This window comes from Psittacula echo (assembly GCF_963264785.1).
Source record: "Psittacula echo genome assembly, chromosome: 8".
NCBI lineage: Eukaryota > Metazoa > Chordata > Aves > Psittaciformes > Psittacidae > Psittacula > Psittacula echo.
In genome coordinates this window covers 5,650,668-5,772,563 of record NC_137744.1, presented here as the reverse complement: position 1 = coordinate 5,772,563, position 121,896 = coordinate 5,650,668, and the positions used below count along the sequence as shown (strand labels likewise).

At 42.1% G+C, this 121,896-nt stretch overlaps 3 protein-coding genes across 5 annotated transcripts; 2 read left to right on the top strand and 1 right to left on the bottom strand.

The window, feature by feature from the left end:
• Nucleotides 1-2,464: 2,464 nt before the first annotated feature.
• Nucleotides 2,465-62,019, top strand: BRWD3 (bromodomain and WD repeat domain containing 3). 3 transcript variants are annotated; one of them, XM_080624699.1, is made up of 40 exons: nucleotides 2,465-2,738; nucleotides 2,839-2,897; nucleotides 3,059-3,088; nucleotides 3,368-3,427; nucleotides 12,042-12,192; nucleotides 14,628-14,726; nucleotides 21,456-21,616; nucleotides 23,458-23,679; nucleotides 25,557-25,657; nucleotides 26,303-26,373; nucleotides 27,490-27,590; nucleotides 29,546-29,586; nucleotides 31,762-31,866; nucleotides 32,766-32,919; nucleotides 33,414-33,548; nucleotides 34,387-34,515; nucleotides 34,915-35,140; nucleotides 35,847-36,017; nucleotides 37,842-38,025; nucleotides 38,547-38,640; nucleotides 39,088-39,237; nucleotides 40,044-40,120; nucleotides 41,091-41,268; nucleotides 41,652-41,768; nucleotides 42,238-42,345; nucleotides 43,880-44,004; nucleotides 44,235-44,317; nucleotides 44,912-45,023; nucleotides 45,385-45,446; nucleotides 45,533-45,688; nucleotides 46,384-46,504; nucleotides 47,251-47,376; nucleotides 47,465-47,546; nucleotides 49,207-49,263; nucleotides 49,793-49,933; nucleotides 50,187-50,339; nucleotides 52,523-52,686; nucleotides 53,253-53,350; nucleotides 53,835-53,993; nucleotides 55,187-62,019. In XM_080624699.1, exons 1-40 carry the CDS (start codon nucleotides 2,702-2,704, stop codon nucleotides 55,972-55,974), a joined length of 5,388 nt encoding a protein of 1,795 aa, XP_080480825.1. In that variant the 5' UTR covers nucleotides 2,465-2,701; the 3' UTR covers nucleotides 55,975-62,019. The 3 variants fall into 3 exon arrangements, with proteins under 3 accessions (XP_080480825.1, XP_080480826.1, XP_080480827.1); XM_080624700.1 differs by lacking the exons at nucleotides 2,465-2,738; nucleotides 2,839-2,897; nucleotides 3,059-3,088; nucleotides 3,368-3,427 and having other exon boundaries at nucleotides 12,052-12,192; nucleotides 14,628-14,722; XM_080624701.1 differs by lacking the exons at nucleotides 2,465-2,738; nucleotides 2,839-2,897; nucleotides 3,059-3,088; ... (1 more) ...; nucleotides 12,042-12,192; nucleotides 14,628-14,726 and adding an exon at nucleotides 17,815-17,907.
• A 2,281-nt stretch (nucleotides 62,020-64,300) lies between these two features.
• Nucleotides 64,301-65,182, top strand: LOC308224677 (syntaxin-1B-like; the record flags this gene model as incomplete). Its single annotated transcript, XM_080624845.1, has 1 exon — nucleotides 64,301-65,182. The coding sequence occupies one exon, from the start codon at nucleotides 64,301-64,303 to the stop codon at nucleotides 65,180-65,182; it is 882 nt and encodes a 293-aa protein (XP_080480971.1).
• Nucleotides 65,183-110,840: 45,658 nt separating this feature from the next.
• TENT5D (terminal nucleotidyltransferase 5D) lies at nucleotides 110,841-112,025 on the bottom strand (the record flags this gene model as incomplete). Its single annotated transcript, XM_080624742.1, has 1 exon — nucleotides 110,841-112,025. Exon 1 carries the CDS (start codon nucleotides 112,014-112,016, stop codon nucleotides 110,841-110,843), a length of 1,176 nt encoding a protein of 391 aa, XP_080480868.1. The 5' UTR covers nucleotides 112,017-112,025.
• Nucleotides 112,026-121,896: the final 9,871 nt, after the last annotated feature.

The following is a 121,896-nucleotide window of genomic DNA, read 5'->3' as shown; positions in this document are numbered from 1 at the left end:
TCCGTTTGTATTCACGGGACTGCAGGATGCCTGCGCACCTGTACTCTGCCACACACACACAACAAATAGTTGGGTGATTACTCACACGCTCCTTTCTTGTTGATGCATGAATCCATCTGAGCAGCAATGAAGGTGCAACATGGAGCAACATGGAGCAGCGAGGTTGTGTATCTATGAGCATTTAGGCAAAGAGCCTAAGTGAGCTTCTGTATGGAATGGTGTGGGAAAGACATAAGTGAGGGACAGAGAAGCTTCCTTTGGGGACATTTTCTATCCCAGGTTTTCCATTTCAGAGCCTACTTTAGCTACCACAGTAATTCCCATCAGCTCTACAGCCCCCAAAGAATAATCCTGCCTATTGTGGTGGTGCAACTTCACGTGTTGCCACCCCAAGGCTCAAATAAAAGCAAATCACAGAGGATTCAGTATGGCACCGACCAAAAGATGCCAAGGAAAGGCATCATATTCATAAAGAAATGTATTGGGTAACTCTTAGCACTAGAACACACCAGGACATGGTGCTGTACAGTATTTATGGTGCTGTGATTTGTCGCAGACTGATATGTACTTTCAGAGTATATTATAAAATATTATTATAAACCAGACATTTTATGCATTCCTGTCATGCATAAAAAGATGAGCTTGCAATTCTCAGTTCTGAAGACAGGTGGGAAACATGTTACCTCTAAGGACAGCAAGTATGACCACGCTCTTTTCCTAGCTGGTAATTTGAGAACTGAAGTTTTGGACTGTCTCTCTCAAAGGAAGCACCCGTGCTGTAACTTCAGAGGCTCTGGTGTAACACTGGAGAGGTGGGAGAGCTGTTACTATCCCTAGAATGGAGGTTTGCAGCTTGGCGAGGCGGCACCTTGTGTCTCTGTGGGTGATGAGCTGATCAATGAACCTTAAAAAAGATTCCAAGAGTGACATTTTTTACATATTTAAACTCCCATGAGCAGCTTGAGAACTTCAGAGGATGAAGAAATGAGGTCTCCACATCACCCAGTGAACTCCTGGCACAAAACAACTCCCGCAGCTGTGTAAAGGGGTGGGTGAGCGTAGGTGAATTATGCAGAGCAGTGGAATGTCAAGTGCCCAACTCCTCCAGAGCTCCTGTGCTTGGTTGGGCAGCCTGAAACAACCCAACAAGAGGCTTCCAGCAGGAAGGATCACATCCTGACAGCCACAGCAGGTAGAACTCTGAACACACTGCTCCGCAGAAAGCCCAGTCATGCTCAGAATGAATTTATTCCTAATGTTTCAATGGCATCGACTGAGGATGATTCAGCTCTTGGCATTCAAAGCATGAAGATGAGTTGTCTTTTTTCATTTTCCAGTTATGACACTGATTGTTACACTGCCAAGGCTTGGGGAGTTCTAATACCCAATGCCAAGTATTTTTGGTGGCAAACCATAATTTTACACTAAAGAACGCTGCTAATTCACTTAATACGTTTGAACAACTTATTACTAAGGTGGCATAAATTTCTGGAGCTTTGACAGGATATTTCCCATCGAAAAAGTATTTGTTTCCCTTGAGAATATCGACAGCGACTGATATTGAGCCCTTTTTTTCTTGATGGGAACATGTGCTGTATCAATCATATTTTCATTTCCTGGATACTGGGAGCAAACAGTTTTAATTTGGCTCCTGCAGCCTCCCATCCTGTAACCCTGGCATGACCATGCCCCTCAGGGTGTAGTACTGACTGTATCTGCTGAGGCACTGGCACTGCCCACTTCATGTGAGATGCATCACAGCCTGTCTGAGCGATGACTCACTTCTCAAGGTGCCCAACCCCAGGCACCCACATCACACTTTGTCTCAAGCACCTCTATGTTTACGGTGGATTAAACCCTATCATGAACACAGCCAGTGTCTGAAGGCATCCTACAAGGATGCTGTAGAGGGACTCTTCATCAGGGCCTGTAGCAGCAGGACAAGGGATAACGGGTTCAAACTTAAACAGGGCAAGTTCAGTTAGATACAAGCAGTTCTTCCCTGTGAGGGTGCTGAGGCGCTGGCACAGGGTGCCCAGAGAAGCTGTGGCTGCCCCATCCCTGGCAGTGCCCAAGGCCAGGCTGGGTGGGGCCTGGAGCAACCTGCTCTACCGGACGGTGTCCCTGCCCATGGCAGGTCCTTTCCAACCCAAACCATTCTATGATTCTATGTTATCTGTGCCTCCAGCTCATCACGCGTCATCGCACCGTGTCCCTAAAGATCCCTGCGCTTCCTATTAACAACTAATTATTTCCCGGTCCTCCCCTTCCCAGCGCTGGGCCCTTCCCGCCACGGCGCAAGGCCCAGGCACAGCGCAGACGCCACCATCCCCACCTCACCCCGACGCCGGCCGGAAGTGCCGCATGACGCACGAGCACCACCCCGCTGCGTCACACCCGCCCCCTTCCGGCCAGGCGCTTCCGCCCCGTCCCCTCCCGGCGCCGCTTCCCCCTGTCGCGAAGCCGTGCAGCGCCCTCGTGTGGCGGGCGGCGCGCCCTGCACCGCGCTCGGCGCCTGCCTCTCGGGCCGGGATCTCTATGGGGCGACCGGCGATGCGATGAGCCCGAGCGGGAGTCGGACCGGGGCTAGCGCCGCGCACGGGCAGCGGGGCTCCTCCATGGGGGCTCTGCCGCAGTAGGAGCGGCGTCTCCCCGGGGTGCGATCCGACACCCCCCCTCCCCCTCGGGCCTCCTGAGGAGGATGGCGACGGCGGCCGCCCCGACCCAGCTCGAAGCCGGTGGGTATCGCTGGCGGCGGGGGCTGCCCTCCGCCCCGCCGGCCGCCCCCCGTTGTAACCGTGTCCCCTTCTCCCTCCCTCCCTCCCCTCCCCTCCGCAGAGCTCTACTACCTGATCGCCCGGTTCCTGCAGTCCGGACCCTGCAAGAAATCCGCCCAGGTGAGCGGGGAGCCGGGAGCTCCGGCCGGGCCGGGCGGGGACTGGACGGGCCGAGCCGGGCTGGGGCAAGGGGACGGCAGGCGGGGGAGCCGCTGCGCTGCGGGCGCCGGATTCACGTCCTTTGTGTGTATGTGTGTGTCCGTGTGTCCGTCTCTCCCCAGGTGCTGGTGGAGGAGCTGGAGGAGCACCAGGTAAAGCGCCTGCCTCGGCGGGACGGACGTGGGAAGCTCTCGGGACGGGGGGGTGTCGGGGGGTGCCCTGCCCTGATGAAGCCAGCCCGGGGCTGCGGGAGACCCTGCGGGCGGCGGGCCGGGGGCAGCGGCGGAGGGGCTCCTCCCCGGGGCGGGCTGGCACCGGCGGGGCTCCGCTCGCCGCCCGGGGAGGGGGCGCTCGGCGCGGGGCCGGCCGGGGTCTGACGGCCGCCTCCGTCCCCGTTCCTCCTCCCCTTCTTCCCCGTCTCCCTCCCGCAGCTGATCCCCCGGCGCTTGGACTGGCAGGGCAAGGAGCACCGCCGGAGCTTCGAGGACCTGGTGAGCCAACTTTCACTCCCGACTTCCCCGACAAGTTCCCCTTACTCCCTACCGCCGCACCGTGTGCCGCTCCCCGTGTCTCCCCCCCAACCCCCCTGCCAGTCCTCCCTCAGGGCTGCGCTCCGCCGAGGCCGCGGCTGCCGCCCGGCCGGGCCGCGGGGGTGCGGACGGGAGGGAAGGGGAGGCGCGGCCGGGCCGGGTGTAGGGGGACGCACACACCGGGGTGGCGGCGGGGGCTGCTTGGTGCTGACTGACTGACTGCGACGAGCTATTGTGGGGCTGGGAGGGTTATCTGAGGGCACACACCGGGGCCCAGCCCGGCGAATGGCGCCGCGTCTTACAACCCGGAGAGCGGCGGGAGGCGATGGAAGGCGGCAGCTGATTGGCTGCGGCGCCGCGGAGGAACTGGCAGGGTGGGCGGGATGGGGCGCGGGGCGCCGGTTCCCCCTCTAGACCCCCGGCTGCCCTGCGCGCCCCTCGCTGCTCAGCCGGGGCGGCTCCTCTGCGGCCTGCAGAGGGCCTCGGGGCGCTTCGGCCGGCTCCTGGCAGCCCGGGGGAGCGCCGCCCGTGCCCCGGCGCCTCACGGGGAGGCGGTTTGACAGGCCTCCCCCCCCGCCCTGGGCTGCCGGCGATGGGGCTGATAGGGCCGGGGTCTCCCCTCCCCACCCCGCAGCAGCGAAGAGCAACGCGGCCAAATCCCGGGGGGGCACCCGCGGGCTGGCAGAGGCCGCGGGAGCTGGTTCCTGTCATCGCCAGGCCTCGGAGCCGGCGGGGGCCGCGGGCAGCGGGGCGTGTGTGTGTGTGTGTGTGTGTGTGTGTGTGTGTGTTCCGTGCCGACGTGCCGCCGGGCCCGTCGCCGTTTTCACGGATTCCCGGCCTGCGGCAGCAGCCGGGGCAGAAACCCTGACCCAAGCCGGGGCGGCTGGCCCTGCTTCAATGTAAAAAGTGGGTTTTAGGAAATGATACATTGAAATTATTAAATGCCAGTGAAACACATGGAGTAGCTGCCTGTGCTAGGTACAAACCATACGGATCTCTGTCATTGAGAAAGGTCAGTTTCCCTCTGCGCTGCCAAGGGCCTGGTCCGTGGGGATGGACGTTCTCCCTTTGCGGCCCTGAGATGCGCGTGGCCGTGCTGGCCTCCCTGAGACAGCAGCGAAACCCAAAAGTCATTCTGATGTGTTTCTGAAGGCTACAGATGGCCTCGTTTCCATTTCTGGGAGCTCTGGGCAATAATGTCTGGTGCTGATTTAGCACTTTGCAGTTGGAATGCGGTAAACTTACTAATAGCTTTTATAATATTGATACACTGCATGCATGTGATCATTGCTGTCTCCTCACCTGGAAGGAATTGAAAATACATCCTTGCCTTTCCCATCTTGCTCAGTGCAATGGTGATGTGGCATTTTGACACGACTGTTGCTCCAGCTGCTTTATGGCTTGCTCAACAGTTAGTTTTCCACTTTAGCAATGTTGCAGAAGCTCAGATACAGATGGAAGAGCTCCTTGTGCCGAGATGAGGCATTTGTACCTGCTGGCTTTCCTTTTCCAAAGTGTATTAAGAATTTAAGATGAAAGTCATGCTTCATCATAGCTCTTGTGGATAATTCTGGGACTGTGTATTGTATGAACTGACACAGAGTAAGTACTGCATTCAATACATTTTAATGCTGAATTTACTTGGAATTTACAGGAACTGTAAGTATAGGCTGCTCAGGTTTAGCTTGTGACTATTGTTAGTTTCAGAGGAAACTGACAGTATGAAGTCTGATTTCAGACACGCTGGTTTTGCTTAGTCAGTCACAGCAGCATGTACGTTTTTCCCTTTCGTTCTATGGAGTGCGAATAGAAAAGCCTTAAAACCTTTTTTGATGTGTGTGTGTTGGATGGTGGTGTTGAAACCATGCACTTTAAACTTTCAGAAACAGGAGACCAAACCTTTGTAAAGTGAGGCTTGGAATTAGTGGGAAATTGCTTCTTGCTGTATAGAATTATCAAAATTAAGTACAGGATTTTTTTTTCCTCTTGTATGAAACTAATAAGTCCTTTTATATTGCCTTTTTATTTATTACTGTATATTATTATATAGTAGTATTTGGTGGTAATGACTGTTACTGAGTATTATTTAACTTTTCATTATGATTTACAGTAGGGAACAGGACTATAAATGAATCATTACAGTGAGGCAGGTTGATGCTGGGTAGGGTGAGCTGAGCTCCTCTCTGTTCATCCTCAGACTGAAGCTTTCACTGTTGAGGATGTTGAAGAAAGGCTGGTTTTTTCCCTCATTGCTTAGGGTCTGATGTATTTGGAATTTGGACCTTTGGTTGCATATGATTGTATATTAACCTGAACTACTCGACTTCAGGACTAGGTAGATGTCTGCATGTTGTGTTTAGAACAAAGCCAGGATTGTGAAGAACAGAGATAGCTCTGAACTTTGTGTGAATTATCTCAGGCACATAGTGAACCAAAATAAACTACAGATGCTAGCAATTGGAGGTAGAGTCTTTTCTACTCGTTTCTCCCTGTTGAATACTTCCAGACAGAAAACCATATTTAATTACAATCTCTGCCCAGTGTTGCAACTACGCTGGCCAGGCAGGCCTGAGACAGTCGAACCCAGTGAATTTAGAGAAGTCTGATTTCTTTGATTGCTTGCCCAGTATTCTGCTTTGGTGAATCCAACCAAGTATTTCTTGTTTTAATTGCTGATGTTTCAACTTTGTTTTCCATTCTCAGTTTGACTATTCAGGTTGGTGTTGGTATGTTTCAGAAAATACACCGATACTCTTGCCATTGAGTATGTTGTTACTGCTTTTTTGGAAATGATAAAGATGTAACAACCGAATCTCCTGTTAGGTGGCTTTTATCTTGGGAATGTTTACTCCCACTTCACTCCAGCTTTTAGTCAAGGTCTGAAACTCTCTGTTGAGATTTCTTTTTTTATTATTATTTATTTTTATTTGAACTTGGTCTTTGACTTTTAATGTCAGGTACCACAAGGCAGAAGAGTAATTTAAGACACACTAAGAAGAATCACACCTAATGAGCAAAACCGTGCAGAGAACACTCGCTTATGTGTGTTTGTGTTCCTGTTGTCGTTTCTCCTTGTTCCACTTTGGAGTACTTTTTATGTGCAACATGTGGCTGCCTGTCTAGGTAGTCATCCAGATGTACTCCAAAGCGAGTTTTATTTTGTTATTGACTGCTGGTGGTCTTGAGGCATGAAACATGTTTGTAAAGGGGAGGGTCATCACTTTCCTTATGAAGGCCTGAAGTATGTCAAACTTGCACACAATTAGTACACCTATTTTAAATTAACCACAGCCATTCAGTGTGGAGTCAGCTGTTGTACAGATGAGTCAAGCTGAATCAACTCAGCTTATCAGAACAGTCTCCAGTGGACTGCTGTTTGAAATTATCTCTCTTTATTCCTGATAAAGATGACTGGCTCTGGTCTGGTTTTCAAGAACTTTGATAGGCTGTGTCTTCTGGCTCAGCCTGTTTTGGTCTTTGTGCTGAAGATAAGTACAATTTCAGGAAAAACAATCAGCTATTGTTTGACAATGTATTCAAGTGGAGAATTTGCATCCTTGAGTGGCTGTGCTGGTATGGAACAGCTTATGGGATTTGGCTTTGAGTTTCTGCCCTGCCCGTCTGCATTGATTTAAAACTAGCTCTGAGTCCGAGGTTCTGTTATTTATAGATACCGCCAATCCCGCATTAGCAGAGAAGAGATGTTACGGTTTTGTCACCTCAGGAAAATGTCATCTGGCAGTATGGTAGTTCCAACCTGTTCTCTCTGGGGAATCTGGTAATGGCTTTTCAAATTCATGTCTATTTGCATACTGTTGACATCTTGTGCACGTCCAGTATCCGAGCTCCTTTTTGCTGAGATTCCATATTTGAAGTCTTGAGTAATTTCCTGCTTGCTCAGCTTGGTCTTCTTGGTCTCCTCTGCTGCCTTTTTGATACAGTTGTCAGTTGATTCTTAATTGATTGTTATTTTGGCAAACAAGGGAAGCGTCGTACGACTGCCTGGAGGTTAGAAATCTGGTGCTGCTGCACAACTGCCCACAGGGGACTGGCTATGGAGGAGCCTTCGAAGGTCTTCACTGCAGCCTGCATCACTTCCATTGGTCTTGTGTCAAATTTAGTCTGTGCTTTGAAGCAATGTTTTACTGGGCTTCCTGAAAGAGGTATTTCAGAGCTATCTGGTTCTGATCCCTGGGAAGACAGGCATCTTATAAGTAGTAGTTGCAACAAGTCATTTTTGTTTGTTTCCTCTGTTGGAGGAAATTCCTTCCTTGGAGGAGAAATTGTCAGGAGTCATACCAGGGTATTTTGTTTGTTTCTGGGATCAACAAGCTTCTTGCCTGTCTTCTTAGCTGTCCACTGAGAACCCTTTGCCCAGTAGTCTTTGAGGTTACATGGTAATGCTTCCAACAATAGAAGCATGAACACCTTTGGGGGTATGACTTTCTCCTAGCCCTGACGTGACTTCGCTAATAGTTCTTTACCTGGTTTACTTTACTTGGAGCTGCTTATCACTGTAGCAACTTCTGTCCATACTGGTTCAAGCAGTCAGGGCTGTGTTATATTCGCCCGGGGTTGTTTATATAGATTTGTTTAAAAGAATGAGTTAACTTTACGCAATTCTTGAAAGTTTTTTTAGATCCAGAAGACCTGTAGGGTTACGACATCTGAGAACTCTTCTGTGTTACTGCGGCATTCTTGGGCTCTCACATGTTAACCATTATAGGGGTTTTCACATCTTAAGGCAACAAAAGGTTTTTCCCTTCACAATTTATCCCAGGGTGCAGAACTTGCTCTCCCTTAGCACGTTTTCAGCTCTTCTGCATTATTTAATGACACACTTTAAACAGTTCTTGTCAGGCATGTTTTTGGCCTGTATTACTTGTGTCCAATTCTTTTTTTTTTTTTTTTTTTTGAGTTTTCTAAAATATTTTCTAATACTCCAAAAAAATATTTTCCAATGTATTTGAGGAGGTGATAATATCCTTGTATGGGGTTTGGACTAGCACACCCTAAAAGGTGTGGCTATAACTGATGCTTTGCCTTTTTCCATCCTTCTTTCAACGAAAATCTGATTTTTCAGAAATCATTGTTTCTCTCAGCTCTATGTTTGCAGCTTCATGTTTTGGAAAGATACTTAAAACCCATTTACAGCTATCTCATGCAGAGGTGAAAGAAAGGATTTTTGTTTCAAGTTCTTTTGGGAACCTGAAAATAGAATTGCTTGTTTTGCATTGGGCTGTGGTTTAAGCATTTTATCTGGAACTTAATATGGAAAAATATTCTCCAGGAGAATTTGCTGCTTTTGCTGCCTGCTTTGGTAATAACAACAGTGACAATATTCAGATTATGGGCCACTTATTTGGGCTCTTCTGGCTTGTAGAAACATGAAAAATGTTCAGGGAAAGAAGTGTGATACAGCATTTCTTCTGTAGCATGGCACGGTTCTGATTGCAGGTGGCAAATCTGGGGAGTAGGGCATGTTACTAAAGTGAATGGTCACTTCAGTGTGTGCCTGGTCTGTGCAATATGCTCCACATTAACTGTTGCTTAGGGAAATTTACAGTCTAATAAAATTGTGCACTAAAATCTAGATTCCTCAGCAGCACGCTTGTGCCGGTTTAACTCTGGCTCCATGGTGGATTTGCCAACTTTTCTGGTCTGCGATCAAGCAGATGTCTGGTATCCTGAGCTGCTTAACGATGTCCCAGGCAAATTACCACCAGGCATGTGCAGATAACTGCCACATGCTCTGTCAGTCTGGCGCATCCATCTTTCATCTTTGAATGCTGGCCGGTTTGCACCTGTGTTGATGTTCTCTCTCTTTGCTGTTCCTTATAAAACTGTGCCTTAACCTGCGGATCTTTAACCAATAAAGTCCCTTTCCATTTCTGAGTCGACGCACTGAGCTAACCAGGACTGCTTGTTGTATAAGTTCTGCTCTGCCTCCATAGTAGGTTATTTGCTGCCAGGCTGAATTCAGCACCTTTCTCTAGACATAGAATAGCAGCGATACTTTAAAAGGAGCGTGCTCCTGAGTGAAAGGGGAAGTGTTTTGCTGCATGACACTAGGAGAATGGTCTGGACTTTCTGTGAAACTTTGTATTTCCAGAGACAGTGGTACGGTTTGGTTTTTTCCCTACTCTGGAAGTGTTAAATTCCACAGCTTCTGGATTGTTTGCTCTCTTTCTTTTAAATCCTTTAATCTTGATAAATTATTAGAATTGGCAATTGTGGACTGAGAAGCATGTAACTAATTATCAGAGATGTAAAAAGGATTTCATCCTCAGATTTTATTAAATTGCAGATTCGTTCTTTAGAATTGCCTTTGTTTGAGATCCTTTCAGATCTTTTACATACTGAAGGCAGGCTAGGGCAGGATAATAAAATATTTCATCTCGTTAACACATTTGCAATATTTCAGAAATGAGTAAGAAGGATAGGCAAATACAAAAGTTCAGATAATCCTTTTATCTCATTTTGACTTCTATAATATCATGTAATTTACAGTAAAAGACATTGTAAATTACAAAGTAATTTACAATGGGAAGGTACTAATGCAAGTTTGGAAGTCTGTGATTTTTCTGGGAAAAAGAAATGAAGTTAGAATGGCTGGAGGAACTGGCTCAGTGCAAAAGAGCATTCATGGGGTCATTCCTTGATGCTCGTAGTATGAAGAGCAATGAAATAGGACTACATTAATGTATTCCTTGAGATTATTGTTCCTGCAGAGCTGCGATTCTTTTGTTTCCGTCAGAAGGCCAGACACTAGCACTCAGTGACTGAAGGGATGTGTGGAGAAGCCTGACTCTCTTCTGTCAGTTTTTATCAGCTTGGAAGAGTTTTCATTTGGGTTTAGTCAAATGATAATTTGTATATATGATTAGAAAAGCCCTTCCTTTTTGTGTTTCTTTGGTTAAAATCTGATTTGTGGGATGGGGTTGATTCTGCTTGTGATGCAGGTGGTTGCATTATACAAGGTGTGACTCACTGCGCTGAGCCCGTAGCACCACTGCTGTTGCCCAATTGGAGTGAACGATTTCCCAATGACATGTAGTAATGATATGTTTGATGACATAGTTCAGTGAACAATGTTTTGGCAGCAGGTTGGAGTGAAATACCTTTTCCTCCTTCCCAATGCGTGCTGCTCTCTTTAGTGTGTTGGGGCAGGAGCTGGGCATATCCTTGGGTCTGAGTAGGCAGGATACCTGGGCCTATCTGATGGTGCTCTGTGGAAAGAAGTGGTCCTGTACCTTGCTTTCCACCAGCCCTGTCCCTTCTGTGAATCACAGTCAGCTTTGCTAAACCTGGCAAAAATCCTTGTCCTTCTGTTGGGTGAGCGTTCCTAGCCAGGGGAGCTGTGACTGCTCCTTCTGCAGTAGGCGAGCACTGGAGCTGACCCAGGTGGGAGCTCAGTTGTGGTTTTAACCAGATTGGGGAATCATCCTGGATCACTGCAGCTGCACAGGAACTTGTCCCATGGCACTGGGAGGAACTGCATGGGCAGTGAGTACTCACAGCCCTATATTGGTCTGTGACCAGCCACATTTGAAGTGACCATGTAAGAGAGAGGATGGTGTGCAGGCATATGCCTACTATTATATCTTTACAAAGAGCACTGTTCTGGCCCCTTCAGGTCAGCTTTCGTGTTATCTGGCATTAGTTTGTGGCTTGGTAAACCAAATGAAACCCCTGGTTTATGACCACCTCTTTCATCATAATATTGCAACAGAAAGTTGGAATAGTTCTAATACAACTATTTTTTCCATCATGAATCACAGGTACTTAAAAGCTGAGTGACCTGTTACTGTTGAGAAAGGAGATAGATGTAGCTGCATTTCCTGTGTGGAAGGAGATAAATAAGCTTTGATGTTGAGTTTTTGCTGCCAGCTAGTAAATGCAGTAAAAGTTAGGCAAGTGCAGGACATTCTGGATAATGAGGCACAGTTTATTTGCTATTTGAACAGACTGTTGGAAAAAACCTATTGTCTCACCGTAGAAAACAGTCTCTGTCTAAAGGGAAAGAATGTTTTCTTGACATTATGAATTAGGAGCCTACACGTGTGGGTCTTAAAGATATCTACTGCCAGCAGCTAAAAACTGGAGATTGGCTGTTGTTTTTAGAACAATGTTTAGGGCTTTAGGCTTTAGCACATGTGCTTCTTAGAGTAACGTGTGTCTGGCAAAAGTGCTTCAGCTAAGCAAGAAATGTGAAAAGAATGAACTGGAGGGTAAAAAAGGCTTCAAAAAAGTCCTCAGGAGAGACGTCCTATTCTTTGGTTGATCAGAAAACTGCACTGAGTACACAGAGCACTACTCTGAATTTCAGGGGGTTTTGTTATTAAGAGATATCCTAAATTACAACTGTAGCTGCTCCCACCTGGAATTTCTGATCTGACTTTTTCAACATTCCATGTCACTTTAAAAGACATTTTTGCTATAATATATTCACAGGGGGCTTTCAGGGGTATTAGACTTGATTTCAGTAACTTTAACACTGAATACGAACCAAAGAAATAACAGTAGAAGCAAGAGTAAAACCATTTCCAAACATCTGCATTGTTTATATGTTTAGGTGGCTGTCAATGCACACATCCCTCCGGATTATCTTCTTAGGATCTGTGAGAGACTTGGACCCCTTTTAGACAAGGAAATCCCACAGAGTGTCCTAGGTGTGCAGACTTTGCTAGGTGTCGGGCGCCAGTCTCTACTGAGGGCAGCAAAAGGTAAGATTCTCAGTCTGTGTGATTTTTATTTCAATGATCAAACCTCCTCTTGTTTCAGTTCATACTGTGGTATCTGTATGTGTTTGCATGAACCCTGGTTTGTCTCCTATGCTTGTCAGCTTTTTTGTTGTAGTCTTGCTGAAGTGCAGTTATTGCTGGTCCTGTTACATACGTGTTTCTCTGGCTGAAAATGCCATCTTAGGAGCAGTTCTTGCCTACAGTTGCCTGATGTAGTCACTTGCCTCTTTGCCTCCCCTCCCCAGCACATTGAACTGGTGTTTGTGTAAATGATGTGATGAACTGGACTGGATCCATGTGGTCCATCTGAAAACCAGCCATTTTTTTTATATACATACACACATGCCTTGATCTAAATTAACCCAGCAGTCTGTGTTTTTTGCTGGGCTATTTTTCAGGCTGATTTCTTCCATTTGTTCCATTATTCAGTTCCCTGGCTGTGCAGACTGGTGTGTCAGCTTGAAGGGCAGGGTGGCATTTGAGGCAGTATTTAGAGGGTGGGAGAAGGTGAGACTGATTCAGTGATAGTTCTTGCTTGTTGTTGCTTAAAGTTAATTTGAATCAAAGCCTCCATTCCTTTCATGAATAGAGCACCAGTCCTGTTCCTTTTGAAAAACTGCTCTGCTTGAGATAATGATCCTGAGAGCACAGTTTTGTGTTATAACTAAACAGATCTGAAAGCCATCTGCTATTGAAAAGAGTGGTTCCTCCCTTCCCTCCTCACTCCATGCTGCTGCCACTTCTTCCCTGTAGGAGCCAGAAGTTACTTGATCCTGTGATGTGTTGATTCAGAGACCTAAAATGTTCCAAAAGTTGTTATTGCTGTTCTAGTGAATTAAATGAGCTCATGGAAGGATCAGAGTCCTGGAGGTGACACAGGCAGCAGGAGCATTCTTCTGGGAGAGGAGGAGGGATGGGAGAGCAGGACCTTCCTGTTTCAGTGGCAGTTGAGCACTTAATTTACCTCATCCTCTGAAGTCACACTGTGATGCTAACAAGGTCTTCTAGCATTCTACTGATCCCTTGGATGTCACCTGAAGGGATGTGCTGTTTGCAAACACATTTCCTTACGCAAAGTTTGGGCCTGAGTCTTGTTTTGCTTATGCTGTGCCATAACTGGGTGGAGAATGTCAGGTTTGCAGGGAGGCCTGCAGAGAACCATTTGTTCATTTCACATTCAGTTTGTATCTTAAAACAGAGAGAAAATAAACGTTTTCGTGCAGAGAAACAGAAGTTTCTCAGGTGAGTTAGGGGACAGAGGCTAGATGAATCACTGAAAGAAGTAGTGCTTCCTAAGCCATGTGATAAATACATTGCAAAAAGATTTCTGCTAGATTTAGGGTGAGATTTTTTTCCCCTTCAGAAAAAGGTGCTGTGATATTGTGCCGTTTGGTGTTTAAACACACTAATACGAAAGAACTTAATTTCTCCAAAGTTAACATACATGAATTTCCGCTCCCCCTAGTCGTATATCGCTATGAAGTTTCCATTTACCATTAGTATTTACGGCTATTTTGATCCATTATAGAAAGCATGAGTGCTGTTTTTAATGTGTATCATTGTAATGATCTGTGATACAGTTTGGATTTTCATCAGAAGGTGCTCTTGGGTGTCTGTTTGAGTCATGGAAGCTTGTACACTTCATGTTCAGAGATCTAAAGGGTGATACACAGATCCACCAATCTGTAGCACTGTCCTTCTGTTTCCATCCTTACTCACCATAGAAGCTCATTTCCCTCCTTCCAGATGGCCAGAAATGGAAGAAGTCCAGGTCTAATTTCTGAGGCGCTCTGAACAGTCTCAGAAAAATCACTATTGTTCTAGAGAGGAGGCTCGCTGAGGCCAGTTGGCAGCAGAAAGCTGGAGAGTGTTTAGAGAAAACAGTCTTCATTTTAAAAACAATGTTTTTTGGGGGGTGGGGTGCAAGGGACAGTCCGAAAGGAAGGCATATTGCCACCAACTGCAGGAAAACACATTTATAGGAAAGAAAAACCCAAACCTTTTACTTCTGCCACTTTCAGGGAGCAAATGTATGAGTGTATTCTCAAATGTACAGTTCATAAGAAAAGGTCCTGTATGCGTTGGGATTGCAGGAGGACTAAAAACATGCTGCAGTTCAGTCCTGCCTCAGTACTAAGCGCACCTATTGTTTTCATTTTCTTTCCATCAATTAAGACTCCCTGCTCACTAAAAGGAAGCCAAAATAAGCTGAAATAATTTACAGTCATATTGCTTAGGAACTAGAAATCAGAGTAGCAATCTTCTGTGTTAGATCTCTGACAAACTACTTTTTAGACAAATCTTATTTTGGGATGCTGGGAGTTGTGCTTGATGCTCTTGATTTTAAGAAGAATAGGTTGGTTGGACCCAGTTTGGCTGATTGTTTCACTAACCCACTGTTCATCTTGCTGGTACAGACTTCAGACATACACTATGGAAAGGATCTGCATTTGCAGCTCTTCACAGAGGCCGGCCTCCCGAACTACCTGTAAATTATGGGAAACCACCAAACGTGGGTGAGTTTTGAAACCTACATAAGGTGTTTTTTTCCTTCTCTGTATTTTTATTGCTGTTCTAGCTGAAAGTTACTCTTGCTGACTGAAACGCTGCTGTGGGCTTGCATTAATGGCTTTTTTGACATTTCACCATGAATTACTCTGAAAGAGATTTCTCACTGACAATAGAATAGCCCTTTATGTATTATTCAGGCTTGGATCTTCCCTAATGTGTGTACACATGTTAAAACGTTGTGGCCACATTGAAAAACTTTGCATGTTAACTTCCTGTTTGGAGGGCAACATGCTTGAGGGTTTTTGTATGATATGTGTGCATAATCTGTACATATGCTGGTAAGATTGAACAGGCATGGTCACAGGAGCATGGAGACAATCTTTTCATTCAGGAATCTTAGCCAGAGCAAAGCGCCTGGCTCCCAGGGAACTTTCTGGACCCAGCCATTCATTTTAGTTTGATTATGACAGAAAACAGACTGCTTGCAACATCCCTCTCCAAAAATGAAATAATCACCAAACCTACATTTGGGTTACTTCAGTGTTTCAGTTAGATGAAGAACTTTTATAAAACTCAAGATATATGTAGGCATTCAGCTTACATATCATCACAGAGTTTCTCTGTTTGCTTAAACTGAAAAGTTTTCTTTGTATGGTCTGAACTTGCATTAATTATTTCTATAGCAAACAAATTTGATTCTTGTAGGCGTAAATATAAGTCCTGTTGGTCATGTGTTTTTTTCTTCTTAGGGTATTTTATCTGTATTTACTGTGTGTTTGAGTGAATGTGGAGACTTTTCCAGGTTTGTTAGGGAATCTAGTCACTTATATTTCTCCCATTCCTTTGGTGATGTAGGGATGATGATGGCAGTCTTCTGTTTCTGCCATGTCTGTTCTGTTTGTGCTTCTGCACTTTCTCTCTCATTACTAAAAATTAATCCTTGTCAGACATTAAAGTGCCAAAACCCAGGCTGTTTGTGATTGAAATCAATAGCACACTTTGCATAAGGTCTGTGGTGGCGTGGCAGCAGTGTGACAGAATAGCAGAGTTAATTACAGGTCTTCCGTAGGAAAAAGGAATGGCTATTTGCCTGGAACTAGTGCATAGGGAGCTGTTGCATTGGTGCTTTTCCTGCTTTTGTCGAATAATTTATGAGTCATACTGTGGACTTTAAAAAAAGAAAATTGTTTCCATATATTAGTACTTCTGTACACATCTACGTATTTATACTTCCTGACCGGTTCTGCAGTTACTTTACTGTTACCAGTTGGGCTGATGGATTGCTAATAGGCTAAACTACAGATTTATCGCACACACTCAGCTTCTATAGTTCTGTATTTCTGTAGGGACTTCTGAATCAATTTTTCACAAGAGAAGAATCAAACTGTGTGTTTTTGGAATATGCGGTATTATTAATGACCCATACTAGCAGATTGGACTTCAGCATTTACGTTCATGGCAAAAGTCTGTGCTGCTTGCTTGGTGACTCTTCAGTGACTTAGAGAACAGGATGATTTGTTGGGTTTGATATTTTCCGATGAATTGGTTTGTTGGTTTGTTTTTTTTTAAGAAATGCAAAGGTGTTATGTGGAAATGGGTCTTTTATAGCCAGGAATTAATTCTTGTAAGTATTGGTTCCTGGAAGAATAGTCTCCTTGGTGTAGGTACATAGTAAGAGAGGAAAACGTGTACAAGTATTAAACTAAGGAGTTGACTGTAGTTAAGCTGTACAGGAGGCAGGAGTTTGGTTTTAGGATTCTCCATTTTTAATCCTGAAGTGGAGATCACAAAATTCTTCTGTGTATATTTGTGCAAAATAGGTGTTTTTCTCTGAGGAGTAGTGACAGCCACAAATATTGTAGTGTGTGTGTGTGTGTCTTGTTTTAAAACACAAGATGAAGAAATATACCCAACCTCTTTAATATTATTGGTGTAATTGTGTATTCTCATGCTGTGCTGGCTTAGTCAGATTGAGTTTTCTGGAATTACTTGCTGAAGTAGTTGGGCTGAAGAAATAGACACCCATAATAATGTGTGTTCATGAGTGAGACATAATGATTGTGTAATTGCCTGTGTAGACTGGTAAATAAGGTACAGAATGAGCAGCTTAAAGTATTCTTGTATCATTTCCCTCCCAGTTGGAAGAGTTGGCAGCTGCAGGGATTTGCCTTTCTCTGGTTGAGCTTGGGATGTGACTTTGTGACCTGTACTCCAAAGGAGAAAGTCATGCACAGTGGAACCAGAGCAAAAAATCAGTGTTGCCCTTTTCCCAGCATGTTTGTGCAGAGCTGGAATCTTCTGGCTGAGGGTGTCTTTGAGAAGTGCTGAGTTGTGGAGTCATTCTCAGGAACATGTTGTCTGTTGAGTCTTGGAGGTCTGTGGTGATCTGCTGGGGGAGGAGAGGAAGGAACATGCCGTCAGCTCTCTGCTGCTGACAGGATAACACAGTGAATACAGTGAAGATGGTCTTTTAGACTGTTTCTTTGCAGGTTTTGCAGTAGTGGCATGTTTAGGACTCCCTTTGTGCTTTTCCAGCCAGAAAGGTGGCAGATTGATTGTTCAGCATCTCAGCAATAGGAGTTATTCACATGTGATGTAAATATTTTCTATACCTATTTTTTTAAATACGACTTCAGTTTTGTCAGGACTTTTTTTCTGCAGGCAACACAAAGGAGATTAGAAAGAAGGCGGTTTTCCCTCTTTAGTTGGTTACTAGAGGTGTTCTAACCTGAGCAAGAAAATCTTTATGTGTCTCTATCTGTTGTTAGAGAAAGTAACACAGAATTTGAAACCGGGAATTCATAGCATAGTCTCAATGAACAAGCATTTCAGCTGTATGGAAATGTGCAGTCAAGGTGATCCAGCTACTTTCGGGCTGCCAAATAGCAGTGCTCTGTTGAAGTCAGAAATTGATGATGTTTCTCTGCTGTAAATTTGCTCAGTGAGGTCAGCAGCTGGAACACTTTGTTCTTTTGGTGCTTTTCCTGGGTCTAGCTGTCTTTGTGGCCACATCCACTCTCTGAGAAGATATTTTACATGTGTGAGCCAAATGTGTTTAATTCCCAGTCATCGGTACCTGATCTTCATGCTTGATCTATGATGGGGTCAGAGCCTGCTCACCGCATGTCCTGGGCTGTGTAAACTGTCATGTCCTCATTCTGAAGCTACAGTGAAGTTACAGTTTCGGTGGGTAAAATAGTATAATGTGAAGCCATCACTCTTAATACTAGAGAAACTACGTTTAAAACAGTATTTTTGCTTGCAATAAGTGGGGTGAGACAAGGGTTTATAGGGAGAGGAAGGAAACTCCTGCAGCTAGGGGACTTTGTCCACACTGAAACGTTTTCATTCCTTCTCAAGTTGTGACTTAAGATTGACATCTGTGATGTCTGATGATTGCTTTTTAATTTTTGTTTTCACTGATGGGTTATTGGTGACGGGTTTTGGTTTTATCCTTCCTAAGTGAGCTTTCTTGCAAGAGTTTCGCAAGAAACTCTGCTGTTATCTCTGGTAGAACGGATTGTGATTTAAGAATTACTGTCACAGCGTGTGACTTCTCTCTGCCCCAGCCACTGTGCCCATACTTGCACTAAGGACTGTAATGCTCACTTTTAATGTGAAAATAACATCTATGCAGTTATTACAGTTTTTCCTGGCAGGGCATAGGGAGGGGGTAGAGTTGGCAGCTGTTATGCCCAAGTGTGGTGTGAAGTATAGCAGCTAATTTGATAGGTTGCTAAAAGTTTTTAGGGTTACTCTGTTGCTAATTCTGTGTGGGATTTGTTTGGGGTTTTTCTTTTAAGTGCTTTTAGGCCTTATGAGTACAATAACTTCATTGTACTGAAGAGAGCAACATTCATGGGGATTTTTGTCATGTGTAAGTAATGCCCTATTTAGGCATTGTGTATTAATCTTCTACCAAAAAATACGAGAACTGGAATTGGGGATGTTTGTTTTGTTTTGTGGGGAGTTTTTTACTTTGCACTTCCTTTGAAGGCAGTGGTAGTTCGAAGACAAAAATCACAATCCAGCTTTGTCTTTGTGGCATACGTTTCTGATACACTCTGAGCATTTTTATAGTGAGGATCAGGTACATTGAGTACTTGTTACCTTTTGTTTGAAGATGCTGTTGCATCATAGAATCATACAAATAGTTAGGGTTGGAAAAGACCTTAAGATCATCCAATTCCAACCCCCCTGCCATGGGCAGGGACACCCCACACTAAACCATGGCACCCAAGGCTTCATCCAGCCTGGCCTTGAACACCGCCAAGGATGGAGCATTCACAACCTCCCTGGGCAACCCATTCCAGTGCCTCAGCACCCTAACAGTGAAGAATTTCTTCCTTAGATCCAATCTAAACTTCCCCTGTTCACAATTTAACCCGTTACCTTCGGTGAAGATGTTTTTCCTCAGGGCACAGCAAGAGTTTGTATTTCTCTGAAAGTTGTGATTGAAGCATTTCATAAGCAGAGCTTTTTATTTTTTAATTCTCCATGGGAGATTGAGGAGCTTTGTCCCCATTGTTCAAACAGGGAAATGGACACAGAAAAAAGTGAAGTTCACTTTCACATCCTCTGCAGCTGAACTGATCGCAAGTTTGGGAATTGTCCGGAAAAGTTAGGTGCCGAGTGCCAGATGAAAGGCTGTGTGAGTGAGTTAGGTACCTGACTGTTTGTTATACCTTTCAGTGTTTCCTTGGTGTGATTTGCAGCAAACAGCAGTGCTGTATTTTCAGGACTGCACAGAAACGCTGTAGTGCATGGAAAGTATTGAGATTATTGGGAATCTTTTGAAATGCAGGCATACCTTTTTGATTCACGCAATCCTTTGTGTAGTTAAAAGCAGTCTTCAAAACCATTTGAAATTGTTGAAAGGCAGATACGCTGTTGTTGTATATTTGAATGATTTAAGCATTGAAAGGCACAGCAGAATTAGCGTATCGCTGAATGACTACATCCCTCTGTTGGCGTATCAGTGTCCACAGTGTGGGGGAAAGGGAGGTTTAATATTTTTAAGAATTTAGCTTGTAAGCTGGCACATTTCAATAGTAAATAAAACAATGTGTAGCAAACCTGACAGCATTTATGGGATCTCTGCACTCTCCTGTGAGAGGTGGGAAAAAAGGGTTAGAGATTTCCTTTTTCCTTTGCTAAGGGAGACAGTTTCACTTAACAGCTCCTGTGTAACATCAGGTATCAGTTGAACAGTAGGTAGATAGTACATTAATCTGGCTTTGCGTGTTTTGCTTTTTTAGTACTGCTGAATATGTGTTTTTACATGAAAAACAAACATTGACTGAAGGTGAGGTCACATTGGGAGTCTGATGACTTTTGCAAGCATCTACACCTTTTTGCAACTTTTTCTTCTCCTTGTATGTAGCTTTCCAGTCGCACCGAGTGATTAAAAATAGTCCAAATTTCAGAGCATAAAACTGGGAAATAAGAAGGCTTTTGTAAATCTGGAAACAATTTCTTTTCATTGCCAGTTAATCTCTCTGCTTGTGAATGAATTCTTCAATCATGGAAATTTACAGGCGGGTGTTATGTGGTAGTAACCCTTTGAAATTCTGCTTTTTGACTTTGTAGATTTTTGTTAGCATATTCCATGAGGGGTTTTTTTTATGCAGATAGGCAATGATATGGTCACACAATGAAGAAAATGGGTCAAGTTCTTCACTAAACTTTTAAACTAAAGTATTGAAAGGCGCTGAAGAACTTCTTGCCACTGTGGTGGAGCCCTGCCTACTTCAGTGTGCGGTAAACAAGATAAGGGGTTCCTTCAGGGAGCTGCTGTCGAAGGAACTCACAGAACCCATCAGTACAGCAATGATGGGTCTTTAAGTGCCATTAGAAAAAAATCTCAAAACTTGAAAATCAAAAGTTCAAGTGGTATGAATTAGGATAGGTCAAATGAAATACCCCAAATGGTCTCAAATTATGCATGAAATTGAAGATTAGAATTAGGGGTTTTTTTGTATTCTACAGCCACAGTGCAGTGATCTTCATGGGGTGGCATGTGTGGGGTGGCATGTCCCAGCAAAGGGACATGCATGCCTCTTTTCTCCTCTTCTTGCCCAGTGGAAAGATTATTGTTATCATCAGTGAAACTGCCAACAGTGCTTTTTTTACATGATATTTCTGTGTGTTTAGATTTCAGGCTGTTCTTGCAGCAACTGCTGTGTATTATAGCAACGTGAAATAATTTATTGTTGCAGTTTTTTCTTGTGCCTGCCATTCTTTTAGCTGGGGCTTTTTCCATCAGTGCCACATATTTCTTATTCTTCAATTACATTGCCATAGAAATGCAATGATGATGTTGCTGTTTCTTATAATGAGAGATTTTGTGAGGAACACGTGGATGGACATTCACCGTCACATATGACCTGGAACCCATTCCAAAGAAAGTTTTTTATCACAAAGCATCACTCCAACTAATATTATACTCTAAAAGAAACTTTTTGTAATTGGTATTAGTAACATATAATTTCCTTACGAAATGTTATGAAAGTGCAGTGTATGGTGTGGTAGGTATTGAGAGGCTTCATCAGGAGTGGGCTTTTTTTTTCTAGGACTATACAGAATATTCTGATAAAGTGGAACAGGTTCAGATTTATGGATTATATATAATAAAGTTGTTACCAAACATTATACTTAATTTAATATTTATTTACTTTGGGTTCTGGACAAAATTAATGTCTTGGTTTTCTTTTTGTTCTGTTTTTCTCTCCCAGTAAATATAATTTCTGCCAGGCAATTAACTGGATGTGGACGTTTCAGCCACTTGTTCCCAACATCTACTTACCAACACATGAAGATGCACAAGAGGATTTTGGGGCATCTATCATCTGTTTATTGTATAGCCTTTGACCGCAGTGGGAGAAGGATTTTTACAGTAAGTTAAAAAATCATACTTTTCTTGGAAGATTGCTTTGCTTCCTTTGATTTCTCTCTCTTGAGTCCATCAACAGCCTCTTAGTTACTGATTGAGATGCAGAGACAGCTTCCAGCAAAACAAGGGAAGAGCAATCTTGAAATGTATGAAAACCCCACCTATTTCTGTGCTGGGTTTCACTCTTCATTTGGCTTGGTATTTTAAAAGTGGTTGTGGCTCCGGTAGACTTATTCAGCTATTTACTTCCCCGTGTAGAACTGTACAGCAGGGTTGTTCCTGTCCAGAGCTTGCAACTCTCACTTGTCACATACAGTTATTTTTCTTTCTTCATCATCTTTCTTACTGAATGGCAGCTATAGTACTCGGGGGTTTGGAATTAGTTTGCATGCTGCTTTCTGGGTTAAAACTGAACTCTTTTCTTAAAACTCCATTTTACCTTTGGATAACCTTGGCAATGCTGGCAATTCTTTGCCTTTCACTAAAAACCTGATGCTGAATAGAAGACCTCATTACTGCATCTGCAGTTTACTTCTCCACTAAATTTACTTTCTAGAATCTGTAGTATGTCAGTGAATGTATGAATAGTAATTTAAGGTGTTCTCCAGAATATATTAACATACATTTCAGTGACAGTGCGCTTGCTTTTTGTTGTGCCTATTAAAAAAATAACAGGTTTTTCAAATTAATAATGCATCTCTTAATGATTAAAATTACCTGTCTTGTCTCATCTTTGACCTTGTCTCTTATCAATAGGTGTTCAGAAGCAGATTACCTGGAAGGCTAATTTTTGTCTTTGTGTTCTTGCTAGCTTGTCCACTCATTATAAATTGGTCAAATAGAGATATTGTTATGATAATTACTCTGGGTCATAGTGATAGTGAGGGCCTTTCCGTTTTTGTTTATGCCATAAAGAAATGTTTCTCATCTGCAATTATATGGAGAACTGAAAGTGATTTGTGTTCAAATTTAGCTGCAGTTAATAAAATGTAATTGAAAGTCAAATGATTCATAGTTTTATTGTGCTATGTTTCAGAATATACAGTAGCAATGCTAGCAACTAATTTTGGTATTCTTTGTAGTATCTGAATAGTGGAAAGGGCTGTGAACTGTCTGAAAATTCCTGACTATACTGGGATTGACTATGAAATTATGTAGCTGCTACTGTAGGTGACAGTATTCTACAGTGATTGTGTTGGATGTGCTTTTGAATTGTGTCCTGTCCTGAACTGAAACCTCACTGACGTAGTATTTTGGTTGCACATGATGTTGCATGCTTTCTCTCTTTTAGTGGTTAAACTTTCTCCCGTTAACAGAGATTGAACCTCAGGGTACGACTGCCCTACAGTTCTAGGAGCATGGCAGAGGCTCTGAGAACCCTCAGATGCTCAAGTGCTCTTCTTCCTTAAAGCTTGAATATTCTGATCAATTTTACTACTGGCTTGATCTGGCTCACACAGATAAATACGTGTTTTAGTAGTGTGTAATGAAGCATTTTATCTTCTTATATTTACCTTAATTATTACTGAATTGTACTGTGAGGAGTTGCATTAGCGGTGGTAATTGTGTCTTAGTATGAAACGTAAAGTAGAAGCCACTGTCTTATAAACATCTAAATCCTTGACCCAATGAGATGATCCCCAGACTCCAATAGTTGTGCCTCTGTGGAATCCCATTGAAGTTGTTCTTCTGGCAAGTTCATGGTGCGATGGTGTTCTTAAATACTTGTTCATCTGCAGTTGTCTTGGTTTAACTAGAACAACAGTGTACCTGCGCATTGTGATGTACATGTAACACATGTATATTATTTGACATAATCTTTGGAAATGTTTGTGTGGCATTAGGGGTCAGATGATTGTTTGGTCAAAATCTGGGCTACAGATGATGGGCGCCTGCTCTCAACATTGCGAGGACACTCGGCTGAAATTTCTGACATGGCTGTTAACTACGAGAACACGCTGCTTGCTGCAGGCAGTTGTGATAAAGTAGTCCGAGTATGGTGTCTTCGAACCTGTGCCCCAGTCGCAGTGCTTCTGGGCCATTCAGCTTCCATTACTTCCATACAGGTAAAGAATGACATTATTTTTTTCCTAAATCCTTGAATTAAAGTGGTAATAAGAGATGTGCATTAGCAGTTGGGTATAAAACTTACCTTTTCGTCTCTGTCTGGCAGTATAGATTTGCCTCAGCTTGAGGGTGTTGTTTCCTGGCAAGCTTACTCCTGTGCAGTGGCTAGCTGCTGACTGGAGAAGAGAAGGCTCTGGGGAAACGTTATAGCAGCCTTGCAATATCTAAAGGGGCCTAACGAGAATCTGGAGGAGGGGATGTAGTGATAGAATAAGGGGAAATGGCTTTAAAATGACAGATTAGATGTGAGGAAGAAACTGTTCCCTGTGAGGGTGGAGGGACACAGTTGCCCAGAGAAGCTGTGGCTGCCCCATCCCTGGCAGTGTTCAAGGCCAGGTTGGACAGGGCTTGGAGCAACTTGCTCTAGTGGAAGGTGTCCCTGCCCATGGCAGGGCGTTGGAACTGAATGTTCTTAAGGTCCTTTCCAACCCAAACCATTTTATGATTCTATCTGCCTTTAACTGTGTGGTCCCATTGCTGCTTCCTTAGATGTAGCAAATGCATGGTCTCAACTAGCTGGGCCTGGCAACTTTGATGGCAGTCCTTGCACAGCCACTGCCCGAACAGTTCACAGAGAACACTTGTTTGTCTGAAGAATGCTGTCAGCTTAAAGTCCATACTCCACATGTGTTATTTGCTCTTTGTTTTAGCCTCTGCTGTATGGGGCTGTCCTTGATGTCGAAGCAGAGAGAGACACTGCAGCAGCCACAGTCAGGGTTTTGCAGGGAGTTGGTGCTTGTGCTCATGGGGTTGCAGTTGTGTTGCAAGTGTCCAGTGAGTAACAGTGGAGTAGGAAAAAAAGATAGCGCTCCAGTGGTGGCACAGTCAATAATGGCTAGGAATTTGCAGTTTATTTGCTTAAAAATACCCAAACAAATGAAACATAACTGCCAAACAGAAACCTCCAACGAAACAGAATTCCAGGATAGACAAGACAGTCCCTGCAATCTGTCAGGTTATGCACAGAGAAGGGGATGTGTGCCTCAGAATCCCTCTCTTTGGGAGCTTTGCTGCTTTTGATTCATCACAGTCTTCTCTATCTTGCCAGTAGTCCCTGAGAGTATCATTTCTACCCCTGTTGCCTACACTTCCTATATTGTCTGATTTCAACTGTGTTGCAAGTTAGTTTAAGGTGATTGTTTTGGGAACGTATTTTACAACCTGGTTTGGGGGTTGTATATTATTTGTTTACATACACTTACATTCCTCACAAGCTTTTTGTGAAGCTCTGGTGATTTAGAAAATAATCAGTCATGTTTTTTTGAGGAAACAGTGCTCGATTCCTTCATCAAATTCCAGGTATCCAGAGGATTAAAGGTATTGCTGCAGTTATGAAATTAAAGTGAGAGACTTTAGAATGAAAAGCTTTCCTACTCTTTAGAGAGGCAAAGAAGAGGTTCAGGAAGAAGGAGGGAGCGGGAGTCCTGTTGTGCTGTTGTTCTCTGCTGAGCTTGGATGCAGGAATCATTTCTGTCTTTGTTACCATGTTTGATCCAGTTCTATCCTCGAAAGAATTATTTCTTCATCTTGTTGACTCATTAAAAGGGTCTAGGCTTGTTTCATTTCTCCAATTTCCTGACTTTTGTGTGGTAGAAACAAAGGCTTGCTAGTCAAAATGTGGGTGCTTTCCAGTGTTTCGGCTTTATTTTTGTGGAAGTTCAGAGTCAGTGCTTATCCCTGATACTGCTGTCTGTACTCCCGGGGAGAAAGCCAGTATGTTCGTGAAAAAGGTTCGTGTCAATGTCCATTCACAAGGTTCTAACATGTAAGGGGAGAAAGAAATTAGCTGGTTTAACTGTTACAACTTTATTTTTAGTTCTCTCCAGCAAGGAAAGGAACAACACGATACCTCACTTCTACTGGTGCTGACGGAACAATCTGTTTCTGGCAGTGGCATGCTAACACCATGAAATTTAAGTAAGCCTGTTTAGATAATTCTTTTACACAGAGGATGAATTTATTCTGAGTTTTAGCATGGAGAGGAATGCTGAGGTATTACATAAGGGCACGTTCTTTCTCAATGAGCAAGTTTTTTGGGGCATGCGTTGGGCATTCTATGGCATTACAACCCGGGGGGAGGCAGAGATCAGGGCTGTTGTTTCTGGGCTTTGTGCTTTGCAAGCCAATGTTTAGAACAATCTTCAGTTTTTACACTTATGACTAAATCCTTGTCCAAAATGTATAGATAGAAGGATTAATTTGCTTTTAATCAGAAGAGGACATGTATGTAGATGGCATCAAACTCATAATTAATAAGGAGTAAACGCTATTAGAGTAATAGTTTCCCAGGTTCTGTTTTAAATAGAGGTGAATGGGTGAGCTTCATGATAAATAAGTTAAATTGTCTTTACAATTTAGAAAATGATGGTTTTCTTCATCAGCTAATGACGAAAACTACTAGAATGAAAAAGAAGTTCTAGCCAACTTAGGCAAGAGTTCTGAAATAAAGAAATTTAGGATGAGCCTGTTGACCTTAACCTGCAGAGCTGTAGTGCACTGTTCTTGTTGTGTGGCGTTGGAGTCAAGTAATGAAAAGTAAAAATGTTGTGTCGTTGCATATAGGGATCGTCCTGTAAAATTTGCAGAGAGGTCCAGGCCTGGCGTTCAGATATCTTGTTCATCTTTCAGTTCCGGTACGTATGCATTGTAGGGTAGCTGAAAGTATTTTATGAGCTTTGGTGACAGGACTGTTACTTCTTTTTAAATAGCAATGGTATTAAACCCTTTTTCAGTTAACATAGTGCTGTCAAATTGGGATTGTTAGAAATTTTCCATGCTAAGCATCTGCCTCAGGCTGCCTTTTATTTTTCCTATAATTCAAGCTAAAATATCTTGACCACTTCCAAGGAAGACTTCTTTCAGTCTGTTGTTTTTCACATCAGAGGTGCCTCTTTGTAACATCCTTTGAAGGTTTTACCTTCTAGAGTTTTTGAGTAAAAAGTTCTTGAAATCTGGCAGACAGGTGGCCTCTGTTTAAAGGTTAAACTTTTGCTGATCTTCTGAATTTGGCTAAGTTCTAGGAGGATTAATGCAATGTGTCTGAAAATACCAACTTAACAGGCATCCTTTGTTGCAGCTTTGAATTCTCAAGAATAGTGATTCTTACAAACAAACCTAGGTAATTTCTCATTAATTTTTGCTTTCTGGAATTGAGAGCTATTGAGAGCCCCTTGAACCTTGCCCATGTTCCTTTGTTAAAACCAGAAATCCTGAAATAACTGAAACTATTTCAGTGCAGTAAACTACGCAGTAGTGCCCTTTTGTGGAATATTGTAGATAGAACAGACATTACAAGAAAATAGCTTGATCACTGATTCCCAATTCGGCAATAATTTCTCTGAAGTGGGTCAAGTAGATATTGAAGATGCACTTAAATATTTTCTTTGATATTTGCCATTGAGAATATGAAACTATTCCCCATCTAATTTTCCACGTAAGCTAATGGAGAGTGCTGCGTTAATTTCTGAGGGAAACCAGAATAGTTTGTGTGATGAATGTTGTAACTTGCAATATTCTCTTCCTTTGGTCAGAAAGGTTTGCAGCTGGAAAAGATTGTAGTTACTCTAAAGCTGATATAGTCTGGGAAAATGCAGATCAAAGCAGAAGTTACCAGAGTTAACTTCTTTGTTCAGGACGTATGTTTTGATTCTGTTTAAACTGTATTTTGCTGCTTTGATGATAAAGCAGTAATTAAAGTAAGTGGTTCCTTCGATAGCTTTTCTTCTCACAGAAAACCCTTTCTTTCTTAGGTGGCATGTTCATTGCAACAGGCAGCACTGACCATGTGATAAGAATTTATTATTTGGGCTCAGAATCGCCAGAGAAAATGGCCGAGTTAGAATCTCATACGGTAAGAGACAAATCAGAAAGCAAATCTTCTTTTACCCCCTGCTTTACCTTAATTCAGGAACTTGGGTTTTGTACATCCTGTTCGACTTATTTTTTGTCTGTAGAATTTTGTTGCCTCTCAATTGCCTGCAAATTTGTGGTATGTTTGTTTTTAAATTCCTCTGAGGCGGGAGGTGTGTGCAGAATATGCTTTGTGTGTTTCATTCGCAACGCAAAAGTTGTGGTCAATGGCTCGATGTCCGGCTGGAGACCGGTAACGAGTGGTGTCCCTCAAGGATCAGTGTTGGGACCGGTCTTGTTCAACATCTTTGTCAGTGCCATGGACAGTGGGATTGAGCGCGCCCTCAGCAAGTTTGCCGATGACACCAAGCTGTGTGGTTCGGTTGATGCGCCAGAGGGATGGTGATTTTCCCATATTCTAGGAGACTAGGTGGAGGGACTAGGTGATTTTCCCATATTCTTGGAGACAGTCTGTGTTGGAATGAGGAATAGACGCAACTTTCATGCGCGGTGAAATTTTTTTCCTGTTAAATTTACTGTTGAGTATTTAACTTCAGTTGTGACCACAAATCCACATGACACGAAAAACAAAGTAATTCTAGTTTTAGAGTGTGCTGTCAAACTTTGAATCATGGTGGTAATTTCATTTAGGAAATAAAGCAAGCTTAAAAGCACCCTTTCTCAGGTAACGCAGAAGGGTTCTTGTAAAATACCAAACTACTTTAAATATCTGTATGACGACTTTCAGTGTTAGTTTTCAAGTTTGAGTCTTGAGGTTGTAATAAAACCATTGAATGTCTCCGTTTGAATGAAGCTCCATAAAGAAGCATCACTAAACCAGCATCAAATCTTACTTTGTTTCTTGGTTGTTAATGAGAGCAGGTGATGATTGCATTATTATGTGCATGGTAAACAATATATCAGAAAGGGAAGCATATAGCACCATTGATAGGGCTGTCACTTGTGAGAAGTTTGGAGCATTTATCTTTGAACATTAATAACCCAGCTGCCCACTTTAACAATATTTTATGGATTAAGGCTGAGGTCTAAATTGATTCACTGAACTTCAGTGGGAGTTATAGATCTCACATTTAAGTCTCAGAGCTCCAAGCCAACAAATCTAACAAGTATTTTGCTCAGAAAAGAGAACACGTTTTCTGTATTCAGCAGTTCACATTTGGAAGAAACTGCAATTCCTTTAATGTTTTTGAGATCTACCTTCTTAATACCACAGTCCGCTCTCTGACGTCAGTGGGAGTGGGAGATAGCAAGTGCATTGAGCCAAAATAAGGATTGAGCAAAATGAAAGAAGACAAAACCATGTCTAAGCCATAACATTTGTTCCTTTTATTTCCATTTAAACATGGAAATAAAGCCAAGGTTTGCATTTTTCTGATTAAGTATTTTGATGTGCTTTAATGTTAAGTCTGACATAAGGTAGGCTGTGATCATTTATTTGTTTAAGTCACTCTTTCTCCATTTTGTTGAGTGCTGTATCTAATAGGTACCTTGTGAGCTCCTGGAGTTCCTTATTCCTGCTGACTCTGTGGAGCCTAAAAGGTGCAGAGCTTACCCCAGGGTGTGTATGGTCCTGTGGCACTCTGCAGGAAGACTGTGCTCAGCCAAGAGTAGAGCTGCTGCAGCTTCTTCCTCCTGAATGTCCGAGTGTCAGGGGGACTGAGTCAGAAATCATTTCTGTCTCTGAGATACTTCTGGAGCAACAAGAAACCATCACCTCTCTGAAGTTCTCTATTTCAGTGTTTAACACAATATATCTGGGGAAGCTTTAACTGCAATTATGACTTTTCCATTCTTGAATTTGCACGATAGTGTGTTGTAGGAGATGTATGGGAAGATGCAATTTGCTAAATAGAAGCTCATCATTAAGATCTATTTGGATGAGTGTTTCAGCTTAGAAGGCACTTACTACTGTTTTTCTTCCTCCCTCCTCTTTAGGACAAAGTGGTTGCAGTCCAGTTTTGTAACAATGGTGACAGGTGAGTGGCTGTCCTGGGATTTTGGCATGAGAAGTATAGTATTTAATTTTCCAAATGACACTTAAGAGAAAATTTGATGCAGCAGGAAGACTGCACATGGGGTCTGATTAATCTTAGACAAACTATGTAAAGTATGTTGCGAGATGTGTGTCATGCCCACAAGCTTGGGGCTGCTGTCCTCTGCTGTAACAACAGCAATGTTCTGTAGCGCTGCTTGTGCTTTGTAAAGAGCAAATCGGAACTTGGATGTTGTATCCTTTCTGTGTAAGTGTCTTACTTCACAGGTAGCCTTGCTAAGTACAGAAGGGGTTACTTCAGGAGTAAGAGCATTATAATAAATGTAGTTCTAAGCAAAAGTTAGAACTGTTACACAGACACAGATGGTGAGACAAGTAAGTCTGCAAGGAGCTGTGGTCTGGCAAATACGTGAATTTCTAGGCAAATATTTGGATTTCCAGTTACTTAGTTTAGATGATAACAGTAATCCTTATTGTTTATGAAGCAAACCATTTCAACCTGCAGAGCTTTCAGTTTTTAAAACTGTGATAAGTTAGGATGCTCATGATAAAATATATAAAGGTGCTCATAGGCATGTTTGTGTGTTGAGCTCCTGCCACACAGCTGTGTAGGAGAGTGGTGTGACAAGCTTCAATTAGTGATCAACATCTTAATGTAAATGGGTTTATGCCAGCTTTTGCTCATATTCCTTATTTTGCTTGGCAGGAGTTTTAAGGGATGGTGCAAGCAGGAGCCTTCCAAGCAAAATTATAACTTTGCCAGTGGAACTACAGCTGTGCTTGGAGAACTTTGTGTGTAAATTATGTGGAAATGTACCACTACAATTGTACTAATAGTTCCTTCCAAGCGATGTGAGAGCACAGTTCTTGGGGAGGGAATGAGGTCACATAGGTGCTGAAAATTGCATGCTAGAGTGATGTTTTTTAATGGAAAAGTAATAGCTTCCTTAACATAAAGAAGTAAAAAATGAAAGGAAACTTGTCTCAAGTGTCTTTAAGCACTTTTTCACAGTGATGAAAAAAATTCAGGTCAAAGAAAGTGGAAAGGTGAAACAATCACTTATGAAAATAGAATTGAATAGGCTTGCCTTTTACATGCAATTTTGTGTGCAAGTGGAGGATGCTTTAAAGGTGTTGGTCATTCTGTGAAAATGTGTTACTTGAGGAGCTTTTTCCAAATCTTTCAACAAAAGTGATTTCTGTGACATCGATGGCCAAAGCATTGTGAGGCAGTTAAATGCATTTGCTGAGTGCTTGAATTCTTTAAACAAGGAGGAGTTTAAAAATGGAAATACTTGTATTAAACTTGAGAGACAGGGATACCTACTTGTGTTCAATTTAGGCATTTCCCTTCTCTGTCTTCACCCTCTCTCTAAGTTAATGTATTATAATTTATGCTAGACTCCTGGCACACAGTTTCTTTTTCTTTGCTGCCACCGTGAACTGCTCAAGGGAGTTGCTGATGTCATTAAAAAGGGAATGTGCAGCTCGTATGAATTACGACATTGAAGTCATTCCAAGGCCATCTGCTAGCTGTAGCCAAATGTAATTAATGTGGGATAAAAACTCTTTTGTACCATACAATATCTGATATGAAAATTGTAACCTCGCTGTCTTTTAATTACATTCTCTAGATCAGAGATACACAAACAATATAAAGAATAAGTGTTGAAAAAAGATGAAATATGTTCTAGCTTCCCTGCTGGTGCGAATGGGTGTGCTCTTGCCTTGCCAGCCTTTTGTAGTTGCCTGTTTCCTGTAGCAGGAGTTCATGGATATTTTGAGTTGTTAAACATGCCTGTATGTGGGTATATAGAAAGTAAGGCAAGTATGTATGCAGAAATATACAGTTCCAAGTATATATATGTATATATCCATACACATATATATACTTGTGTGCATGTATGCGTGTTTGTTGCAAAAAATGTAAAAGTAAGTGCTTGTACAACCTTTCCTAAGGTGAGTGGCAGTCCTCTGCCAAGCTCCTAAATATTCTTGCCACAGGATTTAGCATGCCCACACTGTTGCTGAGGATGGAAAACTCCATACTGAGTAGTGAGAAAATAAGATGCAAAGATGGGCATGTGGGTAATAGACCAAAAGCAGCAGTGACTTTCCCTTAGTCAGAATTTCATTACCTTTTTTTTTCCCCCAATAGCTTAAGATTTGTCAGTGGAAGCAGAGATGGAACAGCAAGAATATGGCACTATCAGCAGCAAGATTGGAAGAGTGTGGTCCTGGATATGGCTACTAAAATGACGGGGTAAAACAAACTGAAACAGAACATGCTTCATAGCCACGTTTACACACAAAACAAAGTCTTCCATTATACTGAAAACTATTTACTTCTATGTTGAGATAATTTCAGGGGTTTGTGTACTGGAAATGCCATGGCTCTTTCTGTTAAAATTACACAGATAATTAGCATCCAAAAGAAATCATTCATACATTGGTAGTTCCCTGCTCTAATGGTGGGGGAATACTTAGTATTGTACATTTGAAGTAAGAATGTCAAACAGAGTTCATCTTACAGAAAGAAGTTTTAGTAGAACCTCACTGATCATATGTTGTTGGCTAATATATATATAATGAAGTATATTTCTGAACATTGTGTTTTTCCTTAAGTTTTCAAGTAAGAGGTGAGATATGGTGATTTGGTGCTCAGGTTCAATGAGGATTTTGAGTTTTTGTGATCCTTAGATGACTTCTGTAAGCGGCCTTGTAATTGAATATGCACAGTAATGAAAAGCAGAAATGGAGAAATCCATCTTTTAAAGAATGATTGGGGTTTATTTAGCAGGTTCTTGCTCATTATACAGCATACTCATATTGATGACTGATAAGAAAAATGTCTTGTATGAAAAACCTTAATAGAACTGAATAGCTTGAAAGAAAGAATTGGGGTAGGAAGGGTAATTGCTTAAAGAAGAACAGAAGAGAAACTTGTCCTTTTTTAAAAAATAGAACTCTATAAATCTTAGTGGTTCTGAATATTTTCTGTGTCCGTTTTTTACCACTGCAGAAGACATCCTTCATCCTCTGTGTAAGTCAGTGGTTACAGTGGGGGCAGCCATGCTCTCCCTAATTTCAAACTGAATTAGCACCATCATATGTTTCTGTAGTTACTGATTCATTTCTTCTTTAAATTATTGATTTCCTTAGAAACAATGTAGCATCTGGGGAGGACAAAGTGACTAAACTGAAGGTTACTATGGTGGCTTGGGATAGATACGATGCCACTGTCATCACTGCGGTCAACAATTTCCTTCTCAAAGTGTGGAACTCATCCACAGGGCAGCTTCTTCATAGCTTATCTGTGAGTAAAATTCAAGCAGGTCATCCCAAGTGGCTATAGTTCAACTCTGAAATTGATTTGAGGATAAGCTGCATCGTCATTCCCCCTGACGAGAAGTGTGTTGTTTTATGCTTATTGGAAGGGTTATTGATTATGGCGAAAGGACCTGATGACCAAAATGCTGCTAGACCCTGGTGGTTTCTGGCTAGCAAGGGAGCACTTTGAAGGCCACCATTTATGCTCAGATTAGTGGACTTCAGCTGTCCTTGCTGCTGATTTCTCCTTCCTCCCTGTCCCTCTCCATCCCAGCTGGGCTGAGCGGTAGTCTAAGCACTTACAAAGTGGGCCGTGATGACAGCAAGCTGCTGTCAAGTACAGTTCTGCTCTAAGATCCAGTAAATTGAGCTGTCATGGATGACTACCTGAACTGAGATGTCCTCACATTAAATACTCTAGTTTTTGGAGATATTACATGGAGAAATATTACTTCCTTTTTCACCTTGCTCTCATTGCAGGGTCATGATGATGAAGTTTTTGTTCTAGAGGCCCATCCGTTTGACCAAAGGATTGTACTGTCAGCAGGTCATGATGGAAATATTTTTGTTTGGGATATAGACAAAGGAACGAAAATTCGCAATTACTTTAACATGGTAAGAATGGTCAGAGGAGGGGTGTTTGTTCCGTTGTTGTTTTGGTTGGGTTTTTTTCCCACATTTGTGTTAAACTTTGAGGCAGATTTCACTGTATTCCTGTTGTGACCGGTGTTGCAACAGGATTAGGGGAAAAGTCCTACATATTAAAAAGAAAACTGTACTCTTCACTAAGCAATACCAAAGTATGTTTTTGCATATTGTAAGCATAACAGCAAGTCTTTCATGGGATCTGTTACATCTGAATATTATTCACATGTATAGGCATGGTTATACCATGCAAAAATTTATAGTGACTCCCTAGGCAGAGCAATGAAACCCAGTAAGCCTATGTTGTAGCACAATGCCGTGGTCTGCAAGTGGTGTGGGTTGCTCTGTGCTGCATTTACCTTAATGTGCCCTGTGCTGGGTTTGATGGTTTGGTTCCAGTGCTGGGCAAATGCAGTTGGACTGCTTCAGGACCTGCGCTTGCCTCCTGGCATGTGGGCCTTGAAACCTCCTTGTATGAAGCCAATACATGTCTGAGATCTTTGGTGCAGGCTTGCCCTATGTCTTCCATTAACATAAAATGTAGACTTCTAGGTAGTTGTTTCAGAACATACATTAAAAGTTGTACTTGGAATTTCAGGATGAAGGGAAAATGCAAGGTTTTGCTGCATTGTTCAGTCTAGCTTAATAATTAAAGTGGAGGAAAATAAAGGTATGAATCAGTTTTTAGCGAGGTGAGAAAGAGCAGCGTTAGGATTGAGTATTTGTTGGAGCACAGGTGAAATTTTTGCAAAAATGCTCTTATATAGACTGTATGATTGTGAAAGGAATGCTTTGTGCTTGTATCCAGATTGAGGGACAAGGCCATGGAGCTGTTTTTGATTGCAAGTTCTCACCAGATGGACAGCATTTTGCCTGCACAGACTCTCATGGACATCTGCTACTATTTGGTTTTGGATGCAATAAATATTATGAAAAGGTGGGTTGAATGAATTTTAGACTCTTCTGTGTCTTGACCTGATTTTGTCTTAGAAGTATTTGTGTTACAGCGTATTCCATCACCCTGCCCCTGACAAAATAGTAATTAGATCATGTAGCAGTTGCTGTTTACCTAAACCAAAAAGATTTAGGCAAGAGAATATGTAGATAGGGGAACAAGGCATTAACTTCTATCTGTTCACCTCTGTTGGCATATTTTACTATTGAATTTTTGCATCAGGCCTTGGTAATAAAACACATTTCTGGTAGGAATCTGTTCTCTGTCATAACGTTTCTTCTGCTGATACTAAATGTGGTTTATGGGTATGGAAGCCATTCTAAAACAGCGAAACAGCTGCAAATGGCCATTGGTTTATTTACTAAATTGCTTTTCTTGCAGATTCCAGATCAGATGTTCTTCCATACAGATTACCGACCACTGATCCGTGATGCAAATAACTATGTGTTGGATGAACAGACTCAACAGGCTCCACATCTTATGCCTCCTCCATTCTTGGTGGATGTTGATGGAAATCCTCATCCCACGAGATTCCAGCGGCTCGTACCAGGGAGGGAAAATTGCAAGGATGAACAACTTATTCCTCAGCTGGGATATGTAGCTAATGGTATGCCATATAAAACTCGTGCATAATACATGGATTGCATTGTAGTGAGCACCAGCTCACTAGGATGGTACTGTAAGGATTTGTTTGTTTCAGTTGTCTTCTGAAACTAGTGGTTTAAATTCAGTATAGAGGTAGAAGAGGGTTTAAGGTGGCTGTATGGCATAAAGGGACTATATGGAATTAACTCTCTGGAAGCGAGACGTGGAGGCTGTGGTATTCCAAAATCTATGAACTTCTACCATTAATATGGCAGCATGCTTAAAAAAATTGTCCCAGTAACCTCAGTGTAACTGTGTATGTGAGTAAAGAAGCAGAAAGTTAAGAAAGACATGGAAAAAAATACTTCTATTTTTAAAAAGGGCTAATTTTTTTATTATTTTTTATTGTCGATACAAAGTTTTTCAAAATGCTGCTCTCCAGAAGAGATCTTCCATTATTACCTCCTGAAACGTAATTTCTTTCTGCAGTTTCTAGGGGTTTGTGCTTATATTTTATGTGTAGTCTGTAAATTTAGGTTTTTACTGTAACTTCTCTTTTAAACTTTGCTTCCATTTACTGCATTGAGAGCAGAAGGCCAGCTGGTGATCAGATGTTTTGCAAAGCAGACAAATAATTGTGCACAGTTTTACATTTGGTTGTTTCTATGGTATTCAGTAAAACAGAAATTCATCATTTTATAAGCATTTGTGGCTTTGTTCTTGTCAAGGTGATGGTGAAGTAGTTGAACAAGTCATTGGGCAGCAAACTAATGACCAGGATGAGAGTATCCTTGATGGAATGATCAGAGAGCTACAGAGGGAACAAGATCTGAGACTAATTAACGAAGGAGAAACTCTTCCAAGCCCTCCACTCAATAGATCCCACTCTGTAAATGGAGGTAAGTGTCATTCTGTTGCTACCATCATTTCTTTTCCTGAAGCACAGTAATGTACTAATCAAAGCATGTTAATGTAAGCTCTGAGACTGTGTTTTTGAGAATGCTTTTCTGTCCTGTTCTTATACACGTTATTAACCTGTGTGGAGCAGTTGCACATTCCTCTGATGCTAGCAGAGGAATTAAAAGTTTAAGGTGCAGCTGAGGGCACACGATGGTCTAACTGAACTGTATCTGATTACCTAGAACTATTAAACTGTAATTATTCCTGTTATAAATCTTTCCTAAAAAATAAATGTAAAATTCACTGTATTGTCTTGATGCTAGTTACTGCAGAGGTGATACTTTGTAACTGCATAATGACAAGATAACAGCATATAATTAGAGAATGTCAATGGAATAAAATGTTGTGACAGACTAATGGCTTCCTGTTGCAGCATAAATGCTAAGGCAGAGCATCAGTGTTTATAAAATAAACATGTCTGCTCTTAGTGTTTCCTTAGAAAGCTTGAGATTATTCTCCTGGTAAGTGTTCTGCTACTGTGATTTTGTTCTTAATATACAAAGTGATTAAAAATTTAAAGCAAACTCAATCAGATGTGAGCAGCTGACTGAGTGCAGTTAATGTAAGAGAGCAGATGCTGTGGACTTGTGCTGCAAGTCATCCTGAGCTTTTAGAAGATTTACATCCGCTAATAAATTAGTTCTAGCTTAAATAGCTGATTACACGTTTGAATTAGACTTCCTGACAAAGCTCATTAGGATTGCTAGATTTGGAGTTGCTTGTCTTTAAATTCAAGAAAAGAATAGGAGAAATATTAGTGAAAAGTACCGAAATTACGCTTTTGCTTTGGTCTAAATTGGTGTTATCAAGAAAGTGGCCTAGATGCCAGCTTCAGCTCACCAGAATTCTTTTCTGCGTCTTCTGATCAGTTGATGCGTTGTGCAATCCCAGCTCTCAATTTTATTTGTATGTCCCTGAAGTTGTGTGAAAGGGAATTTCCAGATATGAGTGGTATAGAGATTAAAGTAGTTAGTTTCTAGAACTTGACCAGTGACTTTGCTGCATGAACTGCCCATTTGTGTAAGCTGATTAGAGTATGTATAAAGTACTTGATATTTAAATGGCCAAATATTTTTATATAGTATTGCAAACCTGTGAATGCAATATATTCATGTAGTTAACCATATTTAAGCATGTGGAAGTCATATTGAGGCATTCCCAAATGATGAGACAAATACAGGCAATGGTGGCAGTGATTCTGGTATTATCAGTCTTTCTGTTTTGCTTTGGTACCTGAAGTGTCTGTTTTCTCCTGTGCATGTAGAACTGTGTTGTGCTACCTGATAAAGCCTGGAGCAGGAGCAGTGCCTGTGGCTCAGTAGATAAGCATTACAAATACAGAACAAATGGAGGTCCAGCAGAAATCTTAAACCTTGCAGCAGTCTTACCTCAGATGTCAACCTCATCTCTTCTCGTACCATAGAATTTAAGATTCATGATTTCAGAGCCTTAAAGCAGCTGACAAGACCTTGATTTGAAGGTCACTTAAAAGTCTTTAAAACTTTTCTCATAGATAATAATCTTTGCTTTCCTCAGCTATCTCTAAGATACAGCAAGCCACAGTGATGTTGCAGTAGTATATACATCTCCAGTAGCCCAAGGCCAATACGCAAAAATGTTAATCTGAAGTAAAAGACAAAGCCACTTAACATAGAATAAGTGTTGTTTATTGCAAAAAAAGAACCTTTGTGCAGTCCTTAAGCTTTAAATTCTAGATTTTATTCATGGTTTCTAGAAGTGAAGAAAACCTTTTTCTTCCTTAGCTCTTCGAAGTCCAGGTTTGGATGTTGCATCTCCACCAAACGTTGGTCTCCGGAGAAGCGGTCAGATCGAAGGGGTCCGTCAAATGCATCACAACGCTCCCCGCAGTCAAATGGCGACTGAGAGAGATCTCATGGCATGGAGCAGGAGAGTAGTGGTGAATGAGCTTCCTCCAGGCATCAGCAAGTAAGATCCTAAGTGAGACAGAGAAAAAAGATTGAATTGTATAATTTTTAGTGGTTCTTCTGTACACCTGTTATCAGGTTTAAAATGAGCTTTTAGAAATATGTTAGCTTTTGGGGGTAGGTTGGTTGGGTTTTTTTGTTTTCAAATCCATATATTAGGATTGGAGTGGTAGCCTCTGCTGGAGAGTTGAGAATAGTAATTCCTTCTCTTCACAACTGAATCTTTCTTCAGTAGTTCAAATACCACATTTTTCTGAAGCCTTATTTAAAAAAAAACCCCAAACTTATAAATATTTATAATACATTTCAATTTACTTAAATAATTATGCATGCTCAACTAACAAGTTTGCTTCTTGAACATGTGATTCGAGGAGTGAAGAATGTGTGGACACTACTAGGAGGATTTGTGCACAGACTTCTAATAGCATGGGGACCAGAAGTATTTTAATATGTGTATATTAATGAGGTTCAAGTTATGTGATGATTCACTGAATAAAGAGGATGTTTCCTATGTATAATTAGGGTCCAGGAAGAATGTCGAGCTGCCAAAGGTGAAATCGAAATTAGTTTATATACTGTTGAAAAGAAGAGAAAGCCATCCCACACCTTACAGCGGGTGAGTTTAAATCACTAGAAGAGGAAACCTGGAGGTGAAGCAGTTCTGAGCACTGAGCAATAAAAGAAAAAGACGAACAAAAAACCCCAAACCAATTTTATTAAGTTATGTAGAAGATCTCTGACTCTCTGTCTTCCTTCTGTAGCTAATTTGTCTGCCTTTATACTCTAATATGCAAATAGCAGTGTTAAATCTGCATAACTTCCTTTCTAAGGACTGCTACTTTAAAAAGTACAATTGATATTGAACAAAAAAAACACCTGCACGTCCACTAAAATGAAACACAAGTGTGTAAAACATATCTTTTCAATTCTAGGTCTAGATTTCCTAGTTGTCCTTTGTAAATGGACATTCAGCGTATAGTCACCTTAATGAGACATCTTTTAACTGTGTAATTCACTATGAAATCTCTAATCTTTTTCTTTCGTTCCTTCTGTCCCATGAAAGAACGATTACCAACCAGGAAGTGGAAGGTCTTTGAGAAGAAACCAACGCAAGCGCCAGCATGCCTACCAAACACGCTCCACCATAGAACACAGTCAGCAAGGCGCAAGTCAAAATGCCTGTGCACGAGGAGAATCAGACAGCTCCTCAGAGGTCTGACACGCCACACAGTTCTTTCAATAGGTTCCCTGTTCACAAATATCAGGGCTTGACAACAAATGTGCTGAGCCATTAAGGCTCCAGGTTTCTCCATGTAGGAAGAAACACTCAGGTCATTGAGTCTTTTGGATCTGTGGTGTAACTGTAGTATGTTGATCTTGGAGACTGAAGGACCATTTACCTAAATGCCAGCACAGTATTCAAAATGAGCTTAAAACAGGTTGGGTAATCTTGGAAACTTGAAACATTTTTCAAGTATATTTAACTGGGTTATGTTAAATCACTTTCTATTTTGGGATTTCACACAGCACATATATTCTAGGTCATATTCATCTGCATCTGTAGACTGCTGTTGAAAGAGATTGAGTATTGGTATTAATCATTGATATTGGCAAAGGAAGAACCTAAACTCTACCTGATTAAATATAACTTGTTCTCATTAAGGAAGCTAGCAAAATAAAAACAGACTGAACATTGTCACTTTGTAAATGCATTGAACATACGGAATAGCCATAAAGCTGGTCACTTGTCACTAAACATTATTGATCAAACACATAAGTAGGAGCTAATTTCATGGTTCTAGTACCATTAAAATTCACATCTCTTTCTATAGGAATTATATAAGCATACAGTATAATACTAATTAATATACAGAAAGAAATTGTAGACTTATTTAAAGCTAAGCCAGTCCTTAATTAGAAATCTTTCCTTGAATGAGACAACTCGCATAACTTGCTTGCAAACAAAAATGATGCATTTTAAACATGGCCTCAAAGTGGATCCTTTTGTTTTTCATACAGGAAGATGAGACTGTTGGCACAAGTGATGCATCTATGGATGATCCTGTGGCAGCATGGCAAAGTGAAAGCAGTTCCAGGTATCTTTACTGCTTTCTTAACTGGTAACATTATTTTATTACATAAATTAAAGAAGACAGGTGATACTGTGATACCATAACTACAGCTCAGCACAGATTTGTTATACTGGCCTAAGCAAAGTGTTTGGTACACTTCGGTAGTTTAAAATGGTAACCAACAAAATTTGTGGGGTCTGTGAACAGACAAATGATTTTATCTGTTTGAGTGACTAAGTAATTGCGGAAGTTTTAATAACAGTATTTAAACAGAAAACCAGTCTGAAAACTTCCTAATTTGAAGACTTTTTTTCCCAGTTCTTTATGAAACATTTTATTATGTGTTTTTTTGTTTTGTGAGGGTTTTTTTCGAAGTCATAAACAGTTTTGAAAGACCATTTGTAAGAAAATGTCTTTAATTAAGAACTGCTTGAAAAAAACAATGCTAGTTTGACAATAGAAATACTGACAGAAGTGCATACATATCATCTATTCATACTTCAGTATTTCCTAATTTTCCTGTTGTCAGTATATATTTGTGTACAGTTTCTACAGTCTCTTTATTTTCTTAATGCTATGCTTTTATGGCTAGAATGGCTATGAGCTAATATAAATACTGCACATGTTATTTGGATAGTAAAGAAGTCAGAATTGTATTTTTAGATGTGCTCTACTTTTATAATTTTTCATGCTTTTTGTGCAGTCTGTTCTCATGAAGTCAGTCTATGAATCAGTGAGATAATTAGTATGAAAATAGGTATCAGCCATAACTGTAGTTTTACCGTGAGTTTGCAATAGATAAAATAATTCGATGAAATACACGAATTAGAGAGCACTTTCGTTTCCTATAAATTCACCTGAGAATAAAATTTTGTGCCAATCCTGACATCTGTTCCACACAACCAGAAGAGCAGGTTGAATGTTTGGACTTTTCACTTTATTGTGTGAAAACTGAAGTGCTGTTTTCTTTCTTACAACTTTTTATTATCTGCAGTGATTCATCAAGTGAGTATTCTGACTGGACAGCAGATGCTGGAATTAATCTCCAGCCTCCAAAGAGACAGACCAGGCAGGCAGCTCGGAAAATCTGTAGTAGTTCTGAAGACGAAAATATGAAGGGAACAAAAGAACTGGAGCCAAAACGAAGGAAACTTAAACAGCCTAGAAAAAAGGTCAGTATTTTTAACGTTTTAGTGTCTTCTTTTTTACTTTATGAATTTATGCTTTTCACTACAGTTAGATTTACTCCAAGGTGGTTTTGTAGTAAAATTACAATGCATTTGTATTGCATCTACACTGTCATCCTTTTCAAGAAGATGTTCAGAATATTTCTAAAGAAATATAATCTCTTTATGGATGGGTGTTTTAACCTTCTATTATATTTCTAACAAACTTGACTTATTCCCTACTATTTAATTGAGGTTTTTGGAAGTTTGAAATTCCAGCATTTGCTTTACCTTATATCTTGTTCTCTTTGATAACTACTGTATGATCAATTTTCATATGTTCTGCCATATTAAAATTTACATTCTAAATTTAATGTAATATATTTAAGAAACCAAGTGGACTGCTTTCGATGGAAGGTGAACCCAGTGAAGAATGGCTTGCCCCCCAGTGGATCCTGGATACTATACCCCGCCGCTCACCTTTTGTCCCACAAATGGGAGATGAGGTACTGATTGTAGCAATTCTAAATACCCCAACTAGGCTGATGAGCTCTTTTTGGTCAGGACTATTATACCTAGCAATAATTTCAGTGAGTCATGCTCAAGATAGACTGAAATATGATAACTTTTATTTTATTCTCAAGCAGTCAGTTGTTTACAGATTTCAGTCCTGTTCTCTTTTTGTACACGTGTAACTTGTGAGTAGCAGGAAGAGTTGATTGTGCATCTTCAGACAAACCTGCACACTTCTTAGTGATCCCAACTTAGAAAACACATAGCAGGGTGCCACTGTGGGAGATGATACTAACATTTTTAAGGAGGAGCATGCTTTAGAATGAAATAAAGTGTGCAGTGTGTTCTGAAAGGGATGATGCCTGATGTCTTCATAGAAATTTTAGAATAGGAAAATAGAATTTTAGAATAGGAAAAGGACTATCAGTAAACTAATTTTTTTATTATTATTTTTGTTTTAAGATCATATACTTCAGGCAAGGCCATGAAGCTTATGTGCGGGCAGTAAGGAAAGCAAAAATTTACAGTATTAACATGCAAAAACAACCATGGAACAAAATGGAACTCAGGGTAAGTTAAGCAAGTACTTTGAAGAGCTGAATGTTAAGTACTTCGAAGAGCTGAATACCTCTGTAATGTTAAGTAGACCCTAAAAACCTGCATTAGTTTAAAATGTTAATATAAATTTAAAATTGTAAATCTTAAAGTGACTGTTTCATTAGACAAAGCCTTTACATCTGCTCAGTTCCTAATAATAGGAAGCCAGAAGGATATTAAAGAATGTGGAAGTTTATCTAGTGTGGCATTCTTGCTTGATAGATAAAAAAAGTAGAATATTAAATAAAAATAAGAAGTCAGAGTGAGAGTAGTTAAGCACTGGAACAGGATGCCCAGAGAGAAATGGAATCTCCATCCATGAGGGCTTCGCAAAGCTTGAGAGGGAAACCTCTAAGTGGCTTGATCAAACCTAGCTGTTAGATCCTGCCACATGCAGGATTTTGGACTTGATGACTCTCAGGGGTCACTTTCAACCCAAATTATTTTATTACTCTGTTGGGTTTTTTTCTTCATTCATTTAGAACCCACCACTCAAAAGCTGTTTATAGTTTTATCAACAGTCCACAATGACCTGAACATCTAGGTTCTATTTAGTGTTTTTAGTGCTGTATTAAGAAGACATCATGGTGTAAAGACCCAAATGTATGCACAATCTCTACTAAACAGTGGATCTAGCTAACCATATAATTGCATATCTTCTTAAAATCCTGGAAGACAATATCTTACAACATATTTTTACAAAATAAAAGTATTATGGATTGCTCAGGTAAATACTAAGTTTACATAGTTACGTATCTTATCCTTTTGCTTTGAACCACTGAGTCCCTTAATACTTAATCCACAGTGTTGGCATATTTTTTCTGCTTTACTCAGATTTCATACGAAGAGAAGAGCACATAGATGTGCTCATTTCCATATATGTATATGGCAGTGGTTCTATTAATGAAAATAATTGCTTTACTGAAAAAATATCTAGTTACTAGTCCTAGGTATTCAGTGATTCCAGCTGTAATCTCCAAAGGCATCATCAGGAAAAGGAAATAGCATTTCATTTAGGATAGAGATCTTACCACCAGCTGATGTTTGACAGGATGAGAACATAAAGGCTATTGTTGAATTTCCGCTTTAAGAGGAAGCATTTCCTTTTACTTCCCCTGTAAATTGCTATGTGAGGGTGAGAGGCCCTGGGATGGACAGGTATGACCAGAGTCAGTGTGTTGCTTAGCACTTTATAACAAAAGTTATATAGTTTGTGGGTATCCTGTTCACAAATTCACAAAGGAAATGAGCACCGTGTATCTTTTTCATTCATCTTTTTAAGATGACTGACATTGATTTTTACTATTTGAAAGACTTTTATGGGTGAAATTACCTAGGCTGTCAAGTGGAAACATATTTGGTTTTTATTAATACTATAATATAGTATTAATAAATTTATTTTTTTATATTATATAATATATAATATAAAAAAGTTTGGTACTTAAACATGGATGTTTTTGTTGTTACCGAGTTAAAGTAATACTGTTCCATCCTTATTGATAAATAGGAACAAGAATTTGTGAAGACTGTAGGAATTAAATATGAAGTTGGGCCTCCTACACTCTGCTGCTTGAAGCTTGCATTCCTAGATCCAATCACAGGCAAGATGACAGGAGAATCATTTTCCATAAAGTAAGGAACTGAAATGCTGATAACATTCTTCAGCAGATTTTCTTGCCGTTTAGAAGCTTCCCCCTACCTTCCTTTCTTTTTACTCTTGCAAAGCATGATGGTGGCTTTACATAGTTATTATGCCAAACCTGAAAACAGAATGCATGAAATTTTGTGTTGGAGACTGTATTGTACATGTGGAACTGTGTTTATGGGTTATAGAAGCAATTGTTTTTATCTGTTTCATGAAGGTACCATGATATGCCAGATGTTATTGACTTCCTTGTGCTGCATCAGTTTTATAATGAAGCCAAAGAAAGGAACTGGCAAATAGGTGACTATTTTTTAACACTTCCGTATGTTTTGCAACATTTCTGTAGCTGTTTAGTAGGATACAGCATCTCTTATCATGCGATGTAAAGGGTTATTGATAAATAGGAACAAGAATTTGTGAAGACTGTAGGAATTAAATACAAAGGTGGGCCTCCTACACTCTGCTGCTTGAAGCTTGCATTCCTAGATCCAATCACAGGCAAGATGACAGGAGGATCATTTTCCATAAAGTAAGGAACTGAAACGCTGATGACATTCTTCAAGAGATTTACTACGTATGCTATTATAGCAATCATTGGAAACTTTATTTGATGTTTGCTGCAATTCCTGTAGCAGATAAAAAAAAGAGAAATGAGGGGAACTGTTGCAAGCAGAACAATCTGCTGTTATATTGTGATTTGAGGCATGCAGGCAGCTGTGACTATTTGCTAGAGATGTGAAAGTCCTCCCTTTCGGGGAAGGGCTTGATTCCTGTAGTGTAAAATGTAAAAACTGAAGTTGTGCATTTATAAAAGATGAAGTAGATTCTCTAAAACGAAGTATTTAACAATTATTTATGTTGTTCTTTTGCTGCATGCAATCTTTTTCCTCATAGGGGATAGATTTCGCAGTATAATAGATGATGCTTGGTGGTTTGGAACTGTGGAGAGTCAGCAGCCTTTCCAGGCAGAATATCCAGATAGTTCCTTCCAGTGCTACTGTGTTCAGTAAGTACTTGCATATCTGTAATGTATCACACACGTTTACATGCTCTGGGTCTCCTAGGCATTTACATGCGACTTAAATGTGTACCTCTAGAACTAGGATCCTTTTTCTTTCCATTTAAATACATGAACAGCCACTTTATTTATTTAATAATTAACTTATTCATAAAACAAAGCTTTTCATGTGAGCAGCTGTGCAGTGAACGTATAGGAGATAACAAGAGAAAAGTAAGGAGTTGGAACATAGCTAGTGTTGCGTCTTGTTTCTAATAGGCATGACCTTTTTGGTTTAAGTCTGGCAGAGAAAAGGTGTATCATTATATTTGGCTCTAACTTAGGCATTTGAACGTATTTTTTTTAATAGCTGGGACAATAATGAAAGAGAGAGGATGAGTCCATGGGACATGGAACCGATTCCAGAAGGAAGTAAGTGTGTGTTGAATTCATGTCCTTATGCAAAGTAAATAATATTTGCCACTGCTGGTACTTACTGTTGTTGAATTCCTCTTCAGCTGCGTATCCAGAGGAGGTTGGTGCTGGAGTTCCTGTGACTCCAGATGAGCTGACAGCTCTTCTCTACAAACCCCAGGAAGGAGAATGGGGAGCCCATTCCAGAGATGAAGAATGTGAACGAGTAATCCAGGGGATTGAGCAACTTCTTTCCCTTGGTATGTTTGGAGAGAAAAGGGGGAAGGATTAAGAATACCATTATGATGGCACATGCCTGGACAGTAGATAGGATGGAGTGCTGGGAGTTGGTGTGGAATATTTTAAATGTGTTCAACTAAATCATTGGAAAAGAGCCTTTAAAATTTCCTATGGTGTCTTTTTCAGTTGTACTCCCTTTTCTTTGGGGCTTGACCTGCTTTCTTTCAAGTTCATGGGGGTTCTTAGTGGATCCTATCTATATATAAAAGAGCAAAATGTTGAATTAGACCCCTCAAAAAAACAACCAACAAGTCCTCACCAAACATCCTCACCAAGCAATACATTGTAACTGGTTTGTAGCTGTTTAATAGCACACTGTGATTTAAGTTCTTTCCTATATTTATACGCATGTCTATATTCTTAGTTTATGTTGCTTGTAATATTCCTGTAGCAAGAGCGTATGCCAGGTTGCTTTTTAGCAATACGGATGCAAATGTCAGATGTGATACTTAAACAAAAAATGCTTTTTCAAGAGTGGTACAGATGGTACAAGAGGAAGAATCCTACCCTTTGGGTAATGACTTAGCCAGCTGCAGATCTGTATTGCTTTTGCTGAAAGAAAACTGAGAAACCATTATAAGGAATCTAGTTATCTTAAAACTTCCTTCTGTTTTCTTCTGAGGCATCTAAATTATTTTGATCTTTTGTCTTTCAGACATTTCTAATCCCTTTGCTGTTCCAGTGGACCTTAGTGCCTATCCCATGTATTGCACTGTTGTTGCTTATCCAACTGACCTCACCACAATCAGGAGGAGACTTGAAAACAGGTTTTATAGGTTAGCTGGATTTTTATTTGTTTGTAATCTACTTTTACCACAGCCCCATTGAGGACAATATGTTTAGCTGAATACCATGTAATGCCATTTCTGCAATATATTTCTTTGGTAAGCCAACAGCATCAGGTTCTATTTGGCCTTGGGCAAAGTAAGTCTTCCTGAATAATAATTTCTTTTGGCCACATTGCTAAGGCAGAAGCTGGTTTATCTGAATCTGGTGTCTTTTTTGTGTAACACACCAAGCCTTACTCCCTGGATGCCTTGCAGGCAGAGCATATTTACTTCATCGCTATCTCTACTGCCTTTGAAGCAAACGCTTTGCCTTGTATTTCACTTGCCAGCAGTGGGCTAAATAGTGCTATAAACTGGAAATCTCAGTTTTTCCAGTTAACTTGAGGATAGATAATGTTCTGCTCTTTTTTTCTTTTTCCTTCTGAGAACCACTTTACCTCTAAGGCTTCCTCTAAGTGGGAGCAGTCAGCAGTCTTCTTCAGGAGGTTTGTTTCCTCTGCTCATTCCATTCATTGCTGATTTGAAGAGGGACATTTTTTTCCACAAAGCTATTGCAGCCTGGCACATCGGGACTGTCAGCAGTATGTGAACAGAAACCACTTACCTTGGTGTCTAGCAACCTGTTTCTCCTGGACCTTAATTACCTGATTCCTTTTTTTAATGAGGAATCCCACTGAATTCAGAATGAAAACAGTGTGCACCTTTCCATCTCTTTTGTTTGTGGTTTTTTTCAGAAGAATCTCTGCCCTGATGTGGGAGGTACGATACATAGAACATAATGCCAGGACCTTCAATGAGCCAGACAGTCCTATAGTCAAAGCAGCCAAAATTGTAACAGATGTCTTACTTCACTTCATCGGGTAGGTCTGGTTTTTGCTTTATAGACCTGATGTCTTGAGTTTCTGAGATACTTGATTATGCATTTTGGCTTTTGTTATTGTCCTGCAGGGATCAGAGTTGTACTGATATATTAGAAATATATAACAAGGTGAAAGCAGAAGATCTAAGCAGTACTGATGAAGAGGAGGAGGTAAGACCATTAAGTCTGATCATCAGAACTTCTTGCCTTTTTAAATTCAGCACTTGTAAGAAATTTGAGCAAAGATTGTTGTTGAGTTTTTTTACTTTATGGGTAGTTGCCTTGAGTTTTTGAGATCAGCCTATTTAAGCCATTCATGTTGCTCACCTGGGCAATAAGTTCCTCATATAAGTAAAAATGATTCCTGGAACTGCCTATCTTTGCTCTTCTCTCAGCACATGATGTCTTGGTGTGTGAGGAAGTTTTAGTAAGTAGGGGAAGTATAACCTGGAGGGGTTACTCAGTCTGCTGAACCAGAAGGACAACAGCTCTGCTATTGTTAGCAAGGCAGCAGAGCTGGTTTTCTTACACAATTCTGTGTCATTTCCCATCATTTGTACTGTGGAGTGAAATAACAGGTAGAAACCAAGTACCACTCGCTTTAACTTTTTCTCACTCCTTACCTTCTCCCGTTAAATGCAGTTTGTAAACAGTTTGAAATGTGCTGTAGTTCCTGTTGCAAAGAAGTGACCTGTTATAACCTCCGTCACTTGGTTTTGGTTTACTTTTTCAGTGTTGCTTTCTAGTACATGAGCCATATAAGATTTAATTAGGGGGCTTCTTGTCTCCTCCCTTCCCTAAGACATACTTCATTGTTGCAGTTTTGAAATACTTAAGTTAAACCTGATGCTGCTTGAAGACCAATATGCTTATGGCTGATGCCATTGTCTTGGATTTATATTACAGAATCATAGAATGGTTTGGGTTGGAAAGGACCTTAAGATCATCCAGTTCCAACCCCCCTGCCGTGGACAGGGACACCTCCCACTAGACCAGGTTGCTGATTCTATACTACAATGTAATAATTTAATTGCTTTTGTAAACTGAAGATATATAATGGCATCTATTTTCACAGATTATTGAAAGAGTATTTTGAGGACAATGAGGGATTTCCTTGACTTAAATAGCAGACCCTCCTTTCCCAACTTAACCTTCTTGTGCCAGTTGTGAATCTCATCTGTTCCATGTCAAGAAATGATCAGAAGTGTCCAAAATTGCTGATATATGCCATTCCTTTATCTCCAGCTTTTCAAAGATCTGGTTTATAATATGCTTTGGTTTATAAAGTGTTTTAAAATAAGAAACAAATTGCTTTTAGATTTTTTGTAGAAACTTTCCTGTCCTCTCAAAATTACATATTTTTAATTACTGGTAGGAAGCTGTGTACAAAGGAGGTTTTATTGTAATTTCTAAATCCAGATTCTGAAAGGAATATTACTTACACTTGATGTAAGTGTGCCTACATGAAACCTGAATAAACTCAGTACGGCTGCTCAGAGCATGGGCATTTAGGTGGGGGAATACAGCTCTTCAAGACTTGGACTTTGCTGAATCTTAAGGACTCAGCATTCATATTTCTCACATGGTTTATATATAATTTTTATGGAAGGAAACTTGGAAAAGAGATGAAACAGCTTATCCACCCAAGTTCTTATTTTTTAAAGTTATGTAAGTTCTAGTTTGAAACTAGTTTCTGGTTTTCTTGAACCATTTGTTGCATTTGACTAGTTTAAAATTGTGTTTCTTGTTGCTATCTGGTTTTTAACTTCTTTTTTCCGTGGCTGGGGCTGTGTAGAACACGTGTGTGTGTAATCATTACCATTGCCTTTAGGTGGCAGAAGTGGATGAAGATTCAGATGCTCCAGGAACTTCATCTGGAAAAAGACGAGTGAGTAAACGTTTCTGCTGGGTCTGGCTTGTGAAGGGAGATAGACCAGGTACTGGAACACTCATTTAGGTCTGGAATGGTCTAAATTTGTCATAGCTGACAGTCTGTAGGGCTAACTGTGTGAATTCAGTTGCATGTACGTGTGAGTGTTGGCAGACTAAGGAAGTTATCGTGCAGGAAAATTTACTTTATTGCTGAAGAATCTTTTTTTAATTTGATTTGAAAAACACTAGAACTGATTAAATTTTCAGTCAAATTTGGATGAAAGCTGATAAAAATATCAAGGCTGGATCTGAAATACTGCCTACCTCTCATGGGTTTGAGTGGTTCTGTGTTACCAGAAAAGGCATATTTCTGCAGTTTGCATACTGAGTATTGTTGTGCCATCAGCTACGCTTTCATCTTCCTGCATTTCTGGTTTTAATTGTGGAAATCTGCTTTGAGTCAGAAAGCTGGTAAATTAATAGGAACTGAAAGTGAAAAATGTGAATAGTCTGAAAAAGTCTGAAGTACCTCTGTTTCCCTGCAGGTAAGACGACGAATAAAAAGACAGCCCATGAAAGCAAGTCCTGATGCTTGGAAAGAACAATGCAAGCAGTTGTTAAACCTGATCTATGAAAGAGAGGACTCTGAGCCTTTCAGACAGCCAGTTGATCTCTTCTCCTATCCTGTAAGTACACCTTCCATACGCAAAATTAAAAAAGTCTATTGCTCATCCTTTGGCAAAGCATGCATGTTGGGCATGTTTCTAACCTCTCCCTTTGTGAGCTGGAACACACTATGTTCTGCGCACTGATGTTTTCAGAGAATTATCTGCAGTAACTCTCAAGTAGAAATAATTACTTGAGCCACTGTTGTGGATGAACACTTAGGTAGTTTTATTGCTGTAGGACTTGACAGCCTTTACTTGTGTATTCTTGCAGGATTATCGAGATATTGTAGACACTCCCATGGACTTCAGCACTGTGAAAGAAACATTGGAAGCAGGAAACTACGTTAGTCCTTTGGAATTCTACAAAGATATTCGTTTAATATTCTGCAACTCTAAAGCTTACACTCCTAATAAAAAGTCTCGAGTAAGTAATAAATATTAATGCCTTCTTTACAAAAACTCTGGCTCCACATGGATACAGTGTGTGGAATAAGATCTGTGTCTGAAGAGCAAAGCACTGCATTGTGAACTAAAAATAAGTATTTTATGTCAATTCTGGGAGCTATGGTTATAAATTTGCTTTGTTCTGCTCATGCAGATCACTTTGGAATTTTATTTTCATCTGAACTTAAAGGTTCTCAGAAACTGTTGGTACAAAATAGAATTAGAGCAGTTGATATGTTCATAATATACTCAAAATTCTGTCTACTTTTATGTTTCCAGACATTAAATTGTACTGACCTTATTATGGTAAGGAAAAGCTGCATATTCAACAAGATGCTTAAGTTGTGACAAAATCACTTCTCTGAAACACATCATTTAGGATAGATAAGGTCAGAAAGTCACCTAATATTTCTTGTGTAGAAACAGGAGCCCTTTTAAACTACTAAGAAATGTGGGACTAGACAGAGACACTATTGCTTCAAGCAATTATACAATACAATACAAAACAATAATACATAGAATTTAATATTGTCATAGAATTTTCATGTGGCGTCTAACATGGTGTGACACAAGGTGCTGTCACACAGGAGAAGGAGCAGAGTGTGCTGCAAAGAGCATTCAGTGCAAGTGTAAAGGGTATTGGATTGGAGGAAGCAGGAGGTTGAGCAACCTTACTCATCATTTGAGGAGTAATAGTCTTAGCTCATCAGTGGAATGACTACTACTGTGTTTTGTGTAAGCAGGACAATGAGAGTAAGCCTGAAGTAGGCTGGTGTTGTGGGAGAAGGGAACTGCAGCCAAGTGTTAGCAAGTGTGAGAGAAAGCACAAAGTTGCCATTGCTGAAGGTAAATTGAACTCTTGGTGTTGAATAAGGGCTGAAAGGTGTGCTGTGAGTAAGCTCTGCAGGTAAAGACTTTTGCTCGCTTTAATAGAAGGGAAATCAGTAGAGGATTGCAAGAAGAAAAGTGATTTGAGGGTGTTTTATGTATGCTTGACATCAGAGTAATCCTGGTGAGTTATTGACTGCTGCATGCTCCCTGGGAACTTCCTTGTGTATTAATAACTGAACAGCTTGTGAGTCAAGTCCCAAATTACTTTAATAGAGTGGCCCATCAATATCCATTTGTCTAAATACTGTGAAGTGTCTCAGTGAGGTGATCCTTGCTGGAGAGCCGGGGCACACGGCTGGGCCTTCTGCCACAGTAGGTTCTTCTGCTGCCAAATGTGAGCCAGCATCCTGAGGTTTTCTAACCCGTTTTACCATCTTTGCAACAGCATCGTGAATGGAGGCAGGAAAGGTAGGGTTCTACATACCGGAACTGAAGAAAGAGACATTGCTCAAATACAAGGGTCTGGTCAAGAATTTAGTTACATGAATGTAAAGAAAACTCTATGTCAAAGAGATTTTATGTTCAGACAGGCTGCAGGAAATGGGAGGATGTCTGAGTGTAAGATGATAACATGTCCTTGATGGTGTTTTCACAATTTTCAGAAGACTGGATGCAGCAGAAGCATATGAGTATGAGGAAGGAAGTTTGAACTATTAGTTTGTCAAGACTTAAGTATACCCAAGGTAAAATCTTGAAGAGAAGTAAATACAGTCTGAAACATGGAGAAGTAGCCAGGAGTGAATTTGTGGATGAGGCTACACAGAGGGAAGGCCTAGAAAGGGGACAGGAAAACAGTTTAAGGATTTTGACATCTGGCTTACAGAAGCTAGGTTTGAGGACATTTTAGTTGATTTCTCTGTGCAGCTCTGTAGGAGTGGTGTGAGGATGCATCACTAGGGAATTAAAGCAAAAAACAAAGGTGAGGGGGCAGCAAAGTTTGATTGTTTATCTCTTGGTACTTCAAGTTATCTTACGACACAATTCCATGTGTTCTGGAGCTTAACGTTTCAGTAATCTAGATCCTCATTTTTCTTTAACCCTGTAAGTATTTTGTACTATAAGTAATTACAACTTTTTATGAAAACACTTTCTGTTGTGAGAATACATGTGTACCATAGAAGGAAATTATCTTTAAAGAACCTTGTAGCTGAATGTCACCATGAATTTTTCTTCTGTGCTACGAAGTGTGGGCATCTCTGTGATTATTTTTTTCTTCCTTGATGTTCAAGTTATTCAGCTTCTAATAAGTATGACGATGCTTTCTCACTCCAGATTTACAGCATGACACTTCGACTATCTGCCTTATTTGAAAATCATATGAAGAATATCATCTCTGAGTACAAGTCAGCAATGCAATGTCAGAAGAGGAAAAGGCCACGGTACCGAAAACGGCTAAGAAGCAGTAGCAGTTCACCCTCAACTAGCAGAGCATCTAGGTAACATAATGTTGGTGGAACTTGCTTTTAGTATCATTGGGAATGCCAGCGGTAGACTTGCTTTTGTGCATAAGCAGTCAGCAACAGTAAGTCTCCTTTCCTGGTGCAGTTGCTCTATTAGGTAATAAAATCATGAGCTCAAAGTCCATGCTCAATCTGTAGTTTGTGCATAGTTCTCATAAGCGGAAGACTTTGTGATTAGAAGTATTCCCTCTGGAGGAAATGGAAGACCAAGTTTCTTTTTGCCTTTGTTTAGTAACTCTTGAAAAAAAGTGTTGTATAACACTTTGCTGACTTGTGTGTGATACATTATCTAAGTAAACAGAGTATTTGTTTTAAAAGGTGAGATAAAATCTTGGTCTTGCAAACTCGTAGGCATGTAGCAAACAGAATGACATTGGAACTATTTTTAGTGTTACTACACCTGTGCAAGTACTGGAAAAAAGAGATCACTTATGTTATACGTTTGCTTCAGAAAGCAAGGAACTTTACAGGGAAAATTGGTTTTGTATGTGAGACTTTTGATACTAACAGTTTTATCTCTTTGGGATATTTTGTGTCTTCAGCCCAAAAGGAAAACAGAAACAAATGAAGATTCAACCTAAACCCAGCCAGAATACCTCACTGCCTTTGACTAGGACTAGCTCTTCAGTTTCATCTCATGGTAAGGAGAAGTTTTCTAAAATGCATCTTTTCTCTTGCAGCAAGTAGTACATGCAGATCAAAGCTTATGTGTCATGAGACACATTCAAAACCCACCTGTTGAAAGAGCAAGTAGCAAGGTCATGGAAACATGCTGTCTGTAGATTGTGTTAGCTGAAATTGGCCTTCCAGCTGTTGGTAAGTTATTGATAGGAGAATAGGGAACACAAGTCTGTCCTGGGTAAGAATTAACCTAGCGAAAAGAGCCTGGACTTTCTGTATACGGGCTTCTCTCATGCAAGAATTGCAAATACATTAAGTTTACTTTGGATTACACCCCAGGGGAATCTGTCTCTTCATGACTGCAGAGGCAGCTTGGCAAGATAAACCTCCAAACTTGGGCTGTTAACTCAGGTGATACAGAGCCTGCCCAGGACACCTTGCGTTACAGTTCTGTAAACAGGGATAAAAATGACTTTGTCACGTTAGTGGTGTCCTGTCTAAAGTTTCAGATACAGCAGAAGAACCTCTGGGATCAGCCGCTGGTGAAGATATGGAAGGTCAGCCATCGTCCTCAGGCTCAAATGCACAGAACCGAAGTGGAAATACTATTGATCCAGGGAAAAGTAGACCAATCAGGAGTAAATCTACACCAGTGAAACAAGGTGAGAAATGATGAGTATTCTCTTATTTGAATGACTAATTTCACTAGAAATATAAGCTGTTGCTTCTGTCTGATGCTTGTGATATTCTCGTGTGAGTTTAACATTATACTATATTCCCAAACCATACCAAAGAATTGAATTTACATTATTTCTTACAGAGCTCTTGTTTGAAGAGTGGCATGCACATGATGCCACATGCCCTTCAGTGAGGTCCTTTAAAATTTCTCCGGATGGAAAAGCTTGGTTGCTCTTGAACTTCTGGAGAATTACAGTCCTTCAGGAATTACAAAAAGCAAAGCAAACTGAAGGAGCCCCCACCCTAAAACCTTGGCCTTTTATAAATCAAATTGAAAACAAGGATGAAAAAAGTTTTAAAGAATTTCAGTGTTTTTATCATAATCAAGACTAAGTGGTTGTGATTAGAAGGGGAACACTGTTTGTAAACTGTAGTATATTGTCTCTGGGACGTATTAATCAGACTTTCCAGTGAGGTAGCATTGAATGAGCATTGGCTAAAACCCTGAAGCCTTTGTCAAGTGCATACTACTGTACTGTAGCAGTGTTGTGTGTTGCAGGTGAGCTTTTAGTATCCTGTATCTAAGATGATATTTAATCTTCAGTGTCGGATTCGTAACTTTGAAAACATGTAGTATTTTGGATCCCAAGCCAGCAAGATATTTTGTAGCTTTTTAAATTAAGTGAGCTTTCTTGGGTTATTTACTGTCTTGAAATTTTGCTTACCAGAAGTGTTCCCTGACTTAAGCCTTTTAGGAACATGCATTTGATGGGGAATAAATACTGCTTGCCCAGTGTTATTTTGATGTTTGAAACAGATCTCAAAGGGTTTTTCTGCCTTGGCACCCTAGGAAGGATTCATGTGGCTAAATGTTAAATACTTGGTCTAACCTACTCACTGGGCTCCTTTTATTGACTGGATCTTTTCTGAACTCCTCGTCGAGTTTTCAGTCCTTGCTTCCAGATGAGATGAACTGTGTTTGCTTGTATGATATGTTTTCCCCTTAGATCACCTGGTTGTCTTCACAGCATATAAAGGTCATCTGTGGTGAGTAGGTCAGAGCTGGATCATCCGCAGAGCACACCTTGAAGGCAAATGAGGCAAATCCCACTTTTTATATCCTCTTTGGCTGAGGTGTGATGATGATAACCAATAGGGTTATTTTGTGTTTGCTTAGATCACTCTCCTGATGGACCACTTACAAATGGTGATGGCAGAGAACTTCGGACAGGAGTCAAGAGGAAGTTAGTAAGTGCATCAGAAGAAGATGAGCACCTGGAGGAGGTGGAGGAAGAGGAAAAGAAAAAGAGAGAATTAAAGGAAAAATCTGGTTTATCTTCATCAGAAAGTGGGGAGTCGGGATCCAGTTCAAGTTCTGAAAGCAGAAGTGGCTCTGATTCAGACTCTGAATCAACATCTAGAACAGATCAGGATTACGTTGATGGAGACCATGACTACAGCAAAGTTGTGCAATCCAAAAAACCCAAAAGAAAAATCAAAAGAAAACTCACCAGTGGGAAACGGAATTGGCAGGGCAGAGGGACAGGGAGGAGAGGTAGATGGGGGAGGTGGGGGAGATGGAGCAGAGGGGGGAGAGGTGGTAGAGGCGGAAGAGGCTGTGGCAGAGGAAGAGGTGGTGGCAGGGGAGGAAGAAGAGGCCGAGGAGGCAGAGGAGCCTCGCGAGGAGCCACCAGAGCGAAACGTGCCCGAATTACAGATGATGAGTTTGAAAACCTGTTTGGAGGACAGTTTGGTGAAAACATGTTTGGAGGGCGGTTCAGTAGACCGCCTCGAATCAAAACAAGGAACGAGGGCAGGAGAACTGTCTTGTACAACGACGATTCTGATAATGACAATTTTGTGCACACCGAGGATCCGTTGAACCTTGGTACTTCCAGGTCAGGCAGGGTGCGGAAAATGACAGAAAAAGCCAGGGTCAGCCATCTCATGGGATGGAACTATTGACAGATGAAAAACTTTGGAACAATTTTAAAAAAGAACTTCAATGGCCTTCTACTGCAGGGATTTTACCAGAAAAATCTACCAAGCAAGTTGTGCGGGGACTCCACTCACCTTTCACAGTGGTGCTTTTCCATTATGTCAGTTTGTGTTTGTTTTAAAACTTCAGATCGCCACACTTCATTGGTCAAAACAAGCCTTATTCATTAGGCCTTAAATTACAGAAATTCTTCCCCACACACTACAAGTTCATCACATTAAAGAGGATTCCAGCTTCTCGACAAGAACATGACATTTTGAATCGCAATTACAGCTTCTCTCCCTTATTTTGTTTTTGTATTATAGAAATAGCACCTTCTTGCAGAGTTTTTGTGTGGTTTCTGCCATAAATCCTTATACACAGTAATAATTATGACTTTTGCACAATACACCAATCCTAAAGGCAGCTATAAAATGTTTACAGTTTCTATATTGTAAGAAGGATCTGGATTATTTTAATCTTCCCAGGCCAAACGTTCATGAATTGCGCTGAACTGAAGTATGTCTATACTACAGTTACGGGGGTCCTGATGTGCTTTCTATCGGTTCTTTATTCATGTAAAAAGTGACAAAGGGTTGGTGCCTTGTAAATATGTAGCAAACCTTTGATGTGGTGTGTCCTATGTGTGCATTAACTTTATTAAAAAGAGAATACTTGAGAAGTATGAATATCTAGACAAAAGGTGCCAAATGCAAAAGTTACTTGCATCTATTTTCTTTTTGTCCTCTCATATTTTTATAGTATTAATAGAGATTGTGCAGCTAAGGGGTAACTTCAGCATTTGAAAGGTTCCTCCTCTTCAAAGCATAACGTGATTTTTAATAGTAGCTCAGCTACCTCTATTTACAACTACTGGAAACTTAAAAGAAAATAGATGCTATTATTCAGTACGTGTTGAAGAAGAGGCAAGAAGGAGCGTAGAGGGCTAGCATGGCTTGCGAAGTTGTGGAGTAACTATATCTTCATTATATTGACACAATGAAAACAGATTGAAGTCGTTATCCAAGTTTTCAGAAGCATGATGTTATCAGCAGATGGTGATTTGTTTGTGTAGACAGGCTGACTGCCTCCCACACGTTTCTGCTGCCACTTGCTTGGTGCAAATCTGTGCGTGGTTCAATTTGCCCCGTGAAGGTGATGAGGGAGTTGAACGGAGCTGTGGTGCTCTGGTGGCAGTATGGAGAAGCTCCTGGTCACTTCCTCCAGATGGACTCTTGTGTCTAAAGCTTCCAGAAGAGAATTCGTGTTGCACTGTACTGTTGTTAAAATGCTAACTTGCAAACAGAAATTGTTTTGGTAGTAATAGTACAGTATGTGACCATGTTTGTAGTCTTGCTCTTCGGTGAACAGAAAGGCGTTTGGCATGGGCTGAGCTGAGGATGAGTGGCCTCTTGCTTCGTAGGCTGGAATATATATGGGACTTCAGTTTTCTCCCGTTGTCTAAATGAGTCTGACAGTTCTCACTTGGTTAAGAGAGTGAGTTAGATTACATAGAGAGAACAAACCCAAAAAGAGATTAGAAAGTTTTGGTGGAGTTTTTCGGTTTTTGGTTTTCTTAAGCTTTCATCCAGTATCCTTAAGTTCTTCCGTGCACAGCTTGGTCAATAATTCTGGAAAACCTCAGGCAGCAAAGAGTGACCCATGTATATTCTCAGATGCAGAAGGAGTTTAATTTTTGACTTTCTATATTAAGCACTAGCTATTTTATCTCACTTTCCAAAAATTCTAGTTAGATGCAAAATGACTTGAAAAAATGCAGAGGTTTAGTTTTGTGAAGGAGGAGAGTATATCCTAAATCACTCAGAGCATTAGTAGGAGTTTATGGTACAGTACAAAAAAACCAGACTTTTAATTTTGTAACAAATGTTTTGAATTGGCCGTGATCTGTTTCTGGGCTTAATTTAGTTGTGTTTTGATGAGAGGGTGAGGAAGTGCAGAGACTCTTCTAGTTCTGTATTGGGCTTTAAAATATAAACACCTGTCCTATCATCTCTCTCATATATATGTATATATATACACACATATATATTTATAAGAAATGTATTATTTGTTTGACTGATTGGTCCTTCTACATATGGTAACCAGGAATAGCATGTATGCATCAGTTCATAGTCAGATTCACACCCCTTCTAGATCAGTCCCGTTGAGCTCATGTAGACACTATGGTTTCTGTTCTAAAGCCTGAAAATCTTGAAATGCAAAAGAAATGCTTTTCATATATTTCTGACTGGCCGAAGATCCACTTACTTATTTATTTTGTGTAGGGGTTGGGGAGAGAGAAAACGTGGATTCCAGAGAAATCATTTTATAAGTTTGTGTATTTTAGCAGCAATTAGAATAATATTAAATATGTTCTTAAATGTATCTTTTCTATGTAATGAAGTACTGTGAAGATAACAGTGAAGCATCACTTTGCTGTGGCGTAAGTATTAATCAAATGTGTTACATGATTAAGAGCTAGACAGCAGGGTGTGCTAGAACAACAGAACTATTGCTTATTGTAAACAAAAAACAACGGCTTTTTTTTGTGCATGACAACCTTTTATAAGCATGAGAGAAATAACTTGGGGTTAGAGGTGTTATTTTTACTTGGTTTTGTATCTGGGTTCTTTCTCTGAGTTAGGCAGTTGATTTCTCATAGCCTCGTTCTGTGGAATTATAGCTTCGTGGTAACTTGGACACTTTTTCTCAAACCCCAAATCCTATCAGGAGCCACTTGTAGTTGCAGAAAACTTAGTGTCAGCCCAACTGGTGCAGCAGGAGCGGTACAGTGGTTTAAATCTTGTACCCTCTCACTCTCTGATCCAGAGCTTGGGTGTTAAGCCAGCGCCTCACTAAGCAGCCAAGCTCCTGGTCTGCCGGGTGTGTTGCAGAGTCAGGACCATAGTCTCTCTCCTTGCACTTTTAACAAAAAACCCCAAGACTCTGCCTAAGAATAGGGTTTGAAGGTCTGATTATCAGATTCCCAATGGCAGACAAGGCGTGCAGACAGGCCAGGGCTTCCCTTGCTGCTGCAGGGTCAGTGCTTGCACATTGGTGCTTCAGAGCTTTCTCTAGCTGTGCAGTCTTGCGTGATCCCTCTCCTGAGTTGCTGAAGCACTTGAGCCATTTGGAGACACCTTGGAAAACTGGACTTTACTAGCAGCAGCGTGTGAGCCCGTGCGCTCCATCCTCTGGAGATGCGGCTGAACATCTTCTTGTGTGCACCTTTGTCTGCAGATTGCTCCTAGCTACAAATCCTCTGGCCCTGAGTGCTCCTGTTTCTTCCCGGATCAGGGCATGAATGACAAAGTGTATTTTGCAGTAGTGATGTGCTGTTGTCTCAGTTCAGCCCAAACTTTGCCTGCTTTTTATCCTCTTTATCGCCTTTTGGTTTTCCTCTTTACCACGCTCCACCTCTCTTCTTTCACTTCCCTTTATTGCTCTTCTAGGCTATTTATGATACTCTTTCAGGAACTTAGGATATCTTAATGAATTTTTATTTTGGCTAGACTGTAGGATTTAATTCTATCTTGTTTCCCCAAGACTTTCCATATATTTTAGATCTGCCTTACTTTACTTACTAGCAACACTCCCAAATTGCTGGGGGTGGATTTAATGAAGATGAGAAATTTGAGGGCTGGCTTCTTGGCTGCTCTGGGGCCATCTGTACCCTGTGTGGGAGCACTGCTGGATCAGAGCAGGCAGCACGTGGCTTCCCTTGCTCAGACATGGGCAGTTGCAGGAAGCACGGCAGTGGAACTACTAACTCTATTTGTGCTTCCTTACACATGGCTGTGTACAACAGCACTTAGTTCCACCTGGTGTCCCTTACCACGCATGCTCCGGGTCTCCTGAACGACTCCTTTTTTCCCTTGCTATGTGAATAGCTGTTAACATAACCCTTGTAGAATTCATGTGCTTCCAGCCTCATAAAGAATTTCTATTTTAAATAACCCATGAAACTTTCATGTTGGTGCTTGAACTTCGATGGGTCTGGGCAGTTTTATCACTCCTCTGTCTTTCTATCACTCCGTTCCCCATAAACTAGGCAAAGGCCACCCCATTACCACAGTCAGTCCCACCCTGCACATAATCAAGCTAAATAGCATCACAAAGAAATAATTTGTGGAGGATTTTTGGCTGCTTAAAATGTTGCGTCCTGTTGCATATTTTAATTTCCCTTAAGTGGTTCCTTCAGCATGCACATCGGCTGCTTCTCCCGCACAAAAGCGGAAGGACTGCAGTACACAGAGCGCTGCCAAGAGCTGGCTCTGGGTGCGTAATAAAGAGAGTTTCCAAATAACTTAAGAAATGTGGAAAAGCAAACGGCAGTGTGTTGCTTTTGACAACGTTTGGAGGCTCTCTTGGCTGCAAAAGGCAAGATGAACCTCAACAAGCACTTGAAAATGCTGCTTCTGGGTTTCTCCAGAATGTTTGTGACAACTGTTCAAAATCACATAGTAGTAACACGAGAAGAGAAGTTTAAATAGCTAGTTGTGGATGAGAATGTGATTAATGCATCCTCTTTAAACTGAGCAGTGAATGACAGGGAAGACTGAATAGCTGGAGGTTTGAGGATGTCTGCCAGCCCTGGCGTGGCGTGTCCTTGCAGTCTGCGTCCCGAATTCAGTGTTTGAAAAATCCATTTGTGTGTTTACATTTCCTGACTTGGTTTTGTTTTTTCCTTAAAGCATCGTGCAAAGTTTTATACAATGCAGATTATTTACCTGATAGACCGAAGGAGCAGTTAACAATCCATGGATAAATCTATACTTAGTATTGTAGGGAGCTGTCATTGTGTTCTTACAAGTATGTATTATAGAAAATTACTGCGCATGTGCGATAGATAATTTTCAAATATTAGTATACCAGAGGTTTACACATTGAAAAAAGAAATCTCCTTTATGTACAGTAAGTAACAGCCTGCAAAATCTAGTCTAAAAGTTGTCTTTTTTAGCATTAGAAATGCAAAGACCTGTTGGAAGCTTGTACATTTTTAATGTCATGTTCAGCCCACAGCGAACGTACACAACTGTGCTATGAATCCCTGAAAAATTAGATTTCCAGTGGAATTGCTGTCTCAGCCTTAACTCTAGTATTATAAAAATGGTGCTTAAATACATTTATGTGCATGGATGTGGGTACCTGATAAGAGTTTGTGAGAATTTCAAGGAAAACCGAGCAGCTTAGTGCTGCTCTTGCGAGTTAGTACTTCCTGGCAGATAACTGCAGTCACATTTGGGAACTGACAAAGGTGTGAATACTTGGGGAATATTTAAACCAGTGGACAACTAAGAGCAGTTTCTCAGTGTTGGGTTATTTAACTGGCAAACCCTGCAGTTCTCCTGATTTCTGGCTCTGTTGGAAGCAGGCGAGATGGCAGAGGAGCTGCTCTGGTGGCTGCGGAGCCAGGGTCCTGCCTCAGTGTTGGCAGGAGGGGTTGGGGTTCCCACCTGCATCGCGGCTGTCTAGCTCCTTGGCACATAAACTCCAAATCCTCCATTTCTCTTCCCAAAAATGCCTCTTCAGAGAGTGGTGGCTGCTTGGCTATTTTCAGAAATCAGCATCCGATGGCTATTCTGTAGAAATACTAACACAGGCTTGTCATTCCTCCATGAGTCATTATAGCAGACTTCATTTCCAAACACCCATTGATGTTGGCGCGGTGAAATTCAGGTGGTTTAGACTCTCCAGGTCACGTTCTGGATGATTTATATTACTCCAAAACATGCAAAAATCTATTAGAATTATGTCTCCTTTCTATATTGATTTTTTTTTTTTCCAGGTGATATTTATGCCCATATCTTCACATCCGCTATCTCAGGTCCCTTTAAATGAATACTTCAGGGATTTTGATGCCACTTGTTGGCAGACCAAATGTAATATTTATATGCAATGAGCTGTTAGATTTTGTATTGTACAAATGTAAATTTGTAAAGATTTTTTTCTAGAGTTTTTTTGAAGTCACTTATGTAATCTAGGATGTTTCATTTTCCAGCTGTGGGGATTGTCTTAATAAAAAAAGAGAGAAACTCTTACTTTGGTTTTGCATTACTTAATAAGTAGTTTAGACATGAAAAGGACTGAGAAATACTTAAAATTAAGGTTTTGCCATCAAAAGAAAAATGCTTTTTGATTCAACTGGATAATTTTATACTTATTAAAAAGGAAGCTGTTACAAAGTGGATATAGAAACTTCTGTAAACTGCAGATCTCGAGGAGGACAGGACAGAGCCCCTCACCTTGGCCAAAGGCAAGCGCGAGGTCTCACTGGGGGTGGGTCACCCAAATCATCGTCAGATCTGGCTCCAAAATACCGTTTTCCTGGGCAAAAGGAGAGGAACAGCTGATGCTTTCTTGGGAAACTGTGGAAAACGCTGTGCAGGGTGATAGGACTTGTGCAGAGCAGCACCAGAGCAGGTGAGGAGGAGGAGGAAGTAACTGGGGGAGGTCCCTCCTGACGCTGCAGGGCACTGATGGGTTCAGGCGTTGAGATCTGGTTCCAGGAGGAGCTTGCACCTATTTTTAAGGAGTACTTAATGCCGAAGAAAGATCTATTCCTTTTTCATCGCTGCTGTTGTCAAATAGCAGTGATAATATTGTTCAAACAGGGCTTTTCCAACAGGGATGGGTGGTGTAAAGCTGCCTTTAAAGCTGCCTTCAAGTGTGTAAAGCATGGCCAGCACAGGCTGGGGGCTGCTGGGGGTCCTTGGCTCAGCCAGGGGCAGGCGATGACCCTCACATGCGACAGGGCTGCCCCAGCCTGAGCAGGGGGGGTTTCGGGGCTGTCTGTCCCCCACTGCGCACAGACTTTAAAGCCATCCTCAGGCACAAGTGGTTTCATACTCAAAAATGACTGTTAAAGGTACCCAAGGAAGACCAGCCTGCCTGTGGTTTAAAGCCTTCAGTTTTGGCTGCCCTAAAGCTTATCCTGCCGTGTCCGGCTCTCGCACGCACTAGTTTGCCTTTTCCCCACGTTAACCTCCTGACTTACTTGGCATTTTACTGCACTGACTCAAACGGGCTGAATGGCAGTTCCTTCCAGACGTGAATATCTTCTTTTTCACACAGCTCTCAAACTCCAGCCCCCAGGAACAGAAGGTTTGGTTTATTTCCTTTGCCTTCTTGGTTACAGAGAACAAAATCAAACTGACATTGCACCGATGCTGAATACCCGCACTAAGCACATCCATCAATGGCGTTAGAGAGAAATCACTCTCCCCTCAGAGCTGCTTTACTTGCGTTAAACCAGCCTTTGCTGTCACTCCTGTCGATATTATCATAGGTGTTATATCATGCACTTTATATCATCACATGTTTGGGTTATGTATGCTAATACATGTTATAAAATATATAAAATATCAATTTGCTAGAGAACAATTATTCTTCCAGATCACTTTGGAAATGCATTTTATAGAAGTATTCTTTTTAACGGTAACTTTTGCAGATGATTTAGAATGAAATTGTGATTTTTACGTGTGTGGACTAACCACTGCCGTGCCCTGATGTGCAGGACGGCTGTGCTATCCCAATGCTCACTTCCAGCCTGGAAAACCCTCAAGCACCCTCTTCCATCCCTCCGTCAGCTGCTTCCCATGTGCTGGGCACTGCAATGGTGACGGTTGCAGGGCACTGCCTGGCTCTCAGAGCCTTGCGAGAGGGGGAAGCCGAGCTTTGCCTCCATCCCAGCTTCTCAATTTCAAACAGGCCCTGAGCCAGCGTGATTTCCCTTCAGCTGTCCTATCCTCACGAGGAGCTGCTTCTTGAGACACGTTATGAGGTGTTCAGGTGTTTGAGATGTGCCCTTTCCTCCTCCGAAGCTGTTTGAAAGCCTGTTCAGGGGTGCAGGCAGAGATGCGACACCACAGGGCCCTGCAGCAGGAGGGGAGGCCGGGGTACCCCCTTCTCTGCCCCCAGGAGCCCAGCCGTTGGGGTTGTTTTGTTGGTGAATAAAAGCCCTTTGTCTTAGCCCAGGGAGGATCAGACACTGAGCCAGGAGCGCCTGTCCTGTGACACGAGGTGACGCAGGTGCTGACGGTGCTGGCAGCCCTCCCGCCCCAGGCTGCCTTCCTCCTGCTCTGCCTCTCAGCAAAGCCCCTTTCCCCTCCCTGCCGCCGGTGCGGTGCGGTGCGGTGCGGTGGGTCCGGCCGGGCTGACGCAGGGCGGCCTGCCCTCCTCCATCAATATTTGCTCTGGTGCCAGGAGGGACGGTTCTAAAGCTCCGGCTGACGCAGGGAGCTCCGGCCTCGCACCTCCCCTCCCGGGGCTGATGTGCCACTGTCCCACTGATGCCGGTGGCCGGTGCGGAGCATGAGGGACCGGCTGGCGGAGCTGCAGCAGCGAGCCGCGGCCGAGGGCAACCCGCATGAGGATGCTCTGTGCTTCGACAACCCCGTATTCGCTGGGGACGACGCCAGCCCCGTTAGCCGGGCACTGCAGGAGGCAGCCGAGCTGTGGCAGGCACTGGACCGGCTGGAGCAGCTCTCTGAGAGCATCAACCGGACGCAGCAGACGGTGCTGTGCTGCACCTCCGGGGAGAGCATCGCCCGCGAGAAGAGGGGGCTCAGCACTGCCAGAGCCGCCTTCACCCGCGAGGCCATGGCCCTGCAGCCCCAGCTGGGTGCTCTGCCGGCAGCACCAGAGGATGCGACGGGGCAAGCGGAGCCCCGCATCCGCCAGACCCAGCAGTGGCTGCTGCTGCGGCGGTACCGCGCCGTCCTCACCCGCCACTACGCCCGGGAGAGCCGCTACCGGCAGAGGCTGAAGGAGCAGCTCGAGAGGCAGGCGGAGCTGGCGGGCATTGACCTGGGCACCGAGGACTTGGATAACCTGGCCAAGAGCCTCGAGGTGCCCCGCATCGTGGGCTGGGACCTGGAGGAGGTCAAGGCCAAGCAGCACCTCGCCATGGCCCGGGCGCGCCAGCGGCAGCTCCTCGACCTGGAAGCGCAGATGGCGGAGCTGCACGGGCTCTTCCTGCGGCTGGAGGGGCTGCTGGCCGAGCAGCACGGGGCCGCCGACAGCGTGGAGCACCACGTCCTGCGCACCCTCGACTACGTCGCCCAGAACAGCGGCGAGGTGAAGAAAGCCTTCAAGTGCCAGCGGCCATCGCGGCTCTCGGCCCTGCTGACGACTGCGCTCAGCATCTGCGCCTGCTGCGCCTGCCTGCCCTGCCTCAGCGGGACCCTCCGGTGAGCCCGTGCTGCAGCGGGATGGCTTCACAGCGGCTCTTGCTGATCTTACCCTGCACCTGTGCAAGAAGCGGTGTCATGGGAGGCTGCTGCTGTCTTGTGCTTCTCGCACAGTGGCGCAGGAGCCATGCGCAGCTTGCACGGCACCATGGGGACCACGCAAACCCGGTATGGCGGTGCGAGGGCTGTGCATACATTGCATGGCAGCATGGGGATGAGGTGCATCTTGAACCGTGGCGCAGGGACCGCACACACCTTGCACAATAACACGCGGACCAGGAACGCCTTTGGACTACGGCACAGGGGCCATGCACACCTTGGTTAATGGTGTGGACGCCACACTTGGATGCAGGCACCCAGAGCACTGCAGCACCCAGCAAAGAAAAACATTTTTAATACTATGAAACGTAACTTACAAGATTTAGTGCTTCTTTTTATGAATATTTAAAGGTGGGGAAAGGCTGTTGAAGTCTTTGGCACGTTTGCTGTTACCCGCAAGGGGACCCGATGGCTCCCTGCAGAGCAGTGTGGCAGTTTCTGGGGTCAGGTCCCAGTTGTCTCGGCCACCCTTAGGTTTATTTTCTTCTTCTAGCTGGGCCTTAATAAAACTGTTTCTCAATAACCTCCGGTGTGTGGATGGGTGAGTTATTCCTTGCAGCAGGTAGCCCAAAGTTAATGAAGAGTGGAAATTGAGTGACTTCTGGTTGTGTCTATTAGGTTAAATTCTTACGAATCTTTCAAAACTTCATTTACAGGCTGATGAATGCACCTCATTTTCCCTTTATGGATATTTTCTCTTGACCTGGAATACTCCCAGCATCAGGAATGTTCATCCCTGTGGAGTGGTGGTGCCCTAGGGGCCGGGCTGGATGTTCTCTGCTCCTACTGCTTCCTTTGTCCTTTTCTTTGTGAGGTTTAAATGAATATTGGTTCTTCATTCAAAACTTGATGAATGGAAGTTACCTTTTTATTTAATTTTCATTTAAGAAAGAGAAACACAGCTTTGTATCTGAGAGAAGAAACGCGGTTTCTCCATTGCGAATTAACGGCAATGGAAATTCAGGATTGCACTGGAGGACGCCAGAGGTTGTGTTTGTTGCTAAAAACTGGACGAATCGTGTAATTAAAGATGATCTGAAAATGAAAGCATACATGGGGTGCAAATGTTGGCTCTGCAGCCCAAATGATGTACGATGTGATGAAGATGGGAATAATGATTTTGTCACCAAACCGTCAAAGAGAAGTGGCCTTTTCTTGGTTCCTCTCCTTTTTGTCCAACAACCCTAAAGGAAGTACAGACAGCAAGCAAAAGGGTGAGTGTTGTTCAGCACTGCCAGAGGTGCCGTGGTGACTCCTGCTCCCAGCCAGCCTCTCCAGCATGGGGCAGGGACTGCCTGCCCTGCCCTATCTCATGTGGTCAGAGACAGGGAAGCACCCTCCGCATTGCATATTAAACCCCACATTTAATGTTCAGATTCCGAAGCAGCCTCCTGGGAAGCGCTGACGGCTCCTTACAGGCTCACAGGACATACAGAGAAGGGGAAAAAAGCCCTCAGCAAGGTCGGGGAGGTGGCAAATCTGAACACAGCACAACGTGTTTAACCACACTCCATGCAAAAGCCTCTCTGCAGAGACGGTGCCGGGCTCGGAAGAGCCCTGGCTGGGGCCACCGGGCAGCATCCAGCGCCAGCAGCCCTGCAGAACCAGTCGAGCCACTCAGTAAATGTTTATCCATAAAGCACAGGAAAAAGCTCTGTGCTATCGTCAGTGCTTTCAGCCCAGGCAGATTCACAGGGGGTTTCATAGCACAATGTCCTCTAGAGCCTGGTACTGGAGTGATGGTCCTCAAGCACTGGCTCCTTTGCTGATAGGGCTGCAGCTTTCTCTGCTGACGGTATGCTCTTCCTTGCCTTTAGAATTTACAGGAAAATAGCCCTGATTTGTGTTATGAGGGCCAGAGAGAAGTTAAAGAAGAAGGAGAAAAAGATGAGAAACTTTGCAGCTCTTTCCACTAATGGTTTCAGCAGTTTACAAGACTTTCTGAGTTTAATAACCAGGGTTTGTTGTCTTTTTTTCTGATGCTTGGTTGCCTTTCATTAAATATTGGCCTCATATGGAGAGTGATTACTCAATAGCAAAGTAATTAATAATACTGTAATGTGGGCATGAACATTCGACAGGATGGGGAAGTTTCCTTTTTCTTCTGAGTAAAGGTTGGCACTTCATTTGGAGCGTGTTTGCTGTATGAATATTCCTGGAGATGATGAAGCCAAGGTGGAGGACCTGCTTTAACCATTCAAAGAATACCCATGAGAGGGCTGTTTTAATTATTTCCCAAATGAGCATCATGCATTTAGTAAGTTCACATTTAAGGGGAAAATAAAGAGAAAGCCAAACATGTCAAGCTAAAATCAGGCTACCCAAGCCCCTTGGCTCTGTTCTGTAATGACTTGCTCAGAATGAGGTTCATGAAAAGAGGAACGTTTCAGTAAAATGTGTTAGGAGCTGGCTTAGATGTACAGAGCCTTTATAACTGTGCTGGCAGCACACACTGCTTCTCAAATGTGAAGTTGAAGAAATGTCACTGAAAATAATCTTTATTTTTTTTAAGAATAGAAAATCTTTTCCTGACATTTAGACAAGAAAATAACTCCAGAACAATTTAATCACCCTACAGAGCCCTTTTTTTTTAAGGCAAGGTAGGTTATAACAGCCCAACAGTCTGTTGTTCCTGCCTGGAGAGGACTTGTGCATTCTGGTTCAAACGTCGAACTTTTATCCTTTCAACACTGATGATTTGGCATGTTAAAACAAATAACCCCCAAACAGAATTTCTTGTAAATGCATCTTTTTAAAAGCCTCCTGAATGGGAACTAAGTTCCCTGAATTCTGTTTGATTTGCAGCATCTGGTTGGCCAAACCTCTGGTAATACATGTTTATTGGAAAAAATGGAGGGGAAAGTTGCATGAATGTTTAGGACTGTAATTCCCTTTTGTTGCAGTCCAGTTGCTCTCGAATAACACACAAAAGCAAGATAAACTCTTAATTCAAAATATTTATATGTTTTAATATGAGACGAGAGATTCATTGAATTATATTTTCATTTTCCCATCGAAAACCAGCAGCCAATATTTCCACTTCCAGAAATGTTCCAAAAAGCCATTTTTTTTGTTCGAAAAGGCTTTTTGTACCAAACTGCACTTGGTATTTTTATTCAAGCATACTTAACATCAAATCAGAAATTCATTCGTCTGTGTAGGCTACCAAGTTATTGCATCGCTTCAAAACACACTTTACATTTCATTCACCGACACAAAAATGTGCCAGCAGTTTAAATTGTCTTGATTTGTTTTTCCCCAGTTTTTCCTGTGTTTTCCAGTGAATCAACAACTCTATTCATAGAGCTCATCAGAGCTGCCTGTCTCTGAAAAACATGGAGATCTGGCTCGTGAGCCTTTCTGCAGGAGCAGGCATCACTGCCAAGAAATTTGGGAGAGCCACTTCTTGTCTTCCCAGCAGCAGGTTGGAAACTCCATCCTTGGGTTTTGTGGGCAAATTGGGCTCATTTCAGTGTCATTTAGTGCTGAATTCAACTTTGCTGTCCCAGCAGCCCGATCTGCATAGGCAGCCCGGAGCAGGCTGCATCTCAATTTTAGATCTTTTTTAATGGCATTTCTCTAACAGGCATGAAATAAATTGTGGTTTCCAGAGTTCAAATATTGCTATTGGATGTCCCTTGCAGGGATAATGTTTGATTCCATGCCTCTTCCTGCAGTCAACTCATTCAAAATCTACTAGAAATAACTTAGGATGAAGCAGTTCATGTTTTTACGTGGCTCTTTATCTTAGAAAATCCACTCCTTTGGTTTGCCGTCCTGCAGTTTCCTGAACGAGAAGTTTCTGTGAAGTTTTCTTCAACACTGCCTTCTAGTGGGTCTTCACGGATGGCACACAGTTAGTGGTGATCGTAGCCATGGGGGTAGATTGATAGCAACACACTGCCTCTTCCAGGTGAGACCAAAACAATTGTATTTTTTTGGCGATTTTCTTTGCATTCAGTGCCTTTTCAGCTTTTTTTCCCCCTTTCTTCTATTAACAATGAACCTCTACCCATTCATTCAGTAAAACTGCGCCAGCAGAGCCTGAGCAGCTTTGCATGCGAAAGATGCACAATGAGCTGCTGTGAGAGGAGTCACGGAATAATCATCTTGTGAGTGCTGAATTCAGGCACCTGGCTGGGAACAAATGGACACGTGGAGAGCAGAATCCTCACGGGTCCTTCCTGTGCAATTAAACCCTGAAATCACGGGAGCTTTGCCTTGCTCTGCAAGCCCAGGCTGTGGGAAATGCCCCCACGTGGGGATGGAGGAGCCGAGGGCTGAGCCTGCCTCTAGCCAGGTCCAGGTTTCCCATGGTTCCTACCCACCCTGGGCTCGCCAACATACCAATCGCTGCAGCTCGGATGTGTTTGCTCCCAAAGGGGGGTGCTAGATGCTTCTTGAGCTCCCCAATAAATCCATTTATTCCTCATTGCAAAATAAGAATAGGGGTGTTTTTCTTTATTCTTGTTTTCTTCCATGTTGAATATTTCCTTTTGTTTTGTGTGTTGATCTTGGCATGTAAAGCACTTCCTTTTTACCATTTTCTCAAGTGTCACTGTGTCAAGAACATCAATTTTTTATGATTCTTAGGGAAAAGGTATCTCCACAAGTCAACTGACGTAAATGATGAACTAAAATCTTTCAAAATGATCACTAATGAACACACAATTTTTTGCCTGATTTCCTACACTGCCTTGCAATGGCTGTGCTGCCAATTAATTTAAAGCAGTAAAAACAAGCGTTGAATTTACAGCAAGACTTATTTTCAGCTTAAGGTAAGGTGAAACTCTAAAATCTTGTATTAACAGTAAGTAGGCTGACTGTGAATAGAGTTTTATTTAATACTGAGGGCAATGACTTCTGTTGAAGTGACCCAAACCACGCTTCTCATAGGAATGCGTATGTTTAAAATTCTATATTTTGAGGTTCTTAGTCTAAGGTGTTAACAAGAAGATTGCTCCGCCGAGCAATAATTCAAGGCAAAAAAAATACCTGTTCACAGCCTGCTTGAATACTTCTGCTTCTTTTTAAAATCAGAGGAATAAATAAACCCTGGAATTTTGGTGGGCAATGCAGTAGTGGAGACACACAGAAACCAAGGAGGACCAGATGCTTGGACCAGCGCAGTCCTGAGCTGCCCAGGCTGGATGAAACCATCATGCAAAGAGGGTGATGGGCAGCTCAGACTGGAAATTCCGGATTACCAGAGCTTGAAGCCTTGTCTGCACAAATCCTTTTGTGTTTTTCCAAGCAGAAACACAAAGAGTTCTTCAGTGGAGCTGATTTACTGTCTCTGCTTGGTCGGGAGGGCAGAGTACTCATGATGGGAGAGAGAAAAAAAGGGATTTGTGACAATTTATTATAGTCACAACTTTCCATCATGCCACTTCTAAATGGAAGCAGCGGATGCGTGTTGTGGACTGCCAGAATCTCACATCAGCATCAGATGATGAGATGAGTAGATAATAGCTTCTCTAGGGATGATTTGGTTCTTAACTGCTATTTGTTAAAGGTTCAGACAGATCCAGAGGACAGTTTGATGTCGTTGCCAGCAATCTGCATTACTGAAGTACCCGGAAACTCAGGAGTGAGTCAGGCATGGGGACAGGAGAGTGCCCATGGTGTGATGTACACGCCATGGCAATGCCGTGGCTTCTCTTCAAAACACGGTGCAGAGCCACCTTTACTGCCCATGGAGTGAACAGTATTAAACAAGGCTTCAGATGGTCCCTAAATTAAAGATCTAGTACAATCCTACCTTCATATGTAGGTTTTCCTTTGGCAGCCCCTCTGGACTTTGCAATTTGGATCAGTGTCTGGTTCTCATAAACCAGGGTTGATTTTAGTGGTTTTGTCAATCCATATGCAGTCTGGGTAGCCAACCACTACAGAATTCCCATTAATGACGGAAGTCTTAAATAAAGCCTTTCACTCACTCTGAATACAGAATTTTTCAAGTTGGATCAACAGTGAGAGGGAAAAAAACGGACTCTGAATTTCCTTCAGAAAATAGTGTTCCCATTCCCTGGCATTTGATGATTCATTGCACAAGCATTTGGGCAGGTAACCTGGAGCCTTTGTGTCCCCTCCCAGCGTGCGGAGCAAAGTAAGAGCAAGCATCATCTCTTTAGCGAAGCTGCGTCCCAAGTATCCCTGAAATGTCCTCAGCCCATGGCATTCCCTGCATGTGTGATGTTCCCAGCCAATGGGATGTGGTTCTTCTCCCTCCTATGGGACCAGGAACCTGTTGCCTTTCAGCTTTCTGGAAGTTACTCTAAGGCATCTCCCCATTTCTGCCTGGGTTCCTTGCCTGCTCTGCACTGGATTCAGATTCAGCGCTTCGCTCCCAGCTTATTTCTCCTTGAAACCTTCCTTGGATTTGCTCATCATTATTTGTGCACAACCCTCTTGTTGTCTTTGATGGGTATAAATCATGTGCAGACAAAGCAGGATAAGTACCACGGTTCTTGGCTGAACCCTCAGTGATTTGCTATTGTAACACATTGCAAAACAGTGTTGAAAAGAATTCCTATTTATTCACAATTTGCTGCATGCTGGAGCAGTGTGAGGAGAAGGGAGTCTGGTGCCCAGTGCAGCTCCTTCTGTCTCTCAAACTCAAAATGTTTTCTGGGCAGCTCCATCACATCAGCAGCTTTTTGGGTTTAGTTAAAGGATCAGAGCTGCTTGCTGTCTGAGCTTGGTTTTTAAGTATATGGGAATGACTTGCAGCTCACCCTTAAAGATCTCCCTCCATTTAACATGTATTCTTCTATACTATTTTGTAAAGCAGAATAAGCTGTTTCTTACCAGCTTATGGGAAAACAGGTTTGCAGGAACACGTGTGCGGGAAATAAGGGTGGCAGAAGCCGAAAGAGAACATCAAGTGCTGTGGTGGTTTTCATTGTAAAGGATCATCAGCAGCTTTAAAGGCAGATTTTATTGAAGGGAGGAGGCTAACGACATACAGCAGACACAGAACAGACAAAAACCTGAATAAGGAGGTCCCAGTGAGCGCCTGTGTTGAAATACAAGTACCAGAACAACTCGCTCCTGACGTCAGAGTTTTATTAGTGAGAGTAAACAGGAAAGTGGCTGGAGCTGACAGGTACAAATGATCTGCATCACGGCAAACCATTCCCCATCGCAGGCAGAGACTGGATATTCTGGTGCCTTAAAATAGAGCCAGGCGAAGCCGTGAGTCACCTCATCCACTGGGCAGGAGAACAGTACCTGGTATTGGGACGTCTTTTTTCTATCTTTGTGACTTTATTTAGCTGTGCTGCTTTAAATACATGCATTGCCTAAGAAATAGGCACAGGAACACAGAAGTTTTCCAGTCATATTTTTCAGATCCTAACATAACATGCAATAACGTAGCTCCATTGGCTTCTTCACTACGTGTGTGGCTTCAAAACTGTAACAAATGATATTTAAAATGCAAAATAATCCCTTAAATACATCGACCATAAATCCCGTCTGAGCCGTGGTACAAATGCATGACATTTGCTGTACCTGTGTGTAAACCATGAGTATTTCAGGCCATGATGAGGTGGTGGATGAAGCAGGGACCAGGATGCAGCAGCACTGCAGCAGAAGGTATTTGAGGCACATGGCTCACCATCCTTGGCCACAGGGAAGAGTCTTGCTCCCTAATTCCAATTTACACCCCATTTCAATGATTCATTCTTGTTACCAACATCTATTTACAGCTCTGTAGCATATAAAAGAGAATATGCCTGGAGCAACTGCAAGCTTTCTTTATACCTTGGTGTATGGATCTTTTCAGGCACATTGCCTTTCTGTTGGGGGCTGTCTCCCATGCAGGCAGCGGGTGGGAGCTGTCAGACTTGCCACAGCACTGAAAGGGGTATCAGCATCAGTTTGACATCTCAACATGGTTTTCAGCCTGAGCCTCAGGTCTTCTCATTGCACAGAGGAATTACTGAATCTTGACACTAGAAACCACACTGAAGTGACAACGGCACCTGTGGAACAATTTTTCAAAGCAGAGAACCCACTATAACAGAATCAATTTGATTGAAATTTTTGTGGACTTTGTTTCCTCCCTTGTACATTCAAATACGGCCAGGATGCTGCAGGGGTTTTCATCATGGGAGTCTTTCATTTGTGCTTTTACAGATGTGCACATTAGCATTCATTGTCAAAGCACATCGGTTATGAGAGCTCTCCAGATCTTGAGACCTCAGGCTTCTTTCTCTCTCTGTCTATATCTTCGTTGTCATTTTAATTATTACTTCAGAAGGCAAATGTCTGCAAATTTGCTTGCAGGTTAAAGGCAGCCACAGGCTCAGGGTGGTTTGGTGCCTCGCTGAAGAGGGAAGGGGCAGCTTACAGGTGCTAACATGAATTTTTGGAACTCTGACACCCCTAGTGTGGATCAAACATGCAGTACGGGATGCGCATGGGTTTTGCTTATCCCTGTGGCGTTGCCCAAGTATTCTTGCTGTGGCAGAAAGCTGTGACGCGGAGCAGTGCCTCCAGTGAAACCTGCTCCTCAGCCTGCCTGCCCTTCAGCCAGATGCCAGCACCCTCGTAATCAGAGCAAGCTGTCCCCTGCTGCCAGCAGCTGATTCATCCTGACTCATACCTGCTTCCCCTTTTGCAGGAAGGAACACAACAGGAGCGTGGTTGGTGACGGAGGCAGCATGTCCTCCCTCGAGTAGGTACAGTCCCTGCTTCCTCCTCTGGGCACAGCAGGCTGTCCTGTGTATCGCTGCACTGACTACAGTGTGTGGGTAGGGCACAGACAGAGTCGAGTCCAACGTATGTGTTTTCAAACAGTCTGCAGATGTGCCCTCAAGCTGTGTGTGCATCCCACTGAAACATCAGCTTTTGCCCTGCAGGCAGAGCTATGGTGACAGCGGACATAGCTGCTGGAGTTGACCTTTAGCACTTGTCCCAGCACATAGAAGGAACTCACCCTTTGCTATTGACCTCCTCTAGTGTGGTCAGGACCAGCGAGCAGGCCATGCTGAGGTGGTCACATCCTCAAGCAGGCACATCTGGAGCGGTTTGCTGTCGTGCCTCCTTGGTTTGCTCCAACGACTGCTTCACACAGTGTGCTTATGAATTTGGGCTGGAAAGTACTGAAGACCCTTCCTTGGTCCAGGGCCATTTCCATGTCCTCATTGTGACTTATGAACAATTTTTTCCCTTCAAAAGGAGCTAATGGGTTAAGCTGAACTTTATTGTAACAAATGCACTTTAGAGTGAATTTAACCTCACATTTGTAATGACACAGAGCTGCCTGTAATGAGAGGGTATTTTACAGCTCAGGTGTGCAGTCTGGGTTGGAGGAGTCTGCCTCCAAGAGGTATCCTGTGCCATTTGCATTTTATGGGAAAAGGAGGTGACCTGTCTGTCCTGCAGGAAAATCCCAGGATTTCTTATTCCTCACAAAATTAGGGCACGTGAGGAGTGCTGTCATTACCCTTATATTCCCCAGTAGAGGATCCTGTCTCCAAAATATCAGCACAGCAATAAACCTGACACCCTTAGAGAGCTTTGGAGGCACTGGCTGACTGCTCGTGAGCTTCTCTTGGTGACTTGCGGATGAAATTGTGGGCAGAAAGCAACAAAGAAGGAGCAGTCAATATCAGCGAACACAGTTACTGAAGTACATCATTCCGTGGGCCACAAAGAACACTTTTTACTTGAATGTAATTTTTGACAGGCAGTTAAGAGCTGATGAGATGTGACTCAAACATGAAGTTGGAAAACGGGAAGAGCGGTTTCCAAAAGCAACCTTCTTTCTCCTCTTGTGTGCATTTAGACAGCACAATGTAGACCTCAGCAAAGCCAGGTCCTCAGACCTTTGCTGCCTTTTTGCCCCCAAGCTGTATTCTTCAGAAGGTGGGTATCTCTGCATTGATTCTGATGTTTTGCAAATAGGAAGAGAAATAATTGTGTCAGTGCCTCTCTGAGGGATGAAGACGACCTGTTAGCGAGACCAACAAGTCAGGAAGCTTTCCATGGTTTTCCACATGAGGATGATGTAACTGCAGTAAAAAGACTGTTTTGCTTCCTGTTTTACACTCAGCTCAGCTCTGAAAGGGCTACTTTTCAAATCATTTCCCCATTTTATATGGAGCCTGCCATGCTTCAGAATAACTGAAGTGGAGAATATCAAGAATAGAGGAGCAGGGAAGATAAACAACCTTGATGGCTCTGTATATAGGCTGCTTGTTCTGTGCTGGAACGGGAACATCCAGGCACTTTTTCCAAAAGAAGCAATTAGCACTTTTTAAATGGCTATATTAGGCAGTCAAAAAAAAAATAATTGCTGTGTTTGCTGTGTTTGGGAATGTATTTGGTTTATTCACGATAACAACATGGATTTTGCTTAAGAGAGGGAACAGATTAAAGTCTCGAAAACTAAACTTCTGTTGAAAGGTAGTGAATATATAAAACTGAATGAAGGAGGAAACTAGATTGATGCAGGTGGGCAGCAGATATTAGTAGGTTTGCTATGGAAGTTTCCATAGTTTTTTAAAGTTTCCATAGTTCTTGCCGCAGCATCCTCAGAGTTGAAATGTTTTCAGATGAACTATTGCAATGTGTTTCACCTACCTTCATTTCACAGGTAGTGGGCATGTGGTGCATATAGATGTGCCTCCTAGTAGAACTACTCATAGTCCATGGGTGTAACACAGCAGTTAGGATTCCCAGACAGAATCTGAGAAAGCTCTGCCGTAAGACTAAGGTCCAGGGGAAGGTATGAATGGTTAAAGCAAAATGGAGACGTAAATGTGGACTAAGATATGGTTGAAGTTAATCAGAAGTGAAAATACAGCATGGTGCTTCACCTCCCCATCATTGAAGGTCTTTCCTGGAGGACAGCCAGAGCAGCACAGCCCTATACTTGCTCTTCTAGTCAAAACCTGGTGAGCAGATACGAGGCAGTGTGACCTCCAAGAAGTTTCTTCCTCAAATCATGTAAAGTCATAGCAGGGAGGACTCCTGAGCATCTCTGCTACCCTTGCATCAGGCCCTAGGGAGCTGCATGGTCCTCTGGACTCAGCCTTCACCCACTCCTGGCAGTTGGGTTTCCTCAGGGGTACTGGGATCCACTCCGTTCTGCTGGCTTCCCACCCACACCAACATCACGAACACCCTCCATGTAGATGCTCTTCACCTGCCCTCTCTTCTTCTTGCTGCCTTCTCTCCTTGTGTCCTGCTTTATCTTTGCTCTTAACCAGTTTCTTTTCCAGTAATGTCTCTCTCTGCCTTACATTTTTTTCTAAAGGAGGGCTGTTTTCCATTGAAAACTCTGTAGCAGGGACAAATGAAGATGCAAAACCACCAAAATACTTTTCACCAGTCCTCTCTCTGATCTGTTTGCTGTGTGCACATACTTTTTAGCTTTCTCCACGCTTCATCTGTCTGGTTTTGAAGGCAAGGAGTAGTTTCAGGGTTGTTTTTCCTGTAAAAGCAGAAACTTACTCTGTGAGTCTGGAAGGTGCCCATCTCACCAGGCTCCCACTTTTGAATGGACCGCTGGAATATTCTTACAACATAGATAATGATAGGCAGCACCATCATCTAGTCATCATAAGTAAATTAACCTTGGCTTTCTAAAGCCTAAAGCTCCAACCTGCAATTAGAGTTAAGTGGCTAGGCCACTTCAGCATGCCACATCTGCAATGCAGATGGAATTTGGTAGATAATAACCATCAGCAGCGTATGAAGACCATGGTATTTATAACCTGCACACTTAACACTGGTTTTGATTCAACCTTATTTATAATAGCAGCAGCAGGAAGTCAAAATCACAGCAGTGTTGATTGGAAGGGACCTGTGGGGCTTGTCTACTCCAGCATCCTACTGAGCACCCAGCTATTGCCAGCACCAGCCCAGGCCGGATAGGGCTTTGCTCAGCCAAGTCTTGACAACCTGCAGGGATGGAGAATCCACAGCTTCTGGGGAAGCCACCTCTCTTTTAAACCAAGGTTTATTTAATCAAAGGGCCTATTAAACAAGTTGCTATTTAAAGTTTGGCGAATACGAGGAAAATTCAAGTGCAAGTTGGCTGTAGCCTGGGCACTTGAGACATTTCCTCTATTTCTGTTCCATTTTCTTGTATTTTAACCGTGCCTAGTTAAAGTTTAAAAGATGTAAATAACGAACAGAGCAGATGTGCATCAGTATCATGCGCAGGAGAGAAATACAGTATTTTTTCCTTTTGTCTCAGAATTGTTGAGAAAGCATTGGAAGAAGATTGTGAAATAGGCACACCATATATATATATACCGCAGTACAAGAAAGCATGCCCGCTTTCTTGTGCTGCCGCATAATAGAGTTAAAAAGAAATAAGTCTTATTTCCATACTGAGTCATTGCTTGCACTTTGTTTAGCGGCCGTTGAATCGAATTTCATTTCAGCTGGTTGTGAAGCAGGGACAGGTGCAGAATATGTTCTTTTTGTTTTCGTGGCAGATGCAAACAGGGGAGAGAGCAATGTGCTTCTCATCCATAAAGCAGCAACAGAATAATGTTAAATTAAGACTAAAACAGTTCTGATGAATAAAGGCTGAAGCACAAAGTTCCAGGAAGAAAATACGTTCCACAAGGAACTGAAGTTTTCAAACTTGCAAAATAGGAATTTGTTATAAGACCAGACATTTGCAATTTATTTTAATGGGGGTTTTTTGTGACTTATGTGGCAGCTGACAACATAGGCAGTAAGGAAAGGACAGATTTTCTTCCAGTGCCATTTTTGCCTCTCTATCAATGGCCTTGGGCAGCAGAATGCAACCATGAGAGCTGGGGAGGCTTTGAAGAAATTCAAGCTACGTGTGCTATTTCCTCAGAGGTGAAATGGACACAGGCACTGCCTCGTATTTTGAGCTCTCCTGTGCTCTGCAGGTCTGGTCCTGCAGCTGAGCAGAGGGCAGGCAAGGCAAGAGTGGCCAGTTGGGATGTGCAGATACCCCTTTCTGGGATACTGGCCTGGTTTTAGCGGCCATTCCTTCCCCTGCCGGGCTGGAGGAGCAGGAGGTGGATGCTGCCATTGCTTCACTCCTGGCACAGCCGCCTGTGGTGACTTCCATGAAGTCTCCCAGCCCAGCACATCTTTGTGCCAGGACGTGCAGCCTGGATGTCAGAAGCTTTCCATAATTAATGGCTATGCAACAGTGATGAGCAACCTGTGTCCTTCCCTCCCCAGTCTCCATCCAGGCAGGAACCAGAAGAATTGGTGGGACCTTTGCATCCGCCAGCAAATCTGTGAGTTCCTGGGTACATGGGAGGTATTATACAAATGCATGGACCTCAGTGCTAGCTCCATGTCCAGCACACAGCTGGGAGGCACCTAGGGCACGTGGCTATCACAGACTTTTCTCACCATATCTCCCATTTCTACACATCAGCATCATAAGGGAGTTGGGCAAGTGCTAGTTTTTAAGGTCTTGAAATGTCCCTGACACATGCCAGAAAGTTAAAAAAATTCACTTTCTTTCAGGTGTTTTCATCATAATGTATCTTTTTACATGTTATTGCTAAATGTATTTTGGGTTGGGTTTGGGGGTGGTGGGTCTTTTTTCTTTAAATGGCAACTTCTCACTTAGAAAAGGCGAAAATAAAAGTTTTCAGCATTTCAAAATGCTGCCTTGAGAAAAGCAATGTAATGAATAAAATGGACCATGAAAGATTTTATTAATGGATAAAATACTTTTTCTTTATTAAACAGATCCAGAGAAAATCAAACATCGGCAAAGCTGGAAGATACTTTTCACTCCTGTGCACTGAAGCATCCTTCTGGGTTTGGGGACAGCCAGTTTTGGGGCGGGTGAATGTGCAAGCACAGGCTTCAAAGTGAAGGAAAACCCAAGTGACAGCTTCTGGCAGGCTCCATCCTGGGGCTCACATCCTTCCTCAGTTTATCCAGCCAGGAATAAACGGTGAGCTGTAATTTCATGCCAGTTCAACCGCTTCATCACCTTTCTAGCCGGCACCATGCAGTGTCCCACAATTACACTCCTTGTGTAGTGACAACACATGCAACCACTTAGCCGCCTGGCAGCACCAAGGATGCTGATGAGACTCCTCCAGCCCATCTGCTCTGTGGGTACCGAGGACTAATGTCTCCACCGGTGGTGACACAAGGTACTGTTTATGTGTGGCTTCGCACGTGCTCCTCCTGGAATACCATGGTGTACCAGAAAGGTACAAATCTCTCACTTAGACACCTCCTGAGCTGAAGGGAGTGACTGTTTGGGGAAGGGATGCTAGAGATGAAGGCTGGAGCCATGCCTCGTCCTGCCTCATGTCCTGCCCTGCAGATGGGGAAGAAAACCTGGCTGAAAATGGGGGCAGGTCCAAAGATTCATTTTGGAGGAGCAAAAGTGCTGGGAAAGATGAAGGAACTGGGGGCAACATGGATGGTTTCAGGGAGGCTGCATGCTCTAGCGTGCAGGGTGTATGACAACAATGGGGCTGAAGTTCTGGCTTATGAATTCAGCCTGCACCATCACTGTGCAGACCCACCACACTGACCAGATGGTGTCAGGTCTGGCCTCAGTCAGCACCTGCGGCAGGACCCATGGGCTGTCTTCACCCGGTATGTTTTAAAGCAGTGGCTGTGACTGCAACTGCGACTACTTCTGCCTTTTCTGCATGCACCTTCGCTATGTGTCTGGGGGGTTTAATCTAGAGTAAGGCCCAACTTCCCCAATAGCTGGAAATTGTTGGACGAAAAATCTCCATTCGTTTCCTCCAATCTCTTTTCTGTGCATCATCAAAAAGGGCCCATGGTCATGCAGAGAGGGGCTTTCTGAGGCCCCTGAGGACATCACCCGATCTCCTTCATCCCCCACCACCCATCACCTTCATCACCCGACAGCAGTGACAACCTTTTGTGGACAGATGAAATTGAGAATGCTCCCCCCCACCCCCCAGTTTAAACCCAAACCAAAGTGTTTTCTGTATATAATTAACCTGTGAGTGAAGACCCTGTCTTTGTCTCCACTGATGGCCACGTTTCAGTGCACAGATGAGAGCTGAGCCTCCCACTCAGCTTCACCCCAAACTGGCTTATTTCTACCAGCCTTCAGTGTAATTAAAGTATTTTATGCATAGCAATGGTTGCACTAATTAAACGTTGCTGTTTATTGTTAAATAATGAAACTCATTAGCATACAGTGTGCAGCTGAGATGCTCGTGGCTGAGCGCCAGTGCCTGGATGTGCTGGACTCTACCTTGGTAACCTGTAAATTCACTGCTGCAAAATTGGGTGATCCCCATTTTTTCCAGGTTGGCTGAGGGTATTAGAGCACTTTTACTTGTTCGGCCAAAAGTATTTTACTTTGGGTACATTTTGATAGACCGTGCAGCAAAACATCCACGTGCATGTCGCTTTGGTCACTTTTGATCCCTTTATAATGTTCCATAGGCACTGGAAAAGTCTGATATTTCACACATTCCCAAGGGAATATTTTTGCATTTGTACAAAGCTAAATTGATCGGAAGCGTGCAGCCAGTGCTATGACAAATTTAGGCTTGTTATTTTGCCGGTACATCACATAACAATGTTTCTGTGAAAGCTGTATCATCACTACAGGATAATATTCAAGTTTCCTGAGCTAAGCTGAGCACCGGTGTATTAAAGATTTAATACGTGTTGAAATATTCACAATGTCAAGTCTTAACCAACACCCAACAGTAATCTAAAACATTCCAGCCATTGGGTCAAAATAGAAGCTGGGGAAAAAAGCCACGTGCAGCAGTGTTGAGAATCCAGCTTGCTTTTACCACTCTGCTGCACACAGCCCTGGTGAATCAGAAATTCCCAATTACTCCTCATTTCATGTGATTTATTATCAGAGGGGCCAGCTGGGACCACTGTGGCTAAAGGTTTGTCAGCATTTCCATTACCCAGCACTTTATAGCTCAGCCATAAAAATTCAGTCAAAACTGTGATGGTCCAGGTCTTCACTTAGGAAGACACTTTTTTTCCCTTGAAACTTTAAAATAAAGTGATTTAGGAACCATTACATTTCAGGAAGGAAAAGGGAAAATAAAAAGATTGATTTTGCTGAGGGTAGATGCTTTTTCATAGCCTTCAGGAGCAGGATGGCTGGCAATAGTGGATGCTAAGGGCTGCTCCTTCCTAATTGCTTGCTTGCCCAAGGTGCTTCCAGCTAAACACACTCTCTTTGGGAAACAGCTTTATACCAGGAGCAAATAGGGAAAAAATGTGGGGTTTGTGGTAGGTTTGTTTCTGGACAGCCACAGCAGTGGAGCTTCTGCTTCTGTAGGGCAGGGGATGAGCTGGAGTTCACAGCATGTACCATGTTTCCCTTTCGGTTAATGCTGGATACAGTGCCTTGAAACGGCAAAGAACGATGAGAATAGGAGCAAATGCCCTTTTTATGAAATCCATTCCTGAACACAGTAGAATAACTTTATTCATAACACGGCTAATGATTTCTGTGTTGGAAAGCATTTTGCTCAGACAGTTTGTTAGCAAGGAAACAATGCATACGTTTTGTATAATAGCCAAAGAAAACACACATTTGAAAGAGAAGAGGTTCAGAGACTCAATGCCAGTATGCTGAATGCTTCTTTAATTCAATACACAGCCTCAGAGCACTGAAAAGGATCATTACTACACTTTATGCCAAGCCCAGAATCAATAGGTTAAAGCTTTCTCATTCACTTTGTACTATTAGGTTAAATGAAGCTTATTTTTCTCTTCAAACCCACCTTTCATCTTTTTTCCGTGGTATCAGAGAGGAAGGAGTTCCCTGCAACCTCTCATATTTAAAATTATTTCCTGTTTGATGGAGTACTAATAGGTGTGCAAACATACCCAATGTTGATTTCCTCCCATTGTGAGCACTGGAAGGAGAGGAGGTTTAACCCTGCTTTCTTATTTACTTCCCACTAGTGGACCCCATTGCAGCCCATTAAATGAGCTTAGAAGCCAGCTCAAGTGCACAAATGATTCCTTTTGCTACTAATAGCCTGGATAGTAGTAGAAAATAACTGTTCATCTCTGACCAAGCAATCCAGGTCCTAGGGTCACCTATGCTGGGCAAACGCTTGGAAAGTCCCTTACGCTATGCTGACATTATCACAATGACAAATGCCAGGATGCCAGGAAAATCCCATTTCTTAGCACTGCCTGAGACCTTGCCAAGAAAATAAAACCAAAACCAAGTATTGTGTTTATCAGGGAAGGAGAAAAGGTGCTAACTGAGCAAGGCACCAGCAGGGGCTGCCAGGAGGGGTGCAGGGCTGTTGCGCATCAAGGGATGGATATCAGGGGCTGTGGTGCATTCAGGAGAGCTCAGATGGCACATGGGACTCAAGATTATCAGCACAGCTTCCACACCATCAAAAGTGTTCCAGCCCTCCATGGAGGAAGCACAGAAACCTCCAATGCTTCCAATCACTTCACCAGGCAGAAGGTGCAGGATGACCTGTGAGGTGGGGAATCCGTCTGTGTCTCTCCAGTTATGGATTATAATGCATTATGGACTATGTATATAAAATATTGCCACATCCTGTGCCCAGCACTGCTCATAGCCACAGTGTCCCACCGGAAATATATAATTACGAGCAGATTTTTGGGAAGAGTGGGGAGGGGATTTGTGCTGCAAAATTAAATTGATTTCTTATATAAAATACACTTCCCTGGGGCTCTGCTTCTGTGTAGCTATGTGTGAGCGTGCTGTGCCACTGAAGTGAGCGAGGTTTATTCTTTCATTAAATAAAAACCTAATGAAAATAAGAATCTATAAAGTTAGAGGGTTGTAATGACTCTGTTGCCTCTGGAGAGAGGCAGTTAGCTCTGTCTGAGACAATTTTATTGCCTATAGCTGCAAAACACAAAAAAAATGGCTATATTTGGTCTGGTAGCATATGGTGAAGTATTGCAATGATTTGAAAGGTAGGTTGATATTCTGTATTTTCATGCACAATACAAAATGCAGAAATATACATCAAAACTGAAAGACCTTTTTTGCTTACACAGCACGAAAACTGCCTCCAAGCTACCAACACTGTAAGTCCTGCAGGAGCCAAGCTCTTCTTTTAGTGTGTTTTTCTCAAGATTTGGCAAAAAAATTAACTTTTAAAAGGTTTTCCTTTATCCATACAACACAGTCCTGGTAAAACCTAAGTGATGTGCTCTGAGCTGTTAGACCTTGGGAGTCGATGTACCAAGACATAACAAACATCTGAATATGAAGAAATGTCATTCAGACAAATTGCAAGAGTTAGGATTACTTTTGCTAGTACTGTCACAGGTATGCAGAGGGCTCAGGGAAGGTCATTATGGCGTGGTTCTCCCCATCGTGCCTGGTCAGTCTTGATTCTTCTTCATTACTGAGTGTCAGGCTTAAAAATCAGCAATGGAAATATTAAATCCTGCAGCAGGATTTCTCGATCTAGTTTCAATACCCAGGTTCCAAACGCATGTGCAGATCCACACATTCATCCTAGTCCTGGAGACAAGCAGTGCACATCTGACCTGCCGACATCTGACATGATGTCTACTCCATTGTATCACCGTCAGCAGGGTTGCTTCTCTGCCTGTCAAGTTTCTTGATGCCTAATTGGATGAAAAGTGGTTATAAAAGGGAATATTTCAGGATGTGAAACCAGGGCCCTGGGTGGTTTGTGAGAAGCAATGAGAACACTGTTAATTGGGGAATTCATAGAATAGAATCATAGAACGGTTTGGGTTGGAAAGGACCTTAAGATCATCCAGTTCCAACCCCTCTGCCATGGGCAGGAACACCTCACACTAAACCATGGCACCCAAGGCTCTGTCCAACCTGGCCTTGAACACCGCCAAGGATGGAGCATTCACAACCTTCCTGGGCAACCCATTCCAGTGCCTCACCACCCTAACAGTGAAGAATTTCTTCCTTATATCCAATCTAAACTTCCCCTGTTCAAGTTTTAAAATTCCCACTTAGAGGATCTCACAGTCAGCAAAGCAGTGTGGTAAAAGGGGAAGAGAAGGAATAGGCTGAAATTGCAGAGCAGACACTCTGCAATAATCCTCTGAAGTAATTCTTACCCTGACAGCAGCCAGGGATGCCTTGCTGAAAAAATAGAAGTAAATGGCACCAATTTTTCCGTAAGGATTATGAGTAGGGACAGGATGGTCAAGTGATGTAACAGCATTAATTGGATCACCTTCCAGAGGCTGGAAAAATCGCATAGACAGAAAAAAACATGTGGATTGTAAAGGTGGTATATAAATCATTACCATTTACATGCTGTAAATAGTCTTGTTTCAGAAGAACAAGGCATGAGGCTGCAGCCTCAGCCTTCCACCTCTGTTCGCTGCGATCCTGCTATAGCATCAACACTGCAATGGGCTCCACAGCTGAAATGGAGAGAGAAGTGCCGCTACTGAAAGTTAAATGAAGAATTACCAGCAATACCTATGAGGAAACACTTGGGGAAGTCTTAGGGTCGACTGGCTGCTCCTGCACACAGAGCTCATTTCATGTCCGGCCAGGCTGGAATTTCTCCTGCTCCATCCCATCCGTCATGATTTTATCACTGTAAACTTTAAAGGAGTTAGATTACTTCTGAATCGATCTCCAATTAATTACCTCTGCTGAACATTGTACAAAGGACCGATTTTTTTATCTCTTTCCCTGCCCATGTGACTGATATGCTGGTAATAGAAACCTTTGCCTACAGGCAGTGTATCTCAGTAACGTCAGCAGCCGAGTCTTCTGCTGCCCATAAAACTCAGAGAAACTGAGAGATATTGCTTGCTTTTTCTCCTATTCTCTCTTTTTTTTTATAGATGTCTGTGTTCAATCAATCATAGCAACTGTCTTCTCTAAGTACCTTGGAAATTTTTTCAAGGTCTGAATGGTGAAACTCCTTAAGGAAGCAATGGGAACATGACTGTAAACTGGCAATTAGTGGGAAGCGACACTCACTTCTGATTTTTTTAGTAATTTCTATGAAACATTAAGACTCATATAGCTGAAACCTGCTTATTTGTCTTTCACTGAGAGCTCATCAGAAGCACTTACATGGCTAAATTGACCAGCAAGCCACATTTATTGAAGTAATTTAAAATGAAATACATCAAGTGACTTATAAAATGCAGATGCTTGGGCACGGGCTTTTACATTTGTTGGATTTTCATCTTCCTGCCACTGAAATCAGAGTTAAAACCAGCAACCTTAATGGCAGCAACGTGTATCCCTGAGGCTTATAAATTTATAGTAGACAGAGCTGATTGCTCAGAAGCCTGAAATATTTGTGGTATTATGAGGGACAAAAATAGGACTCAGTTACCACCAAGCCCCTGGAGAAGGAAGGGTCGAAGAGCAGCCCTGGTCTTCCACGTGTCTCTCCAAGGGTCGTGTCCTCCAACCAGCAGGACTTTTCCCACTACATGAAAGGAGATAAAGTCATGCATAAAATGGAGAATCTCGCCTTCCCCCTGCTTTTCTGAGTCTGTAATGAGAATGCTAATGATTCCAAATACTGAAATATGAGGAGAGCAGACCAAGGGGGGCAGCTTCAGGGCTGAGTGTTTCATGAGGTATACCACTGAAAACTGAACAAACTGGTCCCAGCTTGTGGTTGTTCCCTTGAGGCTGATTCAATGCCCTTGGTGGAAGAATAAATAGTTAGAGAAACCAATACAGGTTCACGAATTATTATTACATTATTATGGAGGGTTTCTTGATCTCCTGTGATTCAGTGAAACCCATGTAAAACAAGGATACTGCCACCAGCTTAGGAGGGTTCTGAAGCTTAATTAAAGGTCTTTAAAATGCTCCAGTAGAAGATGTTAAAGAGCAAACAACTAAATAAAGCTGATTATTTAAGGATTACTGAACGCATTCGGGTCTGGGAGATCAGCTGAAACTTGAGAACCCTATGGAAGAAAAGGAGGCTTTGAGCCCTGATGGAAATTGATGCTGGAGACAAACCGGCTGTGCTCTGGCCTTCACCTGGAGTTTAAGCTGGGAGGATGATGGCAAAAATTCACACCACCAAAATTATAGACGCAAAATGGTTTGGGTTGGAAGAGACCTTAAAGCTCACCCAGTCCCACTTCCCTGCCATGGGCAGGGACACCTTCCACTAGAGCAGCTTGCTCCAAGCCCCTGTGTCCAACCTGCCCTTGAACGCTGCCAGGGATGGGGCAGCCACAGCTTCTCTGGGCACCCTGGGCCAGCTCCTCAGCACCCTCACAGAACTTCTTTCTTATATCTAATCTCAATCTCCCCTCTGGCAGGTTAAAGCCATTCCCCCCTTGTCCTGTCCCTACATGCCCTTGTCAAAACCCCCTCTCCAGGTTTCTTTTTGGCCCCTTTAGGCACTGCAGCTGCTTTAAGGTCTCCCCAAAGCCTTCTCTTCTCCAGACTAAACAAAACCAGTTGTGGTCTCTCTCTTGTGGCCTTTGCAGTCTGGACTGGACCTTAAATACTCCATTATGGAAATTCTCATCTGAAAGAAAAACAAACCTACGTTGTCTATATTGGGACATCCTTTTGAGGAGTGGAGATAACTGCCTTTGAGCTGTAGAAGGATTTATGCTGCAGTTAATGACTTCTAAATGTCAGAAGGAGGGTTGTGTTTGTGGATGCTGCCCAGCAGATAGCTTGAAACATAAAGTCTGGCCTAAATCAGCATGTATTCAATTAAACTCTCCTTAATGGTGAAAAATAACATAGACCTGATGAAAATGGTTCACCATGGCTACAGGACTAGCTCTGAAATGCTCCTCTGTGCTAATAAGCCATTAATATGTGAGTTAGCCTTTCATAGAAGAAGCTCTCCGCACTTGTGACGTGGCTATGAAGAGGACTCATGAAGTCAAATCCCTGGATGGTGCTGCCACCGAGTACTGGAGAAAAGGGAAATATTTCACCTTAATCAGTGAAGCAAAGACTTTGCTCTGAGAGCCAGAGAATGGGCGTTCTCCAGTGTGCCGCAACAAACCTTCTAAAGACTTCTGAAAGTTGGAGTCTGTGAAATAATGTTTCCTTGAATAGAAGCCCGATCATTAACTCCACAGGAGTCCTTTCCGTTTAGTGCATACAAGGAGTATGTCTCATTTCAAAGCATCTTCTTTCAAAAGCATCTCTCCATCCTTGTTCAAAGACTATCAAACGAGGCGCTCAAGTGACACACATGAGTTTACCACCAAAGATGGCCAAAAAACATTAAAATTAAAAAAAAAAAAGACCTGTGGGACATGAAAGATTAAAAAAAACCACCCCAAACCAACCAAACAACAAACCAAAGCAAAACAAAAACCAAACCACCAAACCCATCCTGTGTTGGCATTTGCAGAAGTCTAAGCACAGGCAACTAGTAATGTTTGATCCTGGCTTTGTGTCGGGATGAAGTGGGTTTGGTGGAAGATGAGGAGGGAGGTGAGCACTTGAAACCAGCATCTGGAACTGTGCTTGGCTGAAATGGCTGCAATGCTGGCTGAAGTGAAGCATCAGCCAGCCTTGCAAAGGTCTATACAGAAAAGGCAGAGAAACCTTAGCAGCAAAGAGGAGTTCGAATATTTTCTCATTTCCACTCAGAAATCTCTATTTGGAAGCGTGAAGAGAGTTATGTACAAAGGGAAATTATATTTGATAACAAGGAATATACATTAATGGTGTCTTATTGTAGTGCTTTCTTTCACTTAAATATTACTGTTTTATGAAAAGAAATGTAGCTGTACTAAAACACCTGCGTAGTAGAAAACTGTCTTTTGTGGCATGTAGTGATTTTTATCAATTGATGGATCAAAGCCATTTGCTCTGAAGAATAGGCTATTCTCCCCACGCTGGGGACATGCCCAGAGGACTGGCTGTGTTTCAACAACAGAAGAGTGTGTTCGGGTTTGCTCTTTCCTCCTGCCTCAGCAGGGCTGGGCAGCCTCAGCCCTTGCTGGTACTTGGTTATCCTCCTTGCTCATAAATAATGGAGTGGTACAGAACAGGCAGAGTTTACACACATATTCTTTTAGATGCAGGTATTCTCCACTGGAAAAAAAAAAACCAGTTTAATTGCACTTCCATTTTATTATTGATCTCTCTATTGTTAATAGTGTAAACCAAGAAGATTAAGATTTTGGAACAGACTCCCCAAAACCTCCACTAAAAAGCCATTACTTTCAAAAGAAGAAGTTTGTGAATTAAGACCTCTCGAAATATGGTTATTTTGCTTGGCTGCTATAAATACTTCATGAAAATGTCTACTCTGTCAAAGAGAATATGAATTTGCTGAGTGTTGAACAGAGCTGCAGAAATGCATATTAAAGATTCACAAACCAGACCATAGGCTTCATTCAAGAGAGTCTTTCTCGTGATTTTTTTTCAGTTAATGGCGTGCTTCGTGGACATGAGAATATTTTCATCTTCCTTTGACTAAAAAGCTGGTTTAAAGCACAGCTTGATGGTGTTATTCAAACAGATACAACTTTCAAAGACGGTAATTAAGAACCTGGGATTTTGGCAAAGGCGTCACATCCCCACTACTGAAATATTCAACACTTTGTGCTCACAAGCTTTGTCTCACTTGCTAAGGAGTAAACACTGGGCATAAGCTCTGAAGCTTACTCCAGATGGCTTGTGATGGGGCTGTACAGCTTGTGGGTCAGCAGTACTGGGGACCCAAGGGACATAATTTTTCCATGTCTCCCTCATTGAACACGAAAATTAGTCAGAAATGCTTACCCGTTAACGAAGAAAAAAATATAAGAAGCAGGGATTTGGGAGAGGTGAGCTGGAGGTTATTGCCTTATTTTCACACCCTGTTGATTGTGCAGGTGTATGGGATTGTTTGGCCCCACACCGCTATGGGGTCGGCACCTTCTCCAGCCCCATGGCTCGAGCCAGAGTTCATGCCTGGGCTGCTCAGCCGCACGTGGCAGCCCCACTCGTCTGCTATGCTGCTGTTTGAAAGGGTATGTGGGATTTTGAGTTGTATTCTAGCTGTCTTGGGTATTTCAGAGGTGCTTATTTTTACAGCAGTTAAGTGCAGTTAGTCCTAAATGTGTGCGTGTTGTGTGTAACTCGGTGCATGCAGATTCTAATTAAATCCTGACCGCTATTTGTTGATTGAAGCCTAAGCTATAGCTGTATCTGATTTTAACTTGTCTAATATTTTTCCCCTAACAAAGCATGATTTATCTGAATGGATCCTGCAATCAATTACTCAGGACAGCGTATCTCTCTACGGCCGTTTGGGCTGTTCTGTGTCTTACTGTGCTTACTACTTTTTTAAGGAAAATGAAATCTTCCACATGCATTAGCATAATTTCTCATGAAAGCGACTGTACTAAAGTCATTGACTAATGCAGTTTGCAAACCAGAATGTTTTTCAGGGAGATTACTTCCTTCTGGGGAGATATGCAAATACTGTCTTCTTTTTATTCAAATATCCTAGGAATTATCAGTAGAAAATTAGTTTGTGATTGTTTCTGAATCATTATACGAGCCACTAGTACACTGACTGCATATTAAGAGTAGTTATTTGTAACAATACGTAAGTCAACTCAGCAAAGGTCAGATAATATAAATGGCATTACTGGATTCACACAAACATGATTCATTGAGGATTAACCTTAATTAACTACCTAGTACTAGAAAAACACAGAAGTAGCTACTTGGCCTTCACTAATTTCTTTAAGATAAACAGCCTTTAGAGTTCTGTGATATTTTATCTATCATCTGTGCAATACAGATCCAAGGAGATATCAAGTATTGACTGGGATGTTTTAAGATCAAGCCCTGGGGTTTTATGGAGCACCAGAGGTTGAAAGCTGATGAAGCTAAAGCCCTCATATAGTGGTATCTGGTGACAGGGTGACATAGTTAAAGTGAGATAAAACCTGCTACTCCAAAAGTATTCTCAATGTGTTCAACACTATGCAGCTAAATAAAGTAAATCGAGACAATATAGAGGTATTTTCAATGATTGCCACACTGTACACTTTGTCATGTGGACAATGTCAGTCCTGTAGCAAGTGTGAGCCAGGGAGCCCACCTCCTTCATACAGCCCACAAGCGGCCGGTGTTCACAGAGCATTTTCCAGTGCAGCAGCATTCCTGCTTTCACATTTCACCATGAAAGATCTCCTTGTGCCTGGAAGTTTCCATCTGAGTAGCAAGAAAAAGCAGGTTTATTGTTGTCTTGACAAAATCCCATTGAAATTCAGCTGGAGATGTATCCTGCTTAGGTAAGTTGCTTTGGTGGCAGCTCACCCCCTTGGGCATGTCTCTTGTAGGATGGACACCATCAAGTACAACTGAAGAATAAGATTTTTATTACTACAGACAGGGTAAAATAAGAAGAGATAAAGAGGGAGAGCGAGGTAATCTTTATAGACTGAGCAAAGGAGAAAGAGATATTATTAGTGGCTTGAATGACCTGTCTGCCCAAGGCATTGGAAGTCCACCAAAACTGCAATTGTTTTCTGCCAAGACAACATTTAGTCACAGTAGTAAATGATCACCTGTGCAGGGAGGTCAATCTGTGCAAGGGAACAACACAAGGGAACTGCAGCTCCAGTTTAGCTAGTGCCTGCTCCAGCACTGCTCAAGCCATGGGAAGTTTTTAGTCCAGTCCCATGATGAGGCTTCTTACCATTTGCATTCACAAAATAAGGAGAACCTTGAAATTCTGCTCATCATGGTTAAGAAAAAAAACCAAAACAAACCAAATAAAGTCCAAGTGTGTTTTAGAAAAGATATGAACATCTCCCAGGTGTGGCAAAACACCACTGGAAACCATCAGCTTCATCACTTAGCCAACCCATCCTCTGAGAAAGGGAGCCAGGCTGGCGTCCAGCATCCTTCTCTGGTCACCATGACAACATGATTGCACAGGACAGCGGAAGAAAAAGCCTTTGGAAACCTCTGGAGCTCAAGAGGAATCTAAATAATTGTCAGGCTGGACTTCTGTCTCCAGGGACGTCTGCGAAGGACCATGGTGACGCATGCTCTGATGTCAGCTCAGAGCCCCAGCAATCTCACCGTAGGAATTTGCCGTCAGCAGCACGAATACCAGCTTCTGGCCGTGTCCCCGGTGCCATTGGTGTCACACAGTGAATGACAATGAGCAGAGGAAAGGTTCACTCCGCATTAGGACCTGAAGTGCTAATGAATGTTAACAGCTCATAAAAGAGCCTGTGCTCCTGCATATTAATAACTCACCAGAAGCTTTGAGAGGTGATTGTGCAATAGAAATAATAATTGCAATATTTAAGGGGAAATAAATAGATAAGCTAATGTGAAAGTTCACTTCATTTGCATGGCAGAATTTTGCTTTTTATCTTTGTATGTGATGTGACTCAACGTGGGATGACAGTGGAAACGCAGAGGTGCAGGTGACCTGTCATTTGCAAGTAATAGCGTTCTGGGTATTTGGCTGTTAGGATTTGAAGCAGCTCTTCTTTGAATGGTGGTACAAAGCAAACCTTGGACAGGGCATGCTATTTCCCTTGACGGCTCCAGATGTTCTTTACTCTCGGTCCTTGTCATTTGTGGAGTGCATCTGCCCGACTGCATGAAGGATGATTCATCAGGCACGGGGAGGTGGCACACAGGGCTTTTTTGGCTCTAATTCAGGTTTCGGATTTTAACAGCAGAAGGCTTTTTATTTGGAGTGGAGGTCACAAGGGCAAGGTCTTTGTGCAGTGGTTTTGAGCATCAATAATGATTTATTTATAAAACTTATTACACAGGTTATTTGTGTAACATATTCAGGCAGTGCTTTGGAGTCACGGCAGCTATTCCAAGTTAGAGCAGCTCAGCCCTCTCTCTATATATGTATATCTTGCAGATATATACAGCGAGATAGACTCCTCCTGACCTTACCCAGCCAGGACTTGCCCTCAGCCCTAAACTTTGCTGTTTGAAGGGGCTGGTGTGCATCTGCACTACAGTCATCACAGCACTGGGCTTCGGGTACATTACAGCTTAGCTTCCTGCACGGAGAAAGAAGCAAAGCCCAGAGAAATCTGGACAGCAGACACCTTTAGGAGACCCCCAGATCTGAGCAAGAACGTTTTGGTGACGGGAGCTGACTTCTTGCCCAGCTACACTGAAGAATTTCAGCAGCTGCACCATGATCAGCTGCATATTTTCCGGGTTTTTTGAGCAAGCCAAAGAGCAAAGGTTGCTCCTTGCCCACTTCATAATGCTCAGCTGGGAAATCCCAAGGATGTGGAGCAGAAACAATTGGAAATAAGATGACAAGGTGGCATTATTGTGTATTACAGACTTTCTGCTGAATCAGTACATGTCAGAAAGCATTTTGTAGCCCAAACCTATCAACAAACAAAGTTCTCCATGGTATTCCTCCAAGCTTAGTGTGGTTCTTTCCTTCTGCATAGGCTGCCTGTATCGAAGGAGCAGCCGCAGAAGCTTCATAAAAGAGCACTTCTGTTTGTGCTTAGGTCCCCTCTCCTCGGTAAATTTCCACCCTGATTAACAAATGGCTTTACTTAAAATAGCATTCTTCCTCTGAACTCCTCTGCGCACTGCATCTAAGCCCTCAATGAAGTGGAGCTAGTAAGTAAAAAGAGCCCCAGAGAACCATTTGCACACCCATGACACCCCAAGAGAAGGATCGCAGCATTTCTCATTCCTGACAGACAGCAAAATACACCAACATTACCAATACACAGAAATATTGTAAGAAATAAACTTTAGCAATAGGTACTACATTAAATGTAATCTCAGCTCCTGCGAGGAAAGGTCCCCTTACCAGCACAGGCAGGATACGCAGCTCCGCAGCTGAGCACTCAGTAGGTTATTCAACAGGTGACAAATGACCTCACTGTTAATTAAAAGCTGATTGTGTTCTGCAAGAAATTGCTACCAGGTGCTCTTGGTAAATAAAAGGAGAGGCTGGGTTGGGGTTGGAGCTTTGCCTTTATAGAGCTGGGGCAGAAGACAGAGTGCAGGGTGGTGGCTGGGGGTGAGTGTTGAGCAGTGGGCTCTGTGGGTAGATATTTGCCTTCAGTTTTAAGAAAATCATTTATGTTTCATTGGGTCTTCCTTTCCTTGTGGCTTGGGTGCAGTGCTACTTCCTGGCCGGTGCTGCAGGCAGATGCCCTTGACTTTTCCTCTGGGATGCTCTTATTTTGGCAGATTTAAGCATTCTCTGATGTTTCTGTCTTCCTGAAAATTACCTAAGAAATCAGGATAGAGCTTTGATGCCTTACAAGAGCTGGCTATGCTCAGTACTTGTCTCTGGTTACCTGCCAGGTGTAACACAGCCCACAGGATGGGGCTGTTTTGTACCTTGAGGCAGTGGTGGGAATGTGGGAGGAAGCCCTCTGCCCCAGCACTGCATCTGGAGTGGTAAAAGTGCTCCTGTGCCCTACCTAGGTGAGCGTAAAAACTGTGTTCTGCTCTATGTAAGCATATATAATTCTTCTCCATAGCATGCAAAACCTGATCCTGCTCTGAATCCTCTGAGTAGTCAGAGCCCCCAAAATCTGGATGAGGAAATGCTTTTTAGGGGAGTGGTGGGGCACTGGGACATGAGGAAACCCCAAATACCCCCCACAGAAGATGGAACAGCCCCTGAACTATTGTTGGCTGGCAGAGGAGATACCAGGGATCATCACATCCCTCCTTGGGCAGCTCCTGCCTCCAGTGCCAGGGATGCATCTGCTCTGAGCAGGTCCTATCTACTGGAAAAATGATTATTTCTGGCAGAAACACCCAGAGTTTTGGAAGCACTCTGACTGTTGCAGACACTTGGTTGTGATTCACTAATGGATGGGTGGTTGTCTCCTCTTCGTTTTCATGCTTGGGTAATGGAAGAGGATGACAGATCTGAGCTACTCCTGGGTGAACTACACTGGGCAAGTGGAGTTTCTCATGGGCACCTGAATAACAGCTATGAGAAAAGAGCAATGTGAGTACAAAGTGGTGCTTGGTGTTGGTGTGCATGTGGCATCATGCCTATGCATCCCCTGTAATGACAGTCCATTTTATTTCCCCCTCAGCACAAATAACTATTTATATGGTGAGTCTAGGACTTTTTCTTTTAAAATGTGTGTTACTGCAACTGAAAAAAAGGTTTATATGAAAGGCTTATATACTTTTATGTTCCTTTTATGCAGCAATAGGAAAAATGGAAAGCAAGAGGGAAAAGAGGGACTAGGGAAAACCACCCTGGTATTCATAGCACAGGTGATAGGCTTGGGTTTAGCTGTGAGGAGAACCAAGGATGAACCAAGTCTGGGGACAGATGAGGGGTAGGTGTGGTGAATGCCTTCTGGGCACCATTCAGCATCCCTGCCTCTGTAATGTGCTTCCCCCACCATATCTGAATGCCTAAACAGAACATTTGGAATAGCATGTGAAGTCAAGGAGGACACATCTGTCACAGCCAACAGTAACCATCTGTCAACTTAACCTGTCACAACGTGATGTCCTGAGCTATTGGGAAGCTATCATTTCTATCAGCTGGTGCTGCAGCTGTGGATGCTCACAGGATTATTCCAGGCTTGGTATAATTTTTGTTCACCCTTTTTGAAGGGCCATGGGGAAGACACCATCCTCAGCAACAGCCATGCACGTGTTTAAAATGTTAATGTGATAGGAGCCCCTCTTCTTTCCACCCCTAGGAGTAATTCTTGGTGAGACTTAAAATGGATAACTGACTGGAACTAGCGAAGTTGTCCTGATGGATAGGAGGGAAGCTGCAAGATCTAAATGATGTATAATTCCCCTCTTTATCTCAACAAGATGTTTCTTTAAGGAGTGGGGATGTAGCTACAGAGTGGATACAAATGCTGTTTCATTGCCAAGCCGTGGGTACCTTACGCAGCAGTGAAGCTGATCCCAGTAAGGACGATGGTGGACTGATATTTTCTTGATAACACGATTTTATTTGCTCAATATATATGCATTGCCTCGGACTATCGAGAGGCTGTGTTAAGAGGTTTGTAGAAGTTGCTGGAATTACATTTCCAGATAATGTTTCTGTCCCTATGCTGTTGCAGCACAGGGCACGCTGGGTCGTACTTAACTGGCCCTATTATGGGAAAGGGAGGATTTATGAAATACCTTTTATTTTGCATTGCATATAAAACTGTATCATTTAAAACTGCTTCATAGGGAAACTGCTTGGGCACTTCCAGCTCTTGGTGTCATCTCCTGCTCAGACCGGGCTCCCCTTCGTGCCTGCCACCAGCCTGAATCATGACAGCTCCTTCAGAAATCTCCAGCTGGGATTTGTCCCCAAAGCCTGGTGTGAAGTGCAGTGAGTTCAAGCTCTGCTGAAGAGCTTTTCTATTTCTGGTGGGTGCTGCTGATCCTCTGCCCTGCTCGGCGCATCCTCGCGGCTACCCAGGCACTCACTAGTGAGAGCTGCTTGTACAGTGATTTTTGGTTTAGTGGTTAGGAATGGTGATTTTTAGTTAGTGTTTAGCCTAGAAGGGAGACATGCAGGCTCGTAAAGACTGGGTGAGGAACGGAAGGAATATATTGCTCTGTCCTTGAAAAGTGGAAGGTGATGCTTGCACCAGAGCACATTATCTTTGCCCTCTTCCAACTGAGAAAAACACCTGAATCCTTCATGCACCAGTTCTTGCGTCCTAAATGTGATTCTCAGGATGCCTTAAAGCCTGTTAAAACAGGCAGATTTCATCCCATGCTTTAAGCAAAAGGAGGCTCCAGTTTGTCTTTCCATGCATTAATATCATGTGCCATTGACATGTACATTCCAGTCCTTGCCTGACCCTGTAATGGATCAAGAAAAGGTTGATAAGATTTCAGTTTACATAATTTATTTGTAAATTCAGATGCCTTTAAGCAAGAAGTTAACTAGATTCCTTATTATTCTGTCAAACAGAAACCAACAATCATTTCTTTCCTTTGAGTTTGGGTGCAAAAAGCTATTTGCTTTCAGAATTTAGTGCATGTTTGGCTTTCTTTTTTTCCCCTGAAGTGTCTGTACTTGGTGACTGAGTACCCAAATATTTACCAACTCACAGATGACAAGGTGGGAAGAAAAGCCAGTTTCATTTATTTAGCCTGAATCCCTAGGCAATGTACATGATGGGCTGCTCTGTTGCCATTTAAATATTTATATAGCGCCATCAGCTTCTTGACCAGTTTCCTTCTATATTAAATATATCCTCCTGGCTAAATGAATGCTTCCATTTATGTTGTGATTTAGAGCCAAATCCAATGGTTTGTTGTGATTTAGGGGGTGGCATTAGGTTTTACTTTAAGTAATCTTCTGGGTATGGACTTTTCTCACAGTCTGGTGTATCAGTATTCCAGCAAGTGAGAGCCCATGATCCTCCTTGCCTCTCCTCACTGCCTGGCTTTAATTGGCCATTTGGGAAGCCTGCATGGGAAGATGAAAATCGTAATATTCTGAATTTCTTCACCTTCATTTTATCTGAATGTATTTTTTTATATGGTTTTCCTGATTGGTTTGGAGTTGTGCTTTTCGAACTCATTTCCCCTCTGTCATTTCCTTACATCTGTCTGAAGGAACCCGACCGTTTCTGCAGCCTTTCCCCCCTGCCCTGCCCTCAGTCATTTTTCATTCAGCTCCTCGAAGTGATTGATGGGTCTCTTCAGTTCAGGGCTATTAATTACTTGTTGGTGTCTCCACAACAAACTCATAATAAACATTCTCTGAGCAGAGCTCACCATACATGTTTGGGGTTTTTTATATATATATATTTAATATTGAAAAGAAATAAATAATATTGTATGTATTACGTATATAATATATATGATATGGTTTATAATATGAGTTAATCCTCACACCTTGACAAGAGGTGGGTGTGTTTTTCCAGTGATGATGCACAGCTTCTCCAGAGGCAGCTTGTTCCCATGGTCCCTTGCCTCCAGCTCTTGCTGTGTGCTGCCTCCCCCTGCTCCCGAAAAGCCCATCCATGTGGATGCTCACCCAAGGCCACCTCTCTCCTTTACCCCACATGGGATCCATGAGCTGCAGCCAGCAGGGTGTGCTGGGAGGTGGCGTTTTCACCCCTTTGCACAACCTGCTTCAGCCTCAGCTCGCCTTCCCCACCTGCTCAAGTGTTTTCCACCTTGTTGAAACCCAATGCTTGGTGATTCATTAGCTCAAGATTTCATTGATTTGCCAGTAAAAATGCTCTCAGCTCTGTATGTGTGGGTTTATAAAACCTTTCGGGCTTGTGCAGCTGTTCTTTGGGCCTTTTGCCACAGTTCTATTTTTTAAGTATTTTTTGTTGGCTTCAACACCCAATCAAACAAATAATGTATCATCTTGAAACTGATTTAAATGCATTAAAAATAAAGGGGGGCAAAAAGGAGACAAAGGCAGTGACAGTTTTATTTCAGGAGGCTCACCTTTGTGTCTCACCCTGGCTTTGCAGCTAAGGTAGTTTCTCATCTGTGGCTCCAGCCAAGTGGTCAGCCCTCCTTTATCTCATCAGGAACTGCACAGCACCTCTGGCTGGACTTCCAAGACAGACCCACCTCTCCAGAGGTGACCAGTTGATGTCTCCTTGGTGGACTCTATATGGCTCCTCATGCCCATTTAAAGACCCTTCATGCAGGATGTGAAGAATGATGAGAAGACTGGCCAGCAATCCCAGAGGTGTTCCTCAGGTGGGGAGAAATAGTTTGGTTTTAGAGGAATAAAGGCTTCTGTGCCCTAATAAAAGACACAGGGGCTGGTTTTGGACAACACACTTTGTAGAACAGCACAAATTGGGATACAGAGCTAAAAAAAATGTGTTTTGCCAAGCAGGAGCTTGTAATCCAGAGGGCTTTGGTTAATGATGGCTTCCAGAGCAGGCTCCTGCTTGTGATGAATTATCTGTAGGTGGTGAAGGGAAGTGAGAATTAAGGGCAGCAAAATAGTGACTGGCCATTGATGGCTCTGTGGCACAGCCCTGATGGTGAAAAAGGCACACTGCTTTTCCCCAGCGTTACTGACTTCAGCTCTTTGAGTTCCTGTCTCTCAGCTGGGGCTCCATGGAGCTGCCTGCTGTGTGCCGCCTCCTCTTACCCTGCCCCAGGGCAGTGTCTTCTGCACATTGGGGCTGACCCAGGGGAGTGCAGGGCACCTCAAAGATGTTGTCTTGGTAATGTTCATGGGAGTATTTTAGCATCCCAGCACCAAGAGCGAGCAGGATTTCAAGTGTCATTTTCCTAGCTCAGCAGTGGACTCCAGCCTGAGAATCATAAGAAAATTGGGAAGTGCACTGAAAGATGTTCATTACCCAGCCATTAACTATAAATAGCCACTTGGTAACCTTTGTAAGTGAGCTTTGGGAAGAAGCAGTAGTGCACACCTGTACTAAGCGTGCATTGCACTGTGCTGCAACACAGCTATGTCATGATCAGAGGAAACAGCTATATTTTATTAATTTTGCAGAAAATGTATGTTAGCCTCTGCCTAATGAATACTAATAGAACCTTTAAATCTCATTTACCACATACGTACAATTAAAGGACAATGAGAGGCATTACTTACAGAGCACATTCAAGCATTACTGAAATATCCCATTTGGTTATTGCAATAATTGCAAAATAAAATACATTGATTGCTCTGTATTTATAAATTCAAGAGCTATTTGGGTCTGCGTGCACCCTTCCTAATGTGTAATGAAGGTTATAAAAGGAACAATGTGAAACACAAGGAAAACTCTAAAACTGCATGAGATGCGAGAAATAAGACATTGTGAGTCAGTCATTTACTCATGTTCTCTCCCAGCAAAGAACAAGGGTGATGATGCAAACAGGATGTGGGAGGATTTGTGGATATTTATGAGCAGGTGCTCTTCAGCTGGAGTCAATTTTGAAGTAATTGACACCTGGGGGATTGCTGGGCACTAGAGATGCTTCTGCAAAGCGGGTTTGGATTTACATTGTCCTCGGAGCCAGATTTATCTTCTAGCTTTTTTATGTCCATTGCCCCTAAGAAAGGTGCTGGCCAGGTTGTGTCTGTACCGCTGTCACTCGGGATCTCTTTGGGCACAGCACCGAGTGGTACACGGAGAACAACACCACACAGGTTCTGCTGGTGTGTCAGAGACCTACCTTGAAGAGGATGGGACAGGAAGGGTGTGGGAACAAGTGCCCTCAAACCCAACCTTACGCTAAGAGGTTTCCAGTCAACAGCCACCTGCTTCCTTTTATTTGCAGGCTTGAGTTATTTTGAGGTTGTTTCATATACAAAGACAGAAAACTTGATCATTTTGTCTTTTTTTTTTTCTCTTCATACCAAGAAACAGCTGCAGTTTCTAACAGAGCAGTTAGAGGAACCTCGAGGACATCAGTGGCTGTTAAGGGGTGTCTGAGTACTGCGTGCGGCTGGTTCCTGTGGGGATAACAGGCAATAGGCAGAGGGAATAAACAAAAGCACCACCAAAAAGATTAAAAAAGCCTATTGTATTCAAACCACGGAGCTGAGCCCCCAGTAAGAACAATCCACAGTGACACAACTTCTGCTGAAAAACATCCACTGGGCACTTGGGTTTAGTTCTGGGGCTTTGGGCACATCTCCATAACAGCTATCTCCCTGCCAATTTACCTGTTCCCTCTCTGAAGCTGTGTTATCCCTCCGTGGGAGCCTCCAGCCATGCTGGATGTGTCCATTATCATTCGCTAGTGAAGCGATTCCCCTCTCCCAGGTGAGGGAAAGCAGACATATGCGGTTCTCAGCGGCACTTTAGTCTGTCTTTATTTTTTAACTGATTTCTCTGATTCCACAAACACAAATCTGTTTTCACGTTTCTGCTTTAGAACCGTAACTTGCCCGTACATCCTTCATCTTCTTATTTCCCCTAGGTCAGAAATTACCACCCACTGCTCTGTGGGGGTGATTGGCCTCTCAAAATGCACATATTGCCCCAAAACGGCTGCCAGCCACAGCCAGGCCATGGTGACAGCATCTCTGTGAAATAGCTCGATGAGCAGCTCAAGAGCCACCAGCCCATCCATAACAGCTGCTCCTGGGGCAAAATGGCTTGAGAAGTCTGCAGAGCCAACGTGTGCAGCCTTCAGGACAGGGATTTAATAACAGTATTTTTTTCTTCCAGAGACCATTTATTAACTCATTACAGAGATGTTTGCTTCTCACTTAGAAGCTAAAGCCAGCATTGTTTATGTGTGTGTGTGGTTATAATGCCATTAAATTTTGTGAAAACCCATCTGAAATGATTTGGCCCCAGGTATGTACTGATGAGGAGGGAAAAGCAGCAGCGTTTTCTGGCTCATCTGTGGATGTGAGGAGCCTGGTGGGATCTTGTTGTTGCATATTCTGGCTGGATGTGGCTCTTGGATGTGGTCACTACATTCCCTATGGAGCCAGGGGCTTGTGCCAAGTGGGAAATGGTTTTGAAAGCCACTAAAATCTCCTCTAAATGTTAAAATGCTGATCAATGTCACTGGGACTGATCAGGGATTCCTGGGTAAAGACGGAGAAAAGCTTTCACTTTGCTCTTTGGTTTGTTTTGGGGTTTTTGTTGGGTTTGGTTTTGGTCTTTGTTTCTTTTTATTTAATGAATTCTTTTGCTTCACCAGATTTTGAGATGGGAGCACTGCTGAGAAATGAGAGGCTGAAATGTCGCACATAGGGATGGCAGCGTGAAAGGATTTGGAACAGCACGTTTATAAAATTCAGCTGAATCCATGAGTGGATTCTTGCTGCCCACACAGTATTTTTGGCAAATGTAGAACTTAGGTTAGGCAGCAAACCTGTCCCAGGAGGAGTGGCAGAAAGCTGTGACACCTCACCATGGTCCTGGTGCATCTTGCACGCATCCCCATGGAGGAGTGGAGCCAGGTCATTCCCATGACAACATTGCCAGCACTGGACCCGGGAAGGTATATGCCAGTTGTTAAGTGGTACTGACACTAATGATATAATTAGCTGTGTTAAAAGTCATGTCTGGTAGCATCTACGTTGTTTCCAGGGTGACTAAAGCACCATAAATAATGATGTCCAGCAGTGTTTCCATAGAGCCTCTGTCCCCAGCAGGATCAGGCCGAGGGTCCTTCATGGTCAACAGGCAGGAGATGGACGTGTCAGGTTTCCCTTCTGCCTCCCAAACTGGCAAAGCAAAGATCGCCAAATCTCACCCTGACAAAGGGAGCACCTCCGAGCCTGTAGCCTTCTTCCCTGGCTTTCCACAGGCATTGTGCATCACTTGTTTTGTGTAATTGAATTCTTTTATAATTGGTGTAATTGTTATTAACTATTCATTATAACTAATAATGATTAATAATTATTATAATGATTAATAATAATTTTCCTTCCTTTTCTGTCCTGTTAGACTGTCTTCGTCTCAATCCACAAATTTTTGTTTATTTTTCCCAATTCTCTCCCCCATTCCACTGTAGGAAGGGAGCCGAGTGAGTGGCTCAGTGGTGTTTAGCTGCTGCGGGATTAAACCACAACATCCTCTTCTCATTTTAAGAGCCAAGCCAAGCAGTTCTCATAAGGGGTAAAGGCAGGTGACTTCCAGCCAAGAGCTGCAGCGGCCGGGTTTGAGCCATGCCCCTGGTGTTTGCACAAGGCTGAGCTGCTAGAAGGGTCATTGGCCTGGAGGAGGCTTCAAACAGGAAACAGGGAGAAGTGAGGAGGAGGAAAACACACATTTTGAAATGAAAAGCAAGCTCAGAATCTTCCATTCGTGTTAAACCAGAAGCAGAAAGCGACATGCACAAGGCTGAGCCTGCTCCAAACCCCATCGGTATCGAAGGGAGGATTTCTAGTGAGTTCCAGTGGCTCTTCAACTGGTTTTTACAGTGTCTAAGGTGCAACTGTAACTGACTAAAAACCCCAAAGCTGTACCTTTACTGTTCTCTTATTTACTCCAGTCTTCTTACCAACTTTTTGTTAAGCACTACAACTTAATGCTGTAAAACTGCAGCCAAGTGCTGTTAGCATGAGCTTCGTGAAACCCGTATCTGTGCAGTTTCCAGCTCTGCTGCCTTTGCTTATTCTTTCAAAACCTACATATATGCAGAGAATGGGGGTTACTGGCCCTGCTCAGGGGGTGGACTATCAGGGCAGAGCCAGGAAAGACTTTTCCACAGATTTTAAGCAACCTGAGAGCCCTCCGGACTGATTGCCCTCTATAAGGATTTGAAGATGGAATGCCGTTAAAGTAAACAGAGCTAAACTTGCCAATGCAATCTGTAATGTGTTCAAGCTGGCGTTAAGGGAAATGCTGTATCCTTCAAACCGACTTCTCTCCAACATTTAATCTTGGAAGTTGTTTGCTGGGAGAACTGCTGCTTTAGAGAGCACAACTGCTGAGATACCCTGATACTTGCCAGGAGGTGGCATTTCAGCGGATGTGGTTTTGTTTTCATGCTGTTGTTGCACAGTCTCCACATATCAGTGAAGGCAGGCGGAGAAGTGCACAATTATTTAATAAGGGATTGTTAATGAAATAAGAATTGCAAATAGCCCCATATGTGGGTGTTCACAGTTATACAACGATGAGGTAGTAGTTGATTTCATCACATCTCAACTCCAGCAGCGACCATGTCCACATTCAGAGCATGCATCCCTTTGCCCAGACTGCAGCATGAGCCCCTCACTGAGCACCCTCCCTTTGCCATTGCAGCTGCCACAGTGACGCTTCATTAGTCACCCTTACTTCATAAATTCTTTTCCTTTTATTGTCTAACACAAAAACCACCTTGATTAACACACTGCTATGCAAATCCAGATCATGCGGAAGCCAAAGTACTGTTAGATGATCTGCATTCTGCTATTTACCAACACGAATGGGGGAGATTGATGAGATTTTTATATTTCCCAAATGCTGAAGCATATTTCACATGACGGGTTCCCTGTGGGATTGTCCCTGAAAAACCATCATGATGAAGTGCCAGCCCACATCTATATGTCACACATGTAGGAGGGAGGTTTTTGACACTCTGCTAAGTGTTTTAAGACATAAGCACATTCCAGCACAAAGCAGATCGTAAAAGAGGGAGTAAAAGCATGGGAAAAAAGAAAGTGCCAGAAAGAAAGTAAGCAAGAAACAAACAAAAAGTATTTTTAATCTAAAGAGGTTAAAAGCAAGTTTTAATAGACACAAATCACTCTGTTTTCAAAGCTGAAGGACAGAACCACTTCCATTTTAAAATATTTTTTGCTTTACTATGTTTTATTATAGCTCTGCTTTATCATCGAACTTAGTGACCTTGTTAACTCAAAGGGGAGCCACGCTTTCACTTAAGATGTTCTTTTCCCATAGGTTTTCATTACTTTTTGTATTCTGACCTGCTGTCTTGTTATGACCTTACTAAGAAACCATGGGAAAAACTATCCCATTTCAGTACAAAGATGCCCAGAAGCATGCACGCACCGGGATGTGTCCCTGTGGGCAGCCCTGTGAAAGCCGTACAAAGCATGTTCCTGGTTCACAGGTTGGATGGAAAGACTTCTGACATTCTGGTTTCCTATAATAAGGGCTGAGAAATTAATTGACTGAATACATTATTTAATGAAAGACCTAATCAATGCAATGAATTATTCAGACTTTATTATGAGACCAGCTGTGCTTGTCCCACACTACCAAATTTGACAACTGTGATGCTGTTTCTTAGGGTCATCTTCCTGCCTCTTGATGGAAAACACAACTAAGTAAGTTGGGCTAGAACTTACAGTTGAAACAACTTCTAAAGAAGTGTAACGAGTTGTTTGTACTTTAACACAAGAAGCTCACAGCTCTTTCTTCTGACCTGATGGGGCATGTAAGCCATTCAAGGTAGGTAATGAATCCAGAACTTTGATTGGAAAATGTCATTACCTGGGAACTGCCAGGGAAAAGCAGGCAATATAATAAAAATAGCTCTATTTCAAGATCCGTTTTTATTTTCTAGGCAAAACTACGAGCTGCCATTTCAGCCTATTGTCTGGAAAATGTCAGGACATGTTCCTCCTCCGATAAAATGCTAGAGGAAGAAATTGTTGGCATAAATGGTGAGAGCACCGCAGGGCTGCATCAGCGTCTTGAGCCGAGACTTGTGCTCCCAGCACTGCCTCTCCTCCGCAGGGAAAACGGGATGGCAAAGCCAGCACCAGGCAGCTGCCAAGGGCACTGCAATGGCACTGGTTGTGTCTGCGCAGAAATACAGGAACATATGGGCAGCATCATGTTCCTGCCTATTCTGGAAAGCAAAACAGAAAGAGTGCGAAATAAATTTGTATCAACAGGATGAGAATATTTACAGGGAAGCAAAATATAGGATGGGGAAGAGTTTGCTCATATTGGAGGGCAGGGCTTGTGAGGGAGCAGGGCTGCATCTCGGTGGGCTTTGCTGCACAGACGTAGTCCCACACAGCCAGCATACAAGGAAAATGTAATAGGGAATTACATTAACCTGCGTACGTACAAGCACACGCTTGCTCATAAACATATATGCACGTGATCTGCAGTTCTCTGGAGGACTTTTCTGTTATTATCATTATTTTGTAATACATAGCTGAGTGAGCAGCCTTTGAGTGTATTTATTACAGTATTGAATTGCTTTCCATGGTAACTAATTGTGATTTCAGAAACACAGGTTCTGCAATGGTACAAGATGAAATGGAGCTGAGTATGGAAGCAGCTGGTAAGAAGAAAATCACTTGCTTATGTAATCGTATTTAATGATGGAGATTGATGGAGCTGAAAAAAAGGGGGCTGGCAGGGACTAGAAAACAAAACAGCCCTCTATCATCTTCATGTATTTACTTATATATTGAATTCCCCAGGAAAGTGTCTGGTGAATATTTAAGGAAAAGAAAACCCTCTCTGTGGGCTGCCTTCCCGTTTCCCCACTCAACATTTTATTAACAGGCAGACTATCAAAAATCTGGCTGTAAAAAAGGAAAGAAGTGGTCAGGAAATGAAATTATGATTAAATGGTTATTACTGGCTAAAAAAAATGGGAAGGTTCTTACAAAAATTAGATTGGATATAAGGAAGAAGTTCTTTACTGTGAGGGTGGTGAGGCACTGGAATGGGTTGCCCAAGGAACTTGTGAATGCTCCATCCCTGGGGGTGCTCAAGGCCAGGTTGAACGGAGCCTTGGGTGGCATGGTTTAGTGTGAGGTGTCCCTGCCCATGGCAGGGGGGTTGGAACTGGATGATCTTTAGGTCCTTTCCAACCCTAACTATTCTGTGATTCTATAAAATGTATCTATTCCACTGTGAAAAACAGGTGAAAGAGCGTGTTTTGAGTGATATTAAAAAAACATTGGGTTTCCACAGACCGTGGGTATCTCACTGCATTCCTGCACCTAGAGCTTTGGGTGGCACCAGGTGCCCAAGAGAAAGCCGGCTGCACACGCAGGAAATGGTAAAACACTGAAGACCATTTTGAGCCAATTTATGTGTGTCCGTAAGGCAGAGAGATTTGCAGATTCCCCTGCACAACAGTTTGATGTTCCCATGCAATCTCATCAGGCGTTTGATAGAAAAAGGGCTTTGGGACACAGCTTGAAGAGGCTGGCAAAGGCATGGGAGCATCTCCAGCACTCTGAGGCTGCTGAGGCATGCCGATCCTGGCCACTTTTCCTCCCCATTTCCACCAAACAGCAGCATCTTTGCCATATGTGAACCACAGGGAGTCCTTTTACTGCAGTGCAAGAGGCTAAAAGGCAATAAACACCCAAGTCAGGAATTCCAGAGTCTCACATGGGGCTGGAGCCTCCGGCATGTTCCTTCCCTTCCTCTTAAGGCACCGGAGGGTCCATGGCACCTAACAGTGCATTGACACCCCCAGGAACATAGAAGAATATTGCCTCGTTCTTTTTTTAAGATTTGATTGAATTAATACGCAGTCCTCCAAAAATGCAGCCCATGAAACACAAAAACCCCACCCAACCAAAAAAAATTCCTCACAAGCCCAAACCTAAGCCCCCAAACCCATAAAATCCAAGTAAGCAACCAGAAATCTAAGATGAATGTGGTTATATGCCCAACTATAAACTCAAGAGTTTGTAAGCATTTCTCTGACCTCGGTCCAACATCTCTGGCATTGGCTGTGTTCGAACTCGACAGAAATTCTACAGCCTGGATAAATACGGGTTTAGATTTATGGGGATGTGCACTCAGAGTAGGTAAAATGTATTTTTAGGCATAGGTAAAATCAAATCATTTGCCAAGTATTTCTTTTATTTACCCAGCAGACAGTCATGTTTTCATTACAGAAGTACACATCTAGGCACTTAAAATGTGACTATTTAACACCAGCCTGTTTGACAGCTAGCACAGAGCCATTCAGATGTATCAAAGATACTCATGAGAATCCGGCTGTTCTGTCACCTTCAATGCGGGTCTGACAGCAGTAAATCTGAGCTGGTGGTTTATTGATGTAACAAACCACAACCGAATCTTTAGCACTCCTGCTTTCTAACACACCAGTTTGGCTGGTGGAAGAAGTCTTCATGCTCGAACTGACATCCAACCAGAGTAATGAAGGGATGACAAGCAAACCATACGTTAAACAAGAAAGTTATTTTAATGGTCGCTCCCCGAATACCCAAAGGCACTAGTCAACACTGTGGACTAATGACCTACAAATTTGTGTGATTAGTACGTATTTTTACTATTACAGTATTTTTTTCAACAGCTTCAGATGGCACATTAAGTGAAATACTTCTTTCTTCTGCAACGGTCCTGAATACCCTTCCATTTGTCTAGTATAATAGAAAAATATATCAAACAGAAACTGAGCTGTAAGAATCACGCTGACATACCAAACTCTCTTTGCTGTCCTTTCTCCAGGTATTTCTGCAAATCATATTGAATACACACTGGTGTAACTCCAAATTTATGTCAATATAACTCCTTTAACATCAGTCAAATTACACAGCTATCAAACGGAAGTGACACGGTGGTAAATCAGATCTGTGATTTCACAGATCCGCAAGGTCAGTGCAACACAACAGACGATAAAACATCTCGACTGAGGACAATTTTACATTTCTTTTATCCATTGCGAAAACTTCTGTAATGTGTCGAGTATCAAGCTCACAAATCACATTTTAAGGGAACTACCATAATGTATATGCTTCAAATAGACCTTTTACAATATAACACAAAATTCAGATAACATTTTTTAGGAAAGCACTTTAAACTTCAACACTGAGGTCTTGACAACAGTAGAGTACTTTAAGCTGTAAACCTTAAGAAGTTTTATGTGATTAAATAAAACCAACATTACAATTTCCAGGTATTCTAATCATTGAACAGATTGTAACAAGAAGATATAATTATAATGCAAACATGAAGCTCAGGAGACTGGTACTGAGAAAACTCAATTCTTTGTAGATTTATATCTGCACAAGGTAAAATCAGTAACAACTGGAGAAGAGGTTAGACTCTTTCATCTTACATAGTGATGATATCAATGTTTTGCAAGCAGCAGTCTGTACAACATCCCCTTTTCAATATGAGTTTACAGAAAAAAAATCTCCAAGCCAAATACTGCTGCCAAGTATCAATTTAACGTTTGGAAGGAAATATTTAAGACCATCAGATTTCGTTGATCGCCCATGTTTATATAGGTATGTGAGATTTTATATATTTAAGCATATATAAAATCATAACCTCACTTAACCTTCAAAACTGAACTACCTCTAGGTAAGAAATATAAGACCTTTTTCAATAAATTTAAAGGGTTTTTTTATACCTGAGACATTTTTGCATATTGGTATCTTTACCTCCAGGTACTCACCCAAGTCCTTTACTCTTTCCTGGGGTCTCACACAAAGCCCATTACAGTTAGGTGGATTCTTTCCAGTAACTCCATGGGCTTGGGGTGAGTCCTTCCTTATCTAACCTGGATGCATAAACAGGCATAACAGAATATATATATTTAAACACAGAGTTGCTGTACAAGCACACCAGCTGGTTTATACAAATCCAGATCTAGCTGACCCTTCCTGATAATTTTCACAATGCCTGATTCAAAAAAGAGCTATAGTCCTTTATACATGGGTGACACATGTTTCTACTTGTTGGTTAAAAACCAGGCTTTTGTAATATTTCGCCAGGTAATGGATCATTGGATATACATGACATGCTGAAAATGCTCCTTCCTGCCTGACTGGTTTCCTGCTTCTTGAGAAATCAATCCATTTCTCCACCTGACAAGCAAGGGAACTGGGAGCAGAGGAGTAATGAGTTGAGGTGGCTAAATCACATAAAGGTCACAGGCCAGTGCAGATGGACTGAGATTTCCAGACAGATTTAGGGAGTTTAGGAGCCCAGCTCCTCCTGACACTTGAGGTGTTTGGATGCCTAACTCCCACAGATTCAATGGGAAATCCCAGCTGTGCCCAGTCCAACTCTGCAGCCCTGCCAATCATATGGGCTGAGTGTTGAAGCATGACCATTAGCAAGGACATAACCTACATAAGGCTCTTACAGCATTTCACAGTCCTATATCATTTGGCAAATACCAAACTAAATTTCAAGGTTACCTTTGTAATCTAAATGGTTCCATTAAAAATAAAAAGATGAATCCACTGTGTTTCACTCCATTTTGATTCTGACAGGGAGAATTCCCTGGAAGTGCTAACGAGAAAATTTAGTGTTACCGTATCTGATAACATAGCAATTAGAATTGCCAATTTTATTAAATATCGTTCAGACAATAGAAAAATACTACTGGAAGTGAAATAAACTGTGCTTTCAGACATGGAACTGGGCATATTTGAAAAATCAGCAAAAATAGTGCTATATTCATGAAAGACATCACAAAATGAATCAGCTTCCAAGTAGATTAGTATATCCTTCTTATGTTGCAGAAACATTGTTTTTTGCACTATATTTTACAGAAGAGAGTTGACTTTAGTGATGACGGCCAGAAAAGTTGACTTTAGACAGCTCTTTGTTCTACTGTACAGGCATATAATGCTAAAAAAGAAAGCTACATGTCACCAGCAATAGGACTTCATAGACCTTAGAAATTTTAGAAACATTTAAAATAGTGTTATGGAGCATATTTCTATGTAAAATAAATTAAACACTCTTTCCCAAGTAGAAGAAATGTCTAAGACCTGATGCCTGTTGTAAACAGATGAAATGCAGTCAGTGTTTTTAAACACAAGGAGGATGAGGACGTACAGTGATGTACCAGCAATAAGCTTGTGGTATGACACAGTGACATGTAAAGCATCAGATGTAAGAAACTTTACTGCTGCATTTCCAGTTGGCTGTTCCAATCTTACAATCGCACCCATTCTCAATCTCCTTTTCGTACTATTCCTTCTTGCACCACATTCAGGATCTGAACGGGAATACTTTCAGTAAGAACATCTTAGATCCATCCATCCCAAACCTAGTCATTAGGAAACAAATGGTGATACCCCTCTGATCTTCAGTGCTATGGGTACTTTGCAACCCATGAGCGGAGTACCAAGGGCAAACATTTCCTTTTTCGGAGCCAAGGAGCTCTCTAGCATGTTTGATTGCCAACATCATTGCTACTTCCACAGAGCAACTGGCATAGGGAGGCACTTATGTGACATGTTTAAAACTTGTCTTTGGTAAACACACACACAAAAACTTGGAACTAATGTTTTACTTCCTGATCGTAAGAGAATTCTTCATTTGCTACTAATGTATGTGTGCAGGTATCTAAAGATATGCAGGAAACTGCTAGTATAAAATATTTTTCAAATGCCACTGCCAAGGATTTGCTTTAGTTCACCTTAAAACAATGCAGTCCTGGGCTTTTTTAGATATATTTTTCTTTTTTTTTCCTGACTTTATTACACATTTAAGCATCTCTGATCGATAACAAATTACCAATAGCAAGCAAGCCCTATGTGCTCAATTTGCACCTTCTTTCTCATTTTATCACCTTGTTTTTCAAGATCAATATAATTAGAATAGTTCTCTCTCTTACTACTTTCATTATCTGAGAGACAGAGCCCTCTGATCTGTGGAAATTTTGGATACACAAAAACGCTGAGTCTGCTCTTGGCAGGTATGTTTCCTGCTAAGCATGACTAGACTGTACTCTGGTGAGGAGAGGGACCTCACATCTCCGGTTGGACCTGAACGGTGACCAGACCAGAGCCTGTAAAGCAAAGCTCAACCCACCAAGAGACAGCCTTTCAATGGGAATTTTCTAAAGCTGCTGCAAATAAATGTTGTTGGAACTGCATGGGTATAACTGATGGTTGATCTGCTTTAATGTACCCAGAACACTACTGATTCTAAAACCAGGCATTTCTACTGAGAGGTATTTTATTTGCTTAATTTTTTATTTACATAATTTAATTTTTGCTGAAGAATTTTTTAGAACCTAGAACTTAGTTCATTTCATTTTATAAAATTAGAATCATTTATAGCCTTCTTTTTTTCATCAAAAAAAATATATATAGCCCAAACACATGTGGGAATTTAAGTACTTGACTGATAGCCATTTCACTTATTTCACAATCTGCTTAACGGTGATGTAGACACTGGTCAACCAAATAACTTTGGCAACTTGCACAAAAATATGTCCTTAAGTCAAAATGTATGATTAAACTTGCTTTAATGATGCCTTCATTATGAATAGAACTGGAAAGAGAGAGGAGTGTAAGTGCTGAGGAGGTTACCGGTTCCTAAACCATGCCACTTTGAATTTGTATGTGAAATGGGTATGGCTGGTAGAAGATAGGTGGTTGTCCATGAGCAATGTAGTAATTGCTGAAGTTTCTGTCACTGATGTATGGAGCAGGCTGATAATAGCATGTTACATTGGCAGCATTTGGGATGATATTTTGTTCTCCGAGTACTTTTAAAGCCAGGATTGTGATCATATTCAGAGTTTGTCTTCGCTCATATCCCATAAGACAGACTGTGCTCTTATTTACAACTCTACGCAGAGTCATCAAGTAGTCGTACTTGCTTTTCTCCTCCCCAATGAAGTGGTTGCGCAAATATGACTCAATTTTCCTCTGCTGCTCAGCAACATCTGGAAAATCAATGAAGAACCTGGAGCACATGTAACGTTCCAGAGATTTGATTTCATCCTTGTCTGCTGGCTTGAAGTCACGAACCAGGAGATTGCTGTACTTTAGGAGGCCACCTCCTCTGATTTCTTCTGGGTTCCTTGTGGAAATCAGTTTGTATCTTAAGTGGTACATTGCTTCATTGAAGTCCCCATACATACTTTCAGCGATGACAGTGGGGTGAGAGTCTTCTGTCAATTTGCAGTCTGTTGCTTTGTAAACATTTATCATGGAGTCCAGTATGATTTGGAAGGAGTCCACACTAAACTCAAACTGTCGTCTGAGTGAGTTGACAAACTTTAATTCTACATTCTTGCCACTGTTGTTTGACAGTGAGATAAGACTCCAGCGATCATAGTCAGTGGATACTTTGACCATCTTCTGCACATAGGCATCTTTCATGGTCTGAGCAGTGATTTTTTCCTTATTAACACATTTTGGCAGGAAGTCCAATAGGCAATTAAGAACTGCTTCCTTAACAACCTGGAACTCGAGCTCACTTGGAAGTTCCACCCCAAAAATGATGTCTAGGTCTTTGTAACTGGTTCCATTCTGCTCTACTAGGATGTGACTGGCTGTCGAACCATTCAAGCGGATATCTCTAACACTGATTTGCTTTTCAGTGAGCTGTTCCTTTACCACATGAATGACATCCTTAAGCTTTACATCCAGTGTTGGAAAATTTCCTCTCCCATGAATAGGTATGACCTCAGCTAAAACTTGATCCAGGATTTTAATCTGCTCCCAGGTGAGACTACTGAATCTGTGGTCTACGTCCTCAGTCATTGTGATGTCAGTTGGCTAACTGAGGAGAAACAGAAATTAAGAAACAAATGTTATAACTTGCTCAAATACAAGAGGGCCTGACATTTCACTTGCTTATAACAGATACATATCTTCCTTCCTCGGTGCAGTGACAAAGCAGTTCATTTTACACAGGGACAATCCCAGCTAAAGGTCTGAGTCAACCACTGCACTTGTCAAGGCTTTTAATTGAATTTTAATGTACTCGGGTTTTAATCCTGCTGAGGACCCATTGCGTTATTGTATAACCCATGACTCAAAGTAAACACAGTAAACCATATAGACTTAGTTTAAAACTACTCAAAGGTTAATAACATGAAATACTTTATGGCTATAATGAAACTCCAAATAAATTTCACCGTGAATAGCTAAAATGAGAAAAATAAGCAAATTTGTTCTTTCTGTCCTGCCTAGAAATCTCCCTCGTCTTCAGTGACTTGCATGCTTAAAACCACTGAAAGATCAGGAAGTTTTTTTAAAAAGCAGGAATGATGCAGCACGCTCAATATTCATTTAGCCATATGCCTCAGATGTCCTTTAGTCTCTATGGATCATCTATACACATGCATCCTCTAATGCCTCTTTTTACGGTTTAAGAACTGAATATCCAATTATCCTTAAGCAGTTTCCACTACGTTTCTGACACAAAATCTTTTCTTTCCAAGTCATTAACTATGTTCCTACATTATCCTACCAATGCCACACGTTATGGTTTGTAGAAATAATATGAAAACCCCTTCCAGTCTGCACTGGCATGCTAAAACTTTTCAAGAAAGCCTTTGAAGAAGCACCTACAGAATACATAGGATAAAGCTCAGGCCCTAGAATTCTTCAGTTTAAAATTCTCTCTTGTTTTCATATTGTCATATTTATCAGTCATACAGACCTTAGCATGGAGAAAAGACGGCTGCATGGAGACCTCATAGCAGCCTTCCAGTACCTGAAGGAGGCCTACAAAGATGTTGGAGAGGGACTTTTCATCAGGGACTGTAGTGACAGGACAAGGGGTAACGAGTTCAAACTTAAACAGGAGAAGTTTAGATTGGATATAAGGAAGAAATTCTTTACTGTGAGGGTGTTGAGGCACTGGAATGGGTTGCCCAGGGAAGTTGTGAATGCTCCATCCCTGGCAGTGTTCAAGGCCAGGTTGGATGGAGTCTTGGGTGACGTGGTTTAATGTGAGGTGTCCCTGCCCATGGCAGGGCGTTTGGAACTAGATGATGTCTAGGTTCCTTCCAACCCTGACTATTCTATGATTCTATGGTTTACATTTTATAGTGAGGGGAAAAAGAAAGGTGTAAACCCCACAGTATTTTTTAAAAATGTTTCTAACTGATCATATGCAAACTTTATTTTAATGATATTTTGGTAATGGGAATCTGAATGCTTTGTTTTTTTGAATTGCATATATATGCACTGTGATTATAGTTAAACACAATCATACAATTATATAATTAGGTGTGATTACAGTAAGTAAATAAGAAATGCATTTAAGGAACTAAAAAGGAAAACATCGTTGGGCATTAGGTCGTGTCCAAGGTGTAATGAGAGATGGAAATCTTCACCTTACTGTCTCCTGGCATTAATATTACAGAGCAGCAACAGTTCAGAGGGCTAAAAAACTTCCAGAATCCATGATCATCATTTCATGCTGTGTCCCCTCTTGCCCAGTTCTTCTGGGGTAGTTAATGTTCAGATGGTTAATCAGAAAGGTTGATTGCTGAATCCTATCAGACCATTTTTCATGGGGTTTTCCTTCCATTAATGCTAATGCATGCATTGAAGGTACTGTTCTTCCATGAATTGCCAGGTAACTCCCAGGCAGATATTGTGATTTACTGATAACTTTCTGATTACCCCAGTGCTTGGCTGCTGTGCATCAGTGCATTGATTTTGAAGCTGTGTTTGCTGCTCCAAGCTGAGGTGAAGGAAGAGAACGTTTACAGATGTGGCGGGACCTTCCTTTATTGCTCAAGGGAGCAAATATTCTTTAACTGTCAATACAGTTAATTGGGGCATTTCTTTGCTCTCCCTAGTCAGATGTGGATATTCTCAACCCATGAGAAGCTGATGTTAGGCAGTTTATAGATGGAGGTACAGATACTGAAAACAACTTTGTTTACTGAGAGGAATTTCTTTTTTCTGCACAAACATGATAATTTGGCTTTCTCCTTTAATGTTGCATGTGTTTGGAGACTGTTCTGTTGTGTTTGTGCAAGCTTAGTTCACAGAGAATTCAGGGAAACTAAAAATAATTTTAAACCAATTGCAATAAATTGTTACATAGCAAAGGGGTTTATCTCATTGCTGTTGAAACACTACCTGAGCACCTAAAAAGAATACAAAAGTAAAGATCACTGTATTCCTTAATTCTGCATGCAAACAGGATGAGAAAGAGGTGACTCTCAGGTATCTGCCAACACTACAAACATACTACTGACACATCGAGAAATGCTTCTGCAGACAGATGGCTAAAACACATTTTTTCAGCTAAAGCTCAAGAATAAAGTAAAATCATAGTGAGTAATAATGCTATCAAAAAGTCTATGCTGTTGTTTCTTGATCAGTAGTGACTACATATGTGCGTTGTCATATATTTTCCTTCTCTTGCCTTCAGATTCTGTGTTCTAGAATATTTTAGTCATTTCAAGTAACTTGTGAACTGACAAATGGCTTGAGAATATTACAGAGCTATTTTTCACATAATTCCACTACAGTTCCAACTCACAAGTAAACTAATCAAGAGCATATGTAACTTCAAGCACATTTCTGGCCTCATTATGAAGAATGGAACCAACCATATGTCTGAAGTCAAATACATGCTTTAAAAGTTGTCTAAATCAGGACCAAAGCTGGGAGGGGTTAATTGCTATTGAATTGCCACTGTGAAGGTCCTGGATTCGGTCCTACAGCTTTGGCACAACAGTTCTTGGCATTGTTTACGTAGCATGTAACTCCACACACATAACAAGCAAGTATATATATCTGTTTGCATACATACTCAGAAATACACACACTCTTGCAGGCATTTAGAAGTTGTGACATTCGAACTGAAAGGGAGAAAAATGGCCATCCATAGCACTGCCTGTTTTGCGTATCTCTGACTTTACCATTAGCTATTTATCTTATGATTTCGTCCTTGTTCCTTTATTACCATGAACTATTATTATGAAAAAAAAAACTTCTATCCATCCTTCATAGCCCTTCCGACATCCCAGTTTATCATGAAAAACAGCTGTCACAGAAAGGCACTGTAAATTCTGGAAGTAGCACAAGACTGGGTGGAGCGAGATGGCTGGAAGGAGAGTTTTGTATAAACTTTTTGGCTGCTATGCTTGTCATCCGTGTTATTGATACATCAGATTATGATGGATCAGCTCTAACAATCTACTAGCAAGCTTTTAGTTGCCAGAACCTTAGAGGCAGTAGCTGTTATATTATTTGTCTGATATTGCAAAACTTTGAGAGAGCTTTTGAGGTTAATGCTGTGATGTAAAAGACAGGGCTTAACAAAGGGGATGTTGAAATTCAATCCCCCTTTTTAGCAGTGAGACCCTCTTCAAACACTTTTTGAAAGTCAGAAGATGGAAGTATCCTTAAATAAGCTTAGAAATCCTTCCTTTATTGCTACATGTTTTTATTGCAATATACTAAGACTTAAAAACGACAGGAAAAGGTAATGTCAGTAAATCTGTGTTTGGTGCTGAAGAGTTGTATCTCAAAATGTCATCTCTCTAACGTGATTCCTGGAGAATATAGTGATGCTTTGTGAGTTCAGAACCTCAATATTAGTATCTGAGAAATGTCCTATGACACATACTAAGAATTCTGTGTTGAAATAATGCCTTCAACTTTGACATGTAAGGAAAATGTCCCAGGAAAAACAGGAATTAAGTTGTCAAGAATATAAGTCATTTACAGGTAAACCTAAAGAAACTTATTTTAGTATTTATTATTTAGTAATTTACTTCCAGTTTACAAGCCAGTACACAACCCTGCACTTTCCTAGAACGACTTTCCCTTGTTCTTTTCCTTAATCTTGTCTGGCAATGAGAACAATTTCCAGGCAATTTTATAGTCATTAGGAACCTTATTTCTTAGAGCAGTAGCAAATTTATTTACCAAGGTGCTCAGGCTAACATCAGGCATTATTATTAATGCAAGTAAGCCCCAGTTACAATAAATCAGCAGCAGTATTGAGGCTATAATTAGTCAGAACGTTGTGTAAAACCAGACAGATCAAGGGAGGAAGGGAAGGCAACTCACTGCACGTGATCACAGAAGCCAGACGAAGCCGAACACAGGTGAGTGCTGGGGTTGGTTTGGTTAATGGGAAAAAGAGGTTGGAAAATCGTTATTCTTTGGAAGCTGGTGATGTTTGCAGTGGAGGATGATCCCTCGAGGCAGCTCTATCTCCCTACCCCTTTGCACCAGCAGCATTATGCTGTTTAGGATAACCATATATGAAGCATGGACTTTGGGAGCTTTTACTCACCAGCTCCCACAGTCCCAGCTTTCCCTAGCTCTGCCCTGCTGCACCTTGTCAAAGAATTCTGTTTCTGTCACTTCTTCCACATGAATGCCTAAAAGTATTTAATGTGTTTCACATTCAGTATTTTCCTACCTTAAAGACCACACGGGTAAATGGAAGGCTGCATAGACAAGCACCATGGCAGTGAAAGGAATAAATAGCCTTTGGATTTGTGTATTGAAAAAAAGGAGTATTTTTCCCCACTTCTTCAGTACTTTTAAATTGTTGAGACTCTTTCCTAGTGATTTTTATTAGGGGTTTTTTTTTTTTTTTAATGGGATTTAAAATGTTACTATAAACTGCAATGGACCCTGAATCCTGCCCAGTTTAAAATCTCTGGCAGATGAAGTGATGAGGAAAAGCAGCTTTCTAGGTGTTTCCTTTTAGATATACTGGCTGGAGAAGCAGAGAATAAGATGGATCAGACCTCGTCAAGTTTTGTGATATTTAATATTTATTACAAGGTTAAACAATATTTCCCTGATTCCAGGTCCAACTTGCCCCTGAGTGAGCACCTTCAGCAGATGAAGTGGTCACAATGTGGAAAAAGTTTAGTCATTGCAGAATCACTAAACGTAGCTTTCCTAATTTTTATTATTTATTTTTTTTTTTTAAATCAAAGGTTCTCATTTTCTTCAGCAGGGGCTGGACCAAACAACTGTGAGTTTGGGTTTACAATGATGCTGAAAGATTTAGTTAACCACCTGTCAGCACTCTGCCATACACCAGCTTCATAGAAAAAATAAAAGCAGATCTGGCTTTATATCCGACTAAAGAAAATCTGCCATGCTAATAGTTGCTTTCATGTTCCACACAACTTTCATAGAAACAAATACTTACAGTCTAGAGGACAGTCTCAACAAATTTAGCTCATATTTTGCCAATAAACTGGTTAGATTCTCTTTTTCTACACTCTGTAATGCTGCTTCGATGTATTTTCAAAGGGTTTGTAGTGTGCTGGCATTCTCAAGCAGAAAACATCTGAAACAATTTTTGTGCAGCTGTGTTAGGTTCATTCTCTTCCTTTTGCTTTTATCTGCTCCCCTATCTGTCTGTTTTACAATAATTATATGGAATAATTTGATGCTCCAATTGTCTTTACTTTGCACTTGAAATTTTTGTCAGCTGCTGTGGTAGCCTCGCTTTTTGGGATCACTCCAGAGATGCTCAAACTACTGAAAATCTCCCCTCAGATCCCTGTATTGGTTTTGCTGCATACACATTATATGCACCACTAATGATTTCCATAATAGCTTGCTAAGGCTTTATTTTAATTTAAAGATACATTGCTTTATTAAGCTGGATATTTTTGCATGCTTACTAACTTAAGGAGAGCAGCTGGCATAAACTCTGAAGGTAAGAATGTCAAATGTGGAAGGAGTTTCAGCCATAATTTAAATGCTCATGAGACACGTAGAAGCAGTAAAGCATTTGGGGCATCCTAAACGAGGACATATTTAAACTGGTTTGACAGTGTTTTCCATGAGGTTCCATTAATGTTAATGCATGCAGTGAAGATACCGTTTATTTATCCTGTTATCATGAGATAACGCATGAGTTGCCATAAGTTTTCGGTACAGTTGCCATCTAGTTACCCTGAAATAATAACTCAAGGCCATATGCTCTTCTCTTGTGAGGTAAGGTTGCATGGTGTGCAAAATACACTTAAGCAGAAAGCAGCTTGCTTGAATTATGCCACAGAATATCACCTTCATGGGCAGAACAAGTAAGCTTAAAAGGAGAGACTTTTATCAACAAAAGTGAGTCCTACCTTTTCTCCAACACAGCTCAAGGATGGAGAAAAGCAATAGAGTCATGTACCAGCCTGCACTGCCCCTTCTCCCACATGAAAACTTGTGAAACAGTACAACCCAAGGGCAGCTGTGTTCTCTTACAGCAAAAAGCTGGGAAAACGAGCTGAGTAGCCTACACCTCTGATGGAACCTTAAAGCATCTTGGCTCAATGAGTTGAGAGTGCTCAGGAGGAACAACGTAACTGAGTTTAATTCAGGAAACCAGTACAAATATATAATCCACTTTATGTCATCCTGGAGATCTGGGGATTTTTGGACATCGAATTTTTTCACCATGACTCACAATACATTAATTCTTATCTGTACGTGTATTCCCTCACAGGGCAACATTTTCAAGGCCTATATTACGACTTTGTATCAGTTCCCACAACATACAAAATTCCCCCTTACACACCCTTCTGGTACGATCAAACCAAGCCCTTGGAAACAGCATGGTATGCGGCACAGTCAGTCTTCTCATTTGCTCTACAATACTTCAATAACTTAAAAAAAAGGAAGATGTGATATGCAGTGATATATGGGGAAATAGGGTCTATTTGGTGCTGTGGTCATCACTGAGAAGTTGCTGCTTTAGAAAGAAGATTGTTTGTACTACTGAATGCATACTATGGACTAACTCCTGAACAATGTCTCCAGAGAGAATGCAAAATCCCACAGACTTACAGTGGCAAGACGATTGGCAAGCATGTATTTCAGTGGAGTTAATAGGATGACTCACTGGATCCTTTGGTAGAAATATGGATTGTCATCTTGTCACTGACAAAACCAAAAACCGCCCATGGAAAGCTGCAGGAAAGAAAAAAACCATCAGACAGTAGCATTCATTTTGAGACAAATGTTAACTACCAGTCACCTGCTGTACATAATAAATCATGCATTACATCTTGGCAGTCCTGCACTCATAACAATAGCCTTTCAAGTTGGCAATGGTAAGGTAAAAGCAATGGAAAGGCACAGAAGTGCTTATAAAGAGTCTGGGTTTCAGGTCAGACTTCATCTTTTGCAAGGATGTTAATAAACTTGCTATTTTCTTTATGGGATTTTGAAAAGGAATTTACTGTTATTAATAGACATGGAAATTAACAGGGACATAGTGTAATCATAAAACAACAAAAAATAATAACTCTGCAAAATTGAACATTAGGAATTGTATAGTGTCTTCATATTCTTTCTAAAAATGCATGAAGACAGGAAGGTCTTGTTTCCTGGTGGACAAGGTTGGTTGGTTCATTTATGGGAAGCCCAGGATTCAGCCCGCTGCTGGAACTGGAACTGAATGGCCCACTGGCTGGCTATGCAGGAATTACAACTGTTTTGTAAATACTTTTATGCTATCAGAAAGGCATTTGTTAATATTTTTTCTCATTTCAAAGAGGTGGGCAGCCTACGTCTGAAAGTTCTACCAGCTGAAATTTCAGTTTCAGCTCAGTAGCTTTTTTTTCAGGCTTTCCTTCAAAGACCTGTATTCCAGCACTCCGTGCTACAAAGTTCACAACATCTACACAACATTCCTTCACTATCCCGAGTAGGGCCCTGTCCACTGTATGGTTTGATTCACATGTGAGTTTACTCCTTGCTGTTGAGTTGTGCTCCACAGTCTCAGCTTTTATGCTGAAAGTATATATGCATTTGAGTAAAGATGACTTTGCAAGTATGATTTGAGTGTAAATATATGCACAATCTGCAGGAAAAGCTGAAATGATAGCCTAAGGAAGTATGGGCTGTATTATTCATTTTATTAGGAATGTTATGGATTTTTCTTCCATGCTACAGTAGTCAGACTTTTATCACTGAATATGTTGGTTTACTGCTGCCAGAAGCCCAGTACTTGCTTTCCTCACTTTGTGAGGGCCTGTCTGCTATGCCAAGACTTGTCTGTAGCTTTCGTTTGCTTTCCAGCTCATGATGGTCCACTAATTGAATGGATGCATAGAAGCATAGAATCACAGAATAGTTAGGGTTGGAAATGACCTTAACATCGTCCAGTTCCAATCCCCCTGCCATGGGCAGGGACACCCCACACTAAACCATGTCACCAAAGGCTCTGTCCAACCTGGCCTTGAACACTGCCAGGGATGGAGCATTCACAACCTCCCTGGGCAACCCATTCCAGTGCCTCAACACCCTCACAGTAAAGAATTTCTTCCTTAGATCCAATCTAAACTTCCCCTGTTTCAGTTTGAACCCATTACCCCTTGTCCTGTCACTACAGTCCCTGATGAAGATCCCTTCCCAGCATCCTTGTAGGCCCCCTTCAGATACTGGAAGCTGCTCTGAGGTCTCCACGCAGCCTTCTCTTCTCCAGGCTGAACAGCCCCAACTTTCTCAGCCTGTTTTCATACAGGAATTGCTCCAGTCCCCTGATCATCCTCGTGGCCTTCTCTGGACTTGTTCCAACATTTACGTGCCCTTTTTTTATGTTGAGGACACCGGAACAAATGTTCCCTGACATGCTTCTCAGATCTGTGCAGTGATGGCTCATGTCTGCAGCTCAGAATACAGAGTTAAGTCTGGCCAGGGCTGAGCTCTGGTTAGCCAGTCACATCTTCAACAGCAAGGAAATAAGTTCTGGATTGCTTAGATAAAAAGAGTCTCAGCATGGAGTCTGGCCTCCTGGAGGAAAAGTCAGATGAACATATAATCAGTTACTTTTGAAAGTAATGTACTTTTAAAACTTTTTAATGACGAACTATTGTTATTTCTTTCTGCGTGAGGGTGGAAGGTTTAATAAATATATGGTATCCATTAATGGATATATCATCATGATAGAATAGATTAACACTCGAGTAGAATTAATGGCTTCCCCTGGTGATATTGAGGGGAAGGAGAAAGAGACCTTTATATTTTTTTTGTACAAGAACTCCCATTATTATACAATATGTTCATAGAAGCAGCAGCTGAGATTGATGAAGTGCTTTGGCTGTTGGGACATTATTCTCAATGGGTGCCTTTTATTGGCTTCATCATTACAGGAAAAAGTGCATCATTTCATTACTCTGTACTCGTGATTTCCAGGATTTTTCTAACGGCAGTAAAAACAAAAATAAAAATGACTGTGTCAACAATTACCTTGCGCCTCAAAGATAATATTTTCCTATTCCTGAGTTTGAAATGTGAATTGTGATGATATGCACCAACAAACTCATTTCAAAGTCTTTTACCTTTGTGTCTCTGTGCATAATGAGTGAAGGACTATAATGAGAACCAGCAGGGACTAGGAGATAACACATGGCTCCGCGCCGCAGGTTTCCCTTCCAACATGCTGTGACACAAATACAGCTTGAGAGCACGTTCCCAGTTGGACACTGCTTTTGGATGTCCCCACTTCCAGGTCCCACCATGAGGCATGTTGACACTCAAACCTATTGGGTGCCTACATCTCCCATGGGATCCAGCAAGCATGTAGGTTGCTCAGACACCTCAGCAGCTGACCCAGGGCATTTGAAGGTGATTCCCCCAAGTCAGCAAGAATGAGAGCCAAGGATCCTCTCCCATCTCCGGAGATGCTTGCCTCCCC

Bases quoted from the DNA above. Each gene is read 5' to 3' on its own strand.
- BRWD3 (XM_080624699.1), top strand. From the start codon at position 2,702: ATGGCGACGGCGGCCGCCCCGACCCAGCTCGAAGCCG. The intron at 27,591-29,545 runs GTAAGAGACAAA...CCTCCTCTTTAG, and splicing joins CCGAGTTAGAATCTCATACG to GACAAAGTGGTTGCAGTCCA. The intron at 38,026-38,546 runs GTAAGATCCTAA...ATGTATAATTAG, and splicing joins CTTCCTCCAGGCATCAGCAA to GGTCCAGGAAGAATGTCGAG.